Source organism: Argiope bruennichi, chromosome 1 (genome assembly GCF_947563725.1).
Source record: "Argiope bruennichi chromosome 1, qqArgBrue1.1, whole genome shotgun sequence".
Taxonomy (NCBI): domain Eukaryota; kingdom Metazoa; phylum Arthropoda; class Arachnida; order Araneae; family Araneidae; genus Argiope; species Argiope bruennichi.
In genome coordinates, this window is record NC_079151.1 from 148190460 (window position 1) to 148334638 (window position 144179).

The window sequence follows — 144179 nt, forward strand, 5'->3', positions numbered from 1 at the left end:
AATCCTGCTATCTTTCTGAATCTTAATGGTATTGAATTCAAATTTTACTCTATTTTTCCTAATAATTCACTTTAATCCTTATAATTCCTTATAATTTCCTTTAATTCACCTTAAAATTTCACGAAAATGCTCATGAGCGAATGCAGCATAGACCGTGCTTATGGTATTGGTAATAGTATTCAAAGGCGCAATGGATCCCGTGATTAATTTCTTTCAAAATTTGATATAGTTTTATATTTTTGGTGTTAAAATACCTCGTAACGAATTGCCTTGCTCCGATTGGTTCGGTTTTTAAATCATCACGTTTTTATACATAATAACAGGTGGATGAAAATTCCGAATTGAATTGAGTGGAGAGCCCTAAAATGCGAGATCCAACATTTTGGGCAAAGTTTCGAAGTCCAGCATTTTGGCTATAATAACATAGTGACTCTTTCTACACTTCAAACTAGAGGAAGAAAAAAAAATGGTTAATTTATAATATTATAATTATTGATAGGTTGCCTTATATATTTTTCAAAATGAATGAATTTCATGACGATCCTCGCGATAATATCAAATACTATTTTTTTCAAATGTGTTATATTTTATTTCAAGTGTATATAACATGTGGTATTAGAACTGCTGCATTTGATATCATTCAAGAAGCGATGAAGCTACCCGTTTTTCCACCTCCTTTAATACCTTACAGAGCAATACTGAGGTTGTAGAATTTCTAAAGGCACCTCTTTTTTTATGCTTTCCAACATTTGTAAAATCGTCAGAATAAAAAAAAAATTACTTTTACTTATTACTTATTTTCAAATTTATTAATTTTTCAGATTTCTACTTGCGATAACTCTTACAGCATTGGGAAAAATTTTTAAACTCAGTTTTTATTTAAACGAGTCCTATACTTAAGGCAAAACATATATATATATATATATATATATATAAACAGGGCTTTTGAAGAGAGTCCATAAATGGCATGAGCAACAAAAGGAAATCATAGTAAAGAAAGTCACAGCATTTGGAGAAGAATGAAGCCTTTCCAAGAAGACAGCGAACAAGAGCCGTCTTTTCTTAGAAAGAAAAGACACAGTACAATTCCTGCGCAGCGACTTTTGTTTCTTTCTGCTTTTTGGCTGACGAAGAAAGCATCGATATATTAGTTTCTGATGAATGTATGTATTCATTATATGAAAAAATAAATTAAAAACGATTAAATTTATACAGTAAGAAAAAGTCGGGTTATTCTCCCACCCTCCATCAGAGATGTCTGATTTTCAAAATTGGCAATTGAGTTCGCTCAGTATGGATGGTCAACAATAAGCATATACCCACCTAAATTTCTGTAGGGATAAGGCTTGATTTTTGCTCCAGCGCATATTTCTACATAAGGCAGTGACATAATTAAACAGTATGAGTTTCTATCAAATGCTTCAGGTGAGGCCCTTTGAAAAGTAAATATATTTCTATGAATAATTATAAAAATATCTCGCTCTCTGAGGTCGGAGTTTTTCTTTCATACCAATTACATAAAGGGTCAACAGGGCGTGGTCATGGATTCATGTTTCATGAAGCCAAACTTTTCTATGTATAACATATTTTACAAAATAACTGAAATTGTTTTTCCCAATGTTGCTTTGTCGTTGTTTCTGTGCAATGCTTTTCCGTAATGACATCGGGAACTATTATCCACAATAAACAATTTTCATGTGCTGTCTTAAAATTAAAATTTCTTTTCAGTGATATTTGTTTAGTTGATGAATTACTTTTAATTCGATTTTCACCCCTCATTTATAATTATAGCCATGATAATCTGACCTCGAATAAACGTATTTCCCATTTTTTTAATTAATAGAATGGAAACGTGCACATGTTGCTTTGCCATTGCGCGGCTTTGGAGGTTTGGTTTGGTTTTATGGCGCAAGAGCCATCTTTGGCCATACTGCGCCAGCCATTGCGCGGCGGTGACAAGAATCGAATAGCCTCTACTGGCGAATGATGACAGTGGGCGAGACTTCTCTTTTGGATGCGTCACATATTGCTGCAAATATCTCATTTCCATCTACCTTTCGCACTTTCGATTAAAGTAAGAATACGTGAATTAAACATTCTGTGAAAATGGGTACAGAAATTTAAGTTCAATACAAGCCGGGTTACATTTGTCAATGATGAAAATAAGAAAAATATGCCTTTCCTTATTTCCGCAGGCAGAGTAGGGGGCGAAGGAAAGTGGCCATAACGAATTGTATTGAGCCCTGCACAAATGTTAAAAAAAACTCAAAGGACATAAAACTCATCACTATAACTAATTATTGAAGCATTTTTTAGACATCTAATTGCTCTTACAGTACTGTAATTTAGAAGGAGTAAGTAAATAATTCAGTATTTATAACATTTCGTTTGATACAACTTTCATAAATTTACAACAGTAAATTTGATTGAAAAAATTGATTTTAAATTTGATTGAAAAATCACTCTCTTATTGATTTTTCAATCCAAATGAGCTGGTCTGTATGTCTACGGAAATATAAGACTTCTCTCAAAAAACTTTACTACTGACCGCGAATTCAATAAAATTTCCCTGCTTTTCTCCAATTTTATAAGCAAATTAATTTTAAATAAACACTAAACAGGTTTAACTTAGGAAGAAAAAAAACTAAGTTTAATTTTTCTACTCTTGGTACGTAATGGTATAAGTAAATGCCTCACCTTAACTGGGATTCTGCTAATTCTTTAATCCTTTTCTCAACAAAAGAAAATACCCTAAATCTTATTTAAATTTTCCATTTATATCTTTTTTACTTATCTAGAAAAATATCATATTAAAATGAAAAGATAAATAGTAATTTTGTAAATGATGTTTAGACGAATTCTATTCCACAACAGCAAAAAATAAAATCCTTAATTTTTTTATTTTTTTTTTGGTTAGGGACAATTAATCCAATTAATCTTTCTTTTATTTTATTGTACAAATAAAACACTACAAAAATATCACTTTCACAAGATTTTATTTTTGTGAAAAAAAGAAAGAGAAAACAACTTACATATTAATCTTGGAATGCAAATACATAATACACAATCCAATGAAAAGTATAATTTGGTCTCTCAATAAACAGTTATGTCAAAAACAATTCCACTGAAATTGTATTTATAAAAACATCGAAAAGAATATATTTATGAGACCCATTTTCAAATAATAAAAGCATAAAATCAAAATAAACTTTATTATTAAATGAGAAAAAAAAATTTAATTAAAGATATCTAAATAATTGTAAATGCCAATCATTTTAAGTAATACCTCCTATTTCAAATAAAACATAAAATTAAGTAAGACTTTAAAAATCTTAATAGTTGCAAAATACGTTTCCGGAGATTAAATTAACAAACAGATAATTAATTACTTTCATTAAGTAATAGCATGATCATAATGTTTCTTAAAAATGATTTTTCAAATAAATTAAAAGTAATTTATTTACAAATGAACTCCAATAAACATTGTACAAAAACCATCTTAATGGGGAAAAAAAATGTACAATGCAACAGAAAAAAATTTTAGTTTAAAATAAGCACATAAAAATCAGCAAATGTTTTTAAAATTAAGTACATTCAGTGATAATTATTTACAACGAATAAAAAGTAGGGAAAAAAATACTCTTTAGGTTTGATTTGCAATCATCACAGAAAAGAAATATTCATTAAAGTGGATACTGAAAACAATTGCATACTGGTCCGTAATACTCGCATTGTGTACTGTTTCAACCGTCGGGAGAAAAGTACCGATTCTTGATTTCTTCAAACAAGACCTGCGTCTTTGGCCATTCCATAGAAGATGGAATTCTTATTTTTCAGCAAAGCGTCTGGCGAATCGAATTCTGCAACTCTTCCCTGATCTAATACCATTATCCTAAAGTAAAGCGGAAAAAATATTATTCTTTTTGTTTAAAGTAAACAGGGGAGAAAATATATCGAACTGCATACAAAAGCAGCACTAGCAGTAAACAGTAACACACAAGCATTAAATCGTTATTAGCAACTGCAATAGCGTGAAAAGCTCTCATTGGAGATCAAAATTATGTCAAAATTAATTCACTGGTCTGTGTGTATTCGCTTTTATAATTTTAGAGACAGTATCAAATGTTTTAGATTAGATTAAATTAGATTAGATTAGTTATATTAACGTCCCGTTATAACGGACCTCGTCATTTTGAACCGTGGTCAGATGACGAGGACGACACCTGAGCTGGCACCCCCCTCTCCACGCCACTCCACACCAGCGGGAGGATGTTTGGCATGACGGATTTAACGTGCAACAGACCCCCTTACACGACGGTTCTTCTGCAGAATCGGGTCTCGAACCTGAAAAACCTACAGCTCACAAGCCGAGACCTTACCACCAGGCCACCGCGGCCCCTATCGAATGTTTTAGAACATGCACTGGAACTACAGTGCTGCCAGATATATTTCCAAGATTCCCGAATATTCCTGAACCTTCATTTTTACCATCAAAATCACTAGATATGTCATCAAATTTGACACCAGAGTCATTAGCCCGGCATCCATTCAACATTCTTTAGAGCTGTGTATAAAACTCTCGTCCTTCCTAGAAGCACTTATTGCGTTGGGAAGCAATTTTTTTTTTTTTATTTATTTTTTTTTTTTTATTCGTAGCGCTGATCCCTCTTAAGAGACTTCATGGTAGTTTCCTATATTTCTATTTTTTCAATTTTACTTGAAATTTTATTTCACTTTTATAATACAGAGAATGATTGGGGGTCCGAATTTCTCTCAAAATAGAGGAATAATATCACTGGTTTTCAAAAAACTTGTTTGCCATAATACCATAAGATTTTCTACAATATTGATATGGTATTTTTATGATATTGCACTACATTGCTAAGTTAGCAATTCTTGCTATTGTGCTAAGAGGGTTTGCTAATCGTGCACTTAACAGATCTAATTAGATATATATTTTAATACAGTTATTTGCATTAAAAAAAGCACCTCAAATAAAATTTCAGGTTTTAAAATTTGCTTCAAGCAGTAATGTTCCTTTATGTATAAATGTATCTTCTAATTTGAAAAAAATACATTTAAGAAAATCATATTTCGATCCATTTTATAATCCAAGTAATTCTGATCAGCAGTCATGAAAGCATTTGAGAATCTAAAATTTGCTTCCATTAGTTTTCTTTTTTTAATTGACTTATTAATACTTACAATAATACTCATTAAGTATACATTATATTTTATTTCCCTCCTTCTAGCTGTTGAAAGTTAACTAGAGATATTTTATTACCTATCATAATCCATCACAGTGTTGAGACGATGAGCAATCGTTAGCACTGACGCATCCTTAAACTCTGTTCTGATGGTTCCCTGAATAAGACTGTCGGTCTCCAAATCCACAGCAGCAGTGGCCTCATCCAAAACCAGAATTTTGGTCTTTCGGAGTAAGGCCCGGGCAAGGCACACAAGTTGCCTTTGGCCAACGCTAATGACAGAATTGATGGTTATTAAAATAAAACATTAAAAATTAATTGCAAACAATTGTACAATTTCTATGATCAAATAAAGAGCAGTATCAAAATCGAGGCAACTCGAACTGCAACCCCTATTAACTACCTATTTGTAGAACTGCAACCCCATATAATTATTTTAAATTTTTTAAAAACTTCTTGCTATATTTGCAGATTTACATGAATTCACGGAAATAAGAATAAAAATTCATTCAATACAGATATTAAACCATAACCTTTAATATTAGCAACTTGATTGGGAAATTTTTCCCTCTGAGATCTAAACATTATTGAAATATCTTTTCATAAAAATGAGTATAATTAATATAACTCAAATAAATTATTCCTAAAAAAACATTAATAACAAACAAAAGCCAATAATAATTTACAAGTATTTAAAACCTTTCAAAAGATTTTGAAAAGGCTTCATTTACAACAGCTAAAATTATCCGTCCAGATCTATATGCTTGTGAAACAATACAATCGGTTTTCACAAAATGCATTCCGAGGGAAGGGGGCATATTATGCAGCATTATAAACGCGGACAGATTATAATCAGAAAATAATTTCGATAAGTAAATTGCACATACATTAAGTTGGTATCATAAAAGGGAACATGAAATCATACAATGATGGTTGTATCTCATTTTCATAACTGCGATGGAATTATTTTGTTTTATTTAACCATGGGATCGACTGTGAAATTCGATGTAAATATCAACAACATTTCTGAAAAATTATAGCAATTCTTGATTGTTTTTTATTGTGGCACAAATTACTGTATATTATTTCTGTTTTTCTAAACATTAAAAAATTTTATATATATATCAACTTTCAAGAATCCCTTTGCCCATAAGGAAAATTGAATATTACATTTTTCATGTAATCTAAATTGTATTAATATTTCCGGATATTAAATCGCTACACCAACGTAGATTTCGGGAATGGGTGTCATATTGTGCCCCATGCGCCAATTGCTTTCGTCATGCCATTGTGCTGGATACACATGATATTTCAAAAATAAAGAACAGCGATAGTACTAACATAAAGAAAGTACGGACGAAAAAATGTACCTCAGATTCTCTCCTCCTTCGACCACCTCGTGTTCCAAACCTTCCTCCAGAGTACTCACAAAATTTTTCAAATGAGCATGTTCCAGAGCTTCCCACAGCTGAGCATCCGAGTACCAGTTGAACGGATCTAAGTTCATTCGGAGTGTCCCGGAGAAAAGTACCGGATCCTGAAAATTAATAATAAATTTTTAACCCGAACGGAAATAAAGAAACTAAATATCTCATTCATTTTCATGTCATAATTTTTTTCTTTGAGTCTGCTAATTTAAACAAGAAAATGTTACAATTTCATTCTATAGAGCAAATGAATAGCTTTCTTTGTAAAAATTACTAGATGAACTCATACAGAAAAATAAAAATCATTCAAAGAAATAAGTTTTCTTAAAAAAATATTGAAACTGAATTTTGTAATGAATGTCCTTTTGCAAATATTACATGCAGTAGAAAAGTAATGAAAGCTTAATAGCACAAGCGTAAAAAACAATCACATAATAAACGCAGTTGTGTTTATCGTCTAACACTCAACTGGTCATTATTTTGGCTACGTTATAAATTACTGACAGAACCGGTGAACCACGATCCCGTAAGAGGCTCGATAAGCTTGGCTGGCATGATGAATTAGTATCATGAACAATCTCCGAATATCTTTAGGCAGATTTCTTTATACAACAAAACCATTTAATCGTCAATCGCATCTTACGAAAGACATTCTAAATTAATTATACAATATCTCTATGAGTCGCAGTGAGTTACCTGAGGAATGATCGTGATTTTGGATCTGAGATCGTGAAGGCCCATGTCGGCAATGTTAAGATCGTCCAGCACGATTTTTCCCTCGGCAGCCTCGATGATCCGGAACAGAGACAGAGTCAAAGACGACTTTCCGGCTCCCGTCCTCCCAACAATTCCAATCTGAAACAAAATTGCAAGACATTAGTTTCTCATTTAAATCAGCTGTTATCAAAGATAAGCCACATAAAAACGATGCGACTGAATTATTATGAGCAGAAGAAATACATGAATAAAATAAACAAAGCATGGTTTTAACTATTTGTTGTGAAAAATTCTTCCAAAATAGATCACCATATTTTTTTATTCACATTTTAAAGGAGGTTTAAAAAATGTCATTCAAAATATATAATAAAAATTGAGGGTATATTGATTGGCATTTTTTTTTTATTATTATTATTATGATTGCAAACTTACAAGAAACCACAAAATGATTTGTATAATTTAAAATTGAAGCACTGGTTGGCATTTGTAACTGAGATTTCTTCGACTGAAAATAACTATTACTTTTATTTATTAAAAGTTTTTAGAATAAGAGAAATTTTCTTCAAAACAATAAAAACATTTGAGTTTAGTTTAGTTATATTAACGTCCCATTTTAAAGCAACACTAGGCCTATTTGGGGACGAACCTCGTCATTTTGAACTGCAGACAGATGACAAGGACGACACCTGAGCTGGCGCCTCTCTCAAAACTTGTACACCATTCCAGCAGGAGACCGTTTGGCCCTGGCGGATTTAACGACGACCAAACCCGCTGAAACGATGGTTCTTCGGTGGAACCGGGTCTCGAACCTGAAACCCTTCGGTTCCAAAGCCAAGTCCTTAACACCAGGCCACCCCAGCCAAAATCTTTTGAGAATTTCGACCTGAAAATTCTAAATATGCATTTATATCTCAAAATTTTTTTAAGAGTTTATATTTTATTTGCAATGACTTTTATATTAGATAATGTTGTGGCATGATTAAAATTAAATATAAAGATAAAAATTGAAAATTTAAAAATAATAATAAAACAATTGTTCATAATAAAGGAAATAAAAAAGTAGACTTACCTTCTCCCCCGACTTAACATCGCACGAAATTTGTTTCAAAACTAAATCCAACCCAGCTCTGTATCTCGTAGAATAGTTATCCATCTTAACGGTTCCTCTGTCAGGCCATTCTTTGGGCGGTTTCTTGTCTTCTATGTCCCAAGGGGCCTGAAACATACATTCAAAGTGAAAAATTAATCTGAAATCAAAAGGGTTTTTAAACTTTTTCTGCGACTAATCCCTTGTTCACAGGAAAGAAAATGTTCTGCCTGAATTCATTTCTATGAGAAATAATTTTCAGTGAATGCAAGTGTATAAACACACAAGAAAAATAAATAATATAAATAAAATTATGATTCTTTTTCAGATGAATATAAGACTTAAAACTTTCCTTGACTACCTAGAATTTTCCTTTTCTTGATTGCTTTCCACTCGTCATAATGTGAATGATATTCTCATTAAAAAAAATTTAGCTACAGTTAATTTTTTTTTTTTTTTTTTTTTTTTTTGTATTCACTGCAGGTCCTTTTTTCTAATAATTTTTTTAATGTAAAACTTTAAAGTGTGAGCATGTATCCAATATTCAATATCTAAAGAAATTATCATGTTCCAAATTTTTATGGAAAACCAAATTTTAAAATATGCAAGGTACTCTTCATGCTTTGAAAAAGATATGACTTATCTCTTTTTTAATCTCATATCAGCCTTATTCTAATATTTACTATTGGTAAGAATTCTAATAAGTGAAATCCTAATATGGAGCACTCAGAAAAATGAGTGAGCAATCTCTACCCTGCCTAAACATGCCTGATTATCTGATAAATAACTGTCAGGATATCAACAAGGGAATTTAGAGTAGAATCCTCAGGTTCACCATTGTTCATGACTCGACTTCTCCTGCAAGAAATACATGCAACATTGGAGTGGAAGCAATTCGACTTAAAACTATACGCCCACTCACCCTTGAAAGAGAATCTATTTATCAGTCTCCTTATTTTGTACACATTTTGTATCTTAGAAGAAATAATTCATTTGATTACATCTTTTATAAGGAAAATTTAAGCAAATGCAAAAGAAAAAGGAACCCAGGTCTTTCTGGTTGACAAAACACTATTAAGAACAAAAAAATAAATAAAATTTAAAAAAATAAAATTAAAAAAAATAAGAAAAGACTTTTATTTAGGAAATAATAAGAATGAAGATTTTGCACATTAGAAAAGAATATTAAAAAATTATATAAAAAAATAAGTTTTGTCTAAACAGTCGAAGATAAGATGTAGTTATTTTTTACTAATTATGGAAATGGGATTTCTCCATAAATGAAAAAATAAAGAAATATTTACTTCAGTCGGAGTGTTGGTGTATTCCAAAATTCTTTCCACAGCAACAATGTTCGTTTCCAACTCGGAACTCATTCTCACAAGCCAATTCAATGTACTGGTGACCTAAAATTATGCAAGGAAAAAATAATGAATTATTTCTCCTTCAAAACACGTTCCGATAAGTTCATGTAAATGCAAATTCTAAAAGTGAATTTTCAATTATTAAAAGTACTTATTTTGTATCTTTATTTAACAAAATGTTCAAAGCTAAATAATATGCCTTATTGCAATAGCCCGTTTTTTCAGTAAACTCTCCTAAAAAATTACCTTTCTTCCCTCTTCTTTTAATTTTATAGCTACACTTTATAAAGAATTGAAGTCATAAAGTAAAAATAGAAGCCAACTATATACGTGCAAATATTAATCACTAAATATTTGATAATTGGTTTAATCAATTTATAAATGTAGAATGCCATATTTGATATACTATGACAAATGCATGATTAAGGAGGCTTCTCATACATTTTCACGTTTTTTAAATCTACAAGTACATTATATAAATACATAAAATTTGCAAAGCTTGCTTGTCATCACATTTTCAATTTATTATTTACATTTTGTATTATTTTTTAAATGTCATCACTGATTTAATGTTATCCCAACTTTTAAAATGTTTCTAAACTTTTGTGTCAAATATTTGGAAGATTCAGGCACTTTGTCATTACAAAATTGAAACTTTCGAACTAAAGGTACATTCATTCTTTCTCCATTTGATCAGGTGCGGAAAAAGTTATTTCTTTATTATTAGTTATAAACACAAATATCACTATATTAGCATTATTAAATAATATAAAATAGGTAACAATTATCATTAAAAATATAAAGTTATCTAACAAATTTAACTATAAAAATCAACATGTCATTAAGGCTAAACATTCTTTAAGAAAAATACCTTATTGAATGTAGCTCGAAATTTTAATTTATAAATATTAGATATCAGAAGAAACAAACATATCTGCTAACCATAAGTGCATAAGTAACAGACAATCCCACTTTTCCAGCATCTAAACTATCTCTCTGAAGTACAGCAAATAGAGCAGCAAAGAAAATGATGAAATTTCCACAAAAATCTAGACGAATGGCCAACCACCTGCAAATATAAAACACAAAATCCTTCGTATCGATGAATAAAAATAGCATTCATCTATAAAACAAACAGATTGTTATAGAAATTGTCCCAAATATTATATTTGCTGTTACTTTTGCACATATTATATTATATTATATATTGTATTATATTATATTATATATTGTATTATATTATATTATATATTGTATTATATTATATTATATTACACACTACGTCGAGGTTTTTTTATTTAATTAATACAGAAGAAAACCTCATTCATTGTAAATATAATTATACAGTTTATGATAAATTAAATTAAAGTAACATTTTGGCTATTTCTTGCAACATGAAAAAGCACTGCATCGATTTTTGACAAACCAATTTAAATGAATCATATCAAATTTCAGATAATATTCGTTATTAAAAAAATAAATGCAACTCTTCCAAATAAAGCATCAACTTTTGCAATTATCATTCCAGAATGACGACACAGCCATGTAATATTAGCGAAACAGCTTAAAAGGAGCAATTATATTTTTAATACCATCATTATATTGTATAACCACGGGAGAACAATAACTCGTCTGTCATCTTTTCTGGTCGCATGCCCATGAACGAGAGACTCGAAATCGCAGCGACTTCAATAAATGAAATTCTGTTTGAGTTCATATCCCCAACATTGTAGATTTGAATCGCATTTTGGAAAATAAGACACCAGAGATACAGACACAGTTTTCTGCATAGAAAGGATATTTCATTTTTTAAAAATTGTATTAGTATAGAGAAAAAAGATGGAAGAATATTACGGCTGGTTATTAACTCTTCTTTGCATGATGGAAATTTCCATCATAACATTTAGGGAACCAATAGTTGTACTTAAAACAGATGTACTATAAATAGGCTGTAGATGGTAACTTTTTCACAACTATTGCGTAATAAGGAACTTAGCTGTCAAAAGAAAAAATCATATGTCACAATCATTATAGCAGGTTTGAACTTGCCACTCCGCTGTTTGTTGTGGTTGAAAGAAACGTGCATTTTATTGAATATTTTTTATAACTAATCTGAGATTTTTTTTGCTAATAAAAACAATAATGAATAGAGAAATTTAGAAGAGATGGACACTGAAGATTTTGTACTGAGCTTAACATATAAATTTGCACGATGATGGATATTTCCATCATACTGTTTTTTTAATTATTTTATATTATATATTTATACTAGGATTTTTAAAACATTTTTCCTTTAATCTAGAGCATGAATTATATCACTCTGGTTTATTTCACAAAAAAAAAAAAAAAAAAATATTTTAAGGAAGGGTGAAGAAAAAAAATTGCTGACTGACACCTTAAAACCATTCGATCGTCGTCTTATTTATACACTCAAAAAATACAATAGATATTTCAATCTAACAAAAATAGAAAGACAATCCATGTTATTCTTTATATTACACTAGCCGCCTTTGGCGACCAACGAGTTCGCCAATCTTAATGTTCGTTAAAATTTTCATAATTAAATATTTTATGCAATTTCTACTTTAATAGCTTCTTTATCAAAATATTTTAAAACTTCAAATTTTGATTATCATTTAATTCATTCATAATATTATAAAGGCCTTCAGTCATAACGTAATATGTATCTCTCTCATTTTCTGTTAGCACCCGTAGAATTTATGCTTTAAATTAAAGTGGAAAGAATTTATCTTCAATTAATATAATAATATTTTTTACTGAAACAAAGCATTTTTTTATAATCTGATTACTGAAAATAGAGTCACTCAGCGTTTAAACTTTATGGGCACTAAAGAATATCTTTTTTAATTTATGTAATATCTCAAGAGTTGGTCAACAAAATTTTCTTAGATTCATTATGAGCAGATCGATTCATTAACAATGTTTAAATTTAAATGCATCAAACACTAAGAAAATAAAACGAATCGTTTAAAATAAACGGTTGAAAACAGGTTTTAAAAAAACTACTTAAAAAACGATGTACTTAAAACTATAAGCATATACAAAAAATATATAACTAACATAAATACAATTTACTTACAAAAGCATGCAACTAACCCAAAAATAATTTAAATCATCCATTGATAACGTTGTCATGGTAACAATCAGAACAGAATGCGCATGCGTGAATTTTCTTCGCCGGTTACGTAACGCAAATACGTGATTTTTTCTACGCCAGTTGGGGTAACGCTATTCGGATTAGAAATTTTTAATTTCCTTTATTCTGTTGTATTTTAATTCAAAAGTACTTCAGAATGAATCTGAAAGATTGATTCATTAACAATGTTTAATTTTAAATGCATTAAACATTAAGAAAATAAACAGAACCGATTGAAATAATCCGCCGAAAAATTTTAACCCTAGCCTCATTACTGTTGGGAGAAAAAAAAACTGAAGCCTTTCTCGTTTGGCGCTGGGGATAATGGAAGATTTTTTTGGCGGAAAAGTTGGCGATGGGGAAAATGGAAGAATTTTTTGGCGGGAAAGTTAGTTTTTAATTAATAATTAAAATTCTAATTAAAAATTCGAAAAAAGAAACCCCAGGTGCACATTCCCAACCTCCAATGTATACATGTACCAAATTTGGTAGCTGTATGTCAAACGGTCTGGCCTGTAGAGCGCCAACACACACACACACACACACACACACATTGAGCTTTATTATAAGTATAGATATAGATGAAGATTGCCTGGTGCATGACTAGATTGAAACTGTTTTAGTTTAGCAAAATTTGAAAGTAATAAATTTTTAGAAGATTCTTTAAAATATTTATCAATGTCTTGAACTACAATACATTTTAAGTTAGTATACGATCAAAAATAAAATATAAAAGAATAATTGCAAAATGTTTATTGTTTCCGTACTGTTATTCTTTTATAATACTGCCTAATTAAAATATCAATGTATTTTAAAATATCAAAGTCCCAAACGCAAGCTCAGCTTCCTTTACGACTACACCGCAACTCATACAGAAGCTGGTCCAACAAAAAGAGTACATTACTTTAGATCATTCAGTCAAACAGTATAGTTGTTGTTGTTCCATATTTAATTAATTCATTGATCTACTTGCCTATTGGACACAATGCTAGGATAGTAGCATATTTGATTGTTATCGACAAAAGTATTGGACTGTCTGCAGAATCTCTCCTCTGCTCTGTAAGCTCGAATGGTGCTTGCTCCCGACAATGTTTCGGAAAAATGGGAATAGATGGGAGATCGAGTGATGGATTCGAGTCTCTTCAGCTGCCGACTCGTTGACAGATAAAATCGCTGTAAAGTAATTAACAGGAGGATTAAAATGTGATACTTTACGAGAAAAAAACCATGCTACAAAATCAATAAAGTGAAAAGAAAAAGTCCCCCACCCCATTCTAATAATCAGAATTAAAACGATATATATTTTTTAAAAAAAATTATGAACAAGCAGCTGTCTTAGTGACAGTTCAAGCTGGCAATAGGTGGGAAGCAACAAATGACTGCATCACAGTGAATGTCGTCATCAGCATATCTAGAGAGAGTTATGTTTAGTTATATTAACGTCCCGTTTTTAAGCAACACTAGGGCTATTTTGGGACGGACCTCGTCATTTTGAACCGCAGTCAGATGACGAGGACGACACCTGAGCTGGCACTCCCTCTCCAAACTTTCGCACCAAACCAGCGGGAGGACGTTTGGCCACGACGGATCCGAAGTGCACCAGACCCGCTTACACGACGGTTCTTCGGTGGAATCTGGTTAAAACCTGAAGCCCTCCAGTTCCGCTAGAGAGAGTTAAATAATACAGCATGCTTTTTAGAAACATATTTCTACTAACGGGTTTCTGGTGAGCCGAATGAAACTCTGTCGAAATATATAAATTATTTTTAAGTAGATTATTAGAATATCAAAACCTTCACGCATTTATCACTACGCCAATAAGTAGGAGTAGTGATAAATGCTTTTCTGCAATTTTAACAAGTTGGCAAGGATTATAAATATACACACTGCAAGCATAATTAAAAATTGGCATAAACATGTGAAAATGCTTTAAAAAATTAGACTAAAAATGATTTTTTTTTTTTTTTTTTTTTTTTTTAAGGAAGATGTGTACATAGTTAGCGAGACTCAAAGGTAAAGTACCCGTTTGCAAAGCACAAGGTCGGGGGTTCGAATCCCAGTCAATCGGCATTGCATTAAGGATTGAATTTTAATTTAAATTTCTTGTTATTCATTTGTTAATGTTCTAGAAGCTTCTTGAACTTTCTATAAACGTCTTTATAATTCTAGATTATTCTGTAAATGTATAAATTCTGAGTTGCAGAAGCAGTGAAATCAGTTCTTCGCCTGCATGCTACGAGTTGCTTAAAGCTAATAAACTTGTTTTAGTGTTACTTTGCGACTTGTTATTCTTTGGATCTTCGTGAAAAAAATTATTTGCCACGATTAAAATTATTATACAAATTATTTTTAAGTAGATTATTGGAATATCGAAACCTTCACGCATGTACCCTTACGCCAATAACTAGGAGTAGTGATAAATGCTTTTCTTTCATTTTTAGCGAGTTGGCAATGATTATAAATACACACATTGCAAACGTAATTAAAAATTGGCATAAACATGTGGAAATGCGTTTGAAAATTAAATAGAAAATGAATTTTAAAATATTTATAAAAAAGACTTCTAATCAAAGTTTATAATTAGCAAATTTCAAACAACATAGTAGCAATGATAATTTTGAATTATTTAAAAGAACATTGATATATTTTCATGATATTTTAAATATTGAACTAAATCATAAAAATTCATTTTTTTATAAAAAATAATGATCATAAAACTTTTTTTTTTAAATACAAGAATAGAAAGAGATTCAGATTCTCTTTCACTCATTCACATTGGTGGTTTTAAGAATTAATTTAATCTGTTAACCGGGTATGACTAAATATTTCAATGCAAAACGAATTGAATATGAGTTAATTACCCGGCTAACAGGTTAATTAATATCCCAATGTGAAATTCAGTGAGGGCAGTGTTTGACATTATCATTAATCTTACTCAAAATTTCGTACCAGAAGGAAATTTTAATTTTGACAGTTTTTGAATGTAATGGATACGCTACCATAGAGGTTGAATCAAGTTGCAAAGCTGTGACCCTATGTTTCTAAGCTTTTAGAAATTAAGGATATAAATATAGAGCTACACAATTTCCTCAATTAATCCATTAACTTAAGTGAAAATATGTTCTTATAATTAATTCCTTTATAAGTCAAAAAATGAGTCGATTCAATATATTTAATTCAAAATCAGTATGAAAGTAGAACTTTTGGTCAATCTACCATATCCGCCTAATAATCCATAATTCCCTTTTCAAAAGTATAATTATTGGTTTCTTTTTGAGATGGTTTTAAAAGTCGGATATTTTACTTAAAATACATTTCAAATGGAAAAAAATATCATCAGATAGATAGCTAATTTTAGTAATACATGTCATATAATAAACATTATCACATGGTAAAGATACCTAATCACATATTAAAGAACTAATAATTTTTAATAAATTAAAAATATAATTTCCACTTACTTGTATAAAATAATAGATAACACTGATGGGCACAACCACCACTAAAAAGATCGGTGTTTGCACACTGATGACAATAAGTGTGGAAATAACCTGAAGCAAGCATGACAACCAGGACCTCAAGGTCATAGGGATGGTTACATCCACTGTATCAATGTCTTTGGAGAAGCGATTCACTATGCGTCCCAGGGGAGTAGTGTCAAAGAACGACATGGGGGACTTCAAGACATTTATAAGTATCCCATCATGGAGAGAATTGGCGGCAGCGAGTGTCCCATAAGCAACAGCAAAAGATCCGACAAATATTCCGATGGCTGCAAGGAAAAAAATTTAAATGCTTCTAACAAAAATATATCGATATTTAATAAAGTATATTTTAATAAATACAAATAATTTTATTTCATACGAACTCAATCTAATTAATAATCTCAATAATTTAATATACAAAACTTAGTTTATTTGCACTTTGAACAAATCAAGAAATTACAGTTGAAAGCGCAAGAAAAATGCCTTATTATATATGATTATTTTTCATTACGAATTATTTATCTGATATAAGTAGGTATCTAACAATATAATAACATATTCATTGATTCATAAAAGATTTAGGTAAGTTACAAAAATTTAAAAGTTACAAGCGAGTTTCGAGGAAAGGACATAAGTTTGAACCTGGATTCTCCAAAGATGTACATGAAGTTGAAAATGTTTACGATACCCCTGAAAATGCTAATCATGTATACACTGCGTCAAATGAACAGTCTTTCCAACCTGAAGAACTACTTAAAAATAATTACAGATTCTCAAAAAAAAAAAAAAAAAAAAAAAAGCGTGATTTGATCAACGAAGTGTTCTTAAGAAATGATTGAACTCACAGAGTAAATATAATGATAAACCAGCAGGAATGGTCTTTCTAAAATTTTCTCGCATACTCTCCAATAAATACCTATCCCCCCCCCATATAAAATTGGGTATTTTGGATAAGGCCACGAATGTCTTGTATGACATTTGCAAACAATAGTTATGAAATACAGATCTATGGCATCAATCTAGCATTTTTATAAATTTATTTTACGAATATGTATTTTGAACGTTTTTACCGACCGATTGTAACAAAAATTCGACTCTAAACTACAGTTATAGTCAAAAGTTCATACAACCGAATTTCATTGATTTAAATCACCGCGCTCTGCACTCACGAGTAATCGCATTTGAAGGCATGCTAAATTACAGACGGAGAAATGCCCCCCCCCCTTTTGAGAAAGATGGTTCAAAATTTGATAAGAAAATACATTTTAGATGTTAAACTAGCGCACCAATCTCATAGTCTTGTACTTTCTGTAACCCTCATTTATAATAGGGAATGCAAGCTTATAAAATATCAAATAAATAAAAAAGATTTGTTTAAAATGAAATGGGTAAGGAGAAAATACTCATAACATTAACTTAATACTGAAATAAAGTTTAAAAAAAAAAGAAGAAAAAAAACTAAGCTTACATTGCCCAAGTCCCAAAGCACCAAATATGCCAAGTCTGTAGTCTCTCTGTGCTTTTTCTTCAGTGCCATTCAGAGGTTTATCAGTGCCCCATTCACTCAGCCACACATTGGATTCCACAGCAAATGCTTGCCACACAATATAAGAGATAACAATGACAGCCAGCCACCAGTGGCCAACTGCTTTAAAATACTCCATGTAGACTGATATTTTCACCTAAAAGTTCAATGGAAAGAGTGAAAAGATACTCGCGAAATGATTATTGATTTTATATGAAAGGGCACATAATGTAATATTTCTATTCTGAGGATAATTTTAATAATACAGAATGCAAGTATATTAGGTTAGCAAACTTAGGACATGACAGGCTTCCATACAGGTGATTTTAAGCTAATATTCAGGTTTGAAAGCATATGAAATATATTTTGTGATGAATATAAGCATTTAAATTGTGATTAGAATAATACAAGGACGATCAATATTCTATCAGTATTTCATTTATAAACTCTCATACCATAGTATCATGTCGATTCATCATCGAAGACAGCATATTTAAAAGGCATCACATTCACATATACAGTATGGCAATCTAAGTAGATCTATGGTAATTAAATTAACTCTTGACCACTTTCAAAGCCTAGAATCTCTCACAAAGCATGGCAGCTTTAGATCTTGGGGCAAAAGGATAATGGGTTTGGGATTCTCTTTTACCAAGGGTCCATTGTGTATATGAACCTAATACAAGTTGGAATTATCTTGCTGATGCAGTATAAAATATATTATAAATATGCAGTATAAATTATATTTTAGAAAGCTAAAATATTTTCCCATTCGGTTTGTATAAATAACTGTAAGCAAAAACCATTACATATAACAAATTGAACAAACATAGATTCTAGGTAATCTATGTCATGCATTCACAGCAACATTAATTTCTATAATAATATGATCATTGCTATGCTTCAAAAACCGCTTTACCCTAACACGCCTCTACTACTAATAAAGATGAAAGTGAGTGTGTGCATTGATGTACTGAAAGTCAGATTATTGATTCAAGAACTATCAAACTTGGCACAAATACACTTTGGTGGATGGAAATGTGCAACTCCGACCACTTTTTAAAAAATTTTGGTTAGAATTTCAATTAATTAAAAATTAAGCGAAATTTTGGCGCTTTTTCGTGATAACTTCCAAAAAAATCACAATAGATTTAAAAAAAGTTCACAGTATTTTAAAATTCAAAAAATTATATTTTCAATAAAAGTTTTTTTTTATCATATATTTGAGATATATATTGTGATAGTGATATATATTGACAATATATTGATATATATTGTGATAGTGCCAAATATAATAATTTTATATTATTATATTTTATAATTTTATATTATTATTACAGTATTCAAGCAAAACTCAAACTATTTTCATTGTTACCATGAAGATTTCATTCGGGCTGTTTTTGGTCGTTGATGCATAAAGTATGAAGTTATGCTTATTTTTCCAGTATTAGTAGGCATTATCTACTTTATATATGCTTTTCAAATTTGTTGTACCTACGATTAGGGTTTAACTTCCGAATCAAGCAGTTGTGAAAAATTCTTCAAGTGCACCCACTTTCAATTTCTGCTGCTTTTTGCTAAGATATGATTGGATCTATAAAGTTGTAGACAGAAATTTGGGGAAATACAAAGCACAATGAACAGAAAGGCACAAAGTTTTTGAAATAAGTTACATGTCTATCAAAATTTTAAATTTAAAAATATTTTGCTGAGGTAATAATTGAAATTTTTACCTTAGTTTTTCAAATTCACCATTAAACTAGCAAACTCAGTGGTTGACAAAGGTGATTAGTAATAAAAAGAAAACTCGGGATTGTTTGAATATTTTTTTTAATGATCAGGAAATAATATTATGCTAATTATTCAAAATTATCTACTAATACTATCATTCCGAATTCAAAAGGCTTCGATAAACAAAAACATAATTACTTAAAAAGAAATACAAATATGTCAAGTATCAGTCTTAAAAGAGATAAAATGGCAATGCATTTAATTTGATAGTGCCAAACATGAGGGCAAATGAAAAAAACAACTATTGCCATTAGCAATACAATATTTATAACACAAGACATTTAATGCAAGAAATCATAAGATTTTCCATCAATAATTTGAAAATGTAATTTATTGTCTTTTTCACGACTAATGAATAATTATAAACCCACGATGGTTACGTCTGGTTGCTCATTATGAATAATATTAATTCCTGCAGAAAACCTGTGAATAAAAATGAAAGCCAAGACAACAATTTTATTGCACAATGCCTTGAGGTTTAATACCTCAGGACAAAAAGTTTCATCACCTGTCCAGTTTCTGCCTCTTCAATGTTAATCAGTTTAGCAAAATCCTTTGGCAAGGAACCCGATTTCTCTATCGAATTAGATAAGGAATTGGAACGTTTTTCCCTCGAATTCTGGCGACTAATGGATCGTTCTATTGATGGTTGCCGACTAACGGATCGTTCCATTGATGGTTGGCGATTGATGGACATGATAGTCATCTGCTGACTGTCTTCCAGATCAGAACCAGGGCTACTTTCAGTATTAAGGGATAAGCTCCTAAATAGTAAGAAAAATTATTAAGCAATACTTTCTAAAAAACAAACAGAAACATATAGAATAACATAAATAATAATAATACGTAACAAAACATGCAGAATAGGATTAATACAAAAATACCTACATAAAATACTACAAAATACAAAGTTTTATTATTAAACTTTTATTTTCTTTTATTTTTTGTTTCTTAATTGAGAATAAAAAGTATCAACTGAAACAGATGATTTTTAAAAACTACTGATAAATAATTTTTCCATAATTTATCAATATATGTTATATTAGTTATGGAAATTTTGATCACAAATGCTGAAGTCTAAGTAAGATTGTCTTGATTGTTTGAGTGATTAACTTAAACTTAGTTTTAAGAATGGTTAAATTCCTACTTTAAGATTACTAAAAGAAGGTGTTAAAAAAAAAATTTTAAGTGGTAAAATAGTTTTAAGCGTAAGGTAGACAATTTCAGTAAATTTCTAATTAATTGAATACTTAATCAGTTTTTACACTTTAAAATTTAACATTCTCTCATATCTTATACAAGAAGTGCGCAAAATTTGACTGGATTCGCTTCAGTTCTATCAGAGGCAATATGGACCATACATACAGATATAGTCACCATGACTTATTTATATTGAGATAAAGCACTCAGAATATTTTATAGCATATATTTTTTAAAAAAACAATCAAAATCTAGTGATTTATTTTTAGTTATGTGGAAAATAATTTAAATAATTTTCCAAACACAATCAAAATCTAGTAGCTTATTTTGAATCAAAATTGAAATAATTGATTTAATTCATTTCTGTGAAGCATATTTTACAAAAAAAAAGTTTCCCATCCAATTCTGAGTAAATCATGTCCTGAATAAGCAGACAACTAATTTTTAATTTCTATAAAGGGATAAAGATTATAATATTAATAATTAATTTTAATTTCACTTTCAAATACATACAAATAAGTTTACCTTATAAGTTCTGGTGGAATATCACTCAAGTCTTCAGAGTCATCGATCTCTGATCCATACTGAGCAAGATATTCAGCAAAGGGTCCTTTGCTATCCACCAGCTCTTGAAAGGAGCCTTTCTCAGCTATTGTCCCATCTTTCATAACATAAATTACATCTGTTTGAGGCAAGTATGTTAAAGAATGGGTCACCAATATTCGAGTCTGAAAACACATGTAAAATGCATAAAAAAAAATCAATTTAATACAGCTTTAATAACTAGAACAATTAATAAGAAAACGAACTAAATTTTAAAAGCATCACAATTATATTTCTGGCAATTTTTTTTAACATATAAGATAATTTATTTTGAAAGTAAACAAAAGATTAATTATATACTTATATGTTTTCACAAAAAAGTATAAATTTAATAAATAATACTTCTGAAAACAAGGAGAAGGAAATAGTAAATCTTTCTGAATGTAATTATGAAAACTATCTGCTCTCTTTAATTTCATTTTGTAATGATTATATGCCTTAATTTTCTTCTCAACATAGAAAGTATATGAATTCAACTTTCTGCTAACTTCAAGTAAGGTCGAGCTGTTTAATTAAAATCGCCCCAAAACATATAAAATCATTAGTATATTTTCTATTTTAAAAAGCATAATTTATATAGAAATTATCAAACCTTTATTATGACTATACATTGATGCGATGACTATACATAAGAAAGTATAATATAAATTTCAAAACAAAGTGGAATATATCAATTTATAGATCAATTATATAGTTACATAGATTTTGCATAATTACATATAAAAACATATATGATAAATATTTGTTATAAAATATATCAAATGGCATCTTGTTTCTGTAACAAAGAAGTTAAATTTAGAGTACTTCATGTTAAGTCTTTAATCACCTTATTAATACATTTTACAGATTTGGTAAATTAATTTTTAATGATAATAGCAAAAATATATATATATAAATATGTACCTTTGATTTCAGTAACCCAGAGGGTCCGATCACTTTATCAAATATATGTTTCCCAACATGCGAGTCCACAGCAGATAAAGGATCATCCAAAAGATATATATCAGCAGAGGCATAAACTGCTCTTGCCAAACTTACTCGTTGTTTCTGACCACCACTCAAATTTATACCCTGGAAGAAAAAATGATTAATATATTTAAACACTCGATTCATTTTCCAAGTGAATTTATACTTCTGCACATTTTGAAGATGACAAAGTTGCAATGAATTTTGTATGCAAATATTAATTTCATGTACTAATAATTTTCAGATGCGATAAATATATTGCAGCTTTATATTTATGTATTTTTCAGAATTTCTAAAAAAAATGAACAGATTAACTTTGAAAATGTGGGAAATATACCTGAACTCAAGTGTTACATGAAAAATCAGTCATGAGTATATTTAAGGGACCAATAAGAAATTGATTATATTATATATATATATGTAGGACTCGGGAATCACTACTATTTTAGAATCACGCACATTTAATTACATTTAGGATGGACAATTACATTAATATAAAGAAAATGAACATTAAACAGATTTCGTCGAATACTTCGCAGGATTAATTCACATGTTAATATCGCAGTCATTGCATGGCAATATTCATCGTTTGGTCAGCTGCATTCATCGTTTTCATTAAAAAAAGTAGCAAAGTTTTCCTTAGTTTTCTTTTTTATAAAAGGCAGAGTTTTTACCTATACCTAATTACCCAACTATATGAAATTTGTAAAATGTTTGGCAAAATAATATTTTAGAATTATAATAAAATTTAATTTTTTTCTTTAATTATTCGATGAAATATAGTATTTATACCAAATACATTTTAAATGCATATATCAAAATATAGCATATTGTTCTTTTCAAAATTTTAAAGATGAACATGTAAGGTTTTTTTTATATGAAAGTTTCGGATGAATGTCATTCAGATTCAAAAAGGTGTCATCGTTATTGTGAACAGAATTCAGTTGAAAGAGAAGAAACTGAAACCGAGAAATTTTCTACTAAGTAATATTAAAAGCTTAAATCTTTGAATAGCTATATTGAATTTTATAATAAGATAAAGAATTTTAAAGGGCTTTTTCATTCTCATAAATTAAAGGCATAACGAAGTTCTGAAATAATTTAGGTATAAATAACAATTGTTCGATTATGTTATTCATTACTATTTATACAAATTCATATCTAACATTATAAAAATTGATTTATAATATCATTAAAGGTCTCTGAACACTTATGATTTACTTACCTTGCAGATGTGAAGTTATTTACACAGAGCAGGGTTGTTTCTGTTGAAAAGACTGTTATTTTAAGAGGAATGTTATCCATTAGTTTTTGTATTATTGCTACAGGATTTGTATGCCATTTTAGTACAAAAAAAAAAGGGGATGCAAAGCCTGATATTGATGTGGGTCCGACGGATTTAGATAAAATACGACATTCCTATTTCAATGAGGCAGAAATACGAATTCTGAAAAGGTTTTTCAAATTTCCTAAAATTCCTATCAGCAAACAGATCTTCTACACATTTTACATTGTGTAAACAGGAGTAGCTTTGCTAATATGCATTTTAAGAAAATAGAATTCATAGAATTGAGTAAACTAAGAATGCAGGTCTCAAAATATAATATCTTTGGAATGAATTGGAACGTCGAGTTCCAGCTAAGCCATAAGTATTGACATTAGGGATCGAACTTGCATGCTTCCTTTTTTACAATCTTGTAATTCGAAGAAAATTATTCCAAAAATAAGTGGGTAATCTTCCATTATGTAGCAGCAATCACATATTAATAACTAATATTTTGCATGTTAATAACTAATACATCCACAGGAGAAACACAATGGAAAAGCCCCTGAAAGCTATTAATGACAAGCAAGTCACATTGTGTTACGAGTCTTAATTTTTGTGTGAATGACAATATTTCTTATTTTATGATACCTAATTAACTTCGATTTTGTTATGTATTTAATTTATAAGAATAAAAAGGCATTTAATAAATTTTTATCTTATTATAAAATTCAGTATAGTTATCCGAAGATTTAAAAATATCAATTTGTTGAAAAACCTCATCTTTTCGATTTTTTTGAAAGCAACTGAAATGATATGTCAGTATACGTTTGATCTGCATGATATTCATCAGAAATTTTCATGCAAAATGTCTTATATGTTTAGCTTTAAAATTATGAAGAGAATAACACTGTGCTTATGTCAAGCATCTGTACTTAAAATTTGTTATATTCATATTTCTTCAAAAAATATGAAACATGCATTTTAAATTTAACAACATTTCAATTCTACAATATTATTTTGTAAATTTCGTATAGTTTAGGTAAAAATTCTGCATTTTCCTTTTTTACAAAGAAAAAAAAATGAAAAAAATAAAATATCTACTTTCTCTAAATGGAAGGGAAAGGCTAAGTTTATTTTCTTCATTATCAGTATTTTGTTAGTCCCTTAAATGTCCTCGTGACCGAATCTTCATCGTAAAACTTGAATTCAAGTGCATTTTTTTATGTGGTAATTATGTAAAATCCTCCCCCCCCCAAATAATCCTGATAATGATAAAAAAAAATCCAAGATAATCAGTCAAAGCATTGAATAATATTGTGGACATATCAATCACCGTCTTATGCTAATAAAGAAAGGGGAAGAAAAAAAACGAAGAAGATAAATACACAAATGTAGAGGATAGATTTTTCCTCTTCTGATTAATACAACAATTAATCTCAGCATACAATTGCACTCCTAGATTTTAGGATATCAAATGCTACTTTGATTGAAATAAACAGAATTATCTTCCATTCAGAAGAAATGTATACATATATATCAAAAGTTTTATCAATCATTGCCACAAATTATATTTAATGTTGAAGAATAGTGGACATAATAGCAATAAATTAAAATATATATCAGTTGATTGTTCTACCTTCTAACAAATATGCAGCTTTCGAAAATGCTGAGAGATAAATGGCATAATATATAAAAGAATAAAAGATTTATTAACAAAAGAATAACAAGCTAAAATTTCATTTTAAAAACAACAATTTACATGAAATCTGAATCAAATTCAAAAATTCAGAACTTATTTAACCATAATAACAGGATTATGTAATTGCTAATTATTTGAGTAATACTTGCATTTCATTTTTGTTTTGAATTTCAGATTTATTCATTTTGTAACCAGAATCCCCACCTTCTACTCTTCCAATTTTAATTAAGAATAATATTACTGTCTAAAGGAAGGAAAAAATAAAATTCAATGATCATTATACCTTTTCTCCTATCTCTGTCTGGTCTCCTCCTGGCAAAATTTCAAGATCTGGTTTCAGCCCGCAAGCTTCAATAACTTCCTCGTAAAAATGCTTCGATAAGGGCTTGGAGAACAAAATATTGTTTTTCAAGGATGTATTTTGTATCCATGGTTGCTGAGAAGTATATGCAACTTTGCCCTATAAAAATACACGAAAAGAACATTTATTAAAATTAGTTTAGAATAAACCAACATACAAAAATGCATCTGTAATTATCTGACTACATCTGTTATATCCTAACCATGTAAATATAAGGAGAAAATTTTTTTTAACTTCTAAAAACAAAACCTGATATAATCTGCTTTTTCTATTATCAAAAAGGGCTACAATTTATGGATTCAGAAACAATTTTATACAGCTTAAATTTATTTATAGAAGTTAAGCTCTGAATAATAAGAACAAAATTACTGGCAGACCACAAACTTGGAGTTTTAAAAAATACCTGAAACTATATCAAAATGTGCCTAGATTTAAAAAGTTTTTTTCTTAGTGCATAGCAGCAGCAGTAGTCAATTTTCTATACTTTTTAGTATGAAAAGTTGCACACCTTGTGAAAAATGAAATTACCATATAGCTTAAGCAATTGTTATTATTCATATCCGAATGTTCCTATTATCTTGAGAGAATTCATTAAATGCTGATTAAGAGACTAAGAATTCTTTTTCTATCTTTTATCCCATAATCTTTACTTTTTAGTACAGAAAAAAATATAATGCAATTGTTAAAAAAAATTTTGACTTCCAAATTTGAATGAGTTTCTGCTTTTCAGATATTTACCAGTAAGAAAAAAATACTTATGGAATTATACTTATCTATAAACAACTTCAAAATCTAGCAAGTTCTATATAAAAATCAGGTATGTGATCTTCAAACAGAAATTGTAGAGTTCTTTGAATTTTCAATGAGATGAGAATGGAATTTTTTAGTTTCCAATGAAATGATTATCTGTTTGTATGTATCTTCTGTATGTATATGGACACAAATGCATAATAAATTATGTAAATGTAACTTTGCTCATAGTTGTGTATGGTGACCAAATTTTGTTATATTTCGACCAGTATATAGCACGCTACAGCGCTCCGAACACCTCCTGTTATTTCTTGATCACCCTGTATATAATTTTCTGCAGTTTTTAGAATTAAATTGCCAACTAACTAACTATGGGCCAACTAACTTATGGACATATTGTATATAATTTAATTTATATGCATTTATATACAATTCATTCTATTGTCCTTTTCTGCTTAAAAAAAACTCTGTTCCTAACACCTCTCCCGAAATGTATGCCTTTTTAACTAAAATTGTATTTTTTTTAGGAGTGAAGGTACTTATATTCTATAAAATACTTACACTAAAAATGACACTTCCTGAAAGCTTCGTCATCTCCCCCAATATGGCAGAGAAAAGGGATGATTTCCCAGACCCAACCTGTCCCACAATTGCAATAAGGCTGCCTCTTGGGACTAACAGTTGAATATTAGTCAGAGTAGGTTTAGCTGCCTTCTCTTTCTCTTCTTTCTTGGGTGGGTCCCACGTAAAGTCTCCATTGCTGACAGTCAATGCAAACACTGCAAAGGAAGAAATTCTTTATACTCATGTGTTTATGTGTTGTACAGAAAAACTTTTAGCTTATGAGTGCAAGAAACTTCTATGATAATAACCCTTTTAAATTCTATAATTTGAAGAATAAACTACCTTATTTTCTATTTCATATCATTAAATCATTTTTATATCTCCATTTCTCTAATTAGTTAAAAGTAACTCACATTTAAGGTTAATAACATATCTATATAATGTTAAGATAACCACAATGGCTTATATATTAACAGAGATTCAAAAGCCATTATGGTAAATTGTTGCACACCAACCTTATACAGAAGGAGAAAAAAATCTGCTATATAGTATCGCCACTGCCTATTTAAGATAAATGTTTGCATAACATTAATTAAATGAGGTGCAGATATTTCCAAAATTTTAAATATAAATAAGACACATCATAATTGATACTGGTTAGAATTTCATTGGTGTCCTAAAGAAAATAACTGTCAACTCTTTCAAAATGGATCAATACACATAAGTGCATTATCAAATGTTTTTTGCGATTACCGATGTCCGTACTGAAGATCTACTTAAAAGCTTCTCTTTTGTCTAGAACAGATTTTGTTATTTCAAAAGCAATATATAGATCATATAAAATTAAAAAAAATATTTAGCAAAAACTCAATAAATTAAAGTCCATAACCCATATAAATTAAAAGTATATTTGAAATTTAAACATTCAGAACTCTCATTTCCATTACATTTCCGTTTTAAAGTTGTTTAATTAACAATGAACTTTGAAGTGGTCTAAGATGATAAAAATATCTCAGAAAATTATTCAGTCAATTTTCAGTAAAAGAGTATATATAGAAATAACATACAACAAATATTAAAAAATATGATATATTTAGGAATGTACCATCAGATGGATCATAAGTAACATATCTATCAAGCTCTTCACTGTTCATGTACTTGTTAAGTCTTTTCACAGATACAGAAACCTAAAAAAAAAAAAAAAAAGCAATATGATGATGTTATCACATATGTTTCCTTTAGTATTTATTATCAATCGGTTTATTTTAGAAGTTTTAAAACAAAAACATCAATCAAATTTAAGCTCTCATTTTATAATTTTTATGCCAGAAAAACTTATCAAACAAAAAAATAATCAAAATGCCTTTATAAAAATAATTAAAAACTGTTTTCAACTTAAAGGATAACCAGAAATGGAAACAAAATTATATTCATTACTCATAAAAAAAAAATAACTTTTGAAACAAAATTTGTTTGAAAATTTCATTTTAATAAATATAGGAAATTATAAAATTCTCATTTCAACATCATTTTTTTAAAAAAAAGAGATGGAAAGAAAGAAGGAAAGACTATGATTTAGAAGATTGTTAACTTATCACACATAGTAAAAATCTGAACCATTTGCTTAGCTTCATTACTGCTAGTTAAATATTTAATCTTGTGTCATCAGTTTTTAGAAAAAGAGAATTTCCAATGATAAGTCTAAATACAAGATAACACACTTCAATTAACCATAAATAGTGACTATATAAAAAATTAAATTTTGTATTTTAAAAATGCTATATTCTTATCCATTAATTCTAGGAATTTAAAAAAATAATGATATATAAATATTAAGAATACATACTAGAATCATTGTAGTGATTAGATGAGGCAACATAGTCAATGGAAAGCGTAGTATATTGAATAGAGAAAGAGAAACAAATGCAGTGGCTGCATCTAGATGATTGTTTTCATCTATAAGCACATAGGTAGCAAAACTGACAAGAGCAACCTATCAATAATAAAAAGTTATTCAAATATATATAATTTTTCAATTCATAACAAAAAAGTTACAGTTCACAAATTCTTCAGTCAAAGCAATTGTTTTTATAAATATTTCAAGTATGAATTTTAAAAAGCTGACAAGGTTTAATATGTAACAGTACTTTTTTAAAAAATGGAAAATATACACAAGAATTGCAACTTAATTTTGGGATTTCAACAAAATACTACCACATGGGAAAAAATCATCAAAATATGATAATGTTATTCCCCAATAGCTTCCATTTAGAATTTTACTTAACAGGATATCAACCATCTCCAATTAAAGAAATTTTAAACAGCCAATTATGATATAAAAATATTTATTAAATTTTTCTTCTTGATCATTTGTTGAAAAAATCTGTTATTTAAATTTGATGCATAGCATATATCATATGTATAAAGCATATAAATCATAAATTTGATTTAAAACATATAATAAAAAAATCTGAAGTTAGGCAAAATTAAAAAAAAATAAAAAAAAAAAATTCGATTGAATATATTACATATGTTTTAGATGTTAATATAATTTCGATTTAATTGCGAATATAAATGTTCATTTTAATTCTTCAACATGAAAACGCCACTGAATAATCGTTTTCTATATTCTACCTTTCGTTGAAATCTGCCATGCACTTAAATAAAATAATTATGACATTTATTGCTTCCAAGCTCTGAAATGTTTGGATTATATATAATTTCATATATTTCTATTTTATAAAAATGAAATTATTTATTTAACATTATTTTGATAATTAATCAAGTCTTTTTAATATTTAAAAAAAATGCAGAATTATTTCTTAAATCATGGAGTTTTGTCAAAACATTATCTCTAAGAGAATTTTTAATTAAAGTTCATTGAGCAATTCGTGCATTCTTTTTTTACAAAAATAGACATCATTTGATTCTACTTCATGCTTCATAAGTATTTATATAAATATAGTGTTAAAAGTCAATTAATGCAAATAGAATTACTTGAAACAAAAACAAAATATTAACTCTATCCTTCAAGCATTCCGTTAATTCAGTGTAGAATTCTACACCGAAACATTTGATATTCTAATTATTCGATTAAATATTTTTATTCTTTCATGCAATATAATTTTGTTTTATTCTAATCTCATAAAGTATTGATAAATAAAGTTTTCAGAAAAAACTATCTTAAATCAATAAAAGCACATTAATATTCATTCATACAATGCCAAACTTCAAAAAACAGAATTCACTTTTTTTTTAAATTTCAATTTTTTCCAATTGTTTGTTATTGAATAAGATACAAAATAAAAAAAAGCATGAGTAAAAACTTACTAAGAAAGGTGAACAGCTCCAAATCATCATAGTTAAGGAATTCAGATATGCAATAAATTTCAAATTCTTGATTTCTTTTTCTCTAATTGCATTAATTTTTTCCCTGAAGGCCTCCTCCCAAGCATACAGTTTCAATACCTTGATACCAGATAAAACTTCATTGACAAGTTTTACTCGCTCATCTTTATATTTCATTTGTTTCACCTAAAAATCATAGAATAAATTTCTATAAAAATTTAACTATTTCAAAATACATGAAACAAAAAAAAAACTATTTCAAAACACCTATTTAACTATTTCAAAACAACCATTTAACTATTTCAAAATTCCCATAAAACAAAAAGCTAAATTAACTTGTATATATGACATACAGTAAATGGAATATGAAAATGAAATTATTAAATATGCAAGTTTTCTGCAAAGAAAAGTTTGAAAAGAAAGAAAAAATTTAAAAAAAGAAAGAACCCAGAAAGAAAATGTGTAAACATTATTATTCTAGCTCTCATTGCTAAAGAGGCAGAAAGAAATTCTTTCCTCCAAACTATACTACTAACATATTTTGAACCACTTGGGCATTTTCAGTTCAGAAGGTAAGGAAAATTTTTAAACCCTATAACTGAATTATGAAACGGCTGTATTTATGTACCATCATGAGTCCTTTGAATCGCATTAAATCATAACTGGAAGTCCAGAAGATTTTTTTGCCATAGTTTTTGTTATCAAATTAGCTGAAATAAGAGAAAACAATTACGCATATACATAATTCAACCATAAGCATTCCTCTCAAGTTGCAACTTGGAAATGATGGATTTCCTCTCAAAATTTAAATATGTAAATGAAAGCATGATTAGCATTAATTTTATTTTAATAAATAAAAATTGTTCTTGCTTAATTGTGTTGATAAAATACAGCAACAAATTCAAAGTTAATTGTTCTTAAAGCAAAAGCCAAAGCTAATTTCATTTTACTGAGAAAAACTCAATAATTGTAATGAATTTCCATTTAAGCAAACTAGCCACCTGCCTATACCACATAGCTGATCGATTAAAAAAAAAAATTGTTATTAGCCTAGATGTCAACTGAATGAATTTTCAAAAAAAAAAAAAAAATACAAATAAGAAATTATAGAAATATACAAATTTTATGAATTAGGAAATATATGAATAATATCAACACTTTGTCAGAATATAATTAGTCAAATACCAGTCTGTTTCATTTTGTTCACTTATAATATACAATAGCATTAGATAAAATAATACTGAGTGCACAGATAATAAAATATAAATAAAATAAAAATATAAGCATTTTGAAAGTATTACTAAATTATTAATTTTTACTAAGTAAAGTAAAATTAATCAAAAATAAATATTAAACATGCTAATTAAACTAAGAATATGTAAAATGTAGAACTAAGTTGATAAGAAAAAGGGGACCACATTATGTACACAACCTAAGGTCTCGAAATGCATACATAATGAATAATTAGTTTTGCAAATGTAGAATGAAGAGTATGCAAGATCCAGAGACTCACCTGTCGCTTTTTCATCATTTGGCCTAGCAGGGCATTGATAGGTATCAGAATAATAGATACAAAAAGTCCAGATAAAACAGCTATTCCCAATATGTTGAACAGCATTAAGAGAGCAACCACGATCTGAAGGGGAGCAGACCATATGAGGTTCAAGTAGGTCATCAAGTCCATAAATCGCTGAGAATCCACAGACATCAAATTCACTATTTCACCAACAGTGGATTCTTTTCTTGCAGTTGATGAGAGAACTAGAGACTAAAGGATAAAAAAATAATTAAAATTTAATAAACATATTGCTTTGAAAATGGTTATAAAATAATAATAGCTATAAATAAACTCAGAAAAAATTAAAATGCAAATGCATTTTTTTTTAAAAATGCCATATAATTTTTTAAAACAAATTTTTTGTATTTAAAAATTTAACATATGAGCAGTAATTCATTTACTTCACTTCTGATAAATGCAGAAACCTTGCTTTACAAATATGTCCTTATATTCATCTCTGCAATATAATTATCTTTGTCTAAAATAATTTATTCTGTCAGTAAGAAAATTTTAAGTGAAGCAGAAGAGTTCAGAATGCTTGTGAGATGATAAACAGGGACAAAGAAAACAATTTTAAAGAAGGGAGAAAAATAATTGTTTTATTTTGCTCCCCCTCCCCATTGTAAGAAATAATTAGTGAACTTTTCTACCCCAGCAGACACTCTGTCCCTTCCTCCCTTCTTTTGCTACAAACTACTGGGAAATGTTCTTTTAACCCATCAGCACACGGACAAGGTCTTTCTGAACGCATCCTTTCCCTTTTGCTTAGAAATTTTAGGAATTTATAAAAATGTATACCTGTTACTTCCTATTTTTTCATGGAGGAGCTAGAAGGTTAGAACAACAGAAGTCAATGAAATAATGTATCTCACTTTCTACAACAGGGATGGGGTCAAACTAAGCCCTGCATGTGCTAGAGTTTCAGATTTTTTTAATGCTTATAGACAGAGTAATGATGATTGGAAAGTGATCGAACTGAAACGAAACACAGATTCCAATATTTCAAAAAAATCTGATCGAATCTTTTTTGCTCATAAAAAATACAACAAATTATATAAATTGCACTTTTATAATATGAATAAATTATCTTAAAATGCATGTTAACAATTTATTTTATTCTGAATGGGAAATAATAAAAGTATTTTTTGAGTATGTATATATATAAATGAAAGGCAAAAGGTATGAATTTTCAAAGTGCTTTCATTTAGTTTAGTGCAAAGTTTAAGCTTCTTTTTCTAAAAAACTTCAAATGTAAACTATATGTAAAATATAAAGTTTTTTTTATTTTTCCAACATTTTTATACAGGAAAAAACTACTTATATTAAAAAAATAAGTTTTATATGAATTGAATGGAGAAAATAGAAATGGATACAGAAAAGGTATGAGAAAAAAAGAGGTTAAGTTCAATTTTGGTTTTTCTTATAAAAAATCGCATTTATATCTTAAATAATAGTTTATTTCTAAAGAAAAACATTTATATATTCTGACTATTTTATTTTTGTACAAATAGCCAATAAGATAAAGAGTAAGTGCCTGACAGTTTGGGATTAAAATGATCCTGCGTGTGTGCTGATATTCAAAAAAAAAAAAAGGGGGGGGGGCATGTACTGAAGGGTTAACACGAGTTCAGGTGGCTGTCAAATTGCAGTAATAGTACACAGTGAATTCATAATTATTATTATTAATTTCATAAAATTATCAAAATCTTAGAAAGAAAAAAGCCACAAATATTAAAAAGAAAAAAAAGAACAGTTCTGTAAAATCAGTGGAGGAAATACACAATGGAAGAATGGTAAAAATACGATGGAAGAAATTTAGATTAGAAACTGTAATCCTAATATTCAAATAAAGAAAGCTTTTCACATGATCCAACACTTTTCTCTGCAAAAATACCAAGTTCCAAAATATTTTGAAAATCATTTTCATTTTGTCAAATGATTAATTATAATTGTTCAGTTTTTTAAATGTCACTTTTATATTAAATGCTATAATATATTGAAATACTACAATATATAATAATGCTATAATATATATATAAGAAAACCATTACATGTCATCATATTATGGATCAGATTCTTCTTTATTATATCAAGGGAAAAAATAATAAATTAGTACTTATCAGCTTTGAATGTTGTTACATTTCTTTTTAAAAAATATATAACCAAGCAACGTTTCCAAAAACTGAATGCCTCAAACAACTGGATAATTGCATCAGATGGTTCCAATTATGGTAGCTATCAATTTTTGATATTTTCTCATTATTAAGCAAATTATTTCAAAATTAGTTATGCAACAAGTCGCATATACCGAGAATATATTAAGTAAATAAGAACAATAAAATAATGTTTTTATTCCCTTTTATAGTGATACTTCACTTTTATAGGAACTCAGCATTATCTTATCAATGAACAATTCTTACTTTCTTATACACAGCTGTGACAAGAGCAGTGCGCACACGCATGCCGATAATAAACATACGGTGGAAATAAGAACCCAATACAACGGATTGTAGAGTACAGTTCAGAAATATAAGGGCAGCAAACAAAACTCCTATCCAAAGAGGATCGTCCGACTTCACATATTCAATGAGGGAACTGAAAGAAATATGTAGAAAAAATTACAAATTCATAGTGATTATTTATATCAAATTATATAGTTAACTAATTTGAACTGCTTAAAAATAAACATTTTCAATTAATAACTAATGAAAGGTCACTAGACAATACTTTAATTCATATGACACGTTAAAAATTTTCAGCAAACATAAATATTCGTCTAAAGAATTATAAAAGTTGCAAGAGATTTCACACAACCAATGGCAGTGTAGGGAGAAATGCAACAAAGTAGCAGTAAATTTATTTCGTTTATATTATATATACATACAACTGAAAGACATGAAAATTAGTACTAGGCACTAACTTTCATTTATATTTGTTATGTTAATGAATACACCTTTGGATAATAATTCAGGAGACAATATTATCCCTAATACCACAAATATATATAACATCATTTAACAATGCAGAGTACCTTGTGCTACTTGAAATATTTTGCTGGATTATTCAATTTAATAGCACACTTGGGAAAATTTTCAACAGTATTTTTCAGAAAATGTGAAATTCTATATTAATCAGCATAACATGAATGCACATCATTTACACACAAAAAAATTAATGCACATTAAATAATAACTCTTAAATACACAAATTTGTTAGTATTGATAAACAAAATCAGCGATGATAGTTTAGCTTGGCATCCCTTAAACTTCAGAAAATATCTTGGAAACACTCACATCAAAGGAAGGTTTCAATAGTATCAGGTCAATTTATGGAATAAAATAGATACTTTGCCCACATATATACAAATACCAAATAAGCCGAGTCCAGATGCCACATGAATGTGTTAACACCATTTTAGGATTCTGCTAATATTAATCTAAGCAAATTAAATTAAAATTTACCTGTGTATTTATGGTATATACAAAATTAGAAATACAGTAAAGATTTCTTTAGCATCCCAGAAAGATTACAAATTTTGAGATATATTTGAATCGGAGAATATTCGAGTCGGCCATTCTTCTTACAAATTTTAAGAGTATTCAACAATATGCAGATAAAACAGGCAATGATATGTATGTATAAAATTACCGTAAGATAAGCGGATTGATAAACTGAAGCAAATCATATATTAACTTCAGGATGCTTCCCGTAATAAAAGAACCAGCAAAAGTTTTATAGAGCGAGCGAAGTATATGAATTTTTTCTTTGGGCTGCTCGTGACGACCATTCCTCACGATGTATTCTGTTCCATCCTTCAACACTTGTTCTTCTGCTTTCACATCCTCGACCTCCTCGCGTATTCTAAAACAATAAAAATATCCATTTAAATTAGATTTTTCATTAAATGTTGAAATGAACATTCAGAGATGTTGCATGATAACAATTATTTTTTCATCAAATATCAAGAATTTCGAAGAAAAACTTTCATTAAAGCCACATTTATTAATCACTATTCATAAGTTTCTTATACTTACATATTTATATTTAATCCAAATTCATTTAGCAATAATAAATCATATGGGTTTTTTTATAAAATTATGTTATTCTTATTTCTCAATCGCCCGTCAAAAATAAACTATATAAAAAGTATGAAATAATATCAAAATTTTCCTCTTAACTTTTAGTTCTACACATATTATTGACTTCATTTTAAAATCACAGCTAAAACAAAGTTACTGCGCATCAGTCATTCAATTCTGACAGTTTAGATTGCAGTTTTAAATTATAGAAGCAATCTCAAATAATATTTTCGATCATATGTTTCACAAATATTTAGCATATACAAAAAGTGCCAACAGATGAAAGCATGAATTTGTCAAAAATATTTTAAAGGGAATTATATTAACTATTTACATTCTGAGAGTTCCCCTCTGGCCCCATTCAAGACGGTGCATCATTTTGATGTCCTTTCCCCCCCCCCCCTCGATTGTTAAAAATACCCAAATAATAACATAATGATAATTTTTCGAAGAAACAATTATATATTTTTATTTTTTGGAGCAACAAACAAATTTTTTAAATGAATAGTTGTGCATGGAGTTACTTTTTGGAGAGCAAAGCTTTAAAACCTCAACTTCCATCTTATAATTTGTTCTTTAGTCGCTCATTTTTATTACACAGTTTATAGTTTTAGTAGTTCTAATAATAATAAAAAAAAAAATTACAATATTTTTAAAAAATTGTTGTTATCTTTTACATACTTGGAGGGTGCAGTTGGTTGGGTCCAGTTAAACTGTCTGTAATGTTTTTCAAATTGAGAAGCTATGTGATCAGTGCGATCGTCTGGATTTAGCTCCCACAGATCTTCAAATCTTAAAGGCCTTTTCCAGCCCAGAATGCTCATCCTAAATGAAATTTTAAAAAAGGGATTGATTGAAGAACACTAAACAGAAAAGGTTTCACAATTTTATTCACACAGAATACATACAAGTAAAAATATTTTACCCATTAAACCACCAAAAAGTCAGCTTAGATGCAAAAGAAGCTCTCATTTCTGGACATTCTTTCTGGAAGAGGAAAAAATAGACATCACATCAAAAATTTATAAAAATTGCAGAGAACAGTACAGCGTTTTAATAGGTTATATGACAACTTTTCTAACAAATTATTTTACTTTTAATACTTTTTGCATACCTTTCGATTCTGACAGTTTTGTATTAAATTTATAAGTGCAAAAGCAAATTTTAGGATAAATTCATTTGCTTTTAATCTTCTAAAAACAACTGATCAAAAATTTATCAGATATTCTGGGCAAATGCCCATTATTAGTTTTATTGGTCCATCTTAATCATAGATCAGAATCTCTTCATGAAGAAAACAACTCTTCTACATCCCTCAAATTATACTTTATCTATACTTATATATAAAGCTCAATGTGTGTGTGTGTGTGTGTGTGTGTGTGTGTGTGTGTGTGTGTGTGTGTTGGCGCTCTACAGAAAAGACCATTTCACCTACAGCTACCAAATTTGGTACGTGTATACTTTGGAGGTCGGGAATGAGCATCTGCTGCCCTTTTTTTTTTTTGAAATTTTAATTAGAATTATTAATTAAAAACTAACTTTCCCGCCAAAAAAATCCCTTCATTTTCCCCACCGCCAAATGAGTAAGGCTTCAGGTGTTTTTTTCCCCCACTTTTATTTAAAGTATAAATTCTACGGGAGCTAACAGAAAATTGGAGAGATACAGATTATGTTATTACTGAAGGCCTTTATAATATTCTGAGTGAATTGAAATTTGAAGTTTTAAAATATTTTAATGAAGAAGCTATTAAAGTAGGAATTACATAAAATAGTTAATTATTAAAATTTTAACGAGCATTAAGATTGGCGAACCGGCTGGTCGCCAAAGGCGGCTAGTAATCAATAAAAACTGAACCCTTTCTCTATCAAGAACGAAATGAAATAAAAGCATCAGATTCTCATTCGAAATTCTTACAAATTATGAAAATTTTTACAGATTTCTTATTTTATAGCTTGCTAGCCGTGTATATATGCTGCAATCAAATTTTTTTTTAATCTTATGTTTAAAATAATAACTTATGGAAAAATAAAAAAAATAAATAAATATCATGAAATAAAGCCATACTTTTCCTTCTATGTCAGGAGGATGTCGATACCGGATGTCTGCGAAGCAAGACAAAATTAACTCGGCTGCCAAGATCGGGAAATATATCATGTGTATAACGAAAGAAAATATACTCGGCAATTCAGTCTGTGAAAAGAAAAGGAATCAAATTTTAGTTGATTGATATTAATCAACTAAAGAAGATACTTAAGATTTTTAATAATTCATTAGAAAATAAGAGTTAAATGTTTTTTTATTTCTCGCCCAAAATTCGTTACATAATTAAAGGGCAAAATCGAAGTCAAGTAGGGATAGATAAAACTATCGTTAATCATGCGGTATTCTATACTTTATAGAATACCGCATAGATGTTATTACTTGCATGCAAGAAGGATGCAAGTTAAATCATACTATTTCAACATCGGTAACTTTGAAGAGACACAAAAGGAGCCATTTTTAGGATGCATGCACATAATGTCGATTTGAATTGATAACCAACGGTGTCTATAAAAATGCAATAAATGAAAAGGAGAGACAAGACTCTTCCAATTAGTAGCATGTCATTATGCCAAATGGAAGCTTAGGATAAAAATACAGTTTCACTTTCATTTCTTATTGATTTAATTTGACACTTCCATATACACTAATAAATATGCCATTCATCCTAAGCACATCTTTTTAAATAATTAGATGTTATACCAACGGCTGCCACAAAATGATGTAATTAATACTATACTAATTACATTCTTTTAAAATAACAGAACTTATTAATTCTTTGCGAAGAATATAGTCTTGTTCATGCATACTTTTCATTCAAGAAACAACAAGCTGAAAGGGTGCCCTGTAATGACAGTAAAGTAAAGCAAATAGAACAGCACATTTCAAAAATTACTTCTGGATCCTAATTCAGATGGTTGCCATGTCAACAGTGATTAATGCACAGCAGGTTTTTAGCATGCCCTGGCGAGTGTATGATAATAGTTTCACTGCCAAGTTATGTAGTGCTCAGTTTAATTCCAGTTGAAACAAGAGGAGCTTAAGTTTCTTAAGACGAGTTCATTTATTTTGTTAAACCTAATTATATGCATATATATATTTAATGGGTTACTAATAAGGTAAAAAAAAATAAAAAAAAAGGTATGATCATACATTAACCTCACTTATATTTTAACATTTGGAAATGACTAATAATATAATTTACTTTTTATCTATGAAGAACTTCAAATCTCTTGTGTTACCACTGCTACACAATGATTAATGGTGTATAGATGGCATCGGCGCCAATTATCGGCAGTTCAAAGGGGACAAGGTGCTAATGCATTTATGTTAATTTTTAAACCAAATGATACGAGGAATAATGCCATGCCATAAGAGGTATTAGCATTTACAAAGTCACTAATGATATATGTGGAGGGATGAAAAAATCATATGTCTTCAATAGCACTTATTCTTTTTGTATCACTGCTATGTGAAACCACCTTACTCAAGAACTTTACTTTATTAAGCAAATATTAGTTCATTTTATTAGATAATTTTTGACAATAAAATCCTCAAAACACTGAAATCATTCCATTTCTTTTCCATTAAATTATCAAAAATTGAAAAAAAATGTCAATCTTTGCTTCAACAATGTGCATAGAAACTAAATTAATTCACTGTATTAATTAATGCAAATATACGTAATTAATGAATAATATAATATACGCAAATATATACAATTACTGAATAATATAATTTATGCAAATATACACACAATTAATAATTAATATATATAATTTATATAGATTAACACACACAAAAAATGCATAATGAAACGAATTATAACATAGAATTCATATTTCCAATTTTCGAAAAAAAAATTTTTTTCAAGATAAAAATTATGATATTACATAAAATAGCATGATAAAAATATAATACATAGTTTACATAAAACCATATGCGATTATTGCGAAGCAATTTTAATAGTATCAATGATGTTGAGTAATGCAATATCCCAATATTATCCAAAAGGAGAATTTTCAGTTAAGTGAAATGTCTATTCAGAACATATATGCTTTTGAATGGATGTAAAGTAAAAATCAAAAGATGATATTTAATTACCTGAGACTGGAGTGTCATAAATGCAGTTCTGTATGGAAAAATCTCGCAGAATGTTAGAGATAACCAAAAAATGAACAAAATGCCAGAAGTATGCCGCCCTCGCTTTCTGTTGAATAACATCAAGACCAAGGCAAAGAGCTGAAAAATAAAATAGAGTTATATGGAAACTGTCATGTAATCACACCAATAGACAGGCGTTTTATGAAAATCTAATCAGAACTTAAAGTCTAAAATTTCAATACAATAATTCATAAAGAAAAAATAGAATTTAAATCAGTCTAAGCATAATGGAAGCTATGTCCGAGGTTGATTTTTTCACGAAGTAAACTGTCAATAGGTAACTAAGAAAGAATACTCTTACTGTCATTATCTTTTATTTGTCTGCGTTCTTGTGTGTGTGTGTTTTTTTTTTTTTTTTAAGAGCTTGATGGCCTGTGATGCTGGTCATCATATATTTTTCTCAAGTGTAAATAGTAAATAGATGAAAAATTGATTAGCATGTCCATGCGCTAAAGAAAAGCCTATCTAGAATGATATGAGCAAGGCATGTTTTCTGGTATGTTTATTGTTTAAAAAAGAAAATGGGGAGTAGAATCCAGTAGAGAAATCAGTGGGAAAATTAATTAAAAATTTAAAAAAAATAGTAAAGAAAATTGTTTTAGAAAAACGAATACTATATTGGTAATTTTCTTTTTTCACTTTCGAATCAACTCCTATATAAGATTTAGTATAATTAAAAATTCTAAATAGAGAAAAGATGGTAAACAGCAAGAAAGAAAGATCATCCTACTTTCAAAAATATGAAACTTTTATTAATCCTATTTTTTGAATATTAAAATGCATAATGAACCTATTTTATAAATCACAGAAGTTATGAATAGGAATTGCTTTGAAACTTAAATTTTGATTGCAAAATCGACGTGGACAAATAACTATTTCTTAGAAAGCTATGTACATATCGCCGAGGAACTGTAAAATTCGATAAAATTATTAATCACACTATCCACATTTAAGCACAATATTTTACATACTTCAGATATTTATGAATATTTTAATAACTAAGTACATTTAATGAAAAGATGCATTTCATGAAACACATAAAAACTTAATCCAATTACGTCTCCAGAAGTGTTCATATAATCCTATATTTTATACCCAATTCGTATAGATTTTGTATTTTTTTTTAATTTATTAATTGGAAACTAAGCTAATAAAAAAAATATCAAATGACTACAGCAACCCTTTCCCCTTCAGTTTCGTAACCCTAGGCTACTTCCTAGCCTGGCTAATCGGAAATCCACCCCTGAATGCCTACAAACATTCAATAAAATTCAATTACCACTCAAAACATAACAGGTGATAAAAGGATGCAACTCTGTTTGCAAAAATAGTTTGTAGACTAAGAGTAATTTTTTTTTTCTCTTGAGTATAATTGCACATGCTCTCCGCCCAGCCCGAAAAGTCGCAGCGTGCATTAGAGAATGATGTAATGAATAGGAACTCAATGAAACCTATAGTGAGGGAGCGAGAAGAAACATGAGCCAAAACTGACTTTAAACAGGTCTTTGTAACACCGCCCGGCTGGAAATCTGGAATATTATACATTAATTAATTATTATATTTATGAAATATTAACGCTTTCTGTTACTGCAGTCCCGTAGCACTTTCTCTAGAAAGGATGATTCCATTAACACACAATCCCCAGACAAAAAACATTCTACAACATTTTAATATAAATTACCTATTTTTCAGTCCGAATGTTTAATAAAATTTAGTTACCTTCCCGATCCAAATGGCAGTTCAAATGCGGCAACCTTTCTTTGTGTTTTTTAAAAAGACTTCTTTTAAATGAATTCTTCTTAAACATATTTCTTATCTTATGTTCTATAATACTTTTCAGTAATATGTTTCTTTAGATAAATATCCATAAGTTAAAAAAAAAAAAAGTAGTACCGGTTTGGTCTCAGTTTTTGAATTTTTCTTTTAAATTTTGTATCAGCATACGTAAAATATAATTCTGTGAGCCTAGCTTACAATTTAAATAATTTTAGATATGTATCTAAAAAGACATTTCCCCTTTAAAAAATATCCATTCAGATATTCTACTTACAATAATAGAGAAATCTTTATAAAGTCGTCAGACAACAAGAGTTTGTAATATACAGAATGCAAGAGATATCCATTCACGAAAAATTATTCCCTTTTGTTCAAGAAGTAACTGAAAAAATGCTGACTGATAATGTATTGTCGTACATTGAATTCAGATTATAAAGTGTCTGCTACTTGCAAAAAAAAAAAAAAAAAAAAAATATTTTTAATGAACAATTATACGGGGAAAAAAATGCTTTCAACTCAAGATGATAGATATGATTTATACCATTCAAGCAGCATTAACAAACATGATTCTAATTTATATATTTTAACAGGATTTAGTGTTGAAGAATAATAACCACTACTACATGAAATGAAACTGGATACATTTCTTATATTTGTAATGCACATGAAATAGTAGTGATTTTACGATTTCCCTGACCCGCTAGTCGGAGACAGAGCGCAAATAGGTTCATTGGAAAAGTACCATTAGCCGAATTGTTAAATAAATAAATAAACTTGCAAAAAAGTACTCATTTTATGAATTATAAAATAGCAGGATAATTGTAATACTTTGACTGATTCCATTGTATAACTCGACAAGTTCTTTTCAGTTTGAAAAAGTTCATTTTGTTTTTTGTTTGTTTCTTATGGCACTTGCCACTGACAAGCCCGCTGTTACGAAGACAGCGATTTAAGCCTTAGGGGGACGTCTCTTATTTTTTATAGCAGCGCCAACTAGGGCCAAGAGTACGACTTTGCCACTCACGCATCATTCATTCGCTTGCACAACCCCTTTTTACAGGAGGGCACATTCACACATCTCACAGATAGAACAACAGAAGAACAACCCTGCCCAAACCAGGACTCGAACCCGGGACGCCCAGATCACGGGGAAGACGCGCTACCCCTATGCCAGGACGCCGGCAAAAAGTTCATTTGATTAGCACAGCATTTAAAATCATCAATCGTCTGTTCGAATATGTTTGCATATAAACTTAAATGCACTGCAACCATGAGGTAGTAAAATGAGAAATTGATCTAGAGTAAATTATTAGCATGTTGATGAAGTTAAGAATATGCTGAAATGTAAAACTGAATTGATCAAGTTATTTTTAAAAGAGATCTCCTGATGTGCTATGCCCAGGATTTATATTTAGCAGTTTTTATTCTCCTTATGTACACGTCTAGGAGTTTTTGCTATTTTTTTATGCAGCGATTCCATCATTGCATAAAAAACACACATAATATTATTCACCAGTGCTGCAGGTGTTCGTAGTTTTGCATAAACTGTAAACCTGAGTTATCACTAACGATAAACCACTAAATGGCTATAACCACTATATGGATAAATCCCAAGGTTGAATGCATTCATTGATTAATTGTTATAACTCTTATCAAAACCAAAGAATTCATACTTACAAAAGTAAGCGCTTTTAGCGATTCCGCAACGAGGGAAGGCACAAAATATACATCATTACTTTTGTTAAACAATTCATCCAATATATTCAATGCACACAAAATACTCAGGATCAGAGATAAAACCTAAAAATAAGAAGATATTTAAAAAAATACCACCAAATAAAAATGAACACTGTATACTTTTGAGATTTTACATCTATATGTTTAGTCTTTTCCTTATGGGAGAGGCAGATACTATCCACGCACATATTTTCTCTCTTCGTATACGCTAGGACACCAATTGTGTCATTGTAGCAATAAAGTGTAAAATTACTCTAAGTAATTTTACTCTCCCCTCTACCATTTAAAGGAATAACTACAATCTGCCATTTTTGTGAAGTCGATATTGATTTTAGGGGTCCAGTTATTACCAAAACCAACATATTCAGATACAATTCCAGGACTGACATTCTATATTTGTATAATAAAATGTAAGAGATATACATTTCAAAGAGATTCAGATCTTTCTGCTCAAACAGTTTTGGCTGTTTCAAAACAAGTCATTGCAAGGCTTGGCATCTCAACGGATATATTTTTAGACAAAAGTAAAGAGTATGAAGTGTTGCTTATTATCTCAAACAATTCTTCAAAATTATATTTATTTTGTTGTAAATTCCTTCATTAACTGACATTCTATATATCCTAATAGTCCTAATTTTAGAATATCCTGGGAAGCAATAAACGTACTAAAAATTACTTTATTAAGTTTAGTTAAACTTACTAAAAGTCACATGTTCAAGGCATTTAAAACTAGTATTCTTACTTTTGTAAAGTTAACTATCCTCTTACGCCTGATTGAAGTCTGTCTAAATCCAAGATCTTTGACGCCATCGTCTGCGAATTCTTCAAATGTTCGGACACATCTCAATTGAAATTCCGCACTTTCTGAAAGAGGCTCCTCCGTAAATATGAATTTATCTTCTCGCTGGAGTCTAGTACAAAAAATCAGGCGAGGATTCTGGAACCAATGGTACAGAGATTACCTATGCCCTCAACAGAAGAGATCCAAAAGGGCATTTACCAAGAACTAATACCCAAAGCGGGAACTTGCTGGTAATTCACGATTCTCAATTGTCTATTTTACATTGAAAAATGGATAAAGTAATTAAAATTTATCCAGGAGCAGATTAAATAAGGTACGGATTCATGTATTGTTCTTTAGTATTTTGTGTTTGCAGTATATGTTTATTTATGTACAGCAGTATATGCTTATTTGTAGCGCAATTTGAATTTTTCTTTCTTGTACTCGAAATAAAGCAGCATTCAAACATCTGGCAAAAATTTATTTTATCTGTTACTTATACTCTGCCACAATTTAAAACCCTTTTTGGTCTCATCATGATGAGATTTCATCTCAATTTTAGCAGACTTTCTGTTCATTTATTTAGTGTTCAATTCTCACGATTGTATATTCTTAAATTATAATTTTCTCACAACATTTTAAATCAGCTTAGCAATATTCCCATTTTTTTTAATGATAATAGTATTATCAAATCTATTGTCCAATTTCTGCACGATTTTTTTCAAAGAACAAGCAAGCATAAAATCTTCAATACTAACATGAGCAAGCCTTTTTCCCTTTTAATTACAATAAATACATGTATGTATCAAAATACTTCAAATCCCTGTCATAGAAGCACATTCCCATATTTGCAGTGATAAAGACGATCAATCATCTTGAAACCTGTAGATACAACTTACACAAGTAAAACACCATTATGCAATAACATTTCAATTTATTTATTTTACAGTGACCTTTAAAAACCAGAAATAACCATTATTAGTATTTTCTTACAGATGTTTTATAGCCAAGAATAGATAAAGCAATTGTACCATTCTGATTATATTTGCTCCAGTCCATGGTAAGGGCTTGTAGGAAGACTTCCTTTGAAAATAGCATTCTAATGGACCAAACAGCCACAGGAACAAGCAAGGTGTCCACACGAGGGCTGTCTTTTCGAAGCATGGTGTTAAATCTGGATTGGTTGAATTCCATAAAAGATTGTCATCCTGTCCCACAAAAAAGATACAAAATGAGAACAAATATTAACACAAGAAGTCCGCAGTAATATTCTTAAGTATACCCTGGTTGAATAGAATTTGCTTTGGGAAATTGTAGTCTTTTACTGTCAATATATTTCTGATGCCAAGCATGATGAACTTATTGGAATGGGAACTACGGTGATAGCTGAACCGGATAATGGAAAGCGATGTCTCATACATAATGACATAATACAGCTTCTTCATTAAAAGCCCCAAAAAATAAATTTCAAAATAAAATAAATTTGTGCATATATTTTCCTTTACAGTAAGTACACAATAGACTGTATATTATGTAATTTTAACATCATTTTCCTCATGTATGCATATAAAAACTAAATCTTTGTCCCTTATTTACAATTTTTTTAACTCATTTGAATGAAACATCAGTCCGACTTCCGACTTATTAGTACTTCCGTCCTTTTCCGATTGATAAGTCAAGAAGGACTATGTACTTTTAACAGGAATTTATCAGAAATAATGGATATTATTCTTGTTACAGAAAACAGTTAATCCAGAAACATTTAATGGAAAAAAATCAATAAGGCAACTATAGGTAGGATTATCAGTTTAGTATAACTCGATACTACTAAATTATTTCTAATGAATTATTATCTACAGTATCTGTCAAGCTATGATTTTACTGTAGGGAAAGTTTAAATGGTTTTTAAGATTATACCTAAAGGAGAAAATTTTAAAAAAATTCCTTCGCATGTACACATATTTTGCAACAAAGTGGGAAATAAAATTCTCGAATGTCGCATTTGTAAGTTTCCTCTCAGATAAATCAGTAAACTATCGGAAATAAAATTTAGCTTTGGTTAAAATAACCAGTTTTCCATATTTCCAGAGAAGAAAATGTTATATTTGAAAAGGAATACAAATTACATATTGAAAATGAATGTTAAAAAAAAGTTAAGGTAACAATAATCTTATGCTTTTGAAAAAATATTATGTTCAGTTTTTCTTTCTTTTTTCATAGCCTCTTTCTATTTCTACAATACCATATACTTTATTTTATGCGGAAATTAAACTTCTGTGAAAGAAAAACAACGGCCAAAAACGGGAACATGCAGAATTAGCAAGCACATCATGCCCAACTTTATCCCACATAATAAAAACAGAGTCATTTTAATTTCAATTCAAGACAAGGCCAATCTTCAGTACTCTTCTTTCGAGGAGAATCCCCTTCCCCACCCCTACACCAATTTGTGAACATGTATCAAAGAATTTTGAAACCCAAACTCTTGCAGTTTATGAGATGACTTCTATTATATTATACGAAGGTCTTTTCATCTCCTAGGCTGCAGAACATACTAGTGTCCTGAATAAAAGAGGCTGCAGGCCAGCTAGCCAAACAGGTCACTTTCGGTACCACTGCAGTGTCGTCACAAGAAAACTGTTAAAATGTATTCGTTTCTCATTTAGAAAAAATTGTGAATCTCATCGAAAACGGGCCGTTTTGAATTTCAAGTTAGAAATATAAGTACTGGACATTATTTGATGTAAGAATCAATGAGCGCATCATGCGAAAAAGACCCTTTTATGTTTCAACTCTACTGTTTAATGGCTCCTTGATAAATAATAAGAGAGTGCTCTAGATCACTATAAAACTGAATAACTTTCATCCTTCGTCTTTTTCAATGAATGTAGTCTAAAGTATATAAGACATTCCTTCTAAATTTGAAATATTTTATTAAAATGTGATGAATAATTTTTGAACAGTGAGTTTTTCTTATCATTATTCGTTCATTAAGGCTGAAATTTTAACATTAATGTATCATTGAAGAGAGAATGGCAAAAATGACGAGTCGTCAATGGGCTATAAAAGGATTCAGGGACGAAAGAAGTTGAAGAGTACTAATTGTGTATTTTCACCATAAAGTGCTACTAAAAATGTCATTAGTGGACACCTGAACCGGACCGAAACCCTTGTCGGGCCGGAAGATTTTAAATGAATTTAGTACACGAGTCATTTAAGATATAAACATTAACAAATCATAAAATCTTATCAAAATCAAATAATAGAATAAGATTCTGATTATTTAGGAAAATTATTAATAAACTTGATCAATTATCAAGTTAAAACTTAACAAAAAAAAAGTACACATTACTACATAAATATGGAAGTATTGTACCAATGATATGCCATAATATAATTTATACGGCCCCAATATAATTGAAAAAATCAAATGATCTTTAACTTGTATCATAAAATGTTATTCTTTGCATTAAACTGAAAAAAGTATAAATGCAAATGATAAATAATTTCTTTAAATAAGGTTAAAATACAGACGATAAAATCTTAGTTCTTGAAAGCTGCACGGCCGGTGGATGCAATTGTTTAGCATCTTAACTTCAAAGCTTTTCATTCATTCAGTTTCGTAATAAACCTCTTCGTATTTTAATTTTATAATATTTGTTAACTTTATATTATTTCATGTGAAATAAATACCGAATTATCGATAATAAAGTCATTATCTATGGGTACTTAAAAACGCAATATTTCATTTTCCCCCCTCCTTCTTTTCTTGTATAACATGAACCGCTATTACAACGCAGCACAACAATTGTGTCATTAGAGAAGAACAGACGAAGATGCCTCATTTGATAGTTGATTACATTACATGTATAATCATTCCGTTAGAAAGGTGCTTGGGAGCAATTTTTTTTCAAAAAAATGTTTCGTTGGAAAATATTTTAATGCAAACTTAGGATACAAACAGGTGTTACAAATATCGAAATATTTTATACAAATAAATGAAGAACGCTGACTTTGTAGGATTAATTCTAAACTCACTATATCTTCTGAGACATAAAATGAATTTTTTAAATTCCAAAAAAAAGTATGAAGAGAAATGAAATGAGCGTTTTTAATTAGATCCATTTAATGCAATTTTATTTCATGATTTGATTTAAAACGCACAATAAATCAAAATCCGAAAATCTTACTTAAAATGAAAGACTAAGGCGACATTCTAGGAAGTGATGGCTAATCCAGAGCATCTGTGGTCACTTCAGTACAGATTAAAAATCAAATTTCATTCATCCAGCACTCTGTTTCTGAGTTTAGATGCTCAGATTCACAAATATATAATCTTAAAAATAGTGTTTTCGGACGTGAGGGTACATAAAACGGCAACTTATGAAAATCTCGAGACTGAATTTGGGATGGATCTTAAAATATTCTCCACGGAAGGAAAACGTGAAGAAGTATTAGATAAAAATTCCATCATTTTGGCACATAATGCTCAAGTTATAAACTATTTATACAGTTAGATCTAATTACAAATATAAAAAGATCGCATATTTTTTACAAAAATAATTATATCTTAAATTGTCCCAAAATATGCGCGACTTACCCAAAAAGGAGACTTGCAGAATTCATCCAAAAGCGGCGTTTTCACCATGGCGAATCTACTTGTGTAATCCTACTCAGGCATGTGTCACCTTACTGACATGATCCAAGGCAGGAAAGCGCACAGGGACGGAGGACCACCGTCAATCTGAAACGAAGAATAAGGATCTGTGATATTTCCGCAATGTGGCTCTCATCAGATCAATTAACCAATTAATACACGCCACTATTTATCGAGCAGGGCACTTCCTAGGAGAGGCAAGGACACACAGTTGCACATGTAAAGGGTTCGCCATCATTCAAGTTTCGTTTTCATTTTTTTTTTTTTTTTCTTGTGAGCGGGAGGCTGTTGCTGGCTGGAAATGGCAACTTTCCAAAGTTTATCTGAAGAAAGGGGAACTTGTACTTGCTTTTAGAACAACCACCGAGCTCTGGTGGCGATTCAGATACGGATTCCAAGAAAAATTGCTACCGCCAGATTTGCATAACGGGACGGCAAGTTGAAATATCAAATTAATAAATAAAAAGCGGATGGAGAAATAATGGTATCGTTTTTGTTATCTAAGTCGAGTTGAATCCAATTGCGATTATAAATGGCAACATACTTGCACGTGTCTATAAAAAAAAAAAAAAAAAAAAAAAAAAAAAAACTGCTGTTTGCATTATTACAGCAACAAAAAAAAAAAAAAAAAAAAAATCAAAATCATTCAGTACTGTACTTTACATCTCATAAATGTTGAATACTTTCTACTGAAATATTGATTTCTTAAAATATTAGTGATTTCAAATAATTTTTTTTTCACTACTCGCTTCGCCAATTTAATTCTGGATTCCACCGCAGAAGTCTCAAAAGGACACAAGTTGTGTCACAATGTTAGACTCAGTACAAAAAGTTGGAATGCTGTGCACAGTTTTGCTTGTGATTTAAACTGACTTCATTTACTTGAAAAACGATTTTAAGCACAAAGAATAATGTAAAATGTAGAGCGGAGGATCCGGTATCTTGAGATGAAGGCTAGTCTTTAAAAGCAGAAAATGTTTTTTATTTATTTCCATACTGAACTATTCAAAGTTTCACAATATTCTATACAAAATGATGATTGTCACTAACAAACATTTTGGACTAAGAAAAACAAAACAAACATTGCCCTTTAATGGGTTATGTTCGTTAACAGTTTTTTTATTCCTTCGATTCAAACAGTTTACTTTCTTTTTTTTTTTTTTTAAATCAACTTCAATCAAGAAGAAATAAGCGTAAAAAAAGTGAGGAATGGAAATTTAAAAACCTAGTATTACTGTTAATCAACAACATTAAATTGTTTCATTGTATTTCAGTTAAATTAGAGAACATATTTACCTTGGAACTCGTATTTTTTTTAATTACATCTTAACCTTAAGAAATACCAAATACCCCAAACTGCGATTCATTGATACAGATCTAACTATTGATAATCGCGCTTTGCATTTCGTTTTCTTTAAATGTGTTATGTTCGTAAAACAATGAAAAAAATTACACCTTTGAAGATTCTTTAAAGTTCTTGAGAAATTTGTAACATTTTTTTTTTTTTTTTTTTTCGTTATTAGGGTTTCTTGTGTTAATACCAAATTCACTCACAAATAATGATCCGGATTTAAACGACAACGACCTTAGAGAAACCATAGTAAATCGAAAAATATTGTTCTTGAAATATGCACTAGAGACATATTACAAAAATAGTATGAAATCAACTACAGAAATGCCCTTGCGGCATCGGTAATATAACAGCCAGATGTCAGGACTGGTGATTTTATCCAGCTCCATTAATCGCACACGTTTTTCAAGTGACCCGATGAAGAGAAATGACTTCGGTTACGATACGGAAGCCAGTCTATATTTTGCCGGTGGTTATTTCAACAGGGTGACGTAGTTATCAAAAGTTGACACCAGGAAATGAAAATTCGTCCGATTCGTTGAGTCTTTCACCTCCCAGACATCTTTTCAGAACAAGACATTTCAGACACATTTAAGATGGCCATAAATTTTTGAAAAAGTTTGAACCTATCAAATGGAATTCACTGTATCCCTTGTAATAGTACGCGCAATGATTCCACTCACTCACGTTGTATACGGAATCACGAGCATCAGTGTCCCAAGTACTGGCAACTTCTGAAATCAGCACGATACGCAAAATTAGTTTTTTTTTTTTTTTTTTTTTTTTGTAATCTCAGTTTAAAACGATAAGTCTCAGCGTAAAGTAAAAACCAGACATCGTTCCTCACAAGCCTTACTTTTACGATTCTATAATTCTCCATAATGTTCAGAGATTCTCCTAAATCTGTGCCATGTTATATCAAAACTGTGTTAACGAAGTGCGCAAGATACCTTTACTTCAAAACGGGGATCTTCTGGTGAAATATGAATAAAATTATATGAAAATTATGGATGACCTCGAAAGGTCATCAAAACTAACAATTTCTTTTCAGTATATAGTTCTATTGTTTGACGATGGCGTTTCTGTACAACAGCACTTTTTCCAACTCAAAAAGTTTTTTTTTTTTTTTTTTGAAAATTTCGGCATTAATTGAAAATATCCACAAACAAAAAATATTATTTTTTTCATAACTATCAACTATGATAAACATTCACACTATCTCCTAAGAACAAACATGTGAGCCACAAGAAGATTAAAATATGCAGAAAGAGAATAGAATTTTCAAAATATGTATAAATAGTTTTTCATCAACTGTTGGGACAGTTCATGAAAAAAAATACAAATATTAATTAAATTAAAAATATAAATTTTATTTATTATTAATTTGTACTTACAATTAATAATAAATATCAGTCATATCGCTCAGAGACAACTCAAAGCGGAGAAAGCTAAATACAATAAATAATTTCTAATAAATAATGAAGCGTACTTCTACATGAATATAGCAGGAGCTCCATGAAACTGAACAACTATCATTATAAAGACATAGCTTAAAAATTTGTGATATCCAAAATTAAATTCCGTTGAAATACATTAACCGTTTTTCAATACATTTTGCGACAATTTAACTGAACGTCATGATGTAGCGTGAAACTTCACCGTCTTCTCGACTTCCATTACCAAGGGCTATCAAAAAGCACAAAGCCTGGCGGAAATGAAAAAAAAAAACACACACAAAAAAAAAAAAAAAAAAGGAAATATAGGCATTATTTTCCATTTTCTGAAACAGAGATAACATGCACACCAGTAAAACGAGATGTAGATTAAAATTCACTTAAAAAATATTTCACTGATAACGAATTATTACTAGATAGTGGCATGCATGCTAAATTATAGCTATTAACTGCTAGAATAGCGAATTTATTTAAACTCTTTATTAGGCGCAACATTTTATTTTGTACATTTATTGTTGCTCCCATCCAATAAAGAATATTAGCGTGCCCAAAGGAATTTTCTCCCTCTTAAAGTCATTGCTACTTTGACTTCAATAAAGATTTTTATATGTCAAAATTTTGCAATTCTATTTGTGAGTAGTGGGGATTTAAAAAAGGAAGAATGACCTAGTGACTTATTGACAATGGTTTTTATTCCTCTGATAGAAAATAAAACGAACGTTCATATATACGCAACATTTTTTTTTTTAAATTATTTCTGCGAATGATCCATATCATTCCTGTATCTATCCATTTGTTCCTCAAAACTAAAGAAAGAAAAACTGCTGGTTGTTCTAATATCAAAACGTGCAAGGAGTTAAGTAACAGAATCGACAATAAATCGGGCACAGTTGTGCAATATGGGATATTTTTCAACATTTTGAGATAATGAATTTCACAAAACTGCCGCCCAAAATTAATTATTGCATTTTAAACGAAATGAATTGAATCTATAGTCTGTAATAGCAGTTCTGAAATTCATCAAACGGTGATTAGATCCCAACTCTAACTTTAAAAAAGCCAGAAAATATGACCAAAAAATAAAAACATACATATAAACGACACAATGTAGTTTTGTAAAATATATTAAAATATGATAACATGGGACAATTCACAATATTTATTCAGTTGTTGCATGTCTTGAACAGACATTTTTGCTGCATTTCGCCTTATTTTAAGGCAATAAAAAATTACTTTACTGAAATAGCACATACAAACATGATACCAAAAGTGATTCACTCAAGTTAGGAAGATCTAAACACCTATACATCGTCTAAACCACCTGATAGAATTCTTTAACAGTAACAGTATTTTATGCATAATTCGTACACGGGAAAGTAATGTTAATAATGTAATAACATTACATGTATGCAAATAACATTTTGAAACATTTATAAATAAGGACTTTTTCTGAACATACTTACAGCAATAAGCATATACGTAACTGAAATATGCAGCAGAAGAAAGAGATCATGTATAGGAGATGAATAACTACAAAAGATTTTAATGCTTTAACAGAATGATTCATGAGCGCATGGCAGCTCAGGCAAACGCTGCAAACAATCGCTTGATAAGTTGTTATAAGTAACCGATGAAGAATTCCCTTGATAGCCATAATCTCTGATGGTAGTAACTCATTATCACCAGCCGACCATAAATAAATGTAAATTTGCCCGAGTGACCAAACAAACAATTAATGTTTAACAAAAAGAATATTTTACAACTTTCTTTTCAGACATGCTAAAGAATGCATGATTCATTAAAGAATACAATGCCTTCAAAGAAGATGTTCGTGTCCATAACTGAGCTTATATTATTGATTCACAAAGGCGAACATAACGAGGAAAGCATTTTGCTCCCCTCTTTTATTTCAAGAATTAGTTGTTTCCATCGGATAGCTGGACTCGAAATTTTTAACATTTTAAACAAAAAACATTAACAATTTTTAATAACACCAATAACTAAATCTTACTTCTGCTGCTATTTTTCATGATATTTATTTTCAACAAAAACTCATTTCTGTAATTTTTTTTTTTAATGTCGCATTTGTTTTATTACGATTAGCTAACTCCATGCAGCACTGCGCTCAGTTGTTCACTTCGGTGTTCGGAGACCCTTTCTTACAATACGAATGAGTGTGAGTGTCTGCTGGACAAATCGTTTGACCCCGAATTACCAAACTTGGCTCGCATATACTTTTGAGAATAAGGAATGAGTACCTCGAAGCGATGTTTTTTTTAAATTTCAATTAATTAAAAGTTAAGAAAATTTTTGCGTTCTTTCCTTATATATTACAGCACAAAAAAGATTTTTACATCATTTTAAAACTCAGAAACATTACCTTTTCAATTATGATTTTTTTTGTCGTATAAATTTCTGTCCTATATTTAATCAGTTTTGTTTTTTAATTTTAAGCATATTTTCAAATATATATTTCATATGAGCCGCCTATGGCAGACAGTTGGTTCGACAGAATTAATGATCACTAAAATTGAATTAATGATCACTAAAATTTTTTATTAAATATTTTTGTGCGATTTTGTCTAAACAACTTCCTCAGCGAAATAATTTTCAGCCTTGAATTTTGATAAATATATAATTCATATTATTTTAAAAGCCTTACGCTGTTCAGTTCATTTTACTATGAATTGCCCTTATTTTTAGTTAGCTCCATTACAATTCGTAAAAAATACTTTAAATAATGTAAAATTTGGAATTTTTTTTCTAATGTCAATAGCATTTTTAATAAAAAGTTTAAATCTTTTACAGATTCTTCACAGAATTAAATAAATACATAGCTAACTTTCCGGAAATCTGTTTTACTAATATTGAATTGTGTTGAGAACCGATTAGTATTTGGGTCTGTTAAACAAAAACGAAAAAATATCTGCAGCTCCAATAGTGATTTTCATGAATATCTTTGGTGTTCTTAGAGAATTATTATTTTTTGGATTCCAAGATATTTAGTTTTTGAATTATCGTTCATCATGCATTTGATATTCATTCTGAGTTATTAAGATAATTGTTGTAAAAAGTGTTTTAAAATCTTTTTTTAAAAGTTGATTAAACATTGCAAAAATATTTATATTAAAATACAAAGTGGTATCATTGAAAAAATAATTATTTGAATTTTAAAATAATGTAAACATTTTTGTAATATTCTTGGATGTTATCGTGTTAAACGAGTTAAATTAAAAAGTAAGCAAAACTTTGGCGTTTTAAGATTTAAAAAAATTGTCCCGAGTTGATCATTAACACAACCAAAGTATATATGTGGCAAATTTGATAATCGTTGGTCAAGTGATAAAGTTTGAATCGCACAATACACACAGAACAGACTCACGCAATATATTCATCTTTATTGTAAGTAGTTATAAAATAAAAAAGTTAACATGCACGAGCTTCTTTACGCGTGCATGGAAAAAAAATAGAATTCCTCAACGTGTAAAAATCATGTATGGAAAAAAAGCTCAAATTAAAAGAAGTACATTAACTCTCACAGCAAACTTAGAAAACTGTCATTTTCAACATACATCTAACAGGAAAAATGGTCTAAATGAAGAAAAGAATCATTTTATGCCATTTTAATTAAAAAATAGAATAAATGTTCTGATAAATTACGAATATTAAATTGTATACACTCTCTGGATATTAGGAATCAAATTTAATAAAACATTCTTGAGGCCCTTATATTTTAAATTTAAAAAAAGGTTCCACTATTCTACGACTAAAACTAAATTCAAATATCATTAGTTTATAAAAGAGCGTCATTTCAGACCATTCCATTGACATTCTTGAAGATCCGCTAAAGAAAACCTGGAGTCTTCAAGGATTGGCCAGAAATAATATAACTATTGATTGCCATAAAATATTGATAGTCTTCATAACTCGGTCAGATTTAGTTACATTAAACAGAAATGTTTTTTGGTTTTGAAGTTAATGTCAAGACTATTTCTTCGGGCCAAAGGACTTTACAAAATTTAGATCAAATTTATACCAACCATGTTTTTTAAAAATATATTTATTGACTGAAACGAAATAAAATTTATTATTTATAACATCTAGATCTTTTTAAAAGTAAAAATAGAAACTGAAATTTTATGATGAATGAGAGAAATTTTCTTCAAATAATCCTCTACGATATTGCATAAATTTAAAAGATATTCTACATGGTGGTTATAATTAAACTTCCCTTATAAACAGCATCATAGAACGCAAACGGGTGGATGGATTGCAACGAAATTTGGCATATAGACTATACACGAGATGCGCTCACGCCATTTCGAAAAAAAGTTCCAAAATGTTTACCAGAGGGCGTCTTTTCCGGAAAAACATTAATTTTAACACAATAAACGACCAAAACGGAATGCAGAAACAATATTAACTTTTATTGACTAGTTTCTGATCACCTTGTCATCGAACCACATTAAGTAAAGGTAATGAAAATAAAACAGTAGCTGTTTGAGAGAGAAAAAAACTTAATCGTGTCCAGGATGATGTAGGGAAGGTGCTCCAAGTGACCACCCTCATTCACCTGCAAAATTTCAAGTCGATGGACAGTGTGTTCAATAGCAGATCGTAACTGATCAGTTTTGATGCCTCGCACATGAGTTCTTTAAATCATTCAACGTCGCAACAAGATACCGTCATCATTACAGTCGGTAACATCGACATAAAACATGACAACGACTGCAAACGTTTCTTACCCTAACTTGTTTTGCAGCTTCCTCTTCTTCGCAAGCATGCAAATCTCGAGATCTTTTCCTAGAACTGACAGCTTTTACTGGTTTTACATTTTAATACTCATAATTCTTGTTCTGGATTGTTAATATCGATTCCGTATTCCGTTTTGGTCGTTTATTGTGTTCAATTTAATGTTTTTGCGGAAAAGGCGTCCTCTGGTGGACATATTGGAACTAAAATTATTTATTTATTATTATTACTATTTTTTGAAATTTCTGGAGCGCATCTCGTGTATAGTCTACATACCAAATTTCGTTGCAATCCGTTCATCCGTTTGTATTCTATGATGCTGTTTATAGGGGGAGTTTAATTATAACCACCCTGTAGAATACACAAAAAGACATCAATACTAAACGATTCTACTTTCTTTTCTCATTTTTAGAAACATATTGGTATCAACAAATATATTTGTGTATTAGTTGAAGTTTAAACACCTTCATTTCAAAATTAAATTTTACAGAAAATTACGAAAATGCACAGTACAATGAATAAAGCGAAGTAAGGCTTCTAAAATAGGATAAACAATATAACTATAAAAATTTGAAATTAAAAAAAAAAATCTTTGCCGAAGAAGGCATTAAGACCAAGTTACATAGAACATTTAATTGAAAATGTTAGGGACCAGGAAACTAGCCGGCCCTCTATATATAAACATTTTAAATATATTTTAAAATTTACATTACAATTGAACATTTTTAATAATCGGGAAAAGAATTCGGCTTTACGTTGTCTATAATGAAGTAAAAACATACGTACGCACATTTGTAAATATAGATGCAAGGATAAAACACACATTTGTACAATAAATTGTATCATGCAAGTCCAAACTGAAAAGAATTTCCTCGGGAAAAAAAAAAAAAAGACTCGAACTTCTTGCCGCAAGATGACATTAAACTAACCTACTTTGACATTACACCCAAACCAGCCAAATGATCATTTTCCAGTTGCCATTCCAATGTATCAGCGACACATTGATACATTGAATTTGATTTTAAGTTCATAATCCAGTGAATGACATAATCGCAAATTTACACTAATGGCCAAGTAGTAGTGACACGTTTTATTCATTTAAATACTTAAAAATGGGGTATGGGGTTGTTTACTCTCAAATCTGTCTTTAAGACAAAAAAAAAAAAAAAAAAAAAAAAAAAAAAAACGGTATTTAAAAAAAAAAAAAAATTACAAAAGAAATTATTAGCGTGTCCGAAAGATGGCCATTGGAACAAGCTCAATTTCCCCTCTCATTTTATGTAAATGGTTAAATAAATCTTAATAAATCAGTTACTTAAAGATAAAAGTCATCCAAATATGACAGCACGAAATTTCTCACTTCAGTACACTTTATGACAGTTGAAGGAAGAGTTTATTATACGAATAGAAAAACTTGGGATTTCAAATCTCAGCAAAGAAACAAATGAAATAAAACGTTTACAAGAATTTTCTGTTCTTCCTTTCAGCTTTTTTATGCGATTTTTAAAGAATGACTTAATGTCATAAGACAGATGTCAGCCATGGTCAAAACTTTTATGCTGAAATTACAGATAGATGTCGTCATCTTTAAGCCAATGAGTTGAGATGTGTATGCATAACAGATCGACAGCGCAGTTAAGCCGAATCATGCTTTGGTAATTGACATTCATTTCAAGCTGACAGAAAAAAAAATTGAAAATAACTTTTCAGATTAAAAGGACTTACCAATCTATACCTTTCTAAAGCGTAGAAGACCAAAATGTAGATGGCGATAGTTCAAACAAAATCATCGGTTCGACAACACAGAGCTGATTATCGCAAGTGAATATGTGTCCAAAGTTGTTCAACAAAAGGCAACACCAAAATCCCAACTCTGGAATGTAAGGACAACATTTATCCGCATTGTGAATCCTTACACTTTCAAACTAAATGGAACCGCACTCACTACAAGCTGTCGGAATGGGAATTAAAGTATTTACCACCTATCCTCAATTTGAAGAGGGAACACAACATCAGGCCTATAGGAGTCAAAATGCATTTGTCAACTAAACAGAAACAATTTTTTTTCATCAACCTCTCCCATTAAAGTTAATCCTCACAAGTCCAAGGAAAGAAAATACGCAAAAACAACTCGTATAGTTGAGATAAAAATCTTCAAACGAGTTAAAAAAAATTCTTCCTAGTTAATTCTTCAAAGCTTCATTGTAATAAATTGTACTTAAATAAAATAAAAAAAGAGAAATAAATCAGTCACGTCCAGATAATTTGCAAGATTTCAAGGCATCAGGAAACGGGTGCAGATAAAAAGGAATCCTGCTCGTTTCCTGTAATTACGAGGAGGGATCTCATTATATTTGCACCAAATTCAGATAATCAGTATGTATGAAGGGCGTTTTTATTCAAGCACTGAGGAACCAAGAGTTAAGAACAAAATAAATTTACTACAAAAGTTATAGTAGTAGCAGGACAAAAAAAAAAAAAAGAGCTATCTTGGTTTTATTCTGCAATCGATCACTGTACATGAAAAATAAGAATAGCATTTTAAAGCTGGTAAAGTATACAAAAAGGTGGAATGCATAAAATTTACTTAGGGGATCTCTACATATTTAAAATTATACAAACTTGGAAATTTTCTACGCCAATATCCTTTTTTGATGTTATAAATAAATTTTCAATGGAGAAATTACCCATAATACGAATTTTGTTTAATATAGGATGATTAACATCGGAAGATATTTGACATTTTGTATTTAACGGTTGTTTACATATTTAGATGCGCAAGATTTAAAAACTGTGTTGACAACAGTAATAGCTTTTTTTTATATTTTAATTATACTTTATAAACATCTGTAAAATTACTGCCTACATTTTTAAATCGATTGCTATTTTATGCATGACAAAACAGTGAGAATTTCTGCAAAAAGTGACCCTTTTGCGAAAAGATATATCCAAAAAGCATTGAAAGTTTTGTTTCAATGGCATCTGAAAATGGCACTGGATAAATTATACTTCCCAAAGTTCTCATTACATCTTATAATTCAGATAATCTGTATTTTTTTTTTTCGAATTCGCTACATTATTTGGTAGATAAATAATAATTTATTAAATTTTTAGGCCTCGCCTGCGTTCTCCAGTACAGCCAAGCGGCCCTAGGCACTTCCCACGGCGAAAATTGACCGCTGTGTATTTCTGTTCTATTGATAATCAACCAATCAATTTTCTCGTGAGAGATAAGAGGTGCACCTCCAAAAGAAGTAGCACGTTTGCAGTCCGGATTCTGTTCAAATCCGAAACGCCTGGTGCTATTTGGTTTGATATAGTATATTAACATCCCGTTTTAAAACAACACTAAGGCTATTTTGAGACGGGCCTCGTCATTTTGAACCGCAATCACATGCCAATGATGATGCCTGAATTGACACTCCGTCTCCAGAATTCCATGCCACACTAGAGGGAGGATATTTGGGTCCGACAGATTTAATTTGAACCAGATCCTTTTACACGACGATTCTTCGAGGGAATCGGGTTTTGAACCTGGAACCCTCCGGAAGGAACCTGGAAGCCACGAACTTACTACAAGTGCAATCGCAGCTACACATGCAGTCATTGTTTCTTGCATGACTGTTAAACAGTATTCATACGGTCGACAGAACATAAGTGGCAATGCTGGAATACATAATTACAATAATTAAGAATGCATATAATATTTGCTTTCAACACTAAAATTAAGAAATATATATATAATTAAAGCACTATAGTAAAGTATATTTTTCAGTGAAGTAATACCTCTTCCTTTTGGATGATTCACTTTAAAATTGGATGCATGTCTAAAATCCGGAAGTACAGAGTGTACGCAAAATTTCTTTGTGTTCACCTACACTTGGTTCAAAGTATGTCTCCCCCCCTCCCTGGACAAGAAAAGACTTGAAACGTCGACACTCTAAGTTCGAAAAAAAAAAATTATAACGTTCTCTCGAATGAAAAGATAGAAAGTACTAAATATGCATTAACTTTTTACGTCACAGATCGTTAGATGCATCTTCATTAAGTCTCTAGATCCAATAGCTAATCCATCGCACTCGGGCATTTTTCATTTTTAAATCTACAATCTGTCTTAAGTGTGAGCGGAGGCAGCTTATCAACCCCTACCGCTCGTGTGCAAGCCACAAGAGGATGAAAAAATATCCAGCCGCAAAGACAAGAGGTCATTGACCTGCCGTTCTAATTACTCCAGCATCTAAGTGCCACGCTATTAATCGTTTGTTCTTTCTCATAATTTGGTAAACGTCATCGTTCCGCTCTTCAAAGCATATTAAACTTTTTCTTTTATTATTATTATCCTTCATAACTCCTATGCAATTCACTGGTTTTGTACCATAAATAAATTAAAAAGCGATTAGAAATCATTACAGGTAACATTCTAGATCAAGTTTTCAGGACCCCGAGTGCAGTGGCGCACCTACATAAGCGCCAATGGCAAATACAAAACTGCGCTCTTCCTTTCTTTTCTGACTTCTACGCCGAGGAGTATAAAGATTGAAGTTGCAATTAAATTTACATATTATTATCTAAAATATTCTGGAATTGATATTATTTAAACATAATAAATAACTTCACTACAACCGTTATATATGGACAACCCTCGTATAAAATGTACCGTAAGTATATTTCAAAGAATGTTAAGAAAACATTTTACAAAATCAGTTTGAAAGTTTTATTCCAAACTTACACAGGGAATTTTCCCCATCATAATTTTAATAATTCAAAAAAGGGCTATATAAAAAAACAAATGATTTCTAATGAAGAACTTTTAATACTTTACTGAAATATAAATCGAAAATTTTATTTATATCATATACTTCAAGAAAATATAAAATGTGTACAAATCTCTTCATACATCTAAAACGGAAATTTGTACGAACAATAATAAAGTTATACATTTTTTTTCCTTTAAACTTTATATAAAAATTCTGAATATTTAATTAAAACCTTCGTTAATAAATATATAAAATCATTTAAACGTCTTTATAATTAATTTAATATAAATAATGCTCTTACGCTACTCTAAAAAAACGCGTATAAAGATATAAAACGCGTATTTAGATATAAAATTTGACAACACTTACAGCTTTTTTTCCCTCTATCAATACGAAAAAGATTATTGAAAGAAATATTTGAAAATGTAATTATGTTGTATAAATGTAAATATTTTTTATTAAAATAATGATTTTCTGCTTTTTTTTCCCCATCTTTTTTAATATGAAATACAAGACTTAAAACCATAATAATTTAATGCACACCGTTAAATTTATCTATTAAAATTTATAATTTACACAAAAACTAAAATATCTTATTCAAAGATGAATTAAAACTCGCACATGGTTCATTTGCCTACGACATGTATCACTGCATTTAGTTAAAATTTTAGTAGAAATTATTTGCACACAAAAAAAGATATGCATTCCTTCCAGTCAAGTTTGAAGGATATCGGAAAAGTTATAAATTCATTATCTTCGCCTTTATCGATGCGAAAGTTTTTAAGCTTTTGTTGAAGTCGGTTTATTCTCAAAAGAACTAAACTGCAGTCTTTTTGTACTAAAGCTCTGAAGTATGAAAGAAAGTACGATCTTTAATTAGGTAAAAGATCCTTCGCAGCCTGCACTTGATACTTTTGTTATCAAAAGTATCAGCAGAGCTCCTTCACACAATTTAAAACTAAAGAAATCAATTTCAAAATGCGTGTGTGTGATAAAAAGAATCAATAGATTTGGTTATTTTTATCGGTTTAGTTATCATATCGACACCATCTTAAGTCATAGTATATATTTTTATTCCATAACTGATTCTTTAATTTTTAATGAACATTTTCCGGTTTTTCGCGTTCAAAAGCAACAGTAAAAATATTTAACGATCATTCATTTAGATCATTCATTTTTTTTTTTGTTATTAACAGAAGTTTCAATGAATGAAAATAATGTGATCTTTTGCGCTCATTTAGACTGAATCAAAATCTGACGCCGCCGTTTCTCCGACTCCAAATGAAAAAAGTTGGAAAATTTTGTTTTATTGCGAGGGCTTTCCATTAATTAATTTATTTTGAGTTGCATATCCCGTTTCTATCATTCATAAATATACGCTTTAATATTTATGATTCGATTTTCAAGAACGTAGTTTCGTTCAATCTGTTTTCTCGCCCAGATATATGAAAAACGATTCTGCTGAAACGCATAATACGATGCTCTTACTGAAAGATTTTGAGATTTATACTATCTCTAGTTACGCTTGTTGTCGGGTGTTCGTTGCTTTCGCGAGTGTCCCGGACAAAGCTATTTTTTTTTTCACATAAATCGGGAAGATTTGAAATCTTCATTCTTTATTTTTCATGCAAAAATAGATAAATGGCAAATGGAATTAAGTTATCTAATATGAGTTTTGTATGAATTTATTTTCTTTAACTCATAAAATAACCAGAAGCTTTAAATCATTAGATAACAACCATGAGTTTCTAATAAGCCCTTATTTCCAATTAGAAAAGTTCACTGCTTTTGAAAACTTTTAATTTTTAAAAATATTGGGAAATATGAGCTTATTAAAAACCCAATTTTATTTTAAATACAACGAATTGATCCCTTCATTTTGTGCCCCAAAGCCACGTACCTTGCCTGTCCCATCTCAGTTACGTCACTGCAGAGTGAGAACACGGAAATTTTAAGGGCGGGAATATCTATCGGATTCTACAATTCAATATTCGAAACCCACAATAATTCAGAATTCTCGCTAGCATTCCAATTATTTCGTTGAAAGTTTCTCAATAAATATATTCTAGCCATATCTATTTTTTGCTTTTCAATAGTCAATGTTTTTTCATCTTTCCTGTCTCATTTCTACATTTGCATGAAAATCTGAAGTCACGAAAAAAAAAAAAAAAAAAAATGAGGTTTGAGGAGCGAAAACGTGTGCGTGCGTTGTCAAGTGCAAGTCATGTGAACAGCAAAATCCTTTTTCAACAAAGAAAAAAAAAAGTCTCTTCAGAAAATTGCATGAGATTTGTGGGTTGATTTGAACTGAGAAGACTAGATTTCCTGAATCTCGTTCGTAGGTGATCTAGATATTGAAAGTTTAAGTCTTAACAGGTTAAGACTTAAGTTATTAGTCTAAACAGGATGGTCCAATAACGTTAACAATTATACAAAAGACCGCATGAGCCTATAAACAATATGTAGTTCCATTCAAAAGAATGATGAAGTAGAGCAGCTATTCATCACTTAAATAAGAATGCTATGCATTGCAAGAACTGGAAAACAGAATATTTCAGATGCTTACTTTTAGATATTCAATCAAATTCATTGGATAACTCAATTAAATCAGTACAAAAGTTATATGAACCATTACTAACTAAAAGATGGAATCATTCCATACACTTTATTTCAAATCGGACAAAATACAAAAGGCATTTTACAGAACTATTATTTCAACCACAAGAGTCATTTTTCCTGCGGTTTATTAAGCACAGACTCAAGAAACGAAGGCAGGTCTACTAGCGTAGATTTAAAACGATTACTTTACACAATACTCTCAATTCCATTATCGTGCAAATATTTCAATTTCCCAGATTTTTAAAATATTTTTTAACTGTAACAATGATAATTTGACAACAAATTAAGATATTTAAAGCTTGCAGTATATAAAGTGTTGATAAATAAGTTCCATAACTGAAAAAAATTCCCTCCTTTTTTTTTTCTCGATTTGAATAATTATACGTATATTATAAAATTATTCAAAAAATAGTTGTTATTAATATTCTCTTTGCGAGAAGTTGGAAAAAAATTGCAGTTTTTGAAAGGCATTTCATCTTATTGACAACTTTAGCTAATTCAAATATACTAAAATTGCTTATAAAAGCCACATACCAAACTAAATCCATCTAGATTCTATTTTCTTTTAAATCATCGCATTTGCAAATACATGGACTTCTTTTTTAATTTTTTCAAACTCGAAGATTAATATGGAAAAGTTCAAGAAAATCTAGACTGAATATTTCAAAGGAAACAATTCTTCCTCGACATAGAAAAGAAATTAAAATGAAATCTCTTGTAAAATAACTGATAGCTGATATAAAATTGCATTTTACTTACCCAGATTTAAATCTCCATTAGGAACTACACTAGAACTGGTTCGTTTGTCGGAAAATAATTTGTAACTGCTGCAATCTCTAACCATGCGGAGATAAAATTTAATACAACTTACTCAAATGACTAATGTAGAACTCCGATGAGCGAACAAATAGATAAATATTCACCCCTTCTTCCCTGGTGGAAATAAACAGTAGCAGTATATACCCGAGAGGACAGAGTCATTCGATTGGGTAGCGGCTACTATTTTTTCCGACAGAATCCGATACTTCAGTGGCGTTCAGATAAGGTGGCTTTTTGCAAATATACAAGGGTCGACTATCGATTAGGAAAATTTGCCTTCTGTTATGTACGCTTCAGAAATACTACAGCAGATAATCGCTTTCCACTTCCGTAAACATCTCGTTTATAGAACACAATCTTAGTGAAATAATTCACAAAAGGGTAAATCTTTGTTCAGATAAAAGATATACTTCGATTCTTACAAATGAAAAATCAGAAGTAAGAACAGATACCATGAATGATGCATTGAAGGGTATGTCATTTGTAATGAGTTTTCGAAATAGATTGGGTTCATTGACCCTTTTACCTCCCAGGGTAAAAGAGTTTATTTATTAATCAATTTTTTTTAACTATCTGGTATAAAACTGCTATTTAAGAAACGCAGAAGAATCGACCTACTACAGAAATATGGGATAATTGAACAAAATACAAACATAATAATAAGAAATCGCTAATAATTAGCAAGAAACTTATTATGTATTAAGTAATCATTATTCAATCAAACCTATTGAGAATACTTTTTTTAGGGGGGGGGATCAATGGTCATAAAATTCCAAATGTCGATCGTTTGCACTTCAGATTACGAGGAAAAGAATCACGCAAAAATTCAATCACAGCCGTGATCGGTAGTTTAGCCGAATGTAAGCATTATAAGAAGGCAATAGATACAAGCATTGACAAAAACAACAAATATTTTTAATTTAATTAGTATGCGAAAAGGAAAAAAAAGTTTTATAGTACTAAGGAAATTATTTTTTTCTACATATTATATATAGTTTTGGTCCGTTTCACAAGTTCCAAAATAAGTACGGATGATTTTTAACTTTTATAGCAAGTCTTTTCCCCTTTCCCTCTTAGCAGAGTATGCTGAATAACAGCTCAGTTCGAACTACCCTGCTGAATAACCCCCCTGAAATAACATCCTTCACCAAATCGTAAATGATAAAGAAGATGCGATGCGCCTCAAAGAAGGCAAGAAGAGTTTTTAAGTGCTTCTGTAGCAGTATATTAGTCTAAGTCACTCAGTTATAATAATATTGCCCCCCCCCCGCTTTGAGATCTCTTACGACGTTTCGCGAACTTAGGTTTGGGGTTGGTAGAGGGGGGGGGCGTGGATTTATATCTTAGCGAAATTTCTCTTGAATTTCTTTTTTATAACCTGAAGGGAGTGGAAAAAAGCGTGAAAGCAGAAAAAATATTAAAATAATAATAATACATTTATAATTATGAATACTAAATTGAATGGCGAACTATAGAAGCATTTTGTACGCATTCTGCATAACTTTCCGAGTAATATTCAAAGATGGTTCAAAGTAAGTTGGGCATTTATTGCATGTGTAAAAGATGAAAAATGAACAATAGGAATTTCCATGTGAATTCGAAGTCAGATAATGTCTTGAAATAATATTTTACGATGGAAAAAAAATGGATTTATAACGAAAGAAATTTATAAAATTCTGAAGGACAGAGTAACTTGGCAAATATAGTTTAACTTATATAGCTAAATTTCTTAATACTAGCAACCAATATTCTCACTGTATTCAAAAACGTGAGGGAAAAGCCAAACAAGTCGACTGTTCAGTTATTTTGCCAAATAAGCAAAATAACTGAAACTTCATTTTTAATTCATTAATAGCGTCCTCATCTGAAGACAGTTAACATTACTCTTTCGTGCCTAAACGGGTCTCGTTTACCTTATGCTTTTTACCCAACAATTCAATGTGTATTCCCAAATTCCTTAACGGGTTTCAATTAGTATAATCAGATTCGCATATTCTTCTAAAGTCAGTGTCATCATTTTGAAATTTGTAGTATTTTTATATGATTTATTTTCGAGTAATCGATTATGTATTTATTTTTATTTTATTTAAATTTTTTATATTAATTTATTTGTACTATTATTATTATTATTATAAATTTTTTTTACATCGAGCAGGTAATGTCTTCCTTTTTGGATATTTTACAGCAATTCAGAAATATTTTTAAACTTACATATAAACAAATTTTTAAGTAGTCTTTTGTTAGTTAATTTTTTTTATATAGAGAAGAAAATAAATAAGCCAGTAAAAATGAAAATAATCTTATAGTTCCTTTCATCTTTGAATTTTACGAATAGGACTTCAAACAAAAATTGTTTTCATAATATTTATGCATTAATGTTCTAAACGAACCTAATGATTCACATAAAAATTTCCTAACATAGAAAATACTGCGAAAAATAGTTGAGATGAAGCAAACGAACTATTTTTCTACCATACCTTAGTGCTATCTGTGTGATGATGCTTCCCTCTTTCCTCATTCTAATGACTCACTCCCTTCCACCCTGCAAGTCCATGAAAATGGAGTTGTGCGCTTATGATACTAAACTCAAAATGCTATTTGATCTTCATTCGTTTTTCCTATATATGTATATGTATGTGTGCGTGTGTGTGCGCGCGCGCTTGAGTAATAAATACACTAGCAGTCCAAACGAATCATAATAACAAAAAGAATGTGTTAATAAATCCAAAAATAATGCAGGAGAATTTATAAATATAATATTTTCTCTCATACAAGAAGGTTTAAAATATAGTAATTCACTAAAATGTCAAAACAACTTTTTATTATTATTATTATTGACTTTATGTATAATTCAAATAGGAGAAAATCAAGCGATGCAAAAAGTTAGCGAAAGTAATAGAACAAAAATATACATTTGAGATTTTTTTTTTCTCATAACAATTTTGGAAAATAATAATTCAATACATTTTATAATGACCATTTCAAAATTTCGAAAGCTAATCGAAGGCAAATTAAGAAAAAAAACACTTCAGCAAAGCAAGCAAAATTTTCTCTTTGTGTTCAAAATGTAGACACAAAAAAATAAAAGAAGTGTTTTCATCGTGATCCATACAAAAAATAAAGCGGTACTTACATTGTTATAAGAGTCAGAATACCTTCCTAAGAGGTGGGACCACACACAGAGTTGAAGAGAAACACTCCAGCATCACAAGACCCGTTGTTTTTCAGCAACAACCTACACCATTCAACTCTTTCCCTATTATCTGAGAAGCTACTCTAACCCTGGTCTTAATCTAGTCGTCATATTTCTTTCCAAAGAGTACCTCCGGCTTAAACCATAAATTGCGAAAGCAAGGTCAGATAAAACGCACTTCAGCAACTAAAATACGAAAATAATTTTGGAATGGATTTGCTTCTTTGTAGATAGATTAACGTCAAGTAGAGCAAGAATCATTCACAAAAAATATTTAACAAAATTTTCTGGCGCTTAGAAATTTCAATTCATCATTGAGAAATAATTTGATCAGTCTCGGATTGTTTCATGTATAGAAGGACTAACAGAAAAGAAGTTTTTTTTTTTTTTTTTTTTTTGTATACATAGTAACTAGCAAAATTTTCATTTTTGCCCTTAAGAAAAAAATGTCGAAATCATTTAAAAACTCTTCGAGATTTTTGAACATTTTAGAGCTTTCACAATAAAAAAAAATAAAGAAGAATTTTTATTATTTTTTTATCAACATGAGAACGCATGAAGTCAAATCTGCAATAACCTGAATGGGTCAAATTTGACGCGTGGATCTTCCACCCAAATCGTAGAAATTTAGCAAATTTTGAACTTAAATCTGTCAAAGTAAAGTACTCTTTTTCTAAGCCCTTACTGGGTATCTTGCATTACGGTACAAAACTCCTAAAAAAGGGACACTTTACGAAAATTTCTTAACTTCAACTTTCTCTTTACATCGGATTTTTTTTTTTGTTTGTTTGTTTGTTTGTTTACAATTCTGGCGACCTCCTCACTTCTAAAGTGAAGAACGTGAATGGCGGGAGGCAACGAGTTCGTCGTCAGCTCAAAATTCTTAAAATAAGTATCAAATTCCACCTTCAGGAGAAGGTAAAAATATCTTCATCTGCAAAAGATTTTTTTTTTTTTTTGGCACAAAAGAAAAAACAGGCGCATACAAATAAAGTGTGCCCAACGTTGCATAGAGTACAGGAAATAAATAAATCCAAAACTGGTTTCAAATAAAATTATTAATATTTCATACGCATAGCAAAATGAATATCTAATGCATCACCAGATACAATAGCTATAGCTTACCAGAACCAACACCATCATTGAAAAGGGTATATCTCTGAATCTTAAACACTAAAACCAACATCTGGATTTAAAATGCTCTTTAAAATTAAAAATAATATTAAATCATAATGGGGAATAGCCAAAGAATAACAAATCAACACTATAAGAATGGCACTGCTATGAACAAAATAGGGTTATTCAAAAAGAAAGAATAGATTGAAAATATTTATTTCTGATATATGGCAACAGATAAAGACACACACGATGCATCAGTTGGTTGAGGATACTTCCGAGTGTTGTTTTCTGCATTCTTATAAACTCAGTAAAAGCAACGCTGATGTTTGTACACGAAAAATGGCAATGGCTCAGAAGAGCGCGCTTCATGTGTTGCAGTTTGCAAAATAAAACTACAATGCTGCATATGAAAAGGGAGATAGATGCTTGAGTGTATCCGAACAGCTTTCGTCGTAACCATAGGAAGTCCAAAAGCAAACAGACATGGAGATTCGCAGCCAACGGTATGGTGTAGGCGTGCTGCTCATCGAAATCTGTCCAAGATCCTACCATTCTTCAAGATTTGTCGCGAACAGCGAGTTCATATATTTATGACGAAGTGATTCTGTATTGAAGAGCTGGCTCAAAAAACCAATTACTTCAAGTATGATAAGATGCAGGCGTCCGATGCGACGTCTGCTGAATAATTAACGGAACTCGTGTTAAATGCATAAAACAAAAACTTGAATTTTCTTCCATCCAATGATCTATTGCATGCAACTCCATGTGCTGTCTTTCATCAGAAATAATTTTTCAAAAAATCTGCTCCTTCCTTTTAAACAACACTGTATAAGCAATCATTCAAGTACTTAACACTCCCCCTCCCCTCCAAAAAACCCTACACATTTACAATATGCAGAATGTTACAGATAGCAAAAGACAAAACATACGATTTAAAAATTCGAAGTTGCCAGCAGGATAAAGGGGAAAAAAAACGAAAGATTACCCTGAGCAATAAAACATATTCCTCTCGGCAAATTTGAGAGGAAAGGCAGATTCCTTATTTAAATTAATATCTCCAAATTCCTTGAATTCACAACAATGAAATATTGCATACTAAAGCGACCCTAAATAATGACTTTACTGATGAAGTAAATTTCAGCATTTATTGCAAAGTAAATAATAACATGGTTAGAATTGCCACATTTAAATAAATAAACAGTTATAGTCGAATACATCTAAAAAAACTAAGCTTCTGAAATTACCTAAATCTGGCAACTTTTACTTAAATGTTATCAATAAATATTTCTCCTTTATTTTTATTTAATTGGTTTATTTGAATTTATTAAATTTTTGTCAGCGTTTATGTCAATGATTTCAAAGTAAGGAAAGGAAGTATTCTTTAAACGATTCAATTTTTTTTTTCAAAATTATCTATCTGTTAATCTGTTTCTGACAAGTTTCAAAACTGATTATCTGTTAATCAACAAGTAACCAAGTCTAATGCAACCAAGTTAGTAATTGCAAATTATTTCTTAGTCCCAGACTTCTAAGAATTGCAGCGATCGAAACACTTCAAATACAAAAATTGTTGTTCTTATTGAGACATTATTTCGCTTCATTTATTTTTCTATCATAAATGAAAAGTTAAAAGAAAAAAAATTTCAACCGCTTCCACCATTTCTCCCTTTGTGCTAGATAACCCATCAACGAATGGCTCATTTTTTTTATTTAAAATAAAGTAACCTTAAAAATCGGGAAGGATGTCTTCGAATACAATTCTTTTTTAAATTTTAGGCTGTACCATTGTTCGTTTGCTTTTTCTTTTTAGGGGAAAAGTTTAATAGTGGACGGAACAAAAAACTTTAGCCTTAATCAGGTTTTCCGAAATTATCACCGAAAAATATACCAAAAGAGTTTTGATAAATAAGAGTTTATAAAATGAAAATCAAATATAAAACATATGAAAGTAACTCACATCAAGATAAATTAATTGTAGCATTTTGAAATTTTTAAAACGATAAAATTGTCATCAAAAGACTAAAATATTATTCCATAAAAGTAATAAAACGTGAAAGTCGAACGTTCTTCAAATTTTTGAAATAAAAGTAGTTTGATGTCATTCGTTTAAATGAAGTAAGCTTTCTGCATGCAAGCTTCTTTCGGCTAATAACCTTGGAATGGAATAGTATCAATTGAGAAACAAGGAAATTGCAAATTCAAATAAGCACATTCAATTTTTTGTGCACAAGTTAGAAAACGCACTGTCAGCAATACACAAAGATAACTCGGTAGTAAATCTTTTCAAAAGTATTCTGCTTCTTAAAAAATTTTGCTTTTAATCATTCTGCAGATAAGAATATTTCAACCAAGGAAATAAGAAGTACAAAGAGGCAGCCATTTTATAAAAATATATCACTGTAAATCAAGATTTCATTTAGTAAATAGATAAAATTGTTGAACTCTGACGGATAAAAAATATGAAAGAAAAAAAAATGCTAAACCTGAACTTCCTTGAACTGAAATCCAAGCTTTAGTCTACTTCTAAAAATTTTAAAATAGAAGACTATCTAGGTATTATTTAGGTATCCCATTTTATGCAATCATGTTTTTTCAAATTGCACCATAACCAATATAAATATTAAATGCCTAAACACGATTTAATGTGAAAACATAGTCAGGGAAATTTTTTAAATTTTTATTAAATTACGGTAATTAAAGAATTATTACTCACAAAATATGTAATATTTATACACGACGAGATAGATAATGTATGATGATGTTTTGAAATACCTTATACTCGACATTAGGAAGAGAGTAGAGAAATTCTATTTCACTATTCGTGGCATTAGCATTTCACACCCCGTAGATGTTAAAACAACCTATTTTAATTATTTGAGGAATGGTGAATCCCTTGCAGCTTTTTCGCTTTGAATTTCCTTACCACCGAAATCTAACTGCATCCGCCTTTAAAACAACATTACTTTCGGTTAATGCTTGCTGAAGATCTTCCGGTACGAAGACAAGATCAGTTGATAATCTACATAAGAAAAATGAGGAAAGAGTTGAGTACGATATAATAAAATGGATTCTGCTATTCTCGGAGATATTTTACAGAATTATTACGCATAAGCGAAAATGGACATTACTTGTAAGATATAATTTTCCGTTCGTGAATACTATAGAATGTTATGCAATCACCAATATTTATCATTCAATTTTTTTCTTCATCAAATACAGATTTTGCAATTATTTAAAAACATCTTAATAATTTACTCCACATAACTTTAATGTTCCAAAAGCCAAGGTGGTAACTGTAAAAAGAAATTAGCTTAAAAACGAAGAAACCAATCTGTAAAGAGTGCGATTCAATTTGACTTTTATCTTCGATCGGGAATGAGCGAAGATGAAATTCACTGCTTAAGGAGGGCGGACGCGTTCATACGTCCTTTTTACATTTCAAATATACCGTCCAATTAAACTGCGAAAGAAAATAATTGAACTTCGAAGGAAATCATGCAGGGAAGAGATTTATATCTGCAGAGATCAGAATGCTTCGTTGAAAAATACGGTTCGTCATCGATGAATCTGTTCTGAATCGTCATCTGTTGGAATAAAAGAAACAGACTTTCGACACTTAAGGAGCACCAAGGAATAAAATCACAAACCTGTCTGATTGCAATCCATATTTTGAACATCAGTACAAATGAGACCGAGGAAGAAAAAAAAAAAAAGTAGACCTACAAACACTTGCATAATATTTCATCCCGGATACACAGGGGTTTAGCCTCAAATGTGTTATTGTGATCAAAAAGGAGAGAGAATTCTTTATTGCAAAATTTCTTCAAATATCCTTAAGAATGACATAAAGAGCGGCAATATGCAAAATTTGATTTTATATTAGTGTCCGAAGATAAGTTCGCGCTCAATGATATAAGAATTTTAATCTGGTCGATTTTGTGAAATGATGAACGTAACGGAGCAAAGAACAATTTTCATTTATTGACAACAAAAAACAAAAGCATCATTGAAAATGATTAAAATAAGTGCAGAATCCACTATAGGACAACTATGTTCTGGTAAACCATTCACTTCGACCAATTATCGACAAGTCGATTAGCTTGGACGGCAGGTGTAGAATGTTCGCCGTTTAATTATTGCAATCCTTTCCAAACAAGTTCTTATACGATTTCATACTTTTTTTTCAAAAAAAAAAAAAAAAAAAAAAAAAAAATTTTAGGTTTGCGGCGTTTTTCGAATTATTTCTAAAACAACTAAAAGTTCAAGAAATGTTTTATCTAGGCGATTCTTTTTTAAAATTCATTTCACCAGTACTAAAATTTAGCACAATACTTTGGTTCGAGGAAAAGTTCAACAATCAAGTGAATGGCGCTTGAAAGGTAAATCAAGGCCAAAGTGATTAACAAAGACAAAATTACTGCTAGCGACCTTTATAATTTAAAAACTCAATTAGAGTAGAATTTTTACACAATAAATCAAGATATCGGCTAAACCAGGTACAATTCAGAGATTTTTCCAGCTTATAATACAGAAATGACAAAAGTACCAAAAGTTAAAACTAAATTGCCATTATTCATAAATGTTAGGGTTTGGATTTAAAAAAAAAGTGACAATGTAACAGAGTCTATGGATTTTGGGAAAGATTTATAAATCGATTAATCGTAGAATTTCAATACTTCAAGGACAAATAACGCAAGGATTTCAATATTTGATCGGATGATGGAATGAATATACAATGTTGGTGTTTTGATGATTCTAGTACCGATTCCCTGTTTACTTTAGGGTCAGGCCAGCTGTAGAAACAATCTTATCTTGCATAATGAGTGACATTCAAGTTAACCATTTTATCACATTCTTGTCAAGATAAACAGAATGTGATAAAATTCAACTTCTCATCCTAAATGGAACTGATTATTTTGCACGTGACAGTTTCATTCTGGTATCCATTGCTGGAAGAAAAAGGTATGGCATTAAGAAAGAAAGCGTTTATTTAATAACCAGAAAACGTGTGCGGCGACGTTTTGAACACAACTGTCACGCACCATGATTTGATTCCATTGTGTTCAAGAAGTAATTATGCAGATTCAGCTTAAAAAATGTTATGTTCCTGAATTCGCGATTGATTAGAGAATCCACATTCAAGGAAACTTAAGCAACACACCTTGTAACAGGCGAGTGACGACAGCGAGTCATATGCCAGATATAATAGCGCATGTCATTTTACTACACTTCGTCATTTGATACCACGAAGAAAGATGCGGAATGCATTCAGAAAATAAATGGGAACGCCACATGAGTATGACCCAAAGAATTTCAAACATCTGTTACCAGTTTTCTTCCTCTTTAGAAACGCTATCAATATTGTTCTTTCAATGCTTATAAAATCAAAGATTTGAATGAAGTTAGTATAGAAAATGAAAATATTTACATAGAAGTTTAATTGAAATACTCAAAACTGCTCTACTCTGAAAAATTTTAATGGACATCTTGTATTCAGTCATTTTCATCAGCAAAAGATGACTTCGTGTTTTATTGCATCAACCCAAGAAACTTAAAGAGTAAATCAAATTGTGTAATCTTTATTTTCAAATGCAAACTGAAAGAGGGCACTTAATAATAAAATGTCACATTAACTGTTGATAGCACTTCACGTGACATTTTATGTGGAAGATAAAAGCAGTATATCATTCCTCATCATCGAAGCAGCTGCACAAAGACGGGCCATTCGGCCATTTTATGCAAATTACGAAGCAAGCAAGTGGCGGACGTGGACGTTTTGCAAATCTAAGCATTAGGGTGCCTTTCTTTCGCTAAACTGATCCATTTCCACATTTTAGAATATTTTTAATTCCTTTAAGGTTACTCTTTTTATTTTATTCATTTTGTGAAAATGAAAATGTTATTATTTGTTGCTTCGTGGTTACGCGGCATGCGTACAATATTATTTAAGTTAACTGTTACATAAATTGCAAAAACAAAACAAAGTGAAACAAGCACGAACTTAACCGATTATACTCGACAAAATGTTAATATTACCTTTATATTTCATAATTCACAGAATTTTTATTTTGTACAGATTTATTTATTTAGAAACTAGACTCATATTCTTTTAATCGACCTATTTGCGGCTCTAGACAGCAACCTACTCCTAGTTGGAAATTCTGACGGGCAATGAAAGCATAATGTTTGTAAAATAGATGTTTCGAGCAGAAATCCGAATAAACCGAGAATCTGAAATTCAGGTTTCATGTTTTTAATAACTTAAAATCGGAAATATTCCCCCACCGATATTTTCTTACACTCCTATCTATGTGTGTGCCTCCCCAACTTTTTTTTTTTAATAATGAACAAAGAATAACAATAAAATTGCAATTTTACTAGCAAAAATAAAAACCTTGTGGGAATCATCTCCCCAAAACTTTTTCTTATTCTTGAATACAACTGGCATACAATCGTTGCCATGAACTTAACATTTTTACTGAATCTATCGTGTGATCCTTGGCGAATAATTCCTGGCATATTATCCAAGAATCGAATCTGTGTTTTAGATGCTTTTTTCCCAACCCACTGAAATAAAAAAATTGACACTAAACTCTTCTTTTAGTGACAAAAATCACAAATCAAATTTTATATATCTAAGTTTTTGCGTTTTTGAGTTATCGCGTTCACATGTTCCCGAAAGTTCAGGTTGAACAGACCATTGTTGGATTTGGCACACGGGTTCTACACTCACAGATATCTAAATATGTGCTGAATTTTATCCATCTAGCTATCTTTTTTAGTTAGCGTATTAACGTATATTCGAACAGCCGGACAGACAGATTTCGCTCAAAATTTGACAGAAATCTATAAATTTGGTATAAAGACCCATTTCATCCGTCTAGCTCAAAGTGTTTTAGAGTTATGGCAGATATTTCTTTCAATGTGTTTTTCGAACTCAGGAAGATCTAAAAGTCAAAATCTCGATTTAGTTTTGTTTTTTTTTACTCTTCTTATACTTTCTCTATACTTTATCTATGAAGTATAAAGAAAGTAATAATATTTTTAAACGATATATTATAATATCACTTTAAGATACAGAGTAAAATCACACAATGTAAACTAAATGAACAACCGGAAAATCTAAGAAACGCTCATTTTAGAACTATAAAAATACAACGAAAGGCACTACATTGGAAACACTTCAATTGAATTTGATTACGCCATCATGCAACCCCATCTATTAACTGTAGCACATTCAAGTGGCCAAATAAAAGAAATGAACCTATTTTCTAAGAGTGGAGTGTTTAATATCACAATCCAAAAAACAATTTCAATACTTCTCTTTACAAATTTTTGATATCATAAATGTGGTTTAAGATATAATCATCTTCATTATTTTTAAAATTTTGTACTTTCAATTACTTGAATGCAAAACTGAAACCACTAAAAGATATATTATCAAATAATACCTACAAACTATCAAACAATAATTAACGCATTATTAACTATCAAAGAATAATTAACGCGTTGACAATTAATGTATTAATATTAAACGACGATTAACGCATTATTATGGTTCAATTTATTGGAAATGGAAATGAATAAGCCAAAGATTATCTTTAACAACGGGAATTTTTTTGAAATAATATAAAAATTGAAAAAAAAAATAAAAATATTAGCTAAGCATTTTTATGATATCCAAAATATAGTAGACTTTGAGAGTATGAAGTAAGAACTGCGTGCCAAATTCCTTGCAGTTGCTGCGTTTTATACTCATAAAAACAGAAACACAACCATACAACCCTGTAAGAATGGGCGGAAAATATTTTTTAATCGGCGAAAAGCGAGTATGAAATACAAAAATATTTCCAAAAATGCTACTTTCGGATTTAACGAAGTACAAGCCATCAAACATCATCAGTTATCGCATCATTATGTCGAAATTCTTTAATGACCTTACTCTTTAAGAAGTGCTGGCCATCTGGGAGGTGCGGCGGATACTATGGGAAGATCAAGAACTAAAATAATATTCAGAAAAATAATAGCGGGATGCAAAATAGGGTGGAAGAAATTTTACTGGAAAAAAAATCAACGAATTTGGAAGTGTATGAAATTTACAGATATATTATAGTCTAGTGCAAATTTGCAACATATTATAAATATAAGGAAAGTAGATTTACGATCCTTTACCTCCCCGACAAAGTTAGATTGTATATAGTATTTTGAAAATCCATACTATAAAATGTTTAATATTGTTAGATCTAATCATGTCCATTCTAAAGAAATGTCCCTCTGGGTTTCAAAACAAGCTCTCTTTCAATCAGTCACAGGTAGATCTGTTTTCTTGTCTACGAAGTAATTCTGGCAATGAAATTGTTTCAACTGGAGAAGAAAGTTCCGCACAAACTACACAATCTTGCAATGGAAATGTAGAAACCGTGAAATTCGTTGTAGAACCATATATTTGTACAAATAGGATCGAATCTGACAAAAATGACAATAACAAATATGATCAAGTGAGTATAAGTGATCCAGGTTTATGGCCAAATACTATAAATGATAAGTTTAGAATGCTTTGTATTAAAATTGGATCTGTACAATATAAAGGTGTTTTTTCTAAGAATGCTGAAGACTGCTTAAAAAGATGTACGTACTGCTTAAAAAGGCGTCAAATGGTGAAATTCAGCTTCGTAGCTGCTTAATTTATTCAAAAACTCTCAGTATTTTATTTGTGTTTTATACTGTTTTCCAAAAAAAAAAAAAAAAAAAAAAAAAAAAAGAGGAAATGAATAACCTACACGATTTATAGGCGACTATAATGATTGGAGAAAGCTGTCAATTGTAATTCAAGATCATAAGCGTTTTAATTGTTACTTTGTTTATAAGCTTGGAAAGAATTACTAAAGCGACTAAATATATGTTCGACTACAGATCAACTATCAACAACAAATCAGGCTACTATAAATAAGAAAACAGAATGACTTAAATTATTATTTCAAAGAATTATAGATGTGATTTTTTTTTTTAGCATGTAATAATCTTCCACTTTGAGAAAGCCATAAAATAGTAGAAACGCCTAAAATGGAAATTTTTAAAATTTAATCGAAATATTAAATGAATACGATTATGTGCTAATAGATCAAATAGAATAAAAAGAAAGAGAATTTTGAATGCTGCAATGTTTATATTGCTTATTTTCTGCTTCTGCAAAAAGATGGGAAATTCTACAAAACCATTTAAAAGTCAGTTTTAAACTATTATGGACACTCGTTCGGGAAGCCAAAATAGATTCGATTAAAGTAAAAGTAATGTATTCACAGTTTGAACCAACTTGCAATGCCATAGAAGAATTTGATACAAATACAGCGGTATCTGATGCTAACAGTCTATTGGATTCAATACAAGAAATGCCATTTATTTTATGTTTAGTAGTATGATTTCCAATATTGCCCCAAATTAACACTATCAGCAAAATATTTCAATCAAAAATAATTGTTCTTGACTGATTTAACCCTTTAAAGGGCCATTTTTTTCTAGTCATTATGTTAAAATATTTTTAGGCTTGAAATTAGAATAAGGAAAGAGATTCATTTAGCTTATTAGATAATTATTAATTAATCAAATTAAATTTAAGTAACAAATCAAGACACATCATTTTGTGTGAGATAAAGAACTGAAGCATCTAAGTTTCTGACTTACTAAAAAAATTTGTCAGAACTTATGCCAACCTACATAATTTCATACAGAGATTGATAAATTTGGTGCGAAGTATACTTCCCACGGCCTTAGAAAGGGTTAATTTAGTCAATAAAATTAAAACTGAAATCCAAAATTTAGGAACAAAATTTAACACCATTTTAGACGAAGAAAAAAACGATCGCACCCAGTTTGAATATTTCAGAACATTCTCTTGAATGAATTCGAAAAAGAATATTATATATATTTTCCGAAATAGAAGAAATAGAAAACCCAGTTGAGAAATTTATATGTTACTTTTTTAACACTGTAACTGACACTGCTATTGTACAGATAGAAGATAGATTTGAAAGTATTTCAAATTAATCAGTGATATTAAAATTTTGGAAAAACACGACTTAACAAATATACCAACAGCTTTGTAAAGATTTATAACAAATATGTGGATGAAAATCTAATCTATATAAATCATGGATAAAAACCAAAATTGGTTTGCTACAGGATATGATTTAAAATAAAAACACAGAAGACATACTGAAATATATATTAAATAATAATTATAATGAGTTATTTCTAAATGTATTAACTGTGTTAAAACTTTTCTTTATGTTGCCAGTTACTACATCAAGTGCGGAGCGCTCTTTCAGCAAATTAAAATTAATAAAGAATTGTCTTTGGTCAAGCATGTGTGCAGAATGCTTAAATGCACTTGATATATTAAGATCGAAAAAAAAAAGTAAATCATTCTAAAGTAATTAATAAAAAAAACAAAATCGCGCATTAAATAAATATACAATATTAATATCTGTTCGTGCTTTTTTTTTTACAAAGATTTTAGGGTCCCAAATGGTTTCTTGCATCCGGGTCCCTTTATAGAGAAGGTCGGCTCTGTTGGTAAGCACGAAAGTAATGTTAAAAATATATCCTGTCATTCGGAATGACGGTCATTCAATTATAAAAAATCTAACATACGAGTCAGACCTTTGATTGAGAAGGTCGTATTCAGATATGAAAACAGTGTCGGAAAAACCACGTCTCTTTTAAAATTATTAATATTGCCGCATAATGAACTACTGATATCAATTCCTGTGGCTTGGTTGGCAAGACACGAGACTGTAGACCTTCATGACCCAGGTTCGAATACCAGCCAAGTCAGTTTTATCCAAAGACTGGAATTTTAATTTAAAATGTTATTTATTATTTCTCTAGTTTCTAGTTGATTCTAGATCTTTCTTTAAATGTTCTATCTGGATGTTTCTCGAACATTCTGAGAGTGTATATAAAGTCAAGTGTCACCAGTTGTGGTCGAGTTATCGGTCCTGTACGCTTGAGAGTTACTTTGTTTGAATAAATCTGATTACTTGTTCAACCTAACAGCCTTGTTATTTCCAATCTTCGTGACAAGTTTGGTGGAGGCGCCGGGTACTTATTCCTGCAACCGTGGACGATAGCGAAAACCTACGGAGGAGCCTTCGATTGAGAGGATTATCTCCCGAATTTGGATTTTACTCTCCAGAAAGCAGAAAAAGGACAAAAATGTCGGTAGAAGCCAAGCCCGTAGTAGTGACTGTTCCTACGCCCCAACAACTGAGGAGCCCATCGACATTCTCCGGAACGCCTGGAGAGGACCCTCTTAAATGGCTAAAGGAGTATGATCGAGTTGCCCATTTCAACAAGTGGGATGACATGGTGTGTCTCGCCAATGTATATTTCTTCCTAGATGGCACTGCTAAGCAGTGGTTTGAAAACAACGAAGACAACTTGAATTCTTGGGAAGCGTTTAAAAATGGATTACTAGGACTTTTTGGTGACCGTCAAAAACACACCAAGAAAGCCGAAGAACAACTTAAATACAGAGCCCAGCGCCCAGGGGAGAGTACGCAGTCCTATATTCAGAGCGTATTAGGTCTCTGCCTAGAGGTTAATCCATCGATGTCTGACTGCGAAAAAGTGTCACACCTAATGAAAGGTATTGCCGAAGACATTTATCAGGCCCTTTTAATGAAAGAAATCACCACTATAGCTGATTTCACAAAATGGTGCAACTATATAGAGGATATGAAGCAAAAGAGAGTAAAACGACAGAGATTTGAGAGGCTACCAAACGTCGTACCTGTAGCATCTATGGAGGACGAGCCAGATTTGACGTCCCTCATTCGCAGAATAGTGCAGGAGGAAGTTCAGCGGTTGGTTACCGAACTTAAAGCACCTTCGGAACCATATTCCCAGTCGTTAGAGGACCTGGTGCAAGACGAAGTCGTAAAAGCTTTGGCACCGGTTTCAGCAAAACCAACCGAACCTCGACCAAGACCATCTTATGTAGCTGTGGCCAGACGAACCAGAACCCCTGCTCAGAGGTTGCCCGTACAGTCAAGAAAAACTGATATTTGGAGAACTGCCGACAATAGACCAGTTTGTTTCCACTGTGGCCGTCCAGGACATGTTGTGCGCTATTGCAGAGAACGGAAAGCTGTATTTGACAATTATCGACGCCGCCAACAGAACTTCGAAACTGACGCTGAAGAAGAAGAATACCGCCGACCAAATACCATCCGCCGTTCCACACCCAGTCCATCTAGAGGCCGATCCCCTACACGCCGTTTCAGATCACCGTCCCCGTATCGTCGATCCAGTCAGTCGCCAAGCCGCAGAAATGAGGAAAACTGAACGGAGCGACCTTCCTAGGAGGTGAGGCCGCATGCAACGGAAATCCTCCATCGGCCGCCAAGATGACGGGAAATCAACTGGACGTCATTACAGATAAGAAACCTATACGTGCTCTAGTTGATTCTGGAGCCTCATTTTCGATCATTTCCGATAAGTATCGACGGTCGTTAAAGAAGGTTTTGTTTTCTGACACCAAAAACCTTGTACTGAAAGTCGCTGATGGAAGTTTCATCCGACCGATCGGAAAATGTATCCTGCGTGTTCGGATAAACAGCCGAGAACTGCCGTTTGAATTTATTGTTGTGCCGCATTGTAGTCACGAAATAATCCTTGGATGGGACTTTTTAAAAGCTTCGCAAGCCGTTATCGACTGTGGTCAAAGTGAACTATACGTAGAAGACATTTGCCAAGACGTTGCCACACCAGACACATGGAAATTGTATGCCACAAAAGACTACACACTTAAACCCCATTCTGTGACAAAAGTAGCAGTATCAGGATGCCATGTTCAAGGAGACCTAAACGTAGTCATTGATGGTAAGCAGCTGCTCTTTGAGAGAAACATCGCCGTGCCATCCATGGTATCCTTATACCATAACAGGAAAAGTGAAATTTGGGTTGCCAACTTGCAGTCCACGAACAGAGTAATCCCTAGAGGAATGTGCATAGGCCAAGCCGAACCACTGGATGGGGGACATTTATGTGTAATTTCTAGCAAGTCAGATGACATCGATGCACAGCAAGAGACACCAAACGTCGAAATGGATTGTTCACCGATGTTGTCACCAGAGTTGAACAATGAACAGAAAAACAAACTAGCTAAACTGCTACGACGTTTTACTGCAATCTTCACGAAGACTGACAAGCAGACAGCTGCACGGACGAATGTGAGACACCGGATTCACACGGGTGATCATACTCCAATCAGCTAACGAGCCTACCGAGTCTCATCGACCGAAAGACGCATCATTCGTGAAGAAGTTCAAAAGATGCTCGATAACGATATCGTCCAGCCGTCTGAAAGTCCCTGGTCTTCACCCGTTGTACTCGTGAGGAAAAAAGATGGAAGCTGGCGTTTTTGCGTTGATTATCGCAAGCTCAATGCGATCACGAAGAAAGATGTGTATCCTCTTCCTCGTATCAATGATACATTAGACTGTCTGAAGGGCGCCAAGTTCTTTTCTTCCATGGACCTTCGCTCTGGATACTGGCAGATAGAAGTAGACGAGGCTGATCGTGAAAAGACGGCATTTATAACACCCGAAGGATTATACGAGTTTAAAGTCATGCCGTTCGGACTTTGTAATGCCCCCGCGACATTCGAGAGAATGATGGACAATTTGTTGCGCCATTTCAAATGGATTATGTGTCTCTGTTATCTAGACGATATAATAGTGTTCTCGGAAACTTTTGATGACCATCTCACTCGATTAAGACTTGTTTTAAAAAGCCTTCAAGATGCTGGTCTTAAACTCAACCCGAAGAAGTGTCTTTTCGCGGCCAGAGAAGTAAAAATACTGGGCCATCTTGTATCTAGTAGTGGCGTTCGTCCTGATCCTGACAAAGTGAAAGCCGTTAGCAATTTTCCTACCCCCAAAAACGAACATGATATACGGAGTTTTCTTGGCCTTTGCTCATACTTCCGGCGATTTATCAAGAACTTTTGTTATCTCGCTGAACCTTTGCAGATGCTGCTAAAAGGTGGTGCGGAGTTTCATTGGGGTCATGAAGAAATGAAAGCTTTTAACAGTCTGAAGAAAGCGCTTACGTCTGATCCTGTATTAGGAATGTACGACGAAAATGCCCCTACAGAAATTCATACGGATGCCAGTGGTTATGGTATTGGAGCTGTCTTGGTGCAAATCCAGAATAAAGCTGAAAAAGTAATCGCATACGCCTCCAGAACTTTGACAAAAGCCGAAAGAAATTATTCCAATACCGAACGGGAATGCCTCGCCATTGTGTGGGCAATCAACAAATTTAGGCCATATATATTCGGAAAACATTTTACAGTTAAAACCGACCATCATTCGTTGTGCTGGCTTATGAGTTTAAAGGATCCTTCAGGAAGGCTTGCAAGATGGGCCCTTCGACTTCAAGAACATGATTTTTCCATTCAATATAAAACCGGTAAGAAGCATAGGGATGCCGACACTCTCTCGAGAAATCCAGTGGAAGATGAGACTCATACAACAGACAAATCCCTAGCCGTTACCACGAGTATGAACCTTGCAATAGAACAGAAAAAAGATCCAGACCTTGTAAAAATTAACATTGACAACAACAGCCGATCCATAGAAAAGAAAGGATTTGAATTAATTGACGGGGTTCTATACAGAAAGGATTTTGATCCAGCTAGAGAAAAGTGGCTACCAGTCATTCCGAAACATCTACGAGTCGACATACTTCGACACTTCCATGACGCTCCTTCGGCAGGCCACCTTGGTTTCGCAAAAACTTAAGACCGAATCCGCAAAAGATTTTGGTGGCCAGGGATGTACCGAAATGTTGTCCGATATGTCATGCATTGTCGGGATTGCCAAAGACGAAAACCTATTCCTCAACGACCACCTGGACGATTAGTTTCCATCCCTCCAGCTATAGCACCTTTCCATCGCATTGGGGTTGATCTCCTCGGAAGATTTCCAAAATCTGGTCGGGGAAACAAATGGATCATAGTCTGCACAGATTATTTAACACGATATACCATAACAAAAGCCTTGCCGACCGCCGAAGTCGAAGAAGTAGCAAAGTTCTTGCTCGAAGAAATTATTCTAAAGCATGGAGCTCCACGAGTAATTATTTCGGATCGGGGAGCCGTTTTCCGAGCAAGACTTGTTTCCACCCTTGTTGACCTGTGCAATATCGATCATCGTTTCACGACGGCGTATCACCCTCAAACAAATGGACTGACAGAACGCTTTAATAAAACTTTGACCGACATGCTGTCCATGTATGTGGATACAGAGCAGAAAAATTGGGACGAAATTTTACCGTTTGTGTCCTTTGCTTATAATACCGCTAAACAGGAGACGACAGGTTTTACGCCTTTCTTTTTACTTCATGGACGCGAAGCCGAAACGACGTTAGATACAATGTTGCCATTCTCTCCCAATGATGTAGATGATGATTACGTCGCTAAGATGGTTGCCAGGGCTGAAGAATCAAGACAGTTAGCCCGAGTGCGAACCCTGAGTGCCCAAGATAAAGACCGTCGACGTTACAACGCCAAACACCGAATGGTATCTTATGCTCCTGGAGATCTCGTATGGATTTATACTCCAGTCCGAAAAGTTGGACTCTCCGAGAAGCTCTTAAGGAGGTACTTTGGGCCTTACCAGGTTTTACGCCGTTTATCAGACGTAACATACGAGGTGCAAGATTTTGACCCTGAATCCCGAAGAAGACGACCAAGAGACGTTGTCCATGTACTGCGAATGAAACCATACCATGATCCCGACAAGCAAATTGAAATTGAGGACAGTCAAAATGAAAATGTCGTACCTGCCGAAAATCAAGAAATTTACAAGGGTCCCATGACACGTTCCAGAGTAAAAGCCCTTAACCTGATTGACAGCGGGGCGCTGTCTTTCTTTGGAGGGGAGTAATGCCGCATAATGAACTACTGATATCAATTCCTGTGGCTTGGTTGGCAAGACACGAGACTGTAGACCTTCACGACCCAGGTTCGAATACCAGCCAAGTCAGTTTTATCCAAAGACTGGAATTTTAATTTAAAATGTTATTTATTATTTCTCTAGTTTCTAGTTGATTCTAGATCTTTCTTTAAATGTTCTATCTGGATGTTTCTCGAACATTCTGAGAGTGTATATAAAGTCAAGTGTCACCAGTTGTGGTCGAGTTATCGGTCCTGTACGCTTGAGAGTTACTTTGCTTGAATAAATCTGATTACTTGTTCAACCTAACAGCCTTGTTATTTCCAATCTTCGTGACAATATTTTTAACGTGCATACAATAATATTTGGAACCCAAAATTTCGCTCAACATGTTTTTTTCGTAAAACTGTGTTTTTTCGGGGAAATATTTAGATACGATTCACATACAATTACATATGAATATTTTTCAATCTCGCATCCATCAGCGCTATTTCAAAGAAGTTTCAAGTACCAATCTTATCTTCCTTATAGCAACAATGCAAGGACGACAAAAATTGACGAGGTGGCGCTATATGACATTGGCAACCTGACAGCACACAGAAAAAGACTCCAATAGTTAATTATAAAAAAAAAAAAGGATTGAGGGGAATAAAATCGCAGAGGGTTTTTTCCCCCCTCCCAAGAAAGACATTTGTATAGATAAACTTAAAAAGCAAAACCCTATTTAAATATAAAATTTGATCCAAATCGTTGGAACCGTTTCCGAGATACACGAAATATTATATAATATAATATTATAAACAAAAGTTGCTTGTTTAAAGTCATACGATAAATGCACTGATTTAATACACAGTGGATATAAAATGGATTGATATTTTGCTAGGCCAGTTAGAAACACACCATCAGCATAAGAGCAACTGATTTATAATTTATATGTCAGATAATAAATTATAAATTTATTGCTCAAATCGGTTGATTGCTTTTTTTTAAAACTGAAAGTCTTTTCTTTCTACGTCAATGAAGTAAAATATTTTTTTTATGAGTTGGAATTATGAGTGAACATACAATATTTCTTTGTATTAAAAAAAGGGACTCCCTCAGAATGAGATAAATGGGGAAATCATAAGAGTTGTCCCAGAGAAAGACTCCCATTTTCTTCTCGTTGCTACTTTATCGCATTTTTTTTTTTTTTTTTGACAAATAAGCGAAGAAAAGTAAACGAATCAAATTCGGCACACAAATTTAACATCTACTCTATAGACACCCATCAGATTTTGAGCCTTACCAACACGGAGTTGGATTTATCACTATGCTTTCAGAAGTGATAGCTCAAAAACGCAATGAGTTCGGCATGCGGTTGAGTGACTATAGTTTTACTTTCTTTTAAATCAAATTTTGGCTTCAGCCTGTTGGAAAAAACACATCTAAAACACACATTCGGTTTTCGGACACTATTTACCGCATGCCAAGGATAAATCGCCAAAAAAAAACCTGCCGAGACGATAGATTCAGTAAAAATGCTAAATTCACGCCAAAAATTAATATTTCGTAATTATTGAATACAACACCATGCAAGACGTTCTCTGCCTTACCCAAGACCCACCATTCTTTGCGGAGGGGTAAGATTTTTTTTTATTATTATTTATGCGAGAAAGTTTTGGGAAGACCACTCACGCTGGTTCATATTATCTCTGAACTATTTCTCGTCAAGCTTTAATGCTGGAAAGGGGGAGATTTTCATTCTGAAAAGGTTTCTCTTACCTTTGTTTCAATACGCATCTTATAAAAGAAATAAGAAGATATATAACTTTTTAAAAACATATAATAATCTCGCCAAAAAGAAGATAAAACAATGGAAATATTTGCACAAAAGCAATTACTACTCTTTTCTTGAATGTGACAACACTCTGTGCATTAGTATAATCTACAGCAAAAGATCGAAGAAAGTCCGCAAACGTAGAATGTGTTTCAAATCCCTTCCCCCATTATAGAGAATTCTTGTTGTTTGTAAATCATTGTTGCGTATACACTCCAAGGGTTATGCAATTATATTAAATTTACTTTTTAAATTTAAATGCTATTAAAAGCAGACTAGTTTAGTTATATTAATCTCCCGTTCAAAACAACACTAGGACTATTTGGGGACGGACATCGTCATTTTGAACCTTGTCAGATGACAAGGACGACGCCTAAGTTGGCAACCCCCCTCTCCAAACTTCTACACCCCACCAGCGGGAGGACGTTTGGCCCTGACGGATTTAACGTGCAACAGACCCGCTTACATGACGGTTCTTCAATGGAATCGGGTCTCGAGCCTGAAACCCTCCGGTTCTGAAGTCGAGATCTTGCCACCGAGGCCCACAAAAAGGTAGATTAAATACGATGAAAATAAGCGTAAGTAAGCATACTTCTCTTCCACACTTAAACTATGCCCTGAATTGGTTTGAAGAAGCGAGATACAAAATGAAAGTTTCAACTCACTCTTAAGGACTCTTCCCTTTTGGAAAATGACGCTCCGCTTTCATTTGCTATCAACTGAGCAGCAACACCTCTCTAGCTGTAATTTGGAAATATCAAAATGATTTCCGATTTATTTCCTGTGAGAATTTTTTGGATCTTTTTAGTTAAAGAAATGTTTCAGAATTTGTTCTCTGTGGAAAAGTATTCACAGCACATATTCTAAAAACTAAAGAATAGTCGTCTTTAATATTTTCTTTCAACGACTAGGACAGAATTTTTTTTTTTTAACTGAAGAGAAAAAGCATATAATGGTCAATTAATTAATTATCAAAAAAAAATTAAAAAAACGTAAAAAGTTTTTATTTCTAACATTTTAAAGCAGTAAAACTTTGTTTCACTTACATTAACAACTAAGGTAGTTATAATAAATAATTTTAAAAAAATGTTTTAATATATTCCAACGTTCTAGAGGTTTATTGCAGTTCATTGGCCAACGGCCGGGGCCATCAGCTGCATTCGTGTAAAAGTTTCGGCTTGAAATGAGTGGAATTCCGTGCAGTGGAGAAAAACCATGTGCAATGTGGAAAGGAATGGAACAATGTAATTTAAAGTAATTAAACTATTGGAACAAAAAACAAAAGTGATAAACATTGACATCTAAAAATTAAGATTTCCGGTATACTTTAAAAAAAAAACACACATCAAACATCATTAACAGATAATATTATGATATTGTACAATTTTTGTATCAGATTATAACTTTCCAATTTGAAAGTTATGTTTGGTTTGGTTTAGTTATATTAACGTCCCGTTTGAAGCAACACTAGGGCTATTTTGGGACGGACCTCGTCATTTTGAACCGCGGTCAGATGACGAGGACAACACCTGAGCTGGCACCCCCCTCTCCACACCACACCAGCGGGAGGACATTTGGTCATGACGGATTTAACGTGCAACAGACCCCCTTACACTACGATTCTTCGGTGGAATCGGGTCACGAACCTGAAACCCTCCGGTTCCGAAGCCGAGACCTTCCCACCAGGCCACCGCGGCCCCATTTAAAAGTTATGCGATACATACTTATTTTGCTCCACACTTATTACTTCATTTCCGTTCTCTTTAAAAAGGAATTATCCATTCATTGTAAATGACATCAGTTAAAGATGCTTACAGGATGTGTTGAAGACTATTTCAGACGAGCAGCAAGAATGTTCGTCTTGGTCTAACACGCACCAGAAGTGAGAGATCGGATTTGCGCGTGCTGTTGCGGTTGAACCTTCAAGGAATGCATTATTGCGTCTACTTTGCTGATGGATCAAAACAGAGCGAATATTCTTTATCAGCGCTCTTTCAGATAAAAATTAAAAGAAAGAAAACTGAAATTATAGCTCACTTATTTAAACACTGAACTACTGCGCATATAGAAAAGTTTAAACACCTGCGCAGGCATGTGTAAATACAGGGCGTCCTCTCTTATTCCGGTCCCATCACTCATTTCTGAATCATTCGAGACAAACACAGTTTCAATTGGAAAAAATGCTTTAAATAATGAAAAGGATTTTATTTTATCGTTTGAGTCGGTAAATGTGTCTTTGAAAAAGATACGGATTCTAAATTTGCATATGATGCCCTATCAGTCATATTAAGGAGAAAAACAAGTTGACATCCTAAAACGTACAATTAATAAAAAACATTTTTTTTTTTCACGACTAAAATGAACCGAATGATAGCTATTTCACCTAAATGGAGGCTACATGCACATTCATTTTAAAAAATTTTCTAAAAAGTAAAATGTTTGGGAGAAATTAAAAACACAATGTCCTTTTTTCTTGATTTATATATTCGATAGAAGAATATAAAATAGATAATCAACTAGTATATTAATATATATATATATATATATATATATATATATATATATATATATATATATATATATATATATATATATATATATAAAATAGGAATATAATACAGATCGTTTCATTAAAAAATCATATAATGAAAATTTAGTTTTTCCTCTGAAATAAAGTGATACTGAAAATAATAAAATAATAAGTAATATACGATTATAAACAACAATTCTAAAGTTTTGAAATAAAGATCCCTTTACTGTTAACTTTAAAAATGGCATTCAAGAGGATTTAAGTTCTTTCATTGTTGAATGTATTTACATTTTGTCCGTATCGGCCGTCAATAACAGCAACAAAAGTGCTAACACAGAAACACTTTTTATTTTCTCGTATTCGAAGTCGTCATCGTCAAAAAATTCGAACTCGAGATTTTGATGAATATCCTCGTTTTAGATCTCCCCGAGTTCGAAAAACACATTTTTGGAAAATGTTTGTCTGTATGTGACAAAGATAACTCCATCACGCTTTGAGCTAGACGGATGAAATTTGGTATACGCTCTTTACACCACATGAGTAGATTTTTATCAAGTTTTGAGCGAACTCTGTTCCAAGGCAATCTATTTGTCCGGCATTCTGAATCTATAAGTTAATGCGATGACTGCATAACAAAGAGAGCTAGAAAGATAAAATTCCGTATACTATTTAACTTCTGTAATGCAAACGCCCCTTCATGACGGAACTGAATATCCGTCGGTCTGTACTTTCAAAAGCATGGAAGCACGATCACTCGTTTCAACTTTGGTGTGTCGTTTTGGTTTAGATCGCTTCCGAAAAACGCGCTTAGAGTGCAGATCCGATTTTCAGCGTTATTAACAGTATGCCAGATGTTAATCGCCAAAAACGGATCAAACCACAGAGTGTGTAAAAAATCATCAATTTACGCCAAAGGTACAATGGAACGCCAATGCCAAAGCTCTGCGCGTTACCCACCATTTGTTGGTAAGATGTGGGTAGGGATGAAATCTTTTCTAAAGCGTACGTGAAAATGTTTCGGGGAGGCTGGTTCAATTTAAAAACACTGAAAAATAAGAGCCACCAACATATAATGACAGTTTTCAAACGATTCCTTGATGATAGCGCGAATAAAGTTATAAAATTCCTCTAAAAGAATGATTTTTCAACATTTCATAACGCAATTCATTTTATCCCCAAAAGAAGGCGGGTCTTCTTTCTTTCTTTAAAATATGACAGGGTCAAGAATATTTTACTAAATATAATTCGTAGGACCGTTCAACTGAATAAAAAGTTACATTTCGCCACTTTATCAGATATTTTTTATTGGTTCAAACAACAACAACAACAACAAAAAAAAAAAAAAAAAAAAAAAACACAATTCTTTAAATACTTCAATAATTTTATACTTCAGTCCTTTTTCAAAGGGGTACTTTGTCTATTCCAAACGGTTTATACACAGCTGTTGCAGAACGAAACGAGACGACGCCTTGTACGCATAGATACAGTATCGGAAAATGTAATACTTTAAATGTGCCATTTAAAACTGTACTTATATTTACTACCATGACTCTTTGTCTAATTATAACAATATATGCCTATTTATATCTTTTTTTAAGCAAAATAATCGTGATGCGCGCAACATCCTTTATTATATATAAAAGTTTTTAAGCAGGGGACAAAGAAAGAGACCATTTGAATTTTGAAACTTCGCTTTTATTGCATCTCAGAAGGCATCCTTTATGTAGAAGCAAGAAGCAAAGCGGGGCAGAAATCGACAGAGAGCGAAAGAGATACAAATATTCATCCCCAATGATCATCTACTGCGAGATTCGGATGTCGATTTCTTTACGCGCGTCGATTTGGGTAAGGTGAATAGAGGCATCTTTTAAAAGAAAACAGATTTTTATCCCTTTTCTCGGAGCGTGAAAACCGCTGATGGAAGCACTTTTACAGAGTTTCTGTAGCATTCATTAAATAAAAAAAAGGTGGAATTGGATCGGGAAATAAGAATTCATTTTTAACATTTAGAATAAAGATAATTATTATTAACGTTTTAGAATAAAGATAATACGGACTAAATTAAGATAAAAATTAAGAAATGAATTAGGATTTCATTTAAATTTAGAGATATCGCTAATTATATTATATATATAAAGAATAGACAGTTCATGCTCAAATGATACACGTTAGAGCTCATTTAATTTTGGAATCCATAAAGCATTTGGTAGTGCGCAAGAATCTTTGGTTGTAAAGAGTCTGTTTATGTCTTATCGATGGGAATGCGAGACAGCATTCTCAGCAATTCACTGATTTAATATACAGTCGACAATGCTAAGTAAATGCACACGGACAAACTACCATTTCATGATTTTTAATGGTAATCAACAAGACAAATTTTAAAAAAAAGAAATACTATTTAAGCGAATGTATCGATTTTTGCAAGCACATTGTATCTACGTTCCCAATTAATGATAAGAAAAAAAAAAAAAACCCGAAACAGTTTATTTTACCTTATCATGCAAACCAATTGTATGGCAACAACTGACAGCTAAAAAAAAATTTTAAAAAAATTAAAATCTTTTTTTTCGCGTGGATACTGAGCAGGGGGGGGGGGATGAATTTAAAAGAAACACGATAGGTACGGAAAGGAGGAGGGTGGGGGTATAAACCTTTAAAAACCAGTTACCAGAAGATAAACCAGTTTACGACGATGGATTTTGATAAGAATTTGAATGCAGAAAAGATAAATTTTCTGAACCATTTTGCGGAATGAGACTAATAAAGCAATTAGAATCGAATTGATTTATACGCTTGATAAAGCAAATTTCCTGAATTAAGCTTAGTTTCCTGAATTAACCCCCCCCCCTGTTCCTTTTACAAAGGTAAAAGGAACAGGGGGGGCGGCATATAGGGAGGACTAGAATAGCACCGAAAAAAGGCAGTATCCCGCGTAATTTATGACATTTACTTTATGGACATACAGTTAACAAAAATTGTAAAACAAGGCAGTAAACACTAAGTTTAATAAATTTATAGTATGGAATGCAAAAATTGGAAAGTGGTATTCTTCAGAAGTTTATTTAAAAATATTAAATTAATCTTTTTAAGTAAATATTATATATTGAATCTTAAAAGTAAAAAATGGGGAAATTTAGAACATATTTTCAATACTAGGACAAATCTGGGACATTTCTTCCAATATGGAACAAATACTTGAAAATCGAAACTGCCTCGGTTAATCCAAGAAATTTGGTTAATTAAACCGACTGAAACGTTCTGAGAAAAATTAAAACGAATAGTAGTTTTAATGATGAAGTGCATTTCGAATCTAACGAATCAAATGTCTAATAAATAAAGAAATAAACCAGTGATAAAAATAAAAAGTAATCAAACCAGTTGACTCTAAAGTAACGATCGATTCTCCTTATATTATTGTTCCTGTATCACATCTGAAACCAATAATTCTTCGTTCGGTCACCACTTATCCTCACTATCCCACTGCTCTTATGCTTACCATTTAAAATCATCGAACACGCATTGAAAAATCTTTGAAACCACCTAAATTCATACAAAGACTGGGAAGGGAGAGAATTAAATATGGTTAAATCTTAAAAACTTTAAAGGGAATTTAAATTATTTTTTCAGAATGATTGAAAATGTGAGGCAAATCGGAACATTTAATTCAAATCAATTAAAATGAGACAAAAAAAAAAGCATGACTCGCTCTTTTAATCTCACAAGTCTGATCATTCTCGCTAAGAAACACGTGGCGCCAATCCGAATGCGTAAACTACTTCATATTTCAAATCCAAAATCTCGGTTTATTAAACCAACTGAATGGAACTTACCACAAACTTCGGCTTTCACTCTATTGCATCCAACATTCGTGAAATATCGCATAAATCTTCGCGACGACAAATGAATTAAGCACCTACATTGTCTGCCGACCAAACAATAAATGCAGCCCGGCTCAGGCGAATCTCCTCAAGGTCGGGCCCGTGGGCTTCCGCTTACAAAGAAAAGCACAAACCGTTTTCCTTCTCTGCCTTTTTTTTTTTTTTTTTTTTACTTCGCTTATTTTGTTCTTGTTGCGTCACTGCTGTTCGATTACGTAAGAAGCCGGTATTGCTTCGCCCGTTGCGAGCAGGTGAGGAGAGCGCATTAAGCCTTTCCACCAGCCGGACTCGAAATAGCTGAAACGGGAAAATGGCTTCCAGTCCAGACGGTGTTTTGACCCCCACACGCGAGCCAGCGGTGCATGGTTACCATTCATTCAGAACAACATGCCCTTCCCTCCACCCTCCGATCTGAGAGCGAAGCGGCGTTATTATTTTCTCGAGCTCTTACAACGAAGGAGATTTTTCTCCTTTCCTCCTCCCATTCATAGAACACGTGACTTCTTCATACAAAGAAGGCTTTTAAATACGTCAATGCTTATACGCTGACACATTATGTGTACAAACGTCATACGATGCGCATGTTGCAAAAAATTTCAGGTGCACAGCAAGGTAGTCCAAAACTGCATCGTGATGACTCTTGGATTGTCAATACAATCATCCATACATTTTTAATTAAAAGTTATTTCCCTTCCATTTTACACATTTTGATACATGCTTTCAAAATATTTTGATGTATATTTTACAAAATTTCTTTTTAGCGAGTTTATTCCCATAGCGTTGCGACCATATTCAACACATTTTTTTGGTGTGTGTGTGTGTGTGTGTGTGTGTGTGTGTGTGTGTGTGTGTGTGTGTGTGTGTGTTATCACTGATATATAATTAAGAGTAAATTTTTAAAAAGTAATATAAAAACAGGCAAATTCTGTAACATTATCTACAGGTTAAAATCTCCCCCCCCCCCGATACAACCGACATTTTTATCATTAAATCTTTTTAAAAATCCTGCGTTTTACTTCAGTATAACAAAATCTCTGCATGTTTAATTCAAATGCAAGAGGGGGGGATATACCGCCCTTTATGCTCATTTTTATATATAAATATTCATAATTGTTCGTATTGTAAATGTAAAGTTTTAAAATTTTTGTTCCGAGCTAAACGTAATGAATGTTTACCTTCTAAACTCAATGAGGGATCACTGAAGAATCGCAGTCAAATAAGGCATCCTGCAGATCCTTGAAGACATCCGATGTTCTGTTCCCAAGCTAAAAGCGTGAAATTTTGGGGCGCTTGTTGATGATCGCAGAAGCAAAACTTTCGAAAATATAGATTGCGATCCCAAACCGGCTGTAGAACAGAATTGAGGAAATTTAAAATGAACTTAGGATTGGTGAGAAAATGAGCCCTGTGCCAGTAAAAACAACGCGCTATGTTTCATTTAAATTTACAGTGCTTCAACTTTTCTCTTCATTTATAATTCATTAACACTTCGCCAAAATACTGTGCTTCATTGACACTCTCCATTCAACACAGGATCGCTTCCATAAAGCGGAATATTATTTATTTTATTTTACTTTCAAAATGCCTTGAAAATCAGGTCATTTGATAAAACTTCTTATGCTTTATTGACATCATACTTTATTCATGTTTATCGCAGGGTCTCTGTTCCCAGCGGAGCAACGAGGGCGAAAAACAGACTTGGGAATGAGCTTTCATACTACAGGAGATTTTTAAAAATGGAAGCTTTTTAGCAAAATGAGAAAGGCTTTCAAAGGCAATGGACTTCGTTCGTTCGGAATAAGGGTTTATTAAAAACTTAGTCATTAGCTTATGGTTTAAAGCGTCTAGTTATTTTATGAGTTGAACAAAATAAATTATAATAAAACTCATATTAGAAAACTGCACTTTATTTGTTATTTATTTATTTATTTTGCATGAAAAGTGTGGAATGGGGATTTTTAATCTTTCAGATTTATGCGAAAAAAATAACTTTGTTCTGGACACGTCTCGAAAGCAACGAACATTCGACATCAGCATAACCAGAGTTGTATAAATTTCAAAATCTTTTAATAAACAGTATCTATCGTATACGTTTTAGAAACGCTTCAGTTTTTCAAATATTTGGACGATGAAACAGATTTCGGAAACTATGCTCCTGAAAATCAAATCTTAACTGTTAAAAATCATATTCACGATCGATATAACCGAGATATGCAACTCAAGATAAACTAATGAGTGGAAAGCACTCACAATAAAACAAAATTTTCCAACTTTTTTCATTTGGAGTGTCGATAGATGAAGTCGGAAAAACGGTGGCGTCAGATGAGATCTAAATGAGTGCAAAAGATCCCATTTATTTTCATTCATTGAAACTTCTATTAATAACAAAAACAAGTCAATAATATTCTGAATGACTGATCTTTTGGAAATTTGGACTATTGCTTTTGAACGCGAAAAACCGGAAATAATTTTCATTAAAAATAAAAGAACCAATTATGGAAATTCTAAGTAATAAAAATATAGACTATGATTTAAGATAGTGTTCGATATGATAACCAACCTTCAATCGAATATTTTTACTACACACCCACACACATATTCATAAATGTAAAAAAAGACTGATTTAGTTATTTTGAGTATAAATTGACCAATGAAATCAAATATTTTCGCGTCGACAAAAATAAGGAAAGCGAATGTATAACATTTCCGACACTTAAAGTCTTCAAAATGAATGCATCTCTTTCTATGCATATGTAAAATAACTAAAATTATAACGAAATGCAATTCTACATATCATAGACAAATTACTAAAGCATTGATTTTAATTCAGTTTTGAATCAGATCTCTGAGCATTTATGAAATTGAAAGACTTTTTATGACATGCAGTGCGTTTTAACTTTATCAAAAGGAGCTAGACATAAATTTTATTAATTGTAAATTCTGACATATAAATTTAACAATATACACGAAATAATTCCATTTATTATTATAGCTTTTAACTTAAGATTATTTATATATTTTAAATTTAATTACATAGACAAACAAAAATTCTACTTCAATATTCAAAGTTTACCTATAAAAACATAAGACCAAATGTGTAATATAACTTTTTCATTATTATTCATTTATATTATATATTCCTTAACATTGGATTTAAAAAAAAATAATCACATTTTATGTTCTTTTCAAGTACGATATAAATACAAATCATTTTTGATTTGTATTTCTCTAAAGTTCTACGCTCACTGTTATTTGATTTTATAATTTGGGCCTTCTTTAAATTATTAAAATTAGAATGGAGAAAAATTTCTAAGTAAGTTGAACATAAACTTTCCAATTGATTTTATAAAATTGGTTTTTCCAAACATTTTTTTTAAATGTTTGGAAAAAAAAAAAAGAAGGTTTAGAATAATACATTTTATGTTCAAAAGCTGCCCATATATAACGCAATCGCTGTGAAGTTATTCGCAAGGTTTGAATCGGATTACTTTCAAAATATTTCATATATTGTTATTTAGGTTTAATTGCACTTTCAATTTTTGCTCCCCTTAGAGTAAAAGACCAGAAAAAAATAAAAAGAAACGGGTGCAATTTTGGTATTTACCCCGGGGGCCCTTTATGTAGGTACGCCACAAGGTGTTCCGCAATTGTTTTAACACATTATTGACTGGGGACGAATGGAGGCTCGTTTGTTCAGAAACGAGTAGCATTGCAAGAATTATTTCATAAGATAATGCAATTCTTAAAAAACAGTTTTTATAATTACCTTATTTTAAAAAATTACATTTATTTGGTGAACGAATCTATTTTAAAAAAATGAATGTACATTGAAGCAGATGAGTTTCGTGGCTATAATGTGAAAACAAAATCAGAACCAAATATTAGCTAAGGAGAAGAGTGAAAAGGAGCGCATCACACATTCGGCCTGCGACCAGGACAACCAGCCTGTTTTCTCTACCCTTTATTGCATAGTGAACAAATTTTTCCGAGAGTGTTTTCCGATAGTCCCAATTTACGTTGACCTGCTCCTTGTAAAACGGGATGACAGGTGTAGAGGACGAGGAGGAAGATCAAAGATTGACCACCTTGTGCCTGAGGCTAGCTGCTTCGAAGAGGAGGCCAGTTCGGGGAATTGACCATTTATGGGGATGGTTTATGTTAAGGACAGCAGTCTGCTACTACAAATCCTGTCGACATTGCTTCTTTTAGTGATGGCAGGGTGGTAGGTAGTACACAAGAAGTCCCAACTTGCACATCATTTATCAGCATTATTTTCCAATTTTCATAGTTTATCGATCATAGAAAAATAACTATCAGGTTTTAAAATGAGAATACAAGCTTTTAAAATATTTTCAGATGATGTGTCAGCCCAGCGCCTTAATGGACGAGCCTACACTGTTTGGGATATTACATGAAGTTTTTCAATTCTTTCTTACTCATTTTTAAGAAAATTACCCGAATTTTTTTTAATTGCACCAATTTTTATAAAATTTCTCTGGTCGACAATGGCTTAGAGACTCATTCGAGATACAGATACTGCTTATCTTTTCCAGGGCTTACATTAGTTAACGCACGATGAACAATGTGTTTAGAAAGATTTATTTTGTATAGATATTTATTTTGTGTAGATGGATTTTACGATATGAACTCATGAATAGTCTAGGAAAAATGTACATTCGCAGTCCCCCACTCCTTTGCTTTTTAAAGTTACGCTAGCGATATTTTTGGGACCGACTTAGCAATGCTAAATTGTCTTTGGATGACGAAAACAGCATCTGGAGAAGGAAGCAAACTTCCAACTTTTCAAGACATAACAACGCGAGGACGTTTTCTCCCCAATCACAGGACTGATCGGTACCAAATGATGCGTGTGGCTCATCTTCAGTGGAGAACGAAATTCCAACCCCGAAGCCGAAAGGCCTTTACCATCAGACACCCAGCCCATAAGTTGCAGTTTAAAACAAAAAATGACAACCCATCAACCTAATAAGAAATTTGAAAAAAAGGTAACGAAAATAATGTAATTATATACGAAAAATCTGTGTTTACGCACATTCAATTTAATTTCTCTCCTTCATCCATATGGACAAGATATAAACAAGAAGTTCAAAGATGTGCAAAGAGAGTCATTGCTTCCTTTCATTCACATATTTCTTATGTACAGCCGATCACCTGCCACCACTGAATGAAGCAGTAACAACAGGATTTGTTGTGGCCAACTTCTATCTTTATCATAACACTTCACAACACCGGCTGATTCACGGAACTGACATCCTCTCCGAGGCATTTGTCCCCTAGCAGTGATAGAAGTGTTCTGTCACTGACCTTCCTCCTCATCTTCCAGTTCACCTAGCTATCTTCCTATTAAACAAGGAATAGGCCATCACTTAAAGAAAATCTCCTCGAAATTCTCAATATTTCTAAGAATTCTTGTTTCACAATAACATAAATCCATACACTTTCAAACAGAAGTAAAAAACTGACAATTTTTAATATCATATCCTTCAGTTTTAAGATTGTCTAGTACCATCAGTATTGTAGTTAAGTCATTATTTTCAACTTTCAGATTCTTTCTTATTTCCGAGATTTCTATGCATTCCTTTAAATAATGCGCTTCATTCATATACTTATAACTTATGCATCGTGCATCTCAGGATTAATGCTTACATTCGCCTTTTGTTTCTAGTTTGAAAGGGTTCGAAAAAGATTTAGGAAATTATTAGTATACTGATTATTCTCTTCAGTAACTGAATCATCTATTTTGAACAGAATTCCTATAAGGAACAACGATATAACATAAAACCTCAATTTTTCAAATTTCTTTCGTACGCGAAGAGGGGGAAATAGTGGGTAAAGGAGGGATAGTATTTTTAAAAATAGAAGTCTACTCCTTGCACGCTGATGCATTTTCTGAAAGGATAGATGCACAAACCCAGCTCACTACGTCTGAATACAAATAGTCATTGTTGATTTGATTTAGTTATATTAACGTCCCGTTATAAAGCAACGCTAGGGCTATTTTGGGACAGACCTCGTCATTTCGAACCGTGGTCAGATAACAAAGACGACACCTGAGCTGGCACCCCCCTCTCCACACCACACCAGCGGGAGGACGTTTGGTCCTGACGGATTTAATGTGCAACAGAGGTTCTTCGGTGGAATCGGGTCTCGAACCCGAAACCCTACGGCTCATGAGCCGAGACCTTACCACCAGGCCACCGCGGCACCTACAAACAGTCATGATTTCCGTTTGGTGCTTTGAGTTAAATTAGCACAAAATAAAGTTTATTGGTAGAGAAAAAGGTCTTTTTATTGAATTTGTAAACATTTTGGAGACAAATAAATTCAATGCTCAAGTGAAACAAAGAAAATTATGCAAATGCTAAAAAAAATATGAAAAGAAAACGATCAATAAAATTTTCAAATATGTAAAGCAAATTCTAAAAATAAGCTATTTAAATTTAATAGAAAGAATTTGTAACGTGACGTTTTAGAACAATTATCATAAAAAAAGACAAATATATGGATTACTGAAATATATAAAGTGTTTTTAATTATGTTTGCACTTGCATCAATCTACATAAATAAAAATGGAAACGTTCGTTTGATTGAACTCTTAAATCTCCGAAAGTTCCGATTTAAAATTCTGACACAACGTTGCATTTAGGGATTGCAATACCGGTATACCGGGATACCGAATACCGGTATTTTGAGCCATTTTACAATTTCGTAATACCGGTATTCACAAGTTTAAATACCGGTTTTTCGGTATTTACTAGAAATTTTGTAAATTGTCTCCACTATATGTTTAGGGATCGCCAACATAGCAAAATAGTATACGTTTTTGTTTTTATGTCTTCTGGTGAAATTAATTAACTAATGAATGGCTTAATTAATTGTTTAAATCTAAATTAGCGAAACATGGATTATTCCTGAAAGAAGATATTGTATCCATAACGACTAATGGAGCAACAGTTATGAAAAAATTTGGAAAGTTGATGGGTGCAAATCAGCAATTGTGCTATGCACATGAAATTCATTTAGGAGTAATAGATGTGTTATACCAAAAAAATAAAGAACAGAAGTATCCAAATATTGTAGATATAGAAATTTCGGATTCCAACTTTGAAAAGAGTAAGAGTGAGAGTGATATTGACAATGAAGATAATGACAATGTAATTGTGGAAGAAGATATTGCTAATGAGGATGAAATATTAACCCATCAAGAATTGCTTCCTATAATTTATAAAGTTCGAAAAATTGTTATTTAAAGGTTCCCCTACAAAAAATGCCATATTACAAAAATATATACTAACTGAAAATAAAACAGAATATATGTTAATAATAGATTCTAAGACACGTTGGAACAGTTTACTCCTAATGATGGAACGGTTTTTAAAATTTAGAAATCCAATCCAAAAAGTAATAATCGACTTAAACCTGCAAATTAATTTTTCAGACAGTGCATTCGACTTAATATCCAGAACTGTATCAGCTCTACTTCCAATAAAACTGACTATAGAGGCATTATGTAGGAGAGATTTTAATTTATTAACAGCTAATGCAACAATAAATTTCATGTTATAATCATGAAAGAATAGCACACATCACTATCTGAAGAATTATATATTACATTGAAACATCGCACAGAAGAAAGGCATACCGAAATAGAAAATGTCTTATGGTATTTACATAATTATAATGATTTTAAAAATGAAAATGAAAAAGAAGAAAAGAAAATAATCAATTCAAATCTGATTAAGTTTATTGTAAATTTTCTTACAATTTTTTTACCCACAAACCTATCCACACTCAGAAGAATTCGGTTCAGTTATCGAAGATGATGATGACACTCATGTCGATAGTGAAAAGGAATTGTCTCTTGAACAAAAATTAGAATTAGCGATAAATAAAAAAAATTCAACAAACCAAAATACAATACAGAAATCAGCTATATCCAAAACCATCCGACGAGAAATTGATTTATTTGAAGATGAGAGATTTAGAGGTAAATACTTGGAAAAAGTATATCGCGTATTGCTAACAGTATCACTCAACTAGCGTAGATGCCGAAAGAGCGTTTTCGACAGCTGGTCATTTTTACAAAAAAGTTACATTCCAGGCTTAATGACAGAACAATGGATGCATTATGTTTTTTAAGATCACATTTCAAAAATTTGTAATAGTACCACAGACTGAATAGTGATATTTACACTTTTTTTTGTGATTTAAATAAATAAGTTGTTCCTTTACTTTTTTGCGATTCTTTATATACTGTTATAATTTATAAATTCCATATTATTTTTTGTGATATTTACACTCTCTTATAAAACTGGCAAATAAAACAAAGAAACACCTTCTTCTCTTTCTTTTTTTAAAATTTCAAATACCGGTATTAAAACCGGTATCCCGGTATTAAGATCTAAAAAATACCGAATACCGGTATTGAACTTTTGGTCCGGTATTGCAATCCCTAGTTGCATTCAAATAAGCGCATGTTTTAATATACTTATCATATATATGTCACACCTGTAACAGGTGAAACAGGCTTTAAAAAACGACCAGCGCAATCTAGTGGGCGTAAAAGCAAGACGTGTTATACTAAATATTTTATGCTTCCATTTTAATGCTTTACGATTTACGATTTCCAATTTTATGATCCCGTTTCACTGTTTCCGACTGCACTGTGAAATTGCATTTTCATAGATTTCGATTTAATTTCGCTTTGATTTAATTATTTGGAGAGACATTGCGTTGGAATTGAGCTGTTTCGTTTACCATAGCGTTTTTAACGAGTACAATTTATTTTTTATTGTTTTTCATTTTGTTTAATCGTTTTTCTTATTTTTCAATGCAATTGGCGATGAAATTGCGCTGTGTCAATTCATTTTCATTTGAAACGTTGTTAAATTGACGTCTTCGGAGAGCGAGCGAATTGAAATATTTTGTTCCTTATTGGGGTGTGTCGATTGATCTGTACTTGAAATGAAATATTTCATTAGTATTTTTCTTTGTTTGTTAAGTTTGTTTCCCCCTTCCGTTTTTGTTTTAAAATAAAAATGCTCTTGGCATTGTTATCGTCAAAAGCATCAGCAGAGCTGCCTCACGTAACTTATGAATGTGTGCATGCGGTTTCCGATTGATGTCTGGTTAGTATATCCATAAACCATCTTAATGCATAATATATAATTCTGTTGATTAACTTCCATGATAGGTACTTTTTTTAAAAAAAAATATTTCCCGTTTTTCGCAGTCAAAAACTTTTGTCAGAATTCTAGAAAATCAATCGTTCAGACTACTTTAATTTTTTTTTTTTTTTTGCTGATTAATGGAAGTTTCAATGAATAAAAATAAATGTATTCTTCCTGGCTTATTTACATCTTGCTCCGCGATTTTTCCGACGTCATCTACTGACACTCTAAATAAGAAAAGCAATGAAATTTAGTACAAAAGCAATGAGTGCTTGCCATTCACTATTTTAGCTTGAGATGTATATCGCGGTTACATCAATCATAAATACACTTCATGATTTGATTTTCGGAACATAGTTTCCAAACATCTGTTCTAGCGTCCAAATATTTGAAAAACGTTTCATTTCTGAAGCACATATGATGCTCTCACTTGCTGAAAGATTTTGAGATTTGTACGATCTCTTGTTATGCTGCTGTCGAGTGTTTCTTGCTTTCTCGAGAATCAGAAAGCAAAGCTATTTATTTTCACATAAACACGAAAGATTTAAAATATCTCTATTTCTTGCTTTCCTGCAAAAAAAAAAAAAAAAAAAAAAAAAAGCTATCTGAACACGATTTTTGTTATAATTTATTCCTTTTAAATGATAAACAAGCCATAAACAATAAGCTAATAACCATACGTTTCTAAGTCCTTATTCCCAATTAGGGAAGCCTATTGCCTTGAAATTATTTCATTTTCTCTAATGTGGCTGAAACATGTACATTTTTAAAAATCTTGGAAATAAGAGCTCAATAGAATTTCTTTTTTAAATATAATAAATTGATTTCTTAATTTTGCGGCCAGGGCATGTGCTCTGGCCTGCCTCACCTTGTTTCGCTTTAAAAGAAAATTCTCTCGAAATTCACCGGAGCAATTATTTATTATAACGGTGAGCGTGTGTTTCACGGTAGTGGGCAGATGCGTACAGTCATTTGCTTACGGGTCATAAAAGGCCAATAAATCATGCATAGCTCTGTGAAAACAAGGGGGTAGGGAGTGATTAGTCTAGGTTTGCTAAAACATACGTTATCTGTTGGCAAGAGTATTTGGCGAGAAAATGTATTGGTATTTTAACTAAATTTTGATGCTTAAACACAAGTAAAAAACTTTTGTCTCTATGTGTATATGATAGCTCTGTACACACCAGGCCGTCTGCCAATCAAATTTGGAAAATATATATTTTGGAGGGTAGGAAAGTGATTTTTTTGAATTTTTAATTAGAATTTTAATTAATCAAAAATTAAGAGAAATATTGACTTTTTTCCAATAATAACTTTCTAAAAATTTACAGTAAAAAATAGTTTTTACTTGAAAATCATATCAATTATCTGCATTATTCATTCACAGTCAAAGTATGCTAAATATAGTTTTCATGAAATAAAAATCAATAAACTTTAAAAAAATCTTAAATAGAAATTCCATTCTAAAAATATTACACCTGAACTTAACTATTACCATCACAAACGATTCCCATTGTTTTAAGATAAGTGGATCATTTAAATGTGCATTTCAGCTAATTAATAGCACATAAGTCAATAAGAGAATTTAAAAGTTGATAAATTTCCTACTATTTGAAATTAAATCTGTTCAAAGCTTTTGAATTCCTGGTAATCAAATAAATAATTCAAATACACATGAAATAACTTAACAAGCCTGATATAATAAAAATACATCTTATCTTATATTCAAAAATCTAGTAATATCGTTTATGTGAAAACTTTATTTTTTCATACGTAAATATAAACGGAAGATCCGGACTATAAAACATACATGTTATCCAAGATCTGTATTCTTTTTACAGAATAAAAATACGTGCAGTCAAATTTATTCAAGTCATAATCAAAATTATAAATTAATTTGGAACTTTATTCTAGTAATATTCCTAATTATCATTTACAAGTTATTCGTTATGCTATTTTATAATTCTAAAAAATTTGAATCTTTACAATTTAAAAAAAATATATTCCCTCGTTTTACAATATTATTTAGAGTGTTATAGAAAGTTTTCTTTTGCGTTCGATATTTTTGCTAATTTTTATTTCAGTTTTCAAAATTTACTACTTAAAATTGCTGAATTAAAATTAAATTAAAATCAATAAAAAAAATTGGAGGGAAAAGGGGGTTTTGAGATTTGCATTATCTCAGGTCCCCAGAAAGGTTTAAAACGGCCATGAATTCTTCTGAAATTAGAAATAATTAAATTGTTTAAAATATGGAAAAAAAAACTCATAGCCAATCAGTAAACATTTTAATAAAGGTGTAGATGTATATTGTTGAAGAGTGTATTACCAGAATTTCATTCAACACTATTTTTACTGACTTATTGTACAATTGTACATATCAGAACGATCTTTAATAAAGTGAAAGTTTCTGAAGAACATATACTACATATATTAATGTAAAAATCATTTTTCTTAATTTTGTTTTATTTTTTAACAGTAGATTTGGATTATAGTTTGATGAATAGTGCAACTAGAATAAAATTAAATTTGAATTCAGCTAATATTTCCTACAAATTTTCGCAGATACAAATGATCAGTTAGAAAAATATTAATATACTTCTGATTTAGTAAGCTGTTCATTTTATGCACCGTATACTTACAATATTTCATACATAAAATGCAAAGTCATATAATGAACAAATAATTTATCTTTATCAAAAGTACAGATTTTTGAAAAAAATTGAAAAAATAACATTTAAATTAAATCTACGATGATAAACAGAAAAGTTTAAATTTGAATGGCGTTCTACTCTGGAAACTGATTTTTTTTTAAAAATTGATATAGCATGGAAACTTAACATCCGTAGTTGGAGGCTATTCTTACTACATATGGCATTTCAAGAATTGCTTTTGAAACTTTTCCCTCCTTACAAATCCTTCCAATTTCACTAACCTCATTTAATTGTACTTTAAATTTAAGAAGTAATTTTTAATTGCCTATATTTAAATAACGAACTTATTGAATTAAATAAACGAATCAAGAAGAAATAATGCAAAAACTAATGAAACGCAAACTCTTTATATATGTATATATTATATATAAAATCTAAAAGAAATGATTATTATTTCGAAGTGGATACACTATTTATATGAGAAGAAATATCATTCCTCAATGATTTTTGTCATACATTTTTGAATAAATACATTGCTTTTTATGAAAGGTGTATTGGTTTTCAAAGTGGAAATTATTCATATAGTATTAAAACGCATGAAATTGTATTAATGAACGTATCGTTAAGTATTCGAAATTGTGTCAAACATCATGCTAACTCTAGCCAAATATGACACTTTTAGATAACGTTTAAAATGTTGTAACCCCTTCTAGAACCCACTTTTATCAGTAACACAACCGCATTGTAAACGAGCTATTGATTGATAGTTATGACTGGTACGCAAAGTGTATCGTACGCAAAAGTCATACAACCGTGTTTCACCCGATAATGCAATTTCATAGGGGAATTGCAGAAGTTATATTCTGAGAAACCAACAAATCTTTTACCAACTCCTCTTATGCGCAGACTATGATTAAATTATTTTAATGAATAACGATTTTATTTAAAACTACAAATTTGCTTTGAACACTTTCACTCGCGTCAATGATAAAACGATCAGACGGCCGAGCTGCTTTCAGTTTCGTTCCCTATGTACCCCGGATAGAAGAGCGGAACTTTTTATTGCGTTTATTCATTAACCTGCGTATCAGTCATCATAACAAGTTAAGTAATCGGATATCTTAAAGGGCGTTTTAATGACTGGGTTGATAATGACGTTAATTTAATAAACATTTGATTTCTTTTATTTATGTAAAGGCAATTTAAATATAACAACCGCAAGTTTTTTTTTTTTTTTTTTTTTTTGTAAAGGTAAACGCTATTTTCATGCATAGCTATAATAGTAAAATATAATTCGAAGGCACAATAGTTTTACTGTAAATCTACACTATAATAGTATTATTATTCACCGCTGCAATAGTCAAAATAAAAATCAAGATTACGAGAATCTTAACAAGATTCCATAACACACTTGATGTAATTTAAAACTTCATAGAATTTTATAATTCAATGAAACAAGACTAAAACAATAATATAACTCAATACTACCATGACAATAATGCCAGGCTTACAATTCTGCAAAATTCATGAAATGCAACAGAAAAACAGTTTTATAATTCGGAATACGCAGTTGAAGGTCTGACCGATGAATAAAGCAAAATACATAAAACCAATAATTCTCTCATGAACAGGCTAAACTTCAACAAAAGCAAATATATAAATACTGAATTTAATCAAAAAAATTAATCAAAAACGCAAAAAGTAATTGCCTTTAAAATTTTTAAAGAGAGTTCTTTTTTCATGCGAATTTGTGTTCATTCAACATTCTTTGCTCTCTCTCCTACTTCTTTGCAAACCTGTTGGATCGCATCCAATTCTATTTTCATAAAACTGCTGGAAGCAGTCGCGTCATCCTCTGCAAAAAACGAATCCGAAAGGACGAATCTTTGGAATACGTAAATAATTGTATAAATATACAAGCAAATCCGGCATGATGTTACCCGCGACATGACGAGCGAAACAAATCATCATAATTTCTCGCTCTCTCTCCCTTTCTCTACCTGTGTGTGTGTGCGCACGCGCGTGAGCCCTGCCAAATTTGGCACATATTAGCTTTGCAGGGCGAGTCAAGTTTTAATGAATTACGAATTTTAGATTTTTTCATTTCTTAACTCCTTTGAGTCATTTTACTAAAATATTTTTGAGACAATAACGTTTTAAATAATAAGAATGGTCCACTCTATTGCGACTGAAACTGAGTGACTTCTGAAAATTTGAATCTTAAAAGGACGCAGAATAAAAATTACGTATTTTTATAAGATCACAACCACTGACCGTCCGTTTCAAAGAAGATAGGCCAATTAGCAGCGTCCGTAGATCTTTCACCAAGGCTAATTAGCTTAAAATTATGAAACTGATGATTGACATAAATAAATGATATTCAGAACTTCACAGTTCGGTCAGATTTGATAGCAGAAGATAAAAAAAAAATATGTTTCTGATTTCAAAGTTAGAGTGTCAAGAATATTTCAGTGAATATGATACCTTAGAACCAAAGGATTGTACAACATTTAGACAATTTTTTCAGAAGTAGATTTACGACACGTACATTACGACGGAAAGAAAATGAAATATTATTTACATTATTTAAATCCTCTTGAAAGTAAGACTGAATTTTATGAATGAATCAGAAAATTTTTTATTGAATAATCTTCTGCGATATTGTATAAATCTTTTAAAAAATATTCTGAAATACACATAAGACTTCGATTTAATACAATCCCATTTTCTGTACTTATAATTTTTTAAAGAAAATGGTCGATTTCTTTGCCAAATCACCTAAGAAAGAAAATTCTTTCAGCAGATCTACCTTTTCTACGAATCAAGGAAGAAAACTTTTGAAATTAAAAAACAATTTATTAAAAAGCGATGCAAAAAAAGATTTGTTTAAAACTGAACAGAAATGTAGGAATAATGATCTAAAAAAAAAAAAAAAAAAAAGACAACGAATTTAGAATGTCGGATGTAAGAATTTCAGTTTCAATTCTTAAACATTCTCAAGATAAATGAATATTATATATATATATATAATTTAAAATCCAGTAAATTATGCCAGAAGTTCAAAACTGATTTCTTTTCTACGATGGGTCATTTAGATGATCCCCCTCCCCCGTACAGTTATAAGAAACGATGCTACAGACAAATGCGTGAGAAAGGTCATTCAAAATATAAAAACATTTCCGACCTTAAATTTTAAAATTCGAACGCAGATGTACATTGAGTCATGTTTCGATGTACCTGTGTGACGAATTTCATGACTAAGTGCGGCAAATTTGCATGAACATCGTCGATACGCACAAAAATGCGGTCTTTTATTGAACTTGCAACTGGAGGATGCTAATTCGAAGAATATTGTGTGGCTTACGAATTTCTAGCACTGGATTTGTTTACGAAGCGGACTACCTTGCCTTCCCTTTCTGCCTAATAATTCATCACGAACTTAAATCCTTTGGGATCTGAATGAAATTTACCAGTTATCAAGTGTTCTCCTCCAGCATGAAAATACTAAAAACAATCCTTTTACCCAATTCTGTTTTGTTTCAGAAGACTGCCAGATCATAACTGAAAACATTTGGCGAACGGAGATTTCCAGATATATTACATTCTTCTTTGCCAACTGTTTCCTATTAATTCCTTTTATTACCCTATTATTCTTTTTATTTCAACATAGTGTCTATTAAAATGAATATTAGCCCAACACCCAAGAGGGATTCTCCACCGTCTGCCTCTCTTCTCTAAGCGCCAGATTAGTTCTTTACTATGCTGAAACATTTTATACATACAAGACTACATTTTGTTACTTGTTGCTCGTACATTTCTGAACATGTCAACTACTGCGGCCTAAAATGCGATGCTGGCGGAGTCATCGCCTCCATTCATTGTCTTTTAAGTGCAGGAAGCGATTGTAAAAAGAAATGCAGAATCATGTAAACACTGCTATAGAACAAATTAAAAGATTTCTGTCAAAATACGTTTTATATTTAAAAAGAAAATTGTTTCCGATAATGACATCTAAGTTATTTATTCAATCGCATGCTAATCAAGTGAAAGAAAAACGAGGGCAGTGTTTATAATGCTGACTTTTTCGCATGAAAATAATGTGACGTGTTATAAGCTTCATACTTTTACGAAGGTACTTTTCGCGTACTCGCAAATATGCAAAATCTGCATAACCAGTCAGACATCAGATGATCAAAAATTTAATAATCAACCACTCTGATGCTTTCGAGTTGTTTATTATATTTTTACTTAAAATGTTCATATGGACATAGGCAACTCATTTTTCCAAAGGAAGATTTCACCCCCAAATTTGCCAGGAACCTGGAATTTTCGTGTAAGGATCTCGTATCGAATGGTACGCAGATGGTTCATCGAGTCTTCACTTTCTCGTATACGAAATATAGAAAAAGTATTATAAATCATCCAAAAATTAGAACTCGAGATTTTAACGAATGTCCACGTTTTAAACCTTCCCAAGTTCGAAAAATACATTGTGGGAAAATGTCCATCTGTCTTTGACAAAAATAACTCAAAAACACTTTGATCCAGGCGGATGAAATTTGCTCTTCGTACCAAATTTGTAGATTTCTCTCAAATTTTGAGCAAAATATGTTCAGAGGAAATCATAATTAATACGACAACAATAAAAATAAAAAGAGCTAGATGAATAATGTTCCGTACACAGAGTTAACATCAATTTTATAGACATCCATCAAATTTTGAGGTAAATCCAACAAGGAGTTGACGGTTTGTATTGTGGTGAATCGCATATAAGCCAGTAACAACTCTTCTACCCGAACGATCGTTTTGGTATAATTGTTAAGTTACTGGACTGCTAACCTAAAGGTCCCAGGTTCTATCCTAACGCGTCTCATACCGTTTCAGTATCTTCAGAAATAAATTAATGTGACAGATGAAAAACGCATCGATTTAAATACATCAAATTTGTATGCGATTTTTTGACTCAAGTTGTAGCTCTATGCCAAATTTTTTTTTATTTCATTCGGTTAGGAAAAACGCGTCTGAAATATCGTCGTCGATTTTCGGATACTATTAACCGCATTCTAAGAATCAATCGCCAAAAAGCTTGCTAAAGGTCCATACAACATATTCAATAAAAATGCCAAATGCACGTCAAAGATTATTAATATTTCGTAATTATTGCACACCAATGTTATTTTAGGCGCTCCCTGTCTTATCCAAAGTCCACAATGTGGGGAAGATAAAAGCTTTTTTAGGAATATGAGAGAAAAGTTTGAAGAGACCTTCCGACTGATTCAGCTCAGTTGCCGGTGTGCTTCGAATAGTATTTGACGTATACATTACTTACTCTTCGTATACAGAGAAGTAAAAATTCTGATTTTGTTTTTATGTGTCTCCGAATTCCTTGCATGTCGTTGGCGAACAATCGCTATGAAATATAGTCCTTTGGTGGGAATCTAACATTTTAACGAAATTTATCGTGTGAATATCTATTTCGAAGACATTTTCTTAGACTGAAAAATACAATTGCAGTCACAAGATCGTATACCGAATTTCATGATTTAAGTTTGAATCTGATTACATTTACGAATAAACAAGCTGATAAACGGTCAACTCTTTCTCAGAATTGATTCAAAATTTAGCAAGTATTTACATTTTAGATGCTAGACCTATACACTAAATTTTATCCATCTAGATCTAAAAGTTTTGCCATTACAGAGTTCACTTATATTTCAGAGTCTTCCCCTGAATGAATTTCATTCAGAAATAGAAATCTACAAATTTGGTTTAAAATCCATGTACAAAATTTCATATTTCTGGTTCAAAGCGTTTTTAAACACAGACATAAACTCCAAAAATAGGTTTTTCGAACTTAAGCCGATCTAAATCATGAAAATTTGTCAAAATTTCAAATTCGATTCTTTACCGATTACAGTACTTTTCACTACACCTCGCATACGAGAAAGTAAAAACCCATGTAAAATAAAACAATAATGACTGAATCGCGTTTTTGAAGATCAGGCATTCATGCCAAGAACTTTACATAAGAATTTTGATTCTTTCAATACATCTGTTTTCCAAGCGTTAGAGCTGATGAGAGTGCGCGCGTGAGTTAGAAGCAGTGACTTAATGTCACTGAATTCTGAAGTCGTAAAACTAATCATTGCTTCCATTTTTTTTAAGAAGAAATTTTTGAAAATCTATCGGATTTTTATGAATGGTGTCGGAAAACCACATGTGAGAATGAAGACTCACACGTAAATGGGTCTTCCCCAGTTACAAGATAATACATGTAGATCACCTTCTGTAAAGAGAAATAAATGAAATTCGATAAAATTTCTCTATTTTATCATTGAAAAAGAAATAATTTCAGTGAGGCGGTGGATTCATTAGCATATCAAGATCCGTTACGAAATAAAGAAATATGTATTACAAATGCATTTATTCAAGTGCAGCATAACATTCTTTTTACAAAATTATATTTAAAAAGTTATAGAACGTTTGAATTAAATCGAACGAAATAAATAATAGTGAAAACAAAGCAAGGACTTTTTAAATTTTATTTGGTTATAGATCAATATACTTCTGTTTGCTCATGTTTGAATTTGCATTCTAATAAAGCACATTCATTTTTCATTACAATTATAAAAAAATTATAAAAATTTGCTTTTTTTATTGCAGTCAAATGAAAAAACTATAAATACAAATTAGTCCGATAAACTTGATAGCGTTATAATATTGTTCTTCAGAATTAAAATAATCTAAAAAATGATGCCTTAGTAGGCATAATTTTCAATTAGTATTGAAGTTTCCAACTCATTTCCAATGGTGGCAATATGCATACCAATTTTTCGCAAATGGATACAAAACTGAGCATGTGTGTATAAGTGAAAAGTGCAGTTAGAAAATGTATGTTTGGCTATTGACAACACATTGCGCAATAAGCACTGTTCGAGAGCATAGTGTTGTTCTAAATCATTTAGTTTTTAACAGCGACCAGCTTTCATAAGTTGCGAATCGTTTGAGTGAAGGTCAGTCGTTGATGCTTAAACGGTAGATATGAGGAAATCAAACCCAAACTTTTCAAAACCTGAATATCTCTCAAAATGTAACATCAAGAACTTAAAACTGTTCCTAAGCCCTCAATCACTATCTTCAAAAACAGCCAAGAACAATAACTGCAATTGAACATCATTTTTTTTGTTGTTGTTGTTGGTCAACTCGCAAAAACAGTGAAGAAACCATAAAAGAGTTGGTTTTAGACCTTCAGACTGCCGAAGAAACTTAAAACAGCTGCTCTACTGTTGTAGAAAGCCTTCATGAGATTGGATTTTATTCAAGAAAAACAGCAGTAGCACTGTTAATGGTGAAGTCATCGCTAGTTCAATGGAGCCAAGAACAATAAGATTGTGCACTTTTCAATAAAAGAAAACTCTAGATTATTCTGTTAAAAGCGTTTTTGTCCGGAATGGAGGTATAGAAAACGCAACCCACCTGCCCTTTTTTCATCAGGCAACTCGTTCGCAAATGCGGTTTCATGGTTTGGATTAATCCAAAATGACTCAGTAATGTATGCTTTTGATTAGAATTGTGCAGCATACATAGAAGAACGCCATCTAACACTACGTGGGTATTTTTGCCTACGACATAGCACCCCCCCCCCCTTTTTTTTAAATTGGTAACAATACTATCCTGAATGGACCATCTCAAGTAGATCCTCTTTTTATACAAATTAAATGGTCCAAGATTGTCAAGTTAAAACTATAATCTGAAGGCGGCTTTCCAAATGCGCATCAATAAAGCAGCAGAATAAAAGATATGTATTAAATATAGCTTAGGGATATTTACAAGTTTAGTCACTGTACTTTAATCCAAATATCTATGTGTATGATATCTTAGAGCACCAAACTGGAACAAGCCAAATGCATCCCAAGGATTGTCATGCTATTGTTGGACATTAGTGTCGTGCTGAGAATTGTCTTGCCGTTAGCGTTTGCATAAAAAAATGGACTTCATTCTCTCTAGGACGACGTAAAAATAAGTAATGTATTGCAATAACTCCATGCAATTAGCAAGTAACAAACTGCATGGAAGCGCTGCATATGCATGGTAATACATTTCAATGCAAAAATATTTGCATTCATTAGAATGTGCTGCATGTAGAGAGAGAACATAAATCGATTTCATATAAAAACTTCTCAAATTGGGGGGGGGCGAGGGTCAAAATTTAAAAAAAAGACATATGAACCGTTAATAGATTCCAATTCCACACATTTTGGTGAAAAGATTTGACTGACGTAAGTAAATTTGCATCGATATTTTACTGTTATTTCTAATAAGAATGAATAGCACTGACGAAAATAGCAAATGGACGAAATTATGTTAAATATATTTCAAGCTAAGTCCAGTTCAATTATGACCATTCTGATTAACATCTTGTTTTGAAGTGAAACAAAATTTGGTATCCAAATGACATCTCATTTGCACAACAAGCGTATTTATACACGCCATGCAGCATGCACTGCCTCTCCTCCGTGTCTGGATAGGAAAGGATGCGGTAAGTTTCGTGGTCATCACAAAAATATTCGAAAATCACATAAATGATAATTGTAATGAAATTTATGTATTCCGCTAAAAGAATGCACAAATAATTAAAGGAATTAGAAATATAAACTTTGATTTTTAAATCTGGATACAGGAAATGTCATGGACATAAAGACAGAAAAGACGAAAGTAAAAATCATAATACTAAGCTATTTTCCGTAGGGCATTTCATTTTGAAACTCGAACGCAGTCGGAGGACAACGGAAACATTTTTGCACACTCTGAAATGTACAGACATACATTAGCATCAGCATTTAGTTGAATTTTGTTTCATTAATTTGATATAGAATGATTCTTTAAATATAATTGACATTTCCTCAATTTATATACTTTTACTGGAAAAAAATATAGATTTTACTCTTAGCTTACAATACAAAATCATTTTCTTCAAATAAATTCTGTTAACGGACTAGATAAATAATTAAACCTTTGATACATTTTGAGCATAACTTCCTGATAATGTTTCATTATGAAACAAAAAAAAAATTATTTGAGAATTGCCGGTGCGACGAAAACTTCAAAACATATTGTCAAATTATAGTTATCCTGTGTAGTTATTTTAAGAACGCAAGCATGAAAAAAATATGGAAGAAAGGGCTTACCGGATACAGCGAGGATAGAATAAACTAAACCTTCCAACGATCCATTTTTAAAGCTCCGCTATTAGTACATAAGCTGCAAACATTTGGTCTTTGCGGATTCATACTTTGGGTACCTTCCAAAAAAAATTGCCCCGTGAATAGCAGAAATTCTTGTCCCGCGTCTTAAATGGATAAAATCTGGACAGAACTATTCAACATAAAAAAAATACCTTTGTTAAAAATGATTTTTAACTCATTGCTAAATTCAGGTCTTTCGCCTTATTTACATTTTTTTCCTCATCAGGATGAGTCGTGTTGTTTTAATCCTGCTAACGTAATGCGCTCTAGTTTATTGTAACAGGAGCATGCTTATTGTTTCTGCGTATTCAAAAGACCAGGTATTAAAATGAATCTGCCTAAACGTCGCACTGGAGCTACACAATACGTTTAACAACTAAATTTTACGGCGAAATCCATCTATATCCTACTCGTGTAAAAATGGTATCCTTCTTCCGTCAAAAGCATGCATCCTTTTCTGTCATTGATTCACCTTTACTTTCATTAATCAGCAACAAAATCTCTCTTTACGAAGAAATGTTCCCTCGTAGCAAGAATTAAATTTCTTTTTTCTAAGTAAAATTAAAAGATATGCTTAAATTCCTTTAATTCTGATGTGATGTTTTCAGTCAGTAAATAGAACATAGTAACTTCATTTTCTGTTTGCAGAAAATATTACAAATGGAGGCATTGTGAATGTTTCAATCCATCATGCAAAATTGATTGACTTCTTGGTGCAAATGAAATAAACATGCACATGCAATTTGTTGTTTTGAACTTTTGTACAATAAAGAAAAATTGGCATATTTTTAGTTCTGTTCAGCATGATAATATTTTCAGACTGTCAAAGTCTGTGTGAACAGCGTGACGCAAAAACCCTTCCAAACAATTCAAAAGGGTAAACTGTAGAATTTAAAGCTATCAAATATGGCATAAAATTTCTTCTTAGACATTAGAAGCTGACTAAAAAAAGTTTTTTTTTTCAAAATTTTAATTATATTTTTAATTGAAAATTTAACGGTTTGCTGCAAAAATTGTAGATTATATTATCGCATAAAACCCATTTGTTTGCTATTTCAAAATTGTATATATCTCCAGTAAAAATTTTATTTCTACGATTTTTTTAAATTTTTAATATATTCTTCAAAATTTGCTCTACAATAGCTAAAAATTAAAATTAAGGATAAATTAGAGTCACGCGGAAATCGTTCTTTAAAATACATGTATCTCCGGAAAAATGACTACACACATCTTCAAAAATCATATGCAAATTTCAGGAAGCCAACAGATGGCACCAATAGTACGTGACAATGACAAGAGTGTAAGAGAGTGGTGTATAAGGAATACAGGCAAAGAGGTAAAATTGTGCGCAAGCGCATTATAAGACTTTCTGTGAAATATCGGCATAGTTATGATTCAAAGGACGCATTTGGATGATTTTTTATGTGGCAGAATTATTTTCAGTCTGGAATGTGAGCGTACCCAGCTGGAAGTATCCGAGGAACTTGGAATCGGACGGAGTGCCATCTCCAGACTTTGGCAATGATTCCAAGATGATGGTAATGTGATTAGACGTTACAGCACAGGTCGCCCCCGAATTACAACGCCGAATGAGAACTGGTATTTGGCAGTAACTGCCAAGAGAAACAAACGGAGCACAGCATCAGACCTGTCTCATCAGTTCTCTTCCACCACTCTTACGACAGTTTCAATGCAGATCGTGTACAGACGCTTAGGGCAGATTGGTCTATATGCTCGTAGGCCTGTCAGATGTGTTCCACTTACTGCAACTCACTGTCGCCTGCGGTTAGCCCGGAGTAGAGAACATGCATTGTGGACACCGCAACAATGGGCTTGTGTGATGTTTACCGTTTAGCTTGCAGTTTGATTCTTGCCGGACTTTCATATGGAGAGCACCAGGTACCCGTTACCATCAAGAGAACATTATTGAACGGCACCGTTACGGTGGTGCAGGATTGCTCGTTTGGGGAGGAATTATTCTGAGTTCCAGAACTGACCTACATGTTCAAATTGAAACCATGACAGGCCAAATCTGTCGGGATGTCATTCTGGAACAACATGTACGTTTGTTTCGGGACGCCATGGACGCAGAATTCATATTTATGGATCACAAAGCCCGTCCTCACCGTGCAAACATCGTAAATGAATGCCTTCGATCGGAGGATATCCCCCGTATGGACTGGCCAGCATTCCCACTTGACTTGAATCCAGTGGAGCATGTATGGGACTTGCTTGGCCAACGAGTTGCAGTCCGTCAACCACCTCCTACATGTCTACTGGAACTTCGGAGAGCATTGCTTGATGAGTGGTGTAATATTTCCCAAGATCAAATTGATAATTTGATGCTCAGCATGATTAGGCGTTGTACGGACATTAATCGCATCGTCTGGGAGACATACTATGTATTAACCATCATACTAACCATGTAATATTGGTTTTTGTAAATAGCTTTTTTTTTTTTTTTTTTTTTGTAATTTGCTCCAGGGAGCAAAAAATAGCAATTTTTATTAATGATATCATACATATAGCATCTTTTTTTGCTCTTTACCTTTTGTTTAAAAAATAGGCTTTACAAATAAGTCATATTTGTTTTGCTTCTGACTCTTTCTTTTCCTGAACTTGCATTATCCTTAATTTATGGACATGAGTGTAGATATGTCATCAAAAGTCATCAGTCTCCCACCGTCTTCCTATTTCAATGTTTCTTTGAAACACTTAACTACATTTTCTCTATGAGAAAAAACAACAATATATTACTTTTTATAACCTTTAGATACATCATTAATTGTTTCTTACCGCGATCTACCATTTTTAAGAGGAATAGCAAAATAAAACCTTGACAGAGCCACCTGCGTCAACAAGTGGATCGATTTCACCCATTTATTCACCAATTAATATTGTTGTTTTGCCTGCACTGTCAACTAGTCGGAATACTCTATACTGTGCAAATATAGTCTAAAATAGTCCTTTCTTTTGTTGTGATAAAATAAGCTCATCAAAGCCGATTGATATGACTAATTTAATATTTTTTTAATATGATAGCAGGAGACATGGTCTCCGAACGCGGCCAATATATTTTTTTATAATTCATTTGCTATTGAATTTCTCAATAGTTTTCTCATTTGGGGAATCGGATCTTATAGTATAATATTTAATTAAAAACATAAGTCAATTTACATTTCAAAGATATTTAAGGACGTTTGTGCTTTTGTTTCAAATTTAATGGAAATGTTTTCCATTTTGTATCATTTTGATGAATTTTATGAATCTGTAAATTTGATGTAGAAAAAACGGTAAAATATTTTTATAAAAATACAGACGATAGAATAATGAATGCTTTTTGAGACGATAACATTACTAAGTATGATGTTTCGGACAAAAGTTCCCAATTTCCATTCCTTCCTTCCTTCTGCACTGTGCTTATTATTAAAATGAAAAGGACACTCATTTTTCGGGGATAATTATCCTGGCAGAGTTATATAAAGGCTAAATACAATCATAGTGATTGTGATGTCATTTGGATTTTCCCTTCTTACATTCCTCAAACTGAGCATCGCGTCATTATTGAACACCGAATGCAACACTTGCGCAACAATTCAGCCATTTTGAAGGAACCGAGGCTTAAATGTTAGGAATCCTACTTCAGTCGAGGTGTGGATATTGCATTCCCTGCAATTCGTCTTCCGAGAACGATCCCATTGCAGGATATTCTTTGCAGAAAAGCGTTGATTCTGCATCTAAATATCATCCGCGTTTGCTTACAGGGCTTTAAAATATACGAAATAAACCAGCCAATAATAGCTGTTATCCATTCTTAAATCATAATTTTGGCCAAATTTTAACTTCCCGAACTCGTATTCTCCAGTTCTTTTTCGCATGCTTTCAAGAATTTATTTCGAACATATAACCAGGTATATTAACTGAAAGAGACACATTTTCTATTATCCAGATAAAGGCGTCCCACTCCAATGCATGTTGGCTTTCCACTCAGTCAATAAACTCTTCTACGAAATAAAGAAATGATAACAGGGCACTCACTGGCTTATAAGGAAAATTAAAAACCTACTTAGTGAGTAAGCTCCACGCCGCAGGTCCCGCAGCTCTGCCTATTTTTACTTCTAACAGTTTCCGAATGCTTATATTCTTTTCACCAAGAAAAAATTATATATATATATATAATTTGGCAAAAAATTTTCTTAGCGCTTTTTGGTCGCCTTCAAAATCTAAAAGTACCAAAAAATATTGTAGTACTCATAAAAATTTTAATATTGAATGATTCGATTTTCTATAATTATATTTTTTAACCAGCGGGAGAGGTCTCTCCAAAACTTTCTCACGTATTCTCTAATAAACTTGTCGTGCCAAAGAAAGCCTTGCATGACATTGGCGAGCAATAGTTATGAAATGTTACCCATTAGCGTGAATTTAGTATTTGTACTGAATCGATCGTGTCATCCTTGGCGAGTTTTTTTGGTGATTCATTCCTGGCATGTAGTTAATAGCATCCGAAAATCAAATTTGTGCTCAATGGATGAAACAAAGATTTGATACGAAACTGCATTTGCAGTCATAACCATACCTACTGTTGGGAACGAGATTACATATAATATTTTAGTTGCCCAGTCGGCAACACCTATTTGAAATTAGTTTGTTTTGAGAAAAATAAAGAAATGTTTTTTATACCAATCAGTATAATTTAATACCTACAAATGAAACACCCATTTTGGTATATTTAAGACATTGCGTTTTTTAATTATCACGTTTACAGGTTTCTGAAAGTACAGACAGAAAGAGAGTCAACCCATTGTTGATTTTATCTGAAACTTTGATATGTTTCTACGTTGCAGATGTTAAATTTGTGTTCCGAGTCTTATCTGTCTATCTCTCTTCGTTTTGTAATCATTGAGTAAACTTATTTCGAACGATCGGTCAGCCGGACTTTTGAATAGATTTTATCAAAATTTGATAGAAATCTGAAAATTTGGAATAAAGACCGTATACCAAATACCAACCATCTATTTCAAAGCGTTTTTGAGTTATCTTTGTTACAGGCAAACAGACAGACAGACGGAAATTTTCCAAACTCAGGGAGGTCTAAAGCGGAAAGATTCGTCAAAGTCTCGAGTTCGAATATTTTGACGATTGCTGTACTTCCTCTCAACTACGTTTATGAAAAAGTAAAAATGTGCTTGGTTCCAGTAGAACTTTTATCACATCTGCTTCATTTTCAAAATTCACATTTTACATGCGCCGATAGAAAATCAGAGACATACATAGTACAATGAACAGAATATCAATATAAGTTATATGACAATCAAATTTAAAATGTAAAAATTTTTACATTAAGATATTTTGTTACATAAAATATATAATTTGAAATTTTAACAAGATTTAATCTTGGCGAAACGGCTGACCGGCAAAGGCGTCTAGTGTAAAATGATATCACATTCAATGAAGTCAAGCTAAAAAAAACAATAAATGTGATATTTTGAATTTCAAATCGGATATATAACTCTTATTCTCAATCAATTGCAACAGTTCTTAAATATTCTTGAAAAAGTAATTATTTTCTTCTCAATAGCAAATGATAGGGTAATATGAGTTAAAGATTTTTAAAAGAATACACAATAAAATGAGAATAAGAGTATAAAAATGCGTGAATGATAAAAATAATTCTATATAAATTTCATAATTTTAATACAATTTCTACTACAGTTTCTAATTAAAAATTAATATGTATTCTGGCAGTTACCAAAAGTTATTGTCAACCTATTCCTCCTAAGTTAACTTTCATATCACATAAAAAACTTAATTTCAAGAATAGTTCTTTTTTTACATATCATTTCAGAAGTTCAGTCTTTGAGGTGAGGAGTCAAGGACATATCCATTTCTTGTCATTTTAGTTTCCGAATTTTTAATCTGAATCTTGAAGACACCTGATGGATTCGATTCTGTTCTCTTTCCCACCGTTTTAACTATCGATGACCGTTTCTCTTTGGGCCGAGTATCGGGTTCTTAAACGGTTATTTTTAAAAAATAATGGCTTTCAATCGATCCAAGCTATTCGCCTTTCCTGCTTTGAAGTTTCACAGGTCTTGTGACAAGCTTTCTCTTAGGAATAATTTCAATTTGCCAAGAGGCAAGTTTGTGCGCTTAATACTATCGGTTCCCATCAGAACAACTTTGCCAATTACGATTTCAGTAGTTCTCTTATTTTCTGGTCTTTGAAAAAGATCTCCAAATTATTCAATTATTCTTGTGCTGAAAAACCCAAATCAACCACCTTAATTATTCAGCTCAAAATCCCTTTTGTAAATTCTTTTGCAGAATTTATAGATATTGGACTCGTTTATTCAAACTAATGTGATCAACTACATCACAGTCTAAAACATCCATCATTTTAATATCCTGTAGAAACATGGATAGAATCAAAGGTAGTAGTTCTATGTCATTATAAGTGAAATGTTTTACAGGCCGAGAATGAATGACAGATTCACAATTGCAAAGAACAGTTGCCCTCTTCTCGTACGTAAGACAAACACTACCTAAAACCTTTCTTAGTAAATTCTTTAGAATGCCAATGAATCTCTCCCACCATCCGCCCCACCATGAAGCAGAAGGTGGATTTCATTTCCATTTGACCGGATAGCGAACAAAATCATTCACAGTATGGTTCCAATCCAAGGCTCTAAGAAAGTTTGAAGCATCTATAAAATGATGTCCTTGTCACAATAAACAACGCCACACCTTTCTATCCGTGCCATAAATCGTTGAAGGTAAAGAAGCCACCTATTGGAGACGCACACAACAAAGAGGCATATCCGATAATTTTCATTCGCAAGGAAAAACAATGAGACGGATAGATCTATTCGTAGACTTTAAAAACAGCAGCTTCTCTTAAACAGTTCTCGGAAAGAAGAGCAATAATAGGACCACAGTTTCTCAAAATATTTCGACGCATCTGTATGCCAACAGGAGCATTTTTGACGTGGAAATGAATAATCTTTCGATGCACACCTTCCTATTGAGACGAAAGAACTGCTGGCATTTTAAATTTTTAACTGTCTTGCAGATAGGACAACTTATATGTGACAATGTTTGCTCTTGTCAATATTTTTGACGCTAGAATGATCGTTCTTCGTTTCAGCCTCATTTTGAAGAAATTCAAGAATGGAATCAAGTTTAATCTTGGTGATAGAATCTGTATTACGTTCATCTTGGAATGATCTTCTTTAAATCTACACTTCGTAGACTATCGCTCCCAGTCTCTCAGAGTTTCCTCAAGTAAGGCAGATACTACGAGTGGGAACAGCATGGATGCAGACTTGTCTCGAATGATTCCCAAAATTTCAAGTACAAAAAGTTAAGTAAACCCTACAGATTTCTCAAACATTTATTAGAAATGTTCAGTTTTTAAAGAATGAATGGAAGCAAGTCTCTAATATATACTTGAATAAATAGTTCATTTTTTTTCAAAACGAATCTTTAATTGCTTTTTCATAACACTTCCAGGTGAAAAATTTTTAACTTTTCAGCAATATTATATCCTTTTTCACTATTTATGAGAGCATAGGCAGTCACGGACTAACATTTTAAGAGGGGGGGGGAGGTAATGCTTAGGAGTACAGTTTTGGATTACAGATATTTTCTAAAGGAGTTTTGGGATCAATCAAAAGCATCCAATCAGCGAGGAACAAGACATTTGGACCTAAAATGTGCTTTTATGCTCCGCTTGGCTTTATTTTACCTCAGTAATAGGGTTAGAAATAAAACCAAATATTAGTTCAAATCATTCCTTTAAGTATCTCTTGAAAAAGTGTTTTGAAAGAATTTAAAAAAATGACAGAAATTTCACAAATTAAATTATTCAGAAAGTAATTGAACATATTGTATTTTTGAAGCGCTTCCAGGAAATATTGGTTAGGATTCAAAATTTAAGAAAAATCAATAAAGACGTCTTCATTTACATTTGGAATAAAAGAGTTTATAAGACAATAATAATAATAATCAATTATTGATGTTTAACAAACACGTATGGGCATGCTTTCAATCTTAAAAAGCAATTAAGAGTTACGTAGTAATCAACAGTACACATTTATTCCAGTTTGCATTACAAATTCTTGGCGCCTCTTGATCGCAAGTTTGGTTTAAGCTTTATCATCAAACTTCTCCAAACAAGCGCTCAACACAGATTGACATCCAAGGTACGGAACAGTCCAGCACGATGCACCCCCTCGTCAGAAAAAAATGGTTCGTTTAGAGAGTCATTTTTTTTTTTTTTAATTTTATTTCGCTCGTTGTGCGAATCGCTTGTTTTGAGAGATGCCCGTTAAGAGAAACGTAAGACACGATGGATACGTTTAAATTCTTTGAGAGAATTCACAACTGAGTTGTGAAGTTGAGCTCTAAAAAACAATGAATTATATTTACAAAAAAAAAAAAAAAAATTCTACGTAAGTTCTAACTTAAATTAAAAATTTACATGCATTATGACAATTAAGAAAAAGCTGTTACCTAAATAGAGTTCACAGGAAAAGGCAAAAACATCCTAACAATTATAATAATAATAAAAGATGAATGATATGGCAATTGGGCGCATTATAAATTTTAAAATTGTTAAAAAATGAAACAAAATGAGGCCAAATTGATAAAGAAATTGCAGAAGTTTTTAAAGACAGCATTTAATTATTGCATGTGCGTATTAAAATTTGCACTTTCACTCTATTAAAAGAACAAATAAAAATTTCTGTAGATAATAATAACATTAAAATCAGCCAAAGCGCACGAAAGATGCATGTGATTAAACGGTGGGATGGGTTTAATATTCCAACAAGAAAAAATGGAAGCGATAAAAATTATGTTGAAATTAACTTTGAAAAAGTTATTAAAATCAGAAAATTAGTATAATGTTAGTAATCATGTCACTATAAAGTTAATGTTTTGAGTGCTAAGATGGTTGTAAAATTATTTTTGGGGTAGTGATTTGTTCAGAAGATAAAGCGGGAAAGTGTATAATTTTCAACCCCTCTTTCACTCCTTTTAGAGAATCTGTATCAAATTCGAATAAACAAAAAAACAAAAAAAAAGGACTTTCAATTCTATATGTGTAGATTACAGCCATTCTAGAAGTACACACAAATTTCTTTTTTCTAACTCGTTGTCTTTTTTAAGTTGTCAGAAGCAAAAAAAGGAAAATTTTAAATATGAATTTTCATTCTCAAACACCAAAATCTCGAATACAAATAGTTTAGTGATTTTAATACTTTTTATGTGTATTTTTTCGATGCGAGAAAATGTTTTCGCATAAAAGACATAACAAATTAAATTTCTACAACTTGAATATAATTATTGCAAATACAGGGTATCTCAAAAGTCAAAGTACAATCTTTCGGAGAAGGCAGAAAACATCGGTTATGAATCACATGACCAAAATGATCCACAAGAATGTAATACAAGAAAGGGAAGTTCTTTGTTAGACGAAACTTAAATATATAACAATGAATAAATATAGATTACGGTTTCACAATGAACGTTCTTGAGGGAATCTCCATCGCTTCGAATAAAGGAAGAAAATTCCAGGTACCCTTGGAAATGTTCCGTACTTTATAAAGCATTGCTGTCAAGTGTGTATCATAGTTAAGGAATGAAATTTTGAATACCATTTGCGAAGATCGATTCTATGTCTACAAGATAGATGGTAAGTATTCACTTAATAATGTGCTTTATACTGCGTCCTGTGTCTCCTCTGTCTCATGCGAGTAACGCCTCAGGGGTGATTTCTATCTTCTTCGAAGTTTCCACATAGAATTGTGAAACATGAATCCTGTACTCAAGCATGAACAAAGCATTCCAGTTATGAAATTTCGCCAAATATAAACATCTTTATTTTTGACGTCGGTAGTAGATTCACAGCTCATTTAACTATTATCAAATAATAAATAATTTATTTTTCAAACACTTACGCACAGAACATCCTGCATGATTGTTTTTAACATGTTGAGAAAAAAATGTCATTATTTTTTACATTTTATGCAGAAACAATCTCTTGAAAGAAGTACTGTTTTTTTTTCTCATTTTTAAATCCCCCTTAACTATTCTAATGCAAAAGGAACACTTTAACCAGTATTGTTTATGAACTAAAATAGCAACGCATGTGTTGCCTTGGCAACATAACGTCAACAGAAAACGGTTGGCAGCGAAAGTTATTTTACTTTTCATAGCAAAAGATTATTAAACTATCATTCTGAGAGGGTAGATTATTGTATACAATTTCTTCTAATAAAATGACGCCGAAGAAAAGCAAGTTTACAATCTTGCTTACAATTCCTAAACCCAATAATAACTGTTTTCATTCTGATTTGAAAAGACTTCAATTTGTCTGCAGAACCGATGAAAGAAGATTAAGATATATTCATGAAAAGAATATTTTGTCATTAACACTAAACTGAAAGGAGGTAGATTCGACACGTATCGATTTTAAAACTGTCGGTCGTAACATAAGAATGTTATGAAGACTGTTTTAAATTCTAATTTTTCTTTACTCATAAGAAAATATTACTGATATAATATATACTGATGCATATCTACTGATTATAATAATTGTCAAAATGTTAATTACGAAATGTAACGTTATGCAAATTTATTTTAATTAAAAATTATTCTGATATAAACAATTGTTAGTTAAACTCAATAGTCGAATATTTATTCTTTCTCAATTAATATCTTAATGCTTTCTAACTAAAAAAATTGAATTCGTACTACGAAATGGATTTTAGTTTAGTTTAGTTATATTAACGTCCCGCTTTAACGTAACATTAGGACTCTTTTGGGACCGACCTCATCATTTTGAACCACGATCAGATGAATCAGATGATCACCCCCTCTCCAAAATTGTACACCACAGCAGTGGGAGGACGTTTGGCCCCGGATTCAACATGGTGTACCAGACACGCTAATAGGATGATTCTCCGATGGATCGGGTCTCGAACCTGACCCCCTCTGGTTCCAAACCTAAGACCTTACCACCAAGCTATTACGTCCTACTACAAAATGGAGAAATGAATAAAAAGAATAGTATTATCATAACAGAAATTTACAAGTTTTCCATTACATTATCAGATACTGTGGTAAACTTTACTTCTCTCTTTTCTGTTCTGGTTTTTGCCTAAAATTATTTTGGATTTGCATTTAAAGCAGAATCTTTCGAGCTAATATTAATCCCATGTGCAACAATGTCCGGTTAGATTACTTAGAAAAATTATCAGTGGAAGCAGTTTTTATGAAAGTGACAAAAAAAATTCAAAGTTATATTTGAGTAATGAAAATTAAAACGTCTAATTAGGTGAGTTACAAATAAAAAAAAAAGTTTTATTTTCTCCCAAGCATCTTTTCGTCTGGTCTCCCAACTGAACGCTTCAGTTCTTTACTCATATTATATGAACGGATAAAAACGTCTTTATTGAAATACTAGTTGCCTCAGGCGACTAGCTGATTAGCCAGAAATATTGGTTTATACTTGTTTTCAGATAATAATAAAAATAATATAACGTGTAAATACAACTTCATATCCATGATTCTGTCAATTATCAGTTACATTGCGTTATCTTACATATGCTCTATTGTGTACACGAATCTTTCTAATGTTGACCAGTCTCATGGCATCGTGGCACTGTCAAAAGCTTAAATATCCAGTGCATACTTTTAAATCTTCTTTTTAAGCTTTCAACAATGTAAGAAAATCGCACGATTAAGCATTTGATGAAACAAGGAAAATAATTTCAGTATAACGATGTAATGTATTGTTGGAAATCAATCAAAAAATGTTTATAAAATTGATAAAATGTAGTAAAAATGAGTATGACTATTAAATTTGTATCAATAAAAAGATTATTTTTTCTTGAAATGATCCAAAATTTATGTTTATGCAATTATTTTTTGGAAGTTATCGCTGAAACACGCCAAATTTTAGATTAATTTTTAATGAATTAAAATTTTTAAAAAAATCGCTCCGATGTGCACATTTCCACCCTCCATGGTGTACATGTGTCAAGTTTAGTAGCCGTAGGTCTGGCTTGTCGAGTGTCAAAACACACACACACACGCATACATACACATTTATCTTTGTTAGTAGTAAAGATTTATGAAATAAAAAATTTTGCACATGAGACGCTCTTTGTTCAATTTTTTTCAGCATTCGATAAAAGAAATTTAATACGATTTAAAATATATACAGGGACGATTAAAGATATACAGATACAGATACGATTAAAGATTAAAAGATAAACAGATACGCTCTTTGTTCAATTTTTTTCAGCATTCGATAAAAAAAATTTAATGCTATTTAAAAGATATACAGATACGATTAAAAGAACACAGAAACAACTTTAAAAAGATCTCAGAATTATTTCATGCACATATTACTTAGTCAATAAAATATAAAAAATAATTGAGAATAATATAATTCTCATTAGTCCTTTTTAAGTAAAAAAAAAAATGCTTTTCTCAGCTTTTTCGATTTCAACTTTGAAAAGCAAGCAATGACTATTTTAAAAAATACAGGAATTATGAAAAAAGGAAATTCAATTGACTATGTTTCAAAGCATTCTGATCACAGATTATTAACAAAAATACAAGATTACCTGAGATTTGACAAGAAATATGAAACCTTTTACTTGAAAGTGCGTCTCCTTGCTGGAAAAGAAAGCGGAATACACGAGAATGTTCTTTTAAAAAGCGATCAATTTTTAAACAGTGTTCAAAATTATAAATTTTCAATCGTATTCAGTAAGTATTCGAGGCAATCAAGTCAGGCAAAAAGTGGAGTTTAAAGTAAATAAGGAAAAGATAAGTGAAAACTTCCACCGGGAAAGTGCATTGTCACTGTCTCCTTGTCAACCTCAACTTCAAATATTGACCAAGATAAAAAATTTGAGAAAGTGTATGATTCTATAGATTAACAAAGCACACCTTTAACAAATGATTTTTAAAAGAAGGAAATTGCTTTCTCACTCGGCAGTATAAGGATCCATTTTATTTCTTATTCGCTGATTCCAGGTTAAATTACATTGATCAGAAATTTAAAGAAGACGGTTTTTTTTTCCTTCATTTTATGGAAAATTAATTGAAATACTATTGGCGTGAATATTAAAATAAATTCGAAGAATTCTTCTAACATTTTTATACTACTTTTAACGTAACTGTTTAACTAAAGCACCATCAAATCACTTTAATTTTCTGATGTATTCAGTTTTATAGAACAAAATCTTTGCTTTGTCAGTTTTTTATAAAAATATTTAATAATTATTTACAAATTATTGTTGTTTGACAGAATCTTCTAAAATAATTTGATTTAAAATTAAAAATAGTTTTCTTTTTTAAAAAATAATGAGCTAATATAATTTTTACAAACATTTGATGCTTTCGAATTCACGCTATGATTTGCATATTTCATTAGGATTCAAATGCTCTTCAAAATATACTGTGATTTGTATATTGTCCGGAAATTCGATTCCAGAAAATAATATTTTTTGCATCATCATCTATGACAAAGTGCTTAATATTTTTTCAATTCTTCTACGTACAAATATGCTTCAAAGAACTTACGCAATTGCGGACTGCCTGTAAACAAGAAAAATAGATTTTGTTTTAAAGACAAAAGAAATATTTTTGCAATTACAAGAGGCATACATTTTTTATTATAAAAATCATGCAAATTATAAGAAATTTAAATCAGAAAAATGGATCACTCCAAAACTTTTTTTCATAATTTCTAATAAAGGTGTTATCCTCCTCATCCAGTACAAAATTGTGGACTTTGGACAAGACCGTGAGAGTTGAGTACTTCATGTTAAATAAAAAAAAAAGGGGGGGGGGCATTTGTGTACTAACCTTATGGTATTGGCGAACAATAGTTATGAAATATCGATTTTTGAGAAGAATTTAGCGTTTTTATTGAATCTCTCGTACAATCATTTTCGATTTCGTTTGGGTGATGTTTAATGAATGCGTAAGTACTAGAAAATCGAAAACGCATTTCGGACTCCTTTCATCTGACCGAATGAAACCAAAATTTGGCACACTACCGCGTACAACATAAATATCATCTAAGACATTGCATTTCTAGCCACGTGAAGTTCAGACCAACAGAGGATCAATCCTTTTACAGATTTAGTTCAAAATTTGATATAGAGTAACAGTTTAGATTCTAAATCTGTATACCAAATTTTATGTGTTTAAAAAAAAAACGCATTACATAAGTGTTTACTACTTCTAACAACTCCGCTATCTAAACTGTGGTGAGCAAATTTAATTTCTGAAATCAAGAAACTTTATATAACTCGCAAGAAAGAAATCTGGAAAACATAGTTGCTAAGAACTCTTAAATTTTAAAATACGGCGTCTTGCTCAGTCTTTCACCAAAAACTAGCAAACTAATTGAGTATTATAATGCCATCCATGATAACAAAATAGCTTCAAACATCTGCGGAGAGTTCTACAAAAATATCAGTGTGTTGACGATATGAGCGAAACAGTTATCAAAGAAAGATCCAGTAGATTGGTTCATAACTGCCACACTTCATCTACAGGCAATCCCATTCTTTGAGAGAAATTTCCGTTTTAGGAATTGGGTGTTGTTTTAAAAGTCATGGTAAATGGGTCAGACGGTATTCGCGGATCAGTCTTCCTGGATACAAAGACTCTAGCGTCTCTTTTACATCTCGTGAAATTTGAGTCAGAAATGGAAAAAAAGTCTTTATCATTCCTTTACAGAAAACAAGAAAAAATGCAAGCTCTAGAGAAACTACAGGCCAATCCCGCTGATTTCCTTTATTAATAAACTCATGAAGAAATTTATACTGGGCAGATTAAACTTCATCGGATCCTTTCTTCCAAATCCTCAAATGTCTTACTCCTAAGGAGCAATATAGCCACTCCTAAGGAGCTTTAAAAAAGAACGTAGCACCATCGATCAAATCCTATTTTTTTAATGAGAATGTTACAGATGCGCAGAATCTAAAACCTACCAGTTACTCTGCTGCTGTCCTCTTGGATATGTCTAGAGTTTTGATAGAGTTTGAAGACAAAAATTAATCAAACAGCTTTTTTATACATTAAGTGTAATGCACGAACCCTTCCCTAGATGTCTGATTTTCTTCCGGGCAAATTCATAAGAGTTAAGTGTAAAGGCTTATTGTCCGATCCTTTAAGTCTAAATCGTGGTTTTTCCTCAGAATCAATTTTAGGACCAGTACTGTTTCCATTATATATTGCTGGCATTGAAAGAGTGATCACCAAACACTGTAAAGTAGGATTTTTTGCTGATGTCATTTTATGGCATTCTAGCCCAGACATCAGGAAATAAAATCTAAACCTCATTTCCGCTCTTATAGACATCTACATATTTGTTGAAAGGTGTAACCTTATTTTTTAATTGTTAATTTTATAATTATATTGCTGAGGTATTAGTAATAATACCTCAGCAATATATAATAAGTTTTTTTTTTATCTTCAATATATATCTTTATAACTACCTGCCAACTTTCATGAATGATAACCATTTAATATATGCTAAAAATGCTAAATGCATGGGATACCTCTTTGATCGGAAGATATTACATTACAAAACTATTGAAGCTTAGATGATTAAAAGTAGGAAAGGGTTTAACGTCCTTAAGTTGAAGACATAAGTTTAAGACATAACAACATAAGAATAATTTATATCTCTCTAATAAAACGAGTTCTAGAATATGGCTTTCTCATTTGCTCTTGTGCATAGAGTAGCAATTTAAAAAGGAGTAAAAATGAATATTTAGCGCTGCTGAAATAATAATTGGCCTTCAGCGTAGTTGCCGAAATGACTTATTTTGTGAATATAATATTCCAACCTGTTCTTTCAGAAATTCCTGTCTTTCAAAATACTACAATAAACTTTTCAATATGGTGATCAACACAGAATTTCTCCTTATCTTCATTCTTGGAGCAATAACTAGCGACCGAAGAGGCCTAGTCCTCTTTCTTTAGCGAAAAAGGATTGCCCTTAAGTAACCTGGAGCCACACTCCTTGAAACTCTTTTTCCATGTTGAACTTTGAGCACTGTTGTCTTAAAAGTCGAAGGTCCGTCAAAAAATTATTCGAGAAGTGCTCTTTCTTCAAAAACTAATTATTACGTAGTAAAACTTTTAACGTCAATCCTTATAGAAATATGTCTCCTGTAAGTGTATGAAATATTTCTTCGTGTCTCCATATTTATATTTACTCCAAAACAAATTTTTCCACACAGAAACACTCAATTTCGAATACATATATGATTTTTCTAGATTAAAATGGCTCAAATACATAAAATATTTTGTAATTTTGATTAAACGGTCGATGAGTTATGAGCAATTGAAAATTTGAATTTCTAATGTTAAATGAGATTTCCTTTTTTTTTTTCAATATATTTCAAAATATACGGAATTTTTTGACAATAATTCTACAGTTTAAAATGCAAAGTTGGGTTGGGCATTTTTTTTATGTTTTTAAATTCAGAAATTAAAATTTTTTTGAATAGAAACTCATTAAAATTTTGATGGCAATCGAAGGAGTAAGACCTAAAGCAACACTAGTCCAAATTTTGTCTATTTCCGTCAAACAGTTTTTAATATATGCAGTAATAACCAAAATATTTCAGAACAGAGTGATTTTCGTTTTTTTTTTTGGGGGGGGGGATCTCATTTTCGAAAAAGTGATAAAACGTCTTTAAAATGAAATGGAAAACAAAGCATGTCTTTCAACGTTGCTTTAGATTAAGATAATTTTTTTAAATATTAAACTGTGAAAGAAAAATTGATATTTGTCACCGATCCCCCCCCCCCCCGATTACATTTGAAGCGAAATTTTGTTTGAAACAAATGGGTGCCTATTACTATTGTAGAAATGAATTTTCTGAGACCTTAAATTAAGGAAAAACGCACAGAGGCTAAATTCTGTACTAAATGCAAAACTTAACATAGTTCAAAATATGCAAATAAATAAAAATTGTTGAATAAAATGCAAAAATAGGTCTGTGCACGAAGATAATGCAACATCACTAGACTTCACAAAATACTATTTTCAAAAAGAAAATGAAGCAAAGGCTTACAAACGATTCAATGATTATTTTCTTTCTTAATCCATTTTCTGATTAAAAATAATAATAAGTATAAAAAATTCTTTAAAATGATTTAAAATATCGTTTGTTGGAAATCTGAATGCACAAAAAAAAGCAATAGCATAATGCTTTTTGTTCTACAATTATAAAGGAAGATTTCAGTTCAATTTTTCTATAGTGTGAGATTTTCAAGATTTTTTGCAGTTTTACTTTTTAGCTGCTTTAAAAACTTTTAATTTAAGCTTGCCTTATTAATAATAATATTTATTAATTAGTTTTATTTTATTAATAATATTTATCTATTATTTATTTAAAATTAAGTATAGAAATAAATCATAGATGCCGAATTCTTTTTAGTCTTTTTTAATTGCTAATAATGTTATGCATAAAAAAACTTTGATCTTTCTTAGAGCAAAATTACCATATCGACGAAAGTCTGAATAAAAGAAAGAATTAAAATAGTGGCCACGTTTGCATATATTGAAAGTGCCTTTGATATTTTTCTCGTATATCGCCCATGAATTTGAATAGATTTCTCCAAAATTATAAATCTGGGAGTTTCTCATAATTTAGAATCAGTTAAATGACGAAAAGTAGAGGTTTTATTTGGAAAATTTGAAGACAATACAAAAACAAATTTGTAGATTGTTCCTTATACTAGCACAATTTGCAAATTTTTGAAGAAAAGAAAAAAAAATGTTCACTTTCAGTTTAACTTTTATAGAATATGAGCAATAATAGGATCCTTTTTGATGGACTGTACCTGAATGAAGCAAACAAAATCTGACTCTAGAGAACCACGCAATGCATCCCTCAGTCTGCTCTTATGATTTTACCGATGGCAACAAGGACGACGGAACTACTCTTGGTACTAGTTTGCACATGTCCATTTTCTGATAGTGAAGTACACACGGAAATGGTAATAAATATTATCACCAGCTGACTACTGCCTTATATTGCGAGCTTATTGCAATATATAAGGATTTACAGTTTGATGACACAATTGATGGTCTGGATTTTTAAGAAATGTGGATTTTAAAAGACAATTGTATCTCTATACAGCACCTATGTGATTAGGAAAAATATGAGGATAGAAGAAGCTTGGATACTTTAGATCTTTTCTCTCGCCATTCTTGCGGCACTCCATCCACTTTTAGTAGGTCTCATCCCATATCGGGCCTCATGACAATTGTCGAATATAGAGGAAATTTCCCTAATGAAGTATTTCTGCACTGTTCGTGAGTTCCTGTTTGCAAAAAATAGAAGATTCTACGCAAGAAAAATCAGGAAATAGTTTTATTGACTAGTGATCCATTTATTCCCGTCAAGCCATTCCTTATTTTCATACAATTTCCGATAAGCAATTCCATATCACGGTTACGAATATTTCTTCAAGACAATAAAAATTATTTTCTTCATAAATTACTAACTTCACAAGAAACTCGTTGGGTTTCCACGTGATCGCTAAAATAATTTTGCTCTGCTTTTCCCGCGAGCTACTGATCACTCCCACTCCATATGAAAGTCTACTTTTATTGATTGACAAGCAAACAAGAGATATTTTCTACATAACTTTCAAGACAACGGAGATGCGTTGTCATATGGGGTTAGGAAGGGGAACTAATCCCAACAGCAATGAATGAACTGACTGGTACTTTAACCAAGATTACTTCTGCTGTAACCATACATGGACACAAAGCCCCACTTGTTGCTCTGAAATCTGAAGAAAAATGGAAATAGATACATTTTGGAAAGCTCACCCAACCACGCATGGACTTTGGTAGAGGTCATGGTCACAATCACAATGTGCTTACTTTCCAGCAGGATACGGAAGCTGCGAGAATACGTAAAGCTTATCAGGTATCCCCATTTCATATTCTTGATTGTTTGGGTTTAACCAAAGTCAATGTTTGGAAGTACCCAGATTTTTTTAGTCAATCTTTTAGAGTTTTTGAATTTATGGAGATGATCAGGCAAAGTTAGACCATCTGGTACTAGTAACAACAGCTAGTACTCGGGCAGCCGTGCAGACAGATTTCATCTGACTTTCATTCAAATTTGGTGAAAAATCCATTTACCAAAATTTATTCGTCAAGATTAAATTGTCTTTGAGTTTTCGTATTCCCAGAGACACCGACAAACTAATTCCAACTATGTGTTTTCAAACTCAAATAAGTCTGAAACTTGGAGATTCGCCAAAATCTGGAGATAAAATTTTTGATGATTATAAAATAATTTTTCTTCATATATTTTATATACAAGAAGACATAAAAGCTTATGGTATTTTTTTACGGTATATAAAAAAAAACTTTAGAATATGTGAAAGTACGAATTTCATACATTCTCTTACTTTATTAACATTGCATAACTATGTTTGATTTCGTTCAATGCTTAGTTCTAAAACCTAATAAGAATTCATATAGTCCATCAGATTGAAGATTTTCCATAAAACTTTCTTTCCGACGGTTGCACATTTTTTTGCATACTTTTTCCCTTTTCTGCAATCAACTACTTAGTTGAAAAAAGCCCTTGAAAATTGACGATGATCGGAAAAGCCCGTGGTACAGCAACCCTAGTGTTAAAAGGCTTAAATTAGCGAGGCATTGTGTCAGACGGATGACAGAGATGGATTCTGTGAATCATCTTTGGAGGAAATTTGCTCCTCGTGTGGGCGGTGGGATGGGATGGCAGCGAAAGATCTCATCATGCAATTTAGCGTAACAATTCCGGAATCTTAGTAAACGATTTCTCCGGACAACTGTTCATCAGAGACGGATGTCCGACTCGGCAGACTGAACAACCGCATAGGGATGCTAAATTGAACCGCAGACACGTCGATTATGAAAATGTTATTATTTTTAAAATGAAAATTAGATAACAAGATATTATAACACTTTTTTAAATATAATTAGTCAGACTCCTACCAGTTTCATTAAGCTAATTTGGATCTTACCATAACCATAAAAAAAGCATCTGTTTAAATGTAATTGTGTACAAGCGTAAGCGCCGTGAAATCATGAGTCGTTTGAATATATAAATAAATGCATGTACTTCAATCGAAATTATTAAAATAACTAATTCCTTTATAAGATGACTAAGTTTTAAAAAATATGATGAAATATAAATTAAATTGACCAGTTCACTAGAAGAGGAGCCTCGTAAAATGTCCTAAGTACGGCCACACAATACCTAAAAGCGTCTTTTTATCTATTTATAGTCTTTCATCCATATAAAAAATTTCTAAGTAGATTTGAGTTTCTAGATTAATATCATAGCATGATAAAATGTTAAACTTGATTCTTTTGTTTTTTTATATTTTTTTTCTGAAAATGTACCCTTATTTGTACCAATGAGTGCGAACTCACACAAAGTTCAGTAGTAAAATATATTTAAAAATATTTTGAAAAATTATAAAAATTACATTTTTAAAAATTATATCCAAAGATTTGTAAAGTTCTTCGAGTGAATCATGCATGTTGCAATTTATAGCCTGTAAACACTATCATTAACATTACCGAGCTGAAGTTCGTTCATTTTCCCCTCTACTATTTTGCATATTTTAACGAAAGCACACTGCTTATAGTATGCAATCAAAATTGGTTGAACTCATGCTTCAAAAATAGTTTCTCAACTACAATCCATAAAAATATCTTCAAAATATTCGAGCGAACCGCTCGATCGCCAAAAATATTGGCGATATTTGTTTGCAGAAAACTCATTTAGATACCACTTCATGATTCTTCCAAACTGTTTGACTTTAAAAGTGTGTTATTTTGATCATCTTACTTGCTCTGTATATTGTGTACATGAACCCTCTAATGGAGATTGTCCCATAGCATCATCGTGCTATAAAGTCGTAAATATTGGCTTCATTTATATTCTAGATTTCGCAGTATTGTAACTTTACTTTTTTATATGCCTAAAACTTCACAGAATGAATACCGACAGAGATTCTTCAATTGTCAATAATGGAAAAAAATGCGCGATCAAATAGTTGATGTAACAATGAAAACGATTTGAACTTCAAGACAACAATGTAATAAGTTGCTGTAAATTAGGCAAAATAAAAATATAAATAAATACAAATGAATTTAATTTAAATTTAGCCACAAAACTTCGCAAGACTTTTAAATTGATATCATGAAGAAAAAAAACAATTTTTTAAATTCTGAAACTGTGTAAAATTTATTTTTGTGCGATAATATTTTCGGAAGTTATCAATTGTCAAATTAAACTTAATTTTAAATGAAAATTTCGAAAAAAATCGCTCCATAGTTCACATTTTCACTCTGCAAAGTATAGTGTGCCACATTTCGTAGCTACAGGTCAAACTGTCAGGTGTTCATAGCACCAACAAACATGCACGAGCACATGCACACCGTATTTATCTTTATTATTAATTGGAAAGTCAGGTGTAAGCTTTATCACGCACGCTACGGGGTGGTTTTTAAATTTTTTAATCAGGATTCCTGCTGAACTTGATTTTTATGCTACGAATACAGTAGCATAGTTAGTGACCAGCCGAAACAAGTTCTGAGAAGTTGTGAACACGTCGTCTGTTTTAGCTAGTAAATGTAGGAATGGATGGATGGATAGTGGGATTTAGTGGCTCAAGAGTCAAATTTGACTATACTGCGCCAGTCATATGGTTAAAATATATAAAGCGTTTGTATTTAAAATTCTGTAGAATTAGAAATTGATTAATAAAATTGCAAGGCCATGTCTCCTAATATTGTAAAATTTAGCAACGAATTGAAATGTCAAATAAAATTATAAAAACCAATTGCTTTTAAAAATTTAAGAAGGTTTTTGTGGGGACGTTCCCCCACGAGCATTTGCATGTCCACTGTTGAAACATAAAAATAATCGTAAACGATGGTGATCAAAATTAGGACATTCTATTAAAATATGAAGAACGGTTAAAATCATTTGGCATCTAGAGCAGAAAGGAGCTCTATCACCGAATAAAAGGTGTTTATGAGTAAAACGAGTGTGGCCAATGCGGAGTCTAGGCAATTTGACGTCTAGTTCTCGCACTGGTAAAGGCCAGGATGAAATGATAGGTTTTACGTTATGAAGTTTGTTAGTATGATTATTCCACGATTCCTGCCAGAGTGAATACAGGCGACGTTGAAAAATGTTTTTAGCATCACAGAACAGGATGTCTCGCTGTGAAAGCAAAGATGTACTCTTTGCTGCATTATCCGCCAGCTCATTACCAGCGATTCCGACATGACTCGGAATCCAGCAAAATAATATCTTAAACTCCCTGTTTTTTAAAGTCCTTAGAAGATCGAGGATTTCCACGGCAACCGGGTGAATCCGATTATTATAGTTAGGAAACATTGTCAATAAACTCATGCTGTCAGTATAGATACAAAATTTACGATCAGAAGAGAGTGAAATCCTCTGAAGAGCATAAAAGATGGCTAATAATTCAGCAGATAAAACAGATAGAGAAGAATCTAGACGGTAACTAAATGTATCGGTATCAAAGACAATACCGCAACCAACATGACCATTTGATTTCGAACCATCTGTAAATATTTTTAAGTAATCAGAATACTGACAGCAATGAGAATTAAACAGATTCTGGTAGACAATAGGGGCAGTACTCTGCTTTTCAAAACCAGAGAAGGGATTTAAAAATGAAAACTGAGGAATATTCCAGGGAGGAAAGGAAAATGGATCGGTAGTCTGGATTACTTTATCATGAAGTCCATAATCACGAAGCAGCAGTTTAACTCTCTCGCAGAATGGAAGTACGTGAGAGCAACGAGCATTATAAAGTCTCCGAAGTCTAACCGGAAATATCAAAGAACGCACAGGATGCTTCGGAACAGACAGTGCTCGAAGATGATATTGGGCAGAAAACTTTTCACGCCGTAAACTTAGTGGTAGATAATGGCAGAGAACATACAGACTATTCACAGGCGAGGTGCGAAATGCTCCTAAGCTAATTCTCGAATGATGTATAGTATCAAGTCTACGTAAAACCGTAGGACGAGCAGAGCCATATACCATATTTCCGTAATCTATACGGGATAAAGTCACTGCTTGATAAATTCTGAGCAAGGAAGTTCTATCTGCTCCCCAAGTGGTTCTGGACAGTACCTTGAGAATGTTCAATGACCTGTCACACTTCTTTCGCAGATGTAGAATATGAGAAGGAAAGTGAGCTTACGGTCAAATATTATCCCCCAAAACTTTATTTCATTTACCACAGGGATGGTAGCGTTATGAATATGAACTTTGGGATCTAAATGAATACCCCATTTCCTACGAAAATGAACGCATTTACTTTTTTCTGGAGAAATCGTATGTCCATTTTCATTGCACCAATTTACAAGTTTGTTTACAGCAACCTATAGTTGTCGCTCTATCAGGTGCATATTGCTCCCTTGGCGAGAGATCTGTAGATCATCCATGTATAATGTGCCTTGAATAGATGGAGGTAAAACATTAATTATTTGGCTAAAATGGACAATAAAAAGAGTAACACTAAGAATGCTACCCTGCGGGACACCTTCAGTTTGAATAAAATCATTTGAATAGACGTTACCCATGCGAACTTTAAACGTTCGACAAGATAAAAAGTTTTTTAAAAAGATCGGTAAATTTCCTCTAAAACCATAATTAAAAAGCGTTGAGAGTATGCCGTGACACCATGTACGGTCGTACGCTTTCTCTATATCGAAAAAAAACAAAACAGATACAATGATTTCTCCTCACAAATGCATTGCGGATTTGCGTTTCCAGAAGGACGAGGTTGTCAACAGTAGACCGTCCTCTACGGAAACCACTCTGCAACTGAGAGATATATCCTTTTTTTTCTAAGTCAAAAATCAGACGAGATTTGACCATACGTTTTAAGGTTTTATAGAGACAGCTCGTCAAAGTTATTGGTCAGTAGTTCAGAGGATTGTATGGTTCTTTGCCAGGTTTTAGGATTGGTAGGACAATAGCTTCGCGCCATTGTAAAGGGTACTTCTGCTCGGTCCAGATTCTGTTAAATAACAATAACAGGTTGGAAAGAGAAGTGGTATTCAAATGACGGTGCATGTTGTATGTAATCCCATCTGGCCCTGGACTGGTGTCATGAGATTTAGATAAGGCCTTTTCGAGTTCAAACATTTTAAATTTACAGTTATATGAAAACTTGCAACGGTCATTAAAATGCAGAGGCAACCGTTCCGCGGGATTCTTAATCGCCAGAAACTCAGGACTATAAGAATCGATTGCGGAAACTTGTGCAAATGCTCGGCCCTGAATATTGGCTACTTCTAATGGGGCAGAATGTATCCCACTTCCTGTATTTAAAACAGGAATGGAAGATTCGCAAAAAATACCATTAGCAGCCTTTACTTTTTTCCACAACTGTTTGCTGGAGGTCGATGATGTAATAGATGATACGAATTTAATCCAGGAATCCCTCTGACTCTGACGACGAATGCGACGAGCTAGCGCTTTGGCTCTCTTAAAAGCAATGAGATTTTCAGTTGTCGGGTACCTCCGAAAGATGTTCCATAATTTTTTCTGCTGCTTGCGGCTGTCACGATAAGCCTCATTCCACCACGGTCTACAAAATTTTCGGAGACCTGGGGAGGTGTGTGGAATGGTTGCATTTGCGGCGTTTAATATGGTGTCAATAACAAATTGCATTGCTTCCGTAATGTCGTAAGTACTGATCATGGTCTCGGTGATATCTGCCAATTGAGTGAAAGTATCCCAGTCTGCCAGCTGGAATAGAAACGCGGAGGACAGAGAGTCGCTATCAACATGGGAGACAATAATAGGGAAATGGTCACTATTATGTAGATCTTTACTAACTGAAAAGTTCAACACCGGCAAGAGTTCAGGAGAGCACATGGCTAGATCAAGGCCATGGAAGCTACGTGTGGGTTCATGGAAGTACGTCATTATTGAGCAAACAGAGACAATTATCTATACTTATATAAAGCTCAATGTGTGTGTGTGTTAGCGCCTAACACTAATCTGCATTTCGAAAGGCATCGCAAAATAAAACTTTGACAGATTCATCATCTTCAAAACATGGACAGATTTCGCTATTTCATTCATCAATTTACTTCACCTCTTCCGAGTGTAACTGACCAGTCAAAATGTTCGATGTTTATTGTACAAGTGTAATCTATACTTATATAAAGCTCAATGTGTGTGTGTGTGTGTTGGCGCTCTATAGGCCAGATCGTTCGACCTACAGCTACCAAATGTGGCACATGCATACCTCGGAAGTAGGGAATGTGCACCTGGGGTCCCTTTTTTGAAATTTTGATTAGAATTTTAATTATTAATTAAAAACTAACTTTCCCACCAAAAAATCTTTTTATTTCCCCACCGCCAAATGAGTAAGGCTTCAGTTTTTTTCCACACGCTAATAAGGATAGGCTTAACATATTTTCAGCCGATTATTTCAAATTATTCTGTTTATTTCCTTGGTGTTTGATGCATTTAAAATGAAACATTGTTAATGAATCGATCTTTCAGATTCATTCTGAGGTACTTTTTAATTAAAATAAAACAGAATAAAGGAAACTAAAAATTTCTAATCTGCGTGGCGTTACTCCAACTGGCGTAGAAAATTCACGCATTTGCGTTACCATAACTGGCGTTGAAAATTCACGCATGCGCATTGTGTTCTGATTGTTGATAACTCTATTTTCAACGGATACGGACTATCTACTCTATTTTCAACGGTTTTGAAGGCTTAACATGTTTCTGACAGATTATTTCAAACGATTCTGTTTATTTTTTTAGTGTTTGATGCATTTAAAACTAAACATTTTTAATTAATCGATCTGTTCATGATGAATCTGAGAAAATTTTGTTGACAAATTCTTGAGATATTACTTAAATTAAGAAAGATATTCTTTAGTGACCATAAAGTTTAAATACTCAGCGATACTGTTTTCAGTACTCATATTTTTAAAAAAAGATTCGTTTCAGTAAAAAATATATTATTATATTTATTGCAGTTTAATCATTTCCACTTTAATTTAAAGCATAAATTCTGCGGGAGCTAACAGAAAATTAGAGATATACATATTACGTTTGAAGGCATTTATAATATTATGAATGAATTATATGACTATTAAAATTTGAAGTTTTAAAATATTTTAATGAAGAAGCAATTAAAATGGGAGTTCCATAAAATATTTAATTATTAAAATTTTAACGTGCATTAAGATTGGCGAACCAGCTGGTCGCCAAAGGTGTCTAGTTAGAAATAAACTATTCTATCTGTTGCCCCCGAGAATTTATACTATCCGAACCCCACAACGTACTATGGCCGTTAAAATCTCTAAGTATAATAAGTGGTGAAGGAAGTTGGTCCGCAAGGTTATCAAGATCTTGTTGACGAATGACATCATGAGGAGGTAAGTAAATGCAGCAGACTGTGACCAAAATTCGTGTGTGAACTTGAACAGCCACAGCCTGCAGAGAAGTGTGTAATAGGAGAGATGTGCTCGGATATAAATTTGACGTGAAAATACAAAGTCCACCAGAAGGATGAGATGCTGTTTCTGCATCTTTACGAGCACAGTTATAACCGCGTATTTTGATGGAGATATTAGGTGTCAAGAAGGTCTTCTGAACACCAAAACAGATAGGATGAAAGTTATTAAGGATGGTCTCTGTGTCATTCAATTTGGGCAGAAGGCCACGGCAATTCCATGAAACGAAGGTACCCATTAAGAAACTTTTGCTTCAAGTGAACGATTGGGAACAGTGTTGGGAAGTCGCGAAATATCGCAACTCATTTTAAGTTCTTCATCCTCTTCATCAGATGGATGAAGTGTGATTAGGTCTAAATTTTTGGATGTGCCACCAAAAATGGACGTTAGGTCTTTGTGGACTGCACCTTGATTTGCGAGTCCCAAAGCAACCGAATTGCGCAAGGTTGATTTGTTTTGTTCTAACTAAGTCTTGTTGACTAAGTTTTGTTCTAATATCCTGCGGAGAAAGACCACGTTTTGATAGTTGTAGTTTCAAATGCTTTCTAGATTTTGATTTGTTTCTTTTAGGTTTGTCAGGTTTCGAAAATTCAATTTCCTTGTTTGTGGAATGCTCTGTTTCTGAATCAGTTGACTTTTCAAGTGTTTTTGTGTGGGTGACAGATTTTACACAATTTGGGCAAGAACAGTTTACACAAAACTGTTTCTGTACCACAGAAGCATAGTTTAAACCAGGCGTAGGAGTTTGAGCTAGTATTTTACGTCTAGCTTCAGGATATGTAATGTTTTCTTTGAACTTAAGAGTGGTTATTTGTTTCACGAGTGTCCAACGTTTGCAAAGTCTCGAAAAGGAAGCATGACCTTCACCACAATTGACGAACTTTTCTGGCGCAGTGCACTCCTGGTTTTCATGACCTTTTTCAGCACATCGGGCACAAGTTACTGTCCCGCGGCAATTAGCTTTGGAGTGGCGGAAACGTTGACACTGAAAACATCTCAAGGGATTAGGAATATATGCTCTAACAGGTAATTTCAAATAGCCGGCATATACAAATTCAGGCAGTTTAGGTGAATAGAAAGTGAGGATGAGATGTTTCGTATTAATGAGCTGCCCATCCAGCCGAATGGTTATGCGGCGTATATGGGTTACTCCTTGCTGTTGAAATCATTTAGATATTTCTTCAAGAGAAACATTGTCCAGCTCTCCATAGGTTATGACTTCTTTCGAGTAATTTAAGGAAGAGTGAAGGGAAACAGTAACAGGTATTGTAGCTAAAGCTTTTAGTTTGGTTACTTGCTGGGCTTGCTTCTTAGAATTAACTTCTACAAGCAAGTCACCAGAGCACATTTTACGAATACCTGCAACATCACCAACTGTTGCTACTATGGCTTTTTGTACAAGAAATGGTGATACAGAGTGAAAAGTATCTTTAGATTCAGAAACTCTTTTAATGATAAAAAATGTGTCAAAATGTGATACGGTTTGATTTTGATTTGGTAACATTTGATGCCCACTGAAGGGAAAACGGTTTTTTTTTTTTTTTTTGCCCATACGATATTGATGGGGATTCGGGCCCGACGGCACCACCCACCACGGAGTCCAACAAGGGAAGGTAGCCACCGGCTCTGGCCATTCAGAGCCACGGCGCTTACCCTAGCGCTAGACGGAACCTATACGCTCAGAGTTACCCCCGGGGACAGTGACCACCCTTAACGCCAAGCCCAAGGAGTAACCCCTTCGCTTGATCCCTAGCAAACCAACCACTCAGGTGGCTAGTGACCAGCCGATTGATACACCGGGGACCACAGTGCACCACCTGTCTAATGGGTCGCCAAGCACGGCAAACACGTGGGGGTATTTGCTGTCCTTAAGAAGCAGGAAGCAAACAGAGAGGCGACAGCTTCTCATGGAGAGCTCCCTCGCCTACCCTCGAGGGAAAGAAGAATGACAGCCAAAAGCAGAAGACGGAGGGGAGAGTAAACATAAAGGGAGTATAAATCCCTGGGAACCTCGGGATTAGGACACCCGTACTCACCTATAGTGGGTGAGCCCCTGAGGGGCAGTAAATGGAGGGAAAAAGATTAAGATTAAATAGTTCGCTCTTTTAAAAATGATTTTTATTTATTTACCTTGTCTATGTATTAAGTCTTAAAAGGATGCTTTAATTTTTTTTACTATTCCTAATATATATATATATATATTTATAAATCAGCAAAAATGTCTGAAACTATCCGATGGGGCAAGTTGTAGCATATTATAAATTGCAAGATTTATCTTGATTTGTGTTTGATGCATGTAGTTAGACATTCAGCTTTAAATATTCAGAAGCACCTTCAAAGATCAGATTTCTAAGAATATGACAGAAGTTCATTTAAGAAAAAAATATTAATAATCAAAATTGAAATATTTTTTTTTAATTCCTAACTTACCTATCTTATATAGAAAAAAAATGGGAAAAGAATATCACGACATATTTCATAAGAAACGAAAACAAAATGAAAGGATTTGGAAAAAGACGAAAAAGGTTAGAAGAAAAAGTAAACCCAAAAGACAAAAAAAAAAAAAAAAAAAAAATCGAAAAGAAAATGAACGAAGCAGAAGATTTTAAATTAACAATCGGATTCTTAAAAAAAGATGCGTGTAATTACTCTGACAGTATATTATTTTTTATGTAAACGGGAAAACGTTATTTTGACCAGTGGTCAGATAACAGGCACCGTGCTTGGATATGCGCCCCTTCATTCTTCCTTTGCGCCGCACCGGGGAGCTAGACATTTAGCCCCGAAATAATATTTAATGAACGCTACCCCCTCTTTCACAGTGATTTTCGATGAAATCGGGTTCAAACCAGGAGCATTTCGATTCCGAGGCGAAAACGTAACAAAATGTCACCGTAGCCTTCAATTTGACAAAGAAAAATGCGTTC

General features: G+C 31.7%; 1 protein-coding gene across 4 annotated transcripts; it reads right to left on the reverse strand.

Annotated features, from left to right (window-relative positions):
• Positions 1-3120: 3120 nt before the first annotated feature.
• Positions 3121-114747, reverse strand: LOC129980076 (multidrug resistance-associated protein 1-like). Of its 4 annotated transcripts, none has more exons than XM_056090773.1 (29): positions 114594-114747; positions 49254-49397; positions 45685-45861; positions 43813-43935; positions 40300-40437; positions 38221-38346; positions 37081-37142; positions 36837-36980; positions 35725-35937; positions 34497-34671; positions 32032-32286; positions 30501-30704; positions 29017-29163; positions 28276-28357; positions 27168-27385; positions 25779-25955; positions 22467-22634; positions 21486-21688; positions 20269-20524; positions 17913-18126; positions 16421-16731; positions 13933-14132; positions 10745-10871; positions 9743-9844; positions 8421-8567; positions 7331-7489; positions 6578-6744; positions 5285-5479; positions 3121-3892 (listed from the first exon to the last, which is right to left on the reverse strand). In XM_056090773.1, exons 2-29 carry the CDS (start codon positions 49299-49301, stop codon positions 3781-3783), a joined length of 4650 nt encoding a protein of 1549 aa, XP_055946748.1. In that variant the 5' UTR covers positions 49302-49397; positions 114594-114747; the 3' UTR covers positions 3121-3780. The 4 variants fall into 4 exon arrangements, with proteins under 4 accessions (XP_055946748.1, XP_055946743.1, XP_055946744.1 ...); XM_056090768.1 differs by lacking the exon at positions 114594-114747 and adding an exon at positions 93513-93673; XM_056090769.1 differs by lacking the exon at positions 114594-114747 and adding an exon at positions 68196-68331.
• Positions 114748-144179: the final 29432 nt, after the last annotated feature.

Excerpts from the sequence above, each read along its gene's own strand:
- LOC129980076 (XM_056090773.1), bottom strand. The coding sequence starts at position 49,301 with ATGGTGAAAACGCCGCTTTTGGATGAATTCTGCAAGTCTCCTTTTTGG. Across the intron at positions 40,438-43,812 it reads CGCTAAAAGCGCTTACTTTT|CTCTTTGCCTTGGTCTTGAT; the intron begins GTAAGTATGAAT and ends TTTATTTTTCAG. Across the intron at positions 6,745-7,330 it reads AAATCACGATCATTCCTCAG|GATCCGGTACTTTTCTCCGG; the intron begins GTAACTCACTGC and ends ATTAATTTTCAG.